Source organism: Carassius carassius, chromosome 28 (genome assembly GCF_963082965.1).
Source record: "Carassius carassius chromosome 28, fCarCar2.1, whole genome shotgun sequence".
Classification (NCBI taxonomy): domain Eukaryota; kingdom Metazoa; phylum Chordata; class Actinopteri; order Cypriniformes; family Cyprinidae; genus Carassius; species Carassius carassius.
The window spans coordinates 14,794,664-14,930,299 of record NC_081782.1 but is presented as its reverse complement, the minus strand read 5'-3'; the positions used below and the strand labels follow the sequence as shown (position 1 = coordinate 14,930,299).

General features: G+C 37.2%; 8 protein-coding genes across 15 annotated transcripts; 2 read left to right on the top strand and 6 right to left on the bottom strand.

Annotated features, from left to right (window-relative positions):
• Positions 1-23,941: 23,941 nt before the first annotated feature.
• aldh3a1 (aldehyde dehydrogenase 3 family, member A1) lies at positions 23,942-29,404 on the bottom strand. The gene is made up of 10 exons (XM_059514515.1): positions 28,925-29,404; positions 27,154-27,334; positions 26,788-27,019; positions 26,049-26,134; positions 25,742-25,950; positions 25,270-25,387; positions 25,002-25,143; positions 24,744-24,910; positions 24,557-24,656; positions 23,942-24,249 (listed from the first exon to the last, which is right to left on the bottom strand). The coding sequence occupies exons 2-10, from the start codon at positions 27,307-27,309 to the stop codon at positions 23,981-23,983; spliced, it is 1,479 nt and encodes a 492-aa protein (XP_059370498.1). The 5' UTR covers positions 27,310-27,334; positions 28,925-29,404; the 3' UTR covers positions 23,942-23,980.
• Positions 29,405-29,479: 75 nt separating this feature from the next.
• On the bottom strand, positions 29,480-36,570 carry aldh3a2a (aldehyde dehydrogenase 3 family, member A2a). Of its 3 annotated transcripts, XM_059514514.1 has the most exons (11): positions 35,893-36,099; positions 35,181-35,369; positions 34,866-35,097; positions 34,614-34,696; positions 32,845-33,053; positions 31,409-31,526; positions 31,189-31,330; positions 30,946-31,112; positions 30,781-30,880; positions 30,473-30,711; positions 29,480-29,526 (listed from the first exon to the last, which is right to left on the bottom strand). In XM_059514514.1, exons 2-11 carry the CDS (start codon positions 35,340-35,342, stop codon positions 29,509-29,511), a joined length of 1,470 nt encoding a protein of 489 aa, XP_059370497.1. In that variant the 5' UTR covers positions 35,343-35,369; positions 35,893-36,099; the 3' UTR covers positions 29,480-29,508. The 3 variants fall into 3 exon arrangements, with proteins under 3 accessions (XP_059370497.1, XP_059370496.1, XP_059370495.1); XM_059514513.1 differs by lacking the exon at positions 35,893-36,099 and adding an exon at positions 36,519-36,570 and having other exon boundaries at positions 31,189-31,526; XM_059514512.1 differs by having other exon boundaries at positions 31,189-31,526; positions 35,893-36,105.
• Positions 36,571-42,032: 5,462 nt separating this feature from the next.
• ulk2 (unc-51 like autophagy activating kinase 2) lies at positions 42,033-74,272 on the top strand. 5 transcript variants are annotated; one of them, XM_059514507.1, is made up of 28 exons: positions 42,033-42,520; positions 42,765-43,019; positions 45,381-45,473; positions 45,991-46,032; positions 53,714-53,746; positions 54,693-54,729; positions 56,951-57,124; positions 57,400-57,473; positions 57,586-57,687; positions 57,778-57,836; positions 58,577-58,659; positions 58,730-58,780; positions 58,860-58,948; positions 59,102-59,273; positions 60,389-60,449; positions 64,583-64,732; positions 66,027-66,172; positions 66,277-66,360; positions 67,227-67,498; positions 67,590-67,786; positions 69,458-69,567; positions 69,752-69,886; positions 70,053-70,264; positions 70,540-70,718; positions 70,807-70,925; positions 71,966-72,123; positions 72,199-72,334; positions 72,432-74,272. In XM_059514507.1, exons 2-28 carry the CDS (start codon positions 42,930-42,932, stop codon positions 72,494-72,496), a joined length of 3,123 nt encoding a protein of 1,040 aa, XP_059370490.1. In that variant the 5' UTR covers positions 42,033-42,520; positions 42,765-42,929; the 3' UTR covers positions 72,497-74,272. The 5 variants fall into 5 exon arrangements, with proteins under 5 accessions (XP_059370490.1, XP_059370491.1, XP_059370489.1 ...); XM_059514508.1 differs by having other exon boundaries at positions 42,033-43,019; positions 70,056-70,264; XM_059514506.1 differs by having other exon boundaries at positions 42,033-43,019.
• Positions 74,273-75,539: 1,267 nt separating this feature from the next.
• On the bottom strand, positions 75,540-76,829 carry LOC132108429 (GTPase IMAP family member 4). Its single transcript, XM_059515134.1, has 2 exons — positions 76,433-76,829; positions 75,540-76,249 (listed from the first exon to the last, which is right to left on the bottom strand). Exons 1-2 carry the CDS (start codon positions 76,458-76,460, stop codon positions 75,678-75,680), a joined length of 600 nt encoding a protein of 199 aa, XP_059371117.1. The 5' UTR covers positions 76,461-76,829; the 3' UTR covers positions 75,540-75,677.
• A 2,493-nt stretch (positions 76,830-79,322) lies between these two features.
• Positions 79,323-101,344, bottom strand: usp2a (ubiquitin specific peptidase 2a). Of its 2 annotated transcripts, XM_059514503.1 has the most exons (14): positions 101,227-101,344; positions 100,660-100,738; positions 94,240-94,930; positions 86,109-86,159; positions 85,064-85,187; positions 84,866-84,977; positions 84,332-84,442; positions 84,175-84,239; positions 83,113-83,216; positions 82,954-83,031; positions 82,785-82,863; positions 82,472-82,579; positions 81,602-81,722; positions 79,323-80,446 (listed from the first exon to the last, which is right to left on the bottom strand). In XM_059514503.1, the coding sequence occupies exons 3-14, from the start codon at positions 94,882-94,884 to the stop codon at positions 80,371-80,373; spliced, it is 1,674 nt and encodes a 557-aa protein (XP_059370486.1). In that variant the 5' UTR covers positions 94,885-94,930; positions 100,660-100,738; positions 101,227-101,344; the 3' UTR covers positions 79,323-80,370. The 2 variants fall into 2 exon arrangements, with proteins under 2 accessions (XP_059370486.1, XP_059370487.1); XM_059514504.1 differs by lacking the exons at positions 94,240-94,930; positions 100,660-100,738; positions 101,227-101,344 and adding an exon at positions 89,393-89,880.
• A 5,587-nt stretch (positions 101,345-106,931) lies between these two features.
• On the bottom strand, positions 106,932-111,178 carry LOC132108047 (tubulin-specific chaperone cofactor E-like protein). Its single transcript, XM_059514505.1, has 7 exons — positions 111,037-111,178; positions 110,751-110,890; positions 110,069-110,250; positions 109,674-109,930; positions 109,405-109,531; positions 109,120-109,236; positions 106,932-107,982 (listed from the first exon to the last, which is right to left on the bottom strand). The coding sequence occupies exons 1-7, from the start codon at positions 111,176-111,178 to the stop codon at positions 107,664-107,666; spliced, it is 1,284 nt and encodes a 427-aa protein (XP_059370488.1). The 3' UTR covers positions 106,932-107,663.
• A 4,917-nt stretch (positions 111,179-116,095) lies between these two features.
• LOC132108428 (chemokine-like factor) lies at positions 116,096-117,665 on the top strand. The gene is made up of 4 exons (XM_059515133.1): positions 116,096-116,242; positions 116,495-116,650; positions 116,800-116,895; positions 117,043-117,665. The coding sequence occupies exons 1-4, from the start codon at positions 116,156-116,158 to the stop codon at positions 117,154-117,156; spliced, it is 453 nt and encodes a 150-aa protein (XP_059371116.1). The 5' UTR covers positions 116,096-116,155; the 3' UTR covers positions 117,157-117,665.
• Positions 117,666-118,495: 830 nt separating this feature from the next.
• Positions 118,496-133,810, bottom strand: LOC132107613 (murinoglobulin-2-like). The gene is given in 28 exon segments (XM_059513712.1): positions 118,496-119,059; positions 119,209-119,271; positions 119,375-119,465; positions 119,566-119,687; positions 119,771-119,983; positions 120,065-120,163; positions 120,166-120,260; positions 120,370-120,397; positions 121,124-121,280; positions 121,443-121,518; positions 121,607-121,783; positions 121,869-121,952; positions 122,062-122,113; positions 122,798-122,919; positions 122,997-123,123; positions 123,194-123,419; positions 123,528-123,741; positions 123,900-123,999; positions 128,227-128,376; positions 128,846-128,918; positions 129,120-129,263; positions 129,337-129,421; positions 130,698-130,866; positions 132,564-132,584; positions 132,801-132,853; positions 132,952-133,102; positions 133,327-133,507; positions 133,670-133,810. Coding segments are annotated over 28 exon segments (3,294 nt in total). The 5' UTR covers positions 133,759-133,810; the 3' UTR covers positions 118,496-118,927.
• Positions 133,811-135,636: the final 1,826 nt, after the last annotated feature.

Below are 135,636 nucleotides of genomic sequence, written 5' to 3'. Positions count from 1 at the left end.
TCATACTACTTATTACACGGCATTTCATCACATTAATAATTATGGTGATAAAATATATTCAATTTACACTTACATTTAGTCATTTTAAGACACCTTTATCCAAAGCGACTTAAAATTGGGAAATACATAAAGCAATTCTTCTTAAAAACAGGCAGGAAGTGCTCATAATACCAAGTTTTAGGCATTGTTCAAATAAGTACGAGCTAGAAAGAGAAGGAATAATTAAAGAGAAAGACAATTTTCTTTTAAAATTAAATTATGAATAGAAATATTTTATTAGCCAACCAAACACAAAGCTCCCACAAAGAAAAAAATAACCCTAACCAAGGCTGCATTTATTTGATAAAAATTATATGTAATATTGTGAAATATTATTACAATTAAAAAAAAATTTAATTCCTTTTTTTATCTTTTTTTTAATTTATTTTAAGATGCAATTTATTATTTTAATGACAATGCATCATAACTCCAGTCTTGAGTGTCACATGATCTTCAAATCATTCTTATATGCTGATTCGCTTCTCCTGGATCATTTCTAGTTTTTATCAATATTTAAAAAAGTTGTGCCTCTTAATATATATGTAGAATTTTGCAAATAAATCTAAAATCATTTGACATTATATATGTCTTTACTATCAATTTAAGAAATAAAATACAATCTTACAAACCCAACATTTTTGAACATTTCTGTATATAAATACATTAATAAATGTACTTAATATAGGCAAGGCTGAATATGATAACACGACACAGAAAGGGCAAACACATACTTCTGGCTATGTATGTAGCCCTTTCTGAAGAAAAAATGGCCATGTCTAGCACTCTAACACAATTTAGCAGTGGTTTCCAGCTGGCCCGACTGTAAACAAGTCTGCAGTTTGAGTATAACTCCACGGCGAATGATATGCACTGAGTTAGCAGGCTCGTCCCCACAGTTTAACTTGAGGTGAATAAGGCTTGGCAGAGTGCCTGGTCTGATTTTTGACTAAGCTGATTTTCAGTGCCCACTGTTTAGGGATATGATCCTAAAGCAGATGGTACATCTGAAGATTTAGAGGTAAACCAACATCCATAATTTAGTGATAAACAGTTCACAATAAGTTACAAACAGCCTTGTGTTGCACATGTCCAGTGAGAGCTCTAAACTGCAATAGAGGTATAAAGTTTCTTCAGTAAAAGATAGGCCCTACTGCTTACATGGATGCTGTGTCATCATCAGGGCTTGCTTACATGCTTTCACAGCTGGAATGATTTAGTCAGGGTCATTAGGTGGAATTGCACTGTAAACGAGAGAGAAAAGTTGTTGAGAAAAAGTTGGTTAAAAACAAACAAACAAGACAACTTGATATTTTTGAATTCTTAAACAGATGGAGCACAGCACTATCAGCGTCAAGGTCATAGGTTCAAAAGAACACTAAAGTACAACTGTTCAAGCAGTACAACTGTTTCAATATCGATAATAATAAGAAATGTTTCTTGAGCAGCAAATCAGAATGATTTCTAAAGGATCATGTGAAACTGAAGAATGGAGTAATGATGTGGAAAATGGATGAAAATGAAAATTCTCACTTTGTCATCACATAAATAAATCACATTTTAAAACGTGTCCAGATAGAAAATAGTTATTTTAAATGGTAATAATATTTAAAAATATTATTGTTTTTACTGCATTTTTGATTAGTTAGTAGTCGTTAGCTAGTAGATAGTTGATGCGTAACTTCAAATTTCAGTTTACATTGTGTGAGACAATCCTCAGACTGCACAGATTGGACCAAAAATTCAAATTGTCCCAGTGAGAGCAACTGTATAATTTACACCATGATATTAAAGATATTAAAAGCAATAGTTCAACGCTTAACACAAACGTCAATCAAACACAACACAGTGAACAAAAAGTCTTAACATCACCATACAACAAATAACTTAAGACAACATAAAGCAGCAAACAACAAAAGCCTACAACGCTAACAAGATTCATGCTACAATGTGTGCTGGGAGCTCATAAATCTGGATTGTTTGCTTGGATAACTGTTAAGCTACAGTAGTTGGAACAACAGACAGTGGAAATATTGTTAGGCTAACGTGTTTTTATGTAGATTCTCATTTAGCCTTTCTTTTTTACAAGGTGTTAAAAGTCAAAGTTATGAACAGGCGGATTGTCTGTCCTAATTTATCGCTCTACAGCACTTAGCTTTCTGATGCCTTTATGGGTTTTAGTCTTTAACAGGGGCAGCAGCAGAGACAGGACTGCATGAGGGGGGTTAAAGGGACAGCGCATGCCGGACACGGCTGCAGGAAATGGCTGTTTCCGGCCCATACAGACAACTATGTGCGCAAATGAGAAGAAAATTGGTCCTTCATTTGTTTAACATTCAGTCAGGCAGAAAAGAGAACAAATAGCCTCACCGGGGTCACTTCCACTACGCCCATACAGTTTGTTAATGTTTAGCAGGCACTAATTGGGCTGAAATAAGTTGCCTGACAAAATTATGACAATGAAAAACGACATTGTAGGTGGTAACTGCATTGTTCTTTTTTACATTGAATCTTCTGAAACAGATAATAAGATCACAGCATGCAGGAAAGGAAGACGTCAAAGAATGTTGCATTATTCAGCTTGTATTGTAACTCTACCTCACTGCATGACCATATATCTTAACCAGAGGGTGGTGGGACATATCTGAGGGTCAGGAGACCCGTGGCCTTAATGCTGAATTGTGCATTCCACTAGGTTCTTCTGAAACTGAGAGGACGTCCTTTCAAGAGACATCCAGATACAGGACCTCTGACCCCTTTAGACTTCTGCAGGGTTAGGATCAGAGAGCATTTCAAAGGGAATAGACTAAAGATTTACAAGAGGAAGGTTTCATGTTTCCAAAATGGAGAAACATTTGCATCATACCACAGTTTCCTGATAGTTCTTAGAAACACTTATCAGCAAACAAGCTTAGTTTCTGAGTCACAGGCTAATTATTTTCAGTTACAAGATGTACTCTGTGTGTGTTCATTAGTTGCTATTACCCGTCAAACACAGAGCATTCCTGTAATGTTCCCATGTGGATTTCTGTTTGGGTTTTTGGGAGAAAACAAATGTGAACATTCTGAGAATGGGGTTCGTTTTTCTAACCAAAACTAACCTTTCCAAAATGTTTTAGGAACCAAATATTGTTAGCTGGGTAGTTAATGCAAATTGTGAAGAAAATGCTGAAACTGAAAGCTGACTATGTGTAGCTATGGTAATGTCATCAAAACAGCCACGGTTTATGTCATATCTTTGAAATGAACAATGGTTTTACAAAACTTTTGAGCCGATTATCTGAGCTGTAACGTCTCTTGGGTACCAAAGAAACAGACAAACCCAAAACTTGCACTAATGACTATACTGAATTTTGAGGTGAAAGGCAGCAAGACACGGAGAAAAAGCATTTGTCCAATGATTTTAAAGAGATAGTACACCCAAAAATGAAAATTACACCATTATTTACTCACCCTTAAGCCATCTTTGACTTTCTTTCAGACGAATACAATTAGTTATTAAGTTATATTAAAGGGTTAGTTCACCCAAAAATTAAAATTCTGTCATCAATTGCTGACCCTCAAGTCGAACCCGTAAGTTAAGATATTTTTTATTCATTCTGAGCTCTCTGACCCTCCCATAGACAGCAATGTATTTAATACAATTAACTCCCAGAAACGTTGCAAGGAGAGCAATAAAATAATCCATGTGACATCGGGGTTCAACCGGAATTCTCCGAAGCTACGAGAATACCTTTTCTGCGCAAAGAAAACATTAAAAACTTAATTAGTTCAACAATTCTTTTCCCTGAGTTATTGTCTTCAGCCATTTTGGAAAGTACCCCAGAATGTAATCAGCGCAATCAGTATTGATTACGGTCAGTAGACAGTGTGCGCATGCTGAACATAAACAACACTGATTACGATGATTACATTCTAGGGTACTCTCAAAACTGGTCTCCATTTTGGTTTATATTTGGTTTAAAAATCAGTCTCCTCTTAGTTTATATCGAAATCCTCCAACGTTATTTTGTGACCAGTTTTTTTGTTTTATTCTCTCGCTCCATTCTTCTGTGTTCGTCACTTCGCACTGGAGTTTACGCTATGCCTACTTTTTTACGTCATCTGCTGGAAGCCACTCTCTCGTGAACGCGTGCATGACAGTTAGCGGAAGCTAGAGATCATGCTTTGTGAAGTTTAAAAAAAAAATATTTCTTACACAAACTCATCCATTCACTTCAGAAGGGCTTCAGTCACTCCCTGGAGCCATCTGGAGAAAATCTTTTGATGGATGGATGCACTTTATTGGACTTTTTATTGGACTGGCTAATTATATTATTCATTATAAAGCTTGAAATAGCCAGGACATTTTTTTAAATAATTCTGAATGTCTCATATAGGATGGCTTGAGGGTGAGTAAATCTTGGGGCAATTTTAATTCTTGGGTGAACTATCCCTTTAACTGGTATTGGTTCGTTTTATGATTTAAATTCATTTGAAATATTTCAATGAGTTTTATCAATGCATGTATAATATGCGAATGATATTTATTTGCTTCTTATTGACCTAAGTGCCCGATAACAAAACAAGCATTATAAACATCAATAAAATAACACAAATTGTATAGAACAATCATATTTAATCGTATTTAATTATTAGTACATTACATTTAATAGATAGTTTCTCATGAAAATATTTGCAATTGATTTGTTAAAGGGTCATACATGTTTTATGGCTTAATTTTCAATGCATTTACTCTATTATAATCAGCAGTTGCCAAGAGTTCTGAAGAGCTTTGTTTCTCCCATCACTAGATAATGTTGAGTACTTACATTTTAGATACAATATTGCCAGTTTGTTTATTTTTCTATCACTAATGGAAATACTTCCAAACTAAATAAAATCAGATACAACCGCACAATCATCCTGTTTATTTTCTAAATTAATTGATGGTTTAATTTGAACGAATCAGTTGACTGAATGATTCAATGACTTACTCATACAGTCATTACCAGCTGCATAACTACTATTTTTGAAAAATAGTGCACAGGCTTAAGTTTGTCTGGGACAAGGAGTTATTTAAAACAACGAAGAATTCCAGCAGGAATATCAGACTTTCATTTGTGCTGTCGTATAGCTTAAATTTGCCAGCAAATAATGTCATGTAATCAGAATGCACAGATACTTTTGAACTGACATCAGTGGAGAAAGATGATTTGAAATAACAATAGCAGGAGCATTTACTGTGCACTACATATTTCCATAAAAAGCAGTGAGGTGTGAGGGATGCCAGTGCTGAAATAATAAACCAGATAGTCTGACAGAAAAACCAGCAACGGATTTTCTCTGCGGCTCGCAGTTTATAAAAAGAGTTGGTGACCTCAGGTCTGGCAAAATAGACTCTCTGCATAGTCAAATGTAGCCTTGCTTGTTATAGAGCAAATAAACGCCAAGTCTGATTCATTAAAGTGAGCAGAGCTACAGTAATTCAAAGCTTAATACCGCAGCTGGCAGGAGAGCGGCTGTCAGAGCCTCTAAAATATTCTTCATCTCCTTTCTTCTCGTGGCGCAGCACACAAACAATGCGCCTCAAACAGCCTCGTCATCCACCCACCATCCAGCGCTTGTTTGAACAGCCCTGGTAAGTTGCTGCGATGATAAAATATGATGCTGTAATATCTGATGCTATTTTATTGTCCAAAAACTCATAAGTAGCCTACTTGTGATTATGTTTATGGTCTTTCTTCATACTAGGGTCGTAGTCAGGACAAGGTCTGCTAATCTGGCATTAAAGGGCACTTTGTTCAGTAAAGTTAAGCTCAGTCGACAGCTCTTTCTGGCATAATGATGATTAGCATTGAAATAAATGACCACTTGTCCTTCCTTTTCTTGAAAAAATAGAAAAAAAGCCAATGTACTGTATGTAAATGAGACCAATCTGTAATTTAAAAATAATAACTGTTTCATTAGACACAAGACTTCAACAATATGTGGTAATTTGATTTTAATATAGAAGAAATGCTAACCAACCTTTTCTAAGTTAAATCCAGTTTTACAACTAGTGTCAAAAGACAATGCCATAAACCTAAAAAAGCTGTAAAAATGTTTATTCACAAATAAGTTTTAACTGAAAAAAGGAATACATTTAAAATAAAATATTTATTAATAATATTGATTTGTATTATTTTATTTATATTTTTATATATGTAATAATTTGTCTATTTATTTATTTATGCTAAATGCTGTCAAATGATCTGAACTTGCATGGAAACTGGAATATTCTTTTAATTAAGATCCCAACTAAATATTTGCATATACTTTAAATTAAACAGTCAGTGTTTTTTTGTAGAACATAACATAGCTTTTTATGAGCATTATGCAGCTGGATTATTCCCCAAACACTCCTACTGTTATCAGACATGGTTATGGTTTCTATTCCCATTCATATGAATATAGACACTGACACAGATGAATAGTGCGAAGCAACATACAGCACGTACACACTCAAGATTTGTACTCCCACCACTCCTTGCCTAAGCAAATAAAATGGAGTGCAAATGGGATTTTCTTTTCTGAAATCGCATGCTGCAAACTCATTATGCATTTAGCTAATGAAACAAAACAGATTTGTTCTCTAATAAGATTTGACACTTAATTGTCTTTCTTCCGCAATTTTCCAAAGATCAAAGGATTATGGCTATGGCCGATGCCTGTGCAGCGAAATATGAGACCAATCAAGGACTGAGGCGGTTCTTGAGACTTCATAAATGTGCAAGGTCAGACATTCTGCCAGTCAGTATCGGGGACAATAGCACTCTCTTGTCTGGTATGTGCTATATATCTGCAGGCTCAGTGTCTGCTGTGTCCACAACCCACAATCCCCTGCTGTGGGGCTGCAGTCCCAGGCTCTGCCTCCCAGGGAAAGGGGATTTGTCACTTTGTGTGGAAGCCCATCGTCTCCAGTGGGCTCTGGTTACACTGTCTCAACAACATCTGCCCTCAGGGGCACAAAGCCAGTGGGGTCCTCCGGCTGCTTAGATGACACATGTATGAATGGACTTACCATTGCTTAATTCATTAGGTATCATCACCCAGTGTTTACAAAGTGAACCTGCAAAGAAAGTCAAATGCACTTTACAAAAACAGCTAAAACAACAATGTTGGATGATTTTGAAGTTGAAGGAGAAAATGAGTTTTTTGGCCTTTTTTTTAAACTGAAATTAACAGACGAAGAACCTTTGCGTAACCTTTCCAATGTGATCAATGCATGAAAGCATGTGCATCAAGTATTTGTGGCTAAAAATGACCAATCGTTTCGCTAGATAAACAATACATTTCGATTTATAGATTGTGTAGTGCCCTTAGAAGCTGCATTGAAACTGATATTTGGACCTTCAACCACACTGAAGTCCACTATATGGAGAAAAATCCTGTAATGTTTTCCTCAAAACCTTAAAGGGGTCATATGATGCGATTTCACGTTTTCCTTTCTCTTTGGAGTGTTACAAGCTGTTCATGAATAGATAAGATCCCTAAAGTTGCAAAGACTAAAAAAAAAGCCTCAAACCCAAAGAGATATTCTTTATAAAAGTTAAGACTTGTCCACGCCCTCCTAAAACACCACCATGCCACCATGTTGCGGAGACACTGTGTGTTTCGGTGTGAAAGCGAAAATACTTTGTTTGGTCTTTCAAAAGAAGACAAAACTGGAATTCAGTGGTTAAGTTGTATTTACAACACTGTTCCAGAACAGTTCAACCCAAATATTCAGATGTGTGCAGCACATTTTATGGAGGACTGTTTCCTGATCCTGGGAGAGAAGACTACAATTCTGTTCTGACTCACAGTCTGTAAGTACGTTTACATATTTAAAGGATTTGCCACTGATGATTCAAATGTCGAGTTTGAAATATTTTTTTTATTTTCTGTATTCCCTGTTTTACTAATTTGTTTCTATTTTTATTTATTTTATGCTAGTTTAGGTGAAACAGCTGAGATAGAATTGACACTTGAATGTAACTGAGACCTAAGACTTTCTAAGCAGACACCTGAGTATTATTATTTTATTATAATTATTTCCTCTAGACCAGTGGTTCCCAAACTTTTTGCAGCATGCACCCCTTTCTAGTGTTTGACAGCTGTCAAGCACCCCACCAACACCTTACTCTGGTTAAACTTCACATTTTTAATTGCAATAACTAAATACAAATATTCACTGTAGATTAGAAAACATAAAAAAATCTGTTATAAATACAAAATATTACTTCCTTTTTTTAGTGAGATGGTTGGGCCTGCATGTTTGCACACAGATCATCAAAAATCAGGGTAATGGATGACAGTTTTGTTAAACTTCACATTTTTATTTGCAATAACTAAAAACGAATATTCACTGTAAATTACAAAACATAAAAAAAAAATCTGTTATAAATACAAAAGGTTACTCCATTGATTTATTTTAAGTGCCTAGCCCAGGGCGGGGCTATTGTGACACAGATGTGTTTGTAAAATGAAATTAAATCATGAGCAATTTATAGCTTGTAATGTGAAATTTTATTTTATTTAAAACTTTGGCATGTGAAATTTACCTCAGTTAAATACGTAAAAATAATAAAGAGACAATAATTTTCCCCGCCATTACAAACATTCTTTCTCGCACCCCCAGTGGTCAGTCTGGGTGCGCGCACCCCAGTTTGGGAACCACTGCAGTCTAGACCAATAATGATATTTGAGTTGGTTTTAAGTTCTGTACTGTAGTCAATTTGTGAGTTTCTAGATAGGAAATAAAGCCCTTTTGAGTTTCAGCTTATTCAAATTTACAACAACCACTTCTGTTGATTGCTTGAAAATTCTCAATATAGATCTAGGGCTGCGTTTCTTCAGTGCCGCAGCTGAACTGCTTTGAAATGGAACTAGCCCAAAACCTGTTAACCACAGGGGATCTGCCATCCACAGGATTCTCAAGAGAAAATAACTACAGGCCTGGAATCTGACCTCAATGACAGAAATGTTTTCCTTCTTTCTGCTTTCTGCCGCGTAAGGGTCTTTGTTGAAAGTTGGCATGGTTTTAATGAGTATGACTGGCAACCTGCACCGCTTCTGTCCATACACATCTCAGTGATGCATGAACACTCTCCCGTGTTTGTCAGAGTCTGCATTTTTTAACACAAATCATTAATAAAATGATACATTTGAAATTAATTTCAGTATAAATTAAATAAAGACAAAATAGATTTCCGAGAGCTTTCTGATCCTGCAAAAGAACTACCATGTTCAAGGCCCTGAAAAGTAAGGATATTGTTCAAATAGTTCAAGTGATATCAGTGGTTCAACCTTAATTTTATGAAGCTATGAGAATACACTAACAATGTCCTTACTACCTTTTTGGACCTTGATCATGTCAGTTGCGTTGCTGTCTATGCCGGGCCAGAATTCTCTCGTATTTCATCAAAAACATCTTAATTTTCTACATTTTTCTAAAACTATCCAAATTTTATTTTATTTTTTTTAACTATCCTATTTTTTCAAACTATCCCTTTAAACAAACAAACAAATAAATAAATAACAAGTGTGCTTGTTTGTATTTTGATGCGCTGTCCTATATGGCAGTTTTATTTAAAATGTAAAAATTAAAAATTATTAAAAATGTATAAACAAATCATAATATAAAAAATGTTTTGAGGCAGTAGAAACTCTTGCGGCTAATAATAGCCTATAATTGCTAAACAAACTGCTTATTTTAATCAACTTCTGCATTAAAAAATACACGAAAGGGCCAAACAGACATACAGAGATAAAAAGAGGCCCAAAGGAGGATGTCTGGGGATTGAGAGGCTTACAGCAGTCATTTATGATGACAGGTTGACCTCACAAGGTTGACAATAAAGGATGAACGCACCTCATTATTTTTTACTGCAGCAGCACCTGTGACTGAGATTCACAGGTTGAAATCTTCCACAGCAGCACACAATTAACACTTTGACACTTGGAAAATTCCAGGCGTCGCTACAGTTTTATTGCACTTTGTACCCCATTTTGGCTTTTGGTGATAATAAAAAGCTATGGAAGGTAATGACATATTAATTTTCGGAATGTAAGATCAGGGAAACTACAAAGTATTTGGACAGCTGCTCTGTTTGAATGCTTTTCTTTCATTCTGAGAATCTCAAAGTTTGCCATCAATATCATCCCTCAAGGCACCTTTCTGTTTAAACAATGCTAGAAATTGCTTTGACGTAATGGAAACGGCATTGTTTACAGCCTATAGGAAAGGTAATTAAGCACTTAGATAAACAGAAAGAACAAATGGCACCTTCTCACATTGATATTATTACGTAAATGGACACCCTCAGTTTGAGGCCAGAGATCAATACTGTCTGGAAATATCAACATGTGAGTCTGGGCATAATTGCAGTGGTGAAAGGTGCTTACTTATCTGAAATCCATATTTCCATCTCAACATTGACATTAAGCCTGAGATGGCACCAGAAAAGGGAAATGCCCATTGAAAACAAATGACAAAGCAAATGTGGAAAGCAGGGATGCAGCCACTTATCCAAATATTTGAACTTCTGTGCCAGATCAAACTGAAGCCAGATGCCAACTGGAAATGACCAAATGTTCAAGGTTATTCCCCAAGATGATTTAATCTGTTTCTAATTTTGTGCGACCATTTTGGGATTTTGAAAGAATTTATTCATTACATTCAACCAAAGTAGACAATATTTCAAGTACAAGTGAGTTTCCATATTAAGCTTAGCTAAGTAGCTGGTTAGACCAGCCTGGTTCGGATGATTTAGTCCATTTACTAGCTGATTTCCACTCACAAGCCTCATTAGAGTTCATTTTAGTATTATTTTATTTGCTAGAGAACAAAATTAAACTTAATTTACTAAAGCAAGAAAAGAGAGGCAGAACAGAATGTGTATTGAATACATTTTCTCATTCAATCTGCATGTTTGACCTACCAATCAAAATCATGACAACTAGTGAAACACCTAATTAAGCAGGATTTTTAAAAAGGGAGGTTAAAGGGTATGTAAAACTTGTATGACTTTCTATTATCTACAGAACAGAAAATGCAACGTTCTGTCTTGAAACTCTAGATGACGCAGGCTGATGGGTCCTTACCACAAACCGATTCTTTCCACAGTATTAAAGGGATAGTTCACCAAAAATTTTTTAATTCTGTCATTAATTACTGAACCCTCATGTCACTCCGAAACCTGTAAGACCTTCGTTCATCTTTGGAACACAAATTAAGATATATATTTATGAAATCCGAGAACTCTCTGACCCTCCATAGACAACAAAACTACTGAACTGGTCCCAGGTCTAGAATTTCTTCTTCCCCTCATCCCGTCTGCTGTGGCATGCCACCACTGCAGCAGACAGGAGAAGAAGTGTTGAATAAAGTCATTATTTTTGTTTTCTTTGTGCACAAAAAAGTATTCTCGTAGCTTCACATTATTACGTTTGAACCACTGATGTAACACGAACTATTATACTGACTGTCCTTGCTACATTTTTGGTCCTGGTAACATTTTAGTTGTGTTCCTATCTATGGAGGGTCCGAGAGCTCTCAGATTTCATCAGGAATATCATAATTTGTGTTCTGAAGATGAACGAAGGTCTTACAGGTTTGAAACGAAATGAGGGTGAGTCATTAATGAAACAATTTTCATTTTTGTGTGAACTATCCCTTTAAACTTCTTGGCACAAGCTGATTGGTTAATGTTTCTGCATATGCAGCCGATTAACTTGCTGCTTTACATTTAAATGGCTGGTTAGCATTCACTATAACAGTTTACATTGTGCTTTCAGAGTTCCTCTGAAACACTCCTCCATCCCCAGCTCCACCTGTATCTGCTAGATCTGCTATGGGTTATTTTGTATGCTATTTGTGAAGCAGCAGTATGTCTTAAATACTCGCAGCACTGTATTGGCATATGTATTGGCAGTAGCATGTTCTTATACTTGCTTTGCAGCAGTAGCAATAATCTACAACAACAGCAATAACCAACAGCAGCAGCAATTCAGAAGCGTAGCATATCTATTCCACCAAGACCAAATTCATTAACATTGTCATAACAATTACTATGCTAAATTCTTCAGAGAGTTATCATGATAGAAATATATTTAGAAATTTTAAAGAATGTTGGTAACCGAACCATTTTGGTAACCATTTCTCAAAATATCTTCTTTTATGTTTGACAGAAAAAAGAGAGTCATACAGATTTAGAATGACATGAATGAATAATGACAGAATTTTACTTTTTTTGGGGGTGAACTGTCCCTGTCAGTGTTAAGTACTGGTGGCAGTAAAATATGTAGACACTATTTGTGAACATTTAAACAGGAAAACACATACATTTGACCCTGCACGTGTGTATGAGCATCTGTGTTCAGTTTTTGACTCAGCAAAATGGTAACTGTGTTTTTTCTTTGGTGGCCTGTGAGCAGTTTCTATTCATATTGCTTTGAGAAGGAGAACACAGCAGTGAGACTATAAAACATCACTGTTCCAGTGGCAGAACACCACTGCTTTCTGAGAGCTTCAGAATGGGGGAAAGCAACATACCCAGTGGGAAGAAGAAGATACAGTAGCATGTACACACTGTGCTGGCTTCACCAACCTTTCTAAGGACACATCTGAAAACACTTGAGCCCCAAAGCACAGCAATTTAATTGAAAGCTCTCTGAGTGGTGATGTCATAAACTAGGGAGAAAGTTGTAAAAGCAGTACATTTAATCAACAACATTTTAGAAGCAGCTTGGGAGTTATTAAAGATTTACAAATGATTAAAATATAACATTCTATTGAGGGTGTCGAGTCTGACTTAATGGTAACTGACCGTCGGTGGCAATGTACCTTTTCTGCAAAAAATACTCAGATATATAAAGAATGAACTGAGAGTCTGATGTCAGTTACAAACACTGCATTCATTGCATTCACCATGTTTTCTCTCTGATATGCTCCCAAATTCAGAAACTCATTGCTCAAAGCAAATCCTGAGTTTCCCACTCATAATTACAACTTTGTGGTGGGATCCATGTGTCTTCACCTTGTAAATATGCAATATCCAACTCCACTCAAAATACCCTGTTTGCATATACACCCTAATTAGTCATTTGAGATTAGAAATCTTAAATACTATTTGGGTTTGAAAGTCTGCTAACTGGAACACAGGGTTAGTATCACAGAAACTTTAGCAATAGCATTTGCTCTTTTAATTCAGAGTCTCCCTAGTTTTTAAACATGCTACTTTTTGAATGAAAAGCAGCTGATAAAATGTTGTGCAATATCACATTTCTTATATATATCTGATATAAATATTTGACAAATATCTGAAGAAAAACAGTAATTCTTGAGCCTATAAATAGAGGCTTAGTTTGCTTATAGTTTGGCTTTCAGTGAAATTATGACTGTACTAAATGCAAATTATTTGCCTGATATCTTATATTCAAGCACCGTTCATTGTCTGAAGCCTTAGTATCAAAGGCCATCTGAGCTGCACATGAATCGGCCTGGCAGAGGCCTCCTGCTGAGCATCCACTCAGCTACATCTTTATTTTCAACCTGAAAAAAAACTAAAACAAAAAAAAAACACTGTCCTCCCAAAGAAAGCTGCTCAGGCAATCTTTAGATTTAGCCCCCCTCTATCCCTGGGACATTGTGAAAAACTGCTGTGCCCTCACTCTTCCAAACAAAGCCCTCAACAATGTGTTGAAGGCTCAAAACACAGAAAAGTGGGCAGAAATCCTTGTAAACCATGGTAAAGGACAAGGGGCTCTCTCATATGCTTCACAAGCCTTTGTTAGCTGCCCTGAGAGCTCTTGGCTTAGGATCCTTCAGTCGCTGCATCATGATGCTGAGGGCCTGTTGTAGAGCGAGGGGTGAAAGACAGACATGCATGAGAGAGACTTTCTAACTTTTTGACCTTGGAACAAGGACTGCAGCTGACAGCAACATGGAGAGAAGGTTTAGTGAACTTATTTTACATGGCTCTTTCGAATACTTGATTCTGATTGGACAGTTGCAGCAGTGTGTGATGATATGTTTATTTTATCATTCATTCCAGGGTAACTTCTATCATTCTCTTTTCATACACAACTGTGGCACCTTCAAAACAGTTATTATTACAATAGTAAAAATGTTCACTTACTTGTGCATATTAAAGCCACTCTGATTGCAGATTACTCTGCTATGCTGCTAGGCAGATTTTCGATGTTGTAATGCACTATATCAACACATTACTACTTTAAGTTGGTGTGTTTAACTGTGTAGCCTATTAAATGTGATAAAGTAGCCTACAGTAAAGCCATAATGTCCATACTCTAGTCTATACTGCTTTCAAATGTATCGGATTACTGTTCATTTCACACTACACATCAGTCTGCGTTGGTGTGGTTGTTGTTGGTGTAGTGTTCGTTTTCAATGTAAATGGGCCAGGTCGGATATTACGGTAAAAACTAACCCTGACAAGGTCATCAGGACCTTGACAAGGAACATCTATCTTGTACTTAAAGCCTCCTCAGAGCAGAGCAAGGTTATCAGAAGAACAAGGCAGAAGGTGGAAGACAGAGAGAGAAAGAGAGAAGAAAAACACTGGATTTTCCAGTAATTCATTCATGAAAGTGGTTTAAAGTGGGATGGGGAGGGAATGCCTATGGATACAACTCCTCAAATACATTAAAGTATGGTCCTGATGGTTAATGGTAAACAAACTTGGTTTACTTAATGAAGTCTCAAACCCGAGGCTCAGCTTGAGCGCCGAGTTCAACCTCCCATTGCGGAACTACCTAGAAAAAAAAACTGAAATAGAGGAGGAGATGGGGAGGTGGAGGGATGCCGGAAGAATTGACGTTGGGACGGTGCAATGAGAGCTGCTTACAGTATATAGGCTTGTTATGATGATTGACAGGAATGAATGATAAGGCTCCTCCTGAACCTACGTTTGGAACTTCATTTAATTTGCTGCTTGTTTACAGTAAAACGCAATCCTTGATTCTTCTGAATAAAGCTCTGCTTACATATTATATCAGGACAGTATGAGAAAGCAGCTCACAGCAGGAAGAGGACGTGAAGCGGAAGTAACCTGGACCAGCTGGGCCTTCACAGCAGTCTAAACAGCATGTGATTCCTCACAATAATGGTCAAAGTAAAATAAAGGTTAAGAAATTCTTCAGTCTGTGAGCAAAGGTGTTTTAATTGAGGGAAACCGTATTTATACACACAAAGTAGAGCATTGGTTTCCAATTGGTGGGTTGCAGGTCTGTTCTGACTGTTAAAGAAATAGTGATGTTTTTATCAGCTGTTTGTGATGCTACATCGCTACATTTTTATAATTTTTTTAATCTTTAAAAAAATCTTGGATGGCCTGAGGGTAAGTACATTTTCAGCAAAGTTTAAATTTTGGGTGAACAACATTGCAGTTAGAATATACTTTTTTTCAGTGCTTTTTGTTGTTGTTGTTTGTTTATTTTGTTTTCATGTTCAGATTAGATGTACAGTATGTCCATCCATGTATCCCTAGGATGTTCAGCCTGTTGAGAAGCAACTGCAATATCTGGGATGTCAAAGGTGTGAACTTGTGTGATAATATAGAAGATTTTACATTTAGGTCCAGTCGATTAGTCATATCGCTCCCTGACAATCTGTTGGCAGAGACAAGAAAGCAAACACAGAGGGTAAAAGTGTTTGAACGGCGTCGTGAATGGAAAAAAGCGGGCATTGTGTGGGAGGAGCAGTCACTTAGCGCTCACATTCATAGCCACCTAACATGCTAAGGTTAGAGGTTAATGTGTTTCCATGGAAACTGAAACACTGGAGCCGTGAGACTGAGGAGAGATTTGCCTTCAATTTCTTTCTTTCTTTCTTTCTTTGTACAATACTAGATGAGAGGACAGATGACAGAAAGTGACGCAGATCCAGAGGGACACATTATTGCTAAAAGATAGTGACTAGTTGAGGATTTTGCATCACAAAGCTTGAACACCAGGGTCATAATCGCAATAAAATGATTATATGTATTTATTCATGCTGGTATAGTTAATTTGTTTATCTTGCCCCACTCAAATATATACACTATTGGTAAGATTTTTTTATGTTTTTAAATTACAGAGATGCAAACAGGTGCAAAGTGGGGAAAAAAGGTGAGAACAGATCGAGGGCATGCTCCACACGGAATTTTTATTAAAGATATTTGATTTACATTCTCATTTGCAGTTACTTTAAGGTTTTTTTTTTTTTTATCTTACATGTCCAAAACTGTCATTTTTCACACGCGCACACACCCACACACACTAAACAAAACTTATTGAAACAACCAGTTCTTCACTTACCCTTGTAAGACCCCCCAATAAAAACACTTTTTTTTTTATTAGACCCAAGCAAATCTCATGGGTGACCAATTTTGATCTCAAAAAGTTGAGTTGGCACTGAAAGGTGAAGATTTTGCTTCTATAAAAATTAGATTCTTATACTCATCAAGGAAGCATTTATCTGATCAAAACGCAGTAAAAACAGCAATCTTGTAAAATAATATGCTACTATTTAAAATAGCTGTTTTCAATTTGAAAATATAATTTATTCCTGTGATGGAAAGCTAAATGTTCAACACCATTAGTCCAGTCTACAGTGTAACATGATCCTTCAGATATCATTCTAATAAGCTGATTTGAAACATTATTCATGTTGAAAACAGTGGGAACAGTACATTATTTTCCGGGATTTTTTGATAAATAGAAAGTTCAAAAAACAAGGCCTTCATACAGTAATTCAAGCTGAACATAGTTGAAGTTTATGTGTTTATGTGTGCGGTAATGAGATTCTGTAACCCCGATGGGAGTGCACACACATCGCTGCTGGATGCAGTTCAGGCAGGAATGCATACTAGCAGCAGTACAGCGAGTTGATGACCTCGAACGATTAAACGGCTGTCTGTGTGAACGCCCCTTTAGGCAGTAGGCTAATGTATGGACTCTAACACGGAACGTGGTGAACCCTGCTAAATACTGTAAATCCTACTATCATGCTATTTTCATTTCAGTGGCATTTTGTTCATCTTTACATTCCTAAGGAGCAATAACAGTTTTATTTACTGAGAAATACTTGTCATTCCTAAGTAGTTATTCATCATATATCAGCATTAGCCTGTCTGACTAATGTATTGATCTTTGACAAACTGCAGCAGAAGTGTATTTTTGCCGTCAGCTATGCGAATAAAATATGTACTAGCTTTAAGTCAGATATTGTACAGCCAATGTAAAGCTGAAAGCAAAAAAAGAAAAGAAAATGGACACATGGACAGATGTTTTGGCTTTTTGACAGACAAGACGCCTGAGGAATAATGTTACACCAAACGCGAAGGAAAGGACAGGACAGACTTGAGTTTGCAATTTCGTCCACTTGGAATAATAAGGTTCTTTTTTAATTTTGTGATATAAGGCTTAAAGTTTTTGAATTCCATTCGACTGCGCAGACAGAACCTTTTTGCTTTTTAAATAAAAAGTCCCAAAATGTACACAACATAAAAAAAAAAATCTATCACATTTTGACAAAAATGTCAGAATTAAATTAACCTAGATTTAGCTCATTTATTCAAAGAGAAAAACGAATTTCATAATTCACTTTATTGGTTGAAGAGGTGTTTGACACTCTGCCATCGCGAGTTCACAACGACTATATATTGAGGAGAAAGTGCATGGAGCAGCAGCAGAATTAATAATCACTGGTAACAAGAGTTTATTGATATAATTAAGGCAACATCTTGCTGATGAAGGTGCAGACATCCAGGTTTTTTTTTATGTTAAATTATGAGAGCGCGCCATCTGCTGGATATTGAGGGCAGTTGTAGATGTGTCAAAATGTGTCCAACTGTTTTAATCTAAACAATACTGAAACCGTTCCCTAAAAAATTAAATCAACATCAAATACAAAAATAGATAACAAATCCACATGATATTATAACATTAAATGCTATAATATAATATACTTTTTAAATGACTGGAAAGTCAATATTATTACAGATTTATGTTGTCTAACATTATAGATGATTTAATGATAACTGTTTTAGACTAGACAATACTAATATTATAACAAAATGTTGGATAACAAAAACAAGAAATAATAAGTAAACATTTGTTAATATAAATATAGATGAAAGCTTGTGCTAAAGCTCTCCACCTCATAAAGAAGATAAGCTGGATAACAGCAGGAACAATGGAGAACAATGCTTGCACTGTACTGCTGCATCACAGGAATAATGCTAACTTAGAAGATCCAAATGTGCAGTTTTTGCCCAATTCAGCAGGTCAAATTCTCTTCACGAGTAGAAGAAATCCATATACAACCCGAATTCCGGAAAAGTTGGGACGTTTTTAAAATTTTAATAAAATGAAAGTGAAAGTGAAGTGACATTCAGCCAAGTGTGGTGACCCATACTCAGAATTTGTGCTCTGCATTTAACCCATCCGAAATGCACACACACAGAGCAGTGAACACACACACTGTGAGCACACACCCGGAGCAGTGGGCAGCCATTTATGCTGCAGCGCCCGGGGAGCAGTTGGGGGTTCGATGCCTTGCTCAAGGGCACCTAAGTCGTGGTATTGAAGGTGGAGAGAGAACTGTACATGCACTCCCCCCACCCACAATTCCTGCCGGCCCGGGACTCGAACTCACAACCTTTCGATTGGGAGTCAGACTCTCTAACCATTAGGCCACGACTTCCCACAGCAAAATGAAAACTAAAGGAATTTCAAATCACATGAGCCAATATTTTATTCACAATAGAACATAGATAACGTAGCAAATGTTTAAACTGAGAAATTTTACACTTTTATCCACTTAATTAGCTCATTTAAAATTTAATGCCTGCTACAGGTCTCAAAAAAGTTGGCACGGGGGCAACAAATGGCTAAAAAAGCAAGCCGTTTTAAAAAGATTCAGCTGGGAGAACATCTAGTGATTAATTAAGTTAATTGATATCAGGTCTGTAACATGATTAGCTATAAAAGCTTTGTCTTAGAGAATCAGAGTCTCTCAGAAGTAAAGATGGGCAGAGGCTCTCCAATCTGTGAAAGACTGCGTAAAAAAATTGTGGAAAACTTTAAAAACAATGTTCCTCAACGTCAAATTGCAAAGGCTTTGCAAATCTCATCATCTACAGTGCATAACATCATCAAAAGATTCAGAGAAACTGGAGAAATCTCTGTGCGTAAGGGACAAGGCCGGAGACCTTTATTGGATGCCCGTGGTCTTCGGGCTCTCAGACGACACTGCATCACTCATCGGCATGATTGTGTCAATGACATTACTAAATGGGCCCAGGAATACTTTCAGAAACCACTGTCGGTAAACACAATCCGCCGTGCCATCAGCAGATGCCAACTAAAGCTCTATCATGCAAAAAGGAAGCCATATGTGAACATGGTCCAGAAGCGCCGTCGTGTCCTGTGGGCCAAGGCTCATTTAAAATGGACTATTTCAAAGTGGAATAGTGTTTTATGGTCAGACGAGTCCAAATTTGACATTCTTGTTGGAAATCACGGACGCCGTGTCCTCCGGGCTAAAGAGGAGGGAGACCTTCCAGCATGTTATCAGCGTTTAGTTCAAAAGCCAGCATCTCTGATGGTATGGGGGTGCATAAGTGCATACGGTATGGGCAGCTTGCATGTTTTGGAAGGCTCTGTGAATGCTGAAAGGTATATAAAGGTTTTAGAGCAACATATGCTTCCCTCCAAACAACGTCTATTTCAGGGAAGGCCTTGTTTATTTCAGCAGTACAATGCAAAACCACATACTGCAGCTATAACAACAGCATGGCTTCGTCGTAGAAGAGTCCGGGTGCTAACCTGGCCTGCCTGCAGTCCAGATCTCTCAACTATAGAGAACATTTGGCGCATCATTAAACGAAAAATACGTCAAAGACGACCACGAACTCTTCAGCAGCTGGAAATCTATATAAGGCAAGAATGGGACCAAATTCCAACAGCAAAACTCCAGCAACTCATAGCCTCAATGCCCAGACGTCTTCAAACTGTTTTGAAAAGAAAAGGAGATGCTACACCATGGTAAACATGCCCCATCCCAACTATTTTGAGACCTGTAGCAGAAATCAAAATTGAAATGAGCTCATTTTGTGCATAAAATTGTAAACTTTCTCAGTTTAAACATTTGCTATGTTATCTATGTTCTATTGTGAATAAAATATTGGCTCATGTGATTTGAAAGTCTTTTAGTTTTCATTTTATTCAAATTTAAAAAACGTCCCAACTTTTCCGGAATTCGGGTTGTAAATGTCTTATTAATTTTATTTTTATAAGATGAACGTATACTGAAAAAGTGTCTAAATTTGAAAAGATAATGTACGTTATAAACACTGTTTTATATCAAAGTGATAAAAATTTAAGTATGTAAATATATGATTAAGGTATGCTATACAGGATTAAGATTATACTGAGGAGAATGTTGCTTCAAACTGAAGTCCCCTGTGCAAGTGGGAAGGAACACTGATTATGAACAATCATGCATTGTTAGAGGAATGGAAAGTCTTCAGTAATTAAACAAAGCTTGATCCAAAAGGCAGTCTGTTGGGAAATACTCATTAACCAAACAGACAAACCGTGACAGGAAGTACAATCGCATGATATTTCTGAACAAACTGTATAAAATTAATTAATATGATACAAATGACAATAGAACATTACTTAGAATCAAATGCACACCCAAAGTGGTAACAAACTGAATTTTACCTTGGGTGTCAATTAAAATTTCCATAATGTAATATGGTCAGTGATATGGTCTGTTTCCATATAAACGTGTTATTCCTAAAAAGCACTTTTAAGGTTTTCGTTCCTAAAATGTATGGGATTTAAATGCTGCCATGATTCAAAACTGAAAATAAAGTTCTGAAAGGTTGAAACTAAGTGTTCGAAAACTCAAAATCTTACAAAAAAAAGTTTTGCAAGATCGAAAAATAAGATTTGCAAGCTTGCAAAATGTAAAAAAATAAAAATATCTCTGCAAACATGTTGTTTTTGAGATTTCCTTCTTCAGAACTGCAACATTTTTTTTACAATGTTGCGCAAGAATTGTTCTGGGTTTCAAATTTGTCACTGTTCTCCCACTGTATTAGATTGTTTTCCAGGTTTGAAACCTTGTAAATAGTGATCTGAAAACTGGTGTGCGAATGTGTGAAAAAAAAGTTTTGAAACTCTGAAAACTGAGGTTCGAAAGGGCGAAACTTATTACGTTACATTACATTTGGACTCCTATTGCAGACAATTTTTTCAGAGCCGAGTTTAAAACACCCACTTTGTGGAGATACGCCCACTCAGTTGCGAGCTTGTGACTCACGTGATTTGTGGCAGCGTTGTCACGCAGCTCTGCTCTGAAACTCTGAAATACACACCTCACGCAGCGAACGACTCACTTTTCTCAGCGAACGACTCATTTTACTCAGCGAACGACTCACTTTCCTCAGCGAACGAATCACTTTGATCAGCGAACGAATCACTTTCCTCAGCGAACGAATCACTTTCCTCAGCGAATGAATCACTTTCATCAGCGAATGAATCACTTTCATCAGCGAACGACTCACTTTCTTCAGCGAACGAATCACTTTCCTCAGCGAACGAAAAACTTTCATCAGCGAACGAATCACTTTCCTTAGCGAATGAATCACTTTCATCAGCGAACGACTCACTTTCCTCAACTCAGTCCTGTAGCTAATTTCACATAATGATTACAAATTACAAAATCATTATTTTTAAAAAGGTTTTATTTAAAAATTTGCCTTATTAAATGAACTGTTATTTATAAGCTTTTTTCCCTTCTGGGGCCTGAAATTGATGAATTTTGGTAAATATTTAGTTACATGTGTTTTTTTTTATTGTGCTGGTAGTAGGCTAGTGCTGGCACCTTGTCTGGTTTAAGCCTGTCATGGATAAATAATGATGACAATAAAACCGCCAGTAGGTGACAGCAAAACCATGGTTTAAGTATTTATTGAATCGTTCAAATCAAACCTTTCGTTCAAAACGGCTGATTATATTAGAAAGCAAACAAGAGAGTCCATTTGAATGGACTGTTGAATCACTGGCTCACTTGATTCGTTGAAAATCTGATGAATTCAAGGAACAAAACACCGTGTTAAGGGCCGTTCACAAGTCGCGCCTAAAAACGCGTCGCTTTCTCCTTCTTTCCAAAGCACTAGGGCAGTTCGCTGAGGAAAGTGATTCGTTCGCTGAGGAAAGTGAGTCATTCGCTGATGAAAGTGATTCGTTCGCTGAGGAAAGTGATTCGTTCGCCGAGGAAAGTGAGTCGTTCGCTGCGTGAGGTGAGTGCGTATACTGATGCACCGCCGGCCTTTCAGTGGTAAACTCAGTGGCTACTGGCAATTGTATGGTGAATTCCAGCGACAAGTCGGTAACCTTATTTTAGAACCGGACCGCACGCCATCCTAGACGGGACCGCCTTGTGGCCAGAAATCTGTGCATCTTCTGTTTGCGTATCCTGTGCGCTTTTGTCATTGGCGGAGCAGTCGGTCAATCCCACCTTTCCAGTAAATACGACTTGTGATTGGACTGTACGTCAGCAGACAGCAAAGCATTGGCCAAGAGCAGAAGGCCCTCCCTGCAGGCTTTTTTTTAGTTGCGAGGTTGCGAAGCTTCATTTTCGCTCAGTCTGAGTTTCAAAGTTTCAGAGCAGAGCTGCGTGACAACGCTGCCACAAATCACGCGAGTCGCAAGCTCGCAACTGAGTGGGCGTATCTCCACAAAGTGGGTGTTGTAAACTCGGCTCTGAAAAAATTGTCTGCAATAGGAGTGCAAATGTAATGTAACGTAATAAGTTTCGCCCTTTCGAACCTCAGTTTTCAGAGTTTCAAAACTTTTTTCACCTATTCGCACACCAGTTTTCAGATCACTATTTACAAGGTTTCAAATCTTGAAAACAAACTATACACTGGGAGAACAGTGACAAATTCGAAACTCTGAAAAAATGATTGCACAACACCATTAAAAAGAGTGTTGCACTTCTGAAGAAGGAAAACTCAAAAACAAAATTATGTTTGAAGAGATTAAATATTTTTACCACTTTGCAAGCCTGCAAAACTCTGTTTTCAGAGTTTCAAAACTTTTTCACACATTCGCACACCAGTTTTCAGATCACCATTTACAAGGTTTCAAACCTGGAAAACAATCTAATACAGTGGGAGAACAGTGACAAATTTGAAACCCAGAACAAGTCTTTGCGCAACATTGTAAAAAAAAATGTTGCAGTTCTGAAGAAGGAAATCTCAAAAACAACAATGTTTGCAGAGATATTTTTATTTTTTTACATTTTGCAAGCTTGCAAATCTTATTTTTCGATCTTGCAAAACTTTTTTTTGTAAGATTTTGAGTTTTCGAACACTTAGTATCAACCTTTCAGAACTTTATTTTCAGTTTTGAATCATGGCAGCATTTAAATGCTCTTGGGTGTAATAACCTCCCTTGATTAAATCTATTGCTTAGGAATGCAAATACAATGTAATATGAATCAACTTCAATTGAAAGAACATATGTGACCCTGGACCACAAAACCAGTCAAAAAAGGGTCAATTTTTCAAAATTGATATTTATACATAATTTGGACGTGGAATAAATAAGCTTTCCATTGCTGTAAGGATAGGACAAGAAAACTCCCTTTTGAGAAAAAGTTGTCCTTAGCAATGCATATTACTAATCAAAAATTACGTTTTAATATATTTACAGTAGGACATTTACAAAATATCTTCATGGATCATTATCTTTACTTTTGGCATGAACCATAAATCGATCATTTTGACCCATATGGTGTATTTTTGGCTATTGCTACAAATACACTCGTGCTACTTCAGACTGGTTTTGTGTTTCAGGTTCACATATCAGAATCAAGAAATCAGCAATGCCATGTTATAAGCTGTAAAAGGTTTTTTTGTACTTATATCAGCACAGTGAGCACAACTATTAAGGCAACAAGCAGACCAATTGCTAACAAGGTTGCGATGATGGCCCACACACATATCCCACTACAGCTGCACAAGCGATGCTGCATGAAAAACTTGGCCTTGCGCAGTCGGGCTGCTGTTAGCGGAGGGTAACGAGCGTAATTCAAACCCTCCATAGCAAAAGACTTGATGAGACAGGCACGATGGTGACTCAGCTGGTCAAACGTGTGTCTCCCATGATATCTGCCCATTCCACTGTTTCCTTAAAAAGAGTGAGAGTGAAAAAATTCATAGGTTGAGACAAACAGATCAATATACTGCACAATTCAATACACTTATTTAAGAGCTGGTTATTCTAATATATAAATAGTTAAATGTAATTTAATATAACAGCTTGTTAATTTTAGTAAGATATTGATATGTATGTAATTACCATTATATACAATGTCCTAATTTAAGTGATTTCTAATCTTATTTATAGAATGGTCTAATTGAATAGCTGAAATATTGCAAATTCCTCCTAAATATTATTTGTCTTAAGTGTCTTTACGTCTTCTTGGTTGGCTTACCTACACCTCCAAAAGGTAAGGTAGACACAGTGTAATGCATCAAGACATCATTAACAGTCACTCCTCCACTGCTGGTTTCGGTTAACATTCGCTTAATCACCTAGAGAAAAAATAAAAGCAAAAGTACACTTGGACATATTGAAACGGACTTAGATTTATATTTTATTCTGCCTTCCTAAAAACATACCGTTTTATCAGAGGAAAACACATAGAGCGCCAATGGCTTTTCTCTTGCATTGATGAAATGTATGGCCTCATTCAAGCCATTAACAGTGACGATTGGCAGCAGTGGTCCAAAGATTTCTTCTTGCATGATTTTGAAATGGGGTAAAACATCCTTCAGAACTGTAGGAGCTGGTGGTGAAGAAATATACAAGTTTTTGATTTACTAATCAGAATTGATAAACCTCATGCCTTTATTACTGGCAGTAAACATTGTCCTTACCTATGAAACATTGTGAGCGATCACTCTCTCCTCCAAGAGCAATGGTGCATTCATTCATTAGAGCCAATACTCTGTCAAAGTGACGTGTATTAATGATTCGGCAATAATCTGGAGAGCTTTTAGGGTCCTTTTGGTAGAACTCCTGAAATGAGTTAAGATTCCAGGTCATGTCTTACTATCAACATGCACATGGGCTACAATTTAAAAAAATAAATAAAATTATATATATATATATATATATATATATATATATTAAAGAAGTATGCACCAGTAGTGTTTTTTTAATCTCTTCAACTATTCTGTCCTGGATGCTTGGCTCACACAGAATGTAGTCAGGAGCAATGCATGTCTGGCCACAATTTGCAAACTTCCCCCAGGTTATTCGCCTGATATAAAGACATTTGGAAATCTGTTATTTCAGCTGATAATGTTTCCCAGATCTTTAAATTATAGGTTTTAAGTCCTAAAGTCTTAAGATTTTAGGACTTGAAAATGAAAATTCTGTCATTATTTACTCACTCTCATAAAGACATTTATGTGGATTTTTTTTTCTTTCCATTAAAGTCAATGGGGTACAAAATAATGTTGGATCCCATCGATTTACATTGCATAGACAAATCAACATTTTTCAGTTTGTTTTGTACAGAATAAGAAAATCAAACAGGTTTGAAACAACCTAGAGTGGAGTAAATGATGAATTTTCATTTTTGGCTAAACTATCCCATAAAACTGTATACTACCGGCATGCCACAGCAATGTCACAGTTCTTGTCAATATAACAAGGGCTTTTTCCACCCAGTTCTAAAGTCACTGGTGTGAGATGATGAGCTGCAGCTTCCATCACCAGTTTCCCCACCGATCTGCTCCCGGTGTAGAAGATGTGGTCGAAACGTTGCTTCAGCAGCTCCTGGGTCTCTGCAACCCCTCCTGTCACCACTTGATACATCTCCTAATATGAGTTTTTTTAATTAAATTTTCAAGCTGTTCTCAAAAACCTTGAATAACAAACATGAGACTGAATTACAGAAACAAAATGAGTTTATGCACCTTATCCAGATAAAGAGGAAGCAGTTCTTTCATAAGTCTAGCAGAGTGCTCACTCAGCTCCGATGGTTTCAACACAGCTGCGTTGCCTAAACAACAGAAAGAAGTGGAAAACAAAAAAAGTGTAAAAATAAAATCTCATTTGGTGTTGGAGAAGTTCTTAATGAGCTAGAAGAGATTAAAAGATAACATGAAATGAAAATTGACAAATAAATTCTTAATCCACATTCCTATTCTTTAATTTTTCTTCAAAATGTGACAACTTGCTCCTCCTTTTTAAAAAAAAATGCATAATTTAGTCATGAAACATGACCTTGACTGGTTGTTCAAAGACAGCAGTGCAGTCAACTGATCTCTCATTCCTTTTTTTCATCATTTTTATAGGCTTTTAAGCCCCACATGTCTAGATCTGCTACAAGGGTTCTCCTGACCTTACTGTACCTTGTATCCTAATTCCTGTAATTCTGAGCAAGCTTCATTCATGCCAGCAGCGCAAGCTGAGCAGATCTTGTCCAACAAGATCAATCCTTCCTACACTTGTCACTAAAATGTATTGACTTTATCAACTTTCATCACCTCCTACTGTATGTATCATTGTTTTATAATCCAATTTATTTCCAATAGATAAAATCAAATCCTGTCCAACATTTTCTTCTGTTTGTACATGCTTTATATTGTGGAAGTAGCATGGCTGAACACATATTTTCATGTTAGTTGTAATTAGTAAAAAAAATCCTACTACCAGCTGCAATAGCTCCAACCATGGGCTGCAGGATCATGGCCCATGGGTAGTTCCAGGTTCCAATTATCAGCACAACACCCAAAGGTTCAGGCTTTATGTAAACATCATCCAGTGCGCTGTTGAGATTCTTTTTCACAGGCTGAGGAGCTGCCCAGTCTCCCATGTCGCTTTCCGCCAACTTGATGTCATTCTCGATGCTGATCAGCTCAAAGAGTGAAGTGTTGTATGTATTCTGTTTGATGACAGTGTCAATAAAGAGTTAACATTCAGTAACACTTTAATGGAAATTCCACTTTAATGATTCAGTGTTGCTGTTGAATTAATATTTTACAGCTTTTAAGGAAACGGTCAAAATGACCATTGTACCCTGTTGAGGTCTTGTTTTAGAGCTTGCTCGATGTCTTCTTGGCGTTCAGTGATGAGGCGGAGCAGGGCTCTGAGCTGCTGTTTTCTGTACTGCAGGGGTCTGGACCTGCCTGACTGGAAGACTTCCCTCAACCCATCCGCAACCTGCTTCTCCATTGGACAGGTCTGAATTATATATTTTCTGCAGGTTTGAGCAGAAAAAAAGTTACATTTCTTAAAAGTCAACACAAATTCCAATGAGAAAACAGAATATGCTGTAGGACAATTCAGAGGATAGCCAATTCTGATCATCTTTAGACTGATCCTGAGCAGGAATTTGTCAACAAAATTATGTCAGCGTTCTGGGAAATACATTGGCCATTTCAGTTTTTTTTAGTTGTGTCCAATACACATCATCTGTAGATAGATATATGTATATACAGTATATTGCCAGGCTTTGACCAATTATTGTTTAATTTGTTATGGAAAATGTGTATATATATTCATAGGTCATACCTTTTATATTTGTTAAAGCCAACGTTTTGGACCTTTATCTAGTTTGGTGTGGCTTTTCTTTCCGATTAATGTGTAACTAATAGATAAAATACCTGCAAACCTCTGCCTTTCACCATCAAGCTTTGTTGGCATAAAATTAGTTTTTCAAAAATTAGAAATAATAACGAAGCTATTCGCTCTCGGTTTAAAAAAAAAAAAAAGACAGACACCAAATCTTATACTATTGTTTACTGGACCAAGTTTGTTGGTCATCTCAACTTGGAGAATGTTTGGTTATTATAAAACTTTTGTTACAAAGTTAAAAGAAATGTGCATAATTTTAAGACAATACAGTACATACATGTAATCCTATTAAACATTAACATAATAACTAAGATAGACATGGATTTGACCTGCACTTAGTTCTCTGTAAATGGAACTACACACCTTTTTCAGCATGTGTAACTTTGGAAACGGCTTACAGTTAACAAAATTCCCCCCGATTTGATATGATTATTTATTTATTTTTTTAATCTGTGGTAAAAATTAGGCATTGTCATCTTATAATTATATTAATTAAATTTTAAATACACAAATGTAAAGTTTTGAACAAAATACCATCTTTTCTATAGCTTTCAGAGAAATAGAAAACAATGTATCGGTTATTCAGCTTTGCACTAATAGAAAAGCTATGAAGTCTATTCATGTAGCTACTCAATAAGACCAGTCTTAGTTAAATCTATTTGGCAACGAACTTGATAACTGACATGTTTACATCGTGCTCATGATTTATATAAAACACAGTTAGTGTAATTAAATTAAATAGCATTTAAATATGATATGCATCAAATATTGTAGTTGTATCTGTATTATGGCTTGTTTTATTGAGTGTTTACACAGACTTTATTATAGTGAACACCGTAGTTAGACAGTTCTGGTCACGTGACCGTTTAGAAATCACGAACATATGTAACGTTACACAAAAATCAAAACAAAGTGACTCTAAGTTGACTTTTCGGTTTAAAATTCACCAAGAAAGCTTTTGGACTCTTTAAAAACTCAAACGTTGGTCACAAATGTTACTGCTGGGGATAAGCGAGTTCAAAACAAGCTGCACGTTGATGGAGATACTACATTATTTACATTTTACGAGACTAAAGCTCCGTTTGTTCGTGTTTAGAAAATCAGTCGGTCGCGTGAACACAGAAAATGTATACATTAGGAAATCTGTTTGTAAGAGTCATGCAACCATTCTGTAAACATATAAACTCACTTCCTATTTTGTCTCAATACTTACATCAACTCGTTTGTAAAGGTTCAGATTAGCGGAATGCCTGGCGGTTCCAGTGCGGTGACGTCGCGGGAAATCAGAACGTGTCCCAGCAGCGTTTATATTCTGTTCATCAGAGGGCGGCGCATCGGTACAGTTAACCCTACAGGACACAGGTCCACCTACGATAGTACATTATCTACTCTTTATAAAGTAGAGCTGCTGAAGTGGGTGTAGCCTACCATAGGCGATGACATTTATTCAATATGATGCAAAAAAAAAAAAAAAATCACACTATTAATAGTAAAACATGGGTTCATTTATTGTAACTTTTATACATTTTATAGAATTCAGGCGATAAAACTTGTTTTTACTTCATTTTATAATGCTTTCTAGTGACTAATTAATTAAAGCTATTATAAAACATTTCCAAGAGTTCTATGGTCCCTATAAGAGCATATGATTATTACTTGTTAACAGAAGTCCGAGCAACAATAAAGACACGAATCAATAGACATGAGTGCTGGACATATTAACATCTTCTATGTGTAAGAAATTACATCAACAGCCCTCTAAGATGATGGGTCAAAGAGACAAACTTCAGGTTGTCCTCATTGCCGCAAAAACCTCTGCAAAGCACAAAAACACAAGTTAAACTACGGTATTTCATGAGAAATACTTTACAACAGGAGGACACATCAAGGTACATGTAATTTAAGACTAAATAAGACAAAAATTATTTTACAACAATCTGGAGTATAAAGGTCAAAGGCTTCTATTTTATAGTTTACCTAGGAAAAATAAAACAGATATTTAAAGGCATATGAACAGGAACATATTTTCCCATCTAACAGCTGGGGGAAACATCTTGGCCATATGCTGCAATGTTCATGCTGCTCAGTTTACTTTTATTAAAAGGGGAACAAAATCTTCAGCTGAGTGATTCTTTCACAGGGACAGAGGCTTTCTGTACTACTTCAAACAGCATCAAATATTATAAAAAGATTATAAACACTACAATATTAAAGTTATGGGTCTTTTTTTCTGGAAAATTAATACTTTTATTCAACAAGGATGCACTAAATAAATGAAAACTGACAGTAAAGACTTTAACATTGTTTTAAAACATTTGAAATTAATGCTGTCCTTTTAAACTTTCTGTTCATCAAAGGATCCTGAAAAATGTATCACAGTTCCCACAAAATATCACGCAGCACAACGGTTATCAATGTTGATGATAAGAATTGTTTCCTGAGAAAAATAATCAGTATGCAATGATTTCTGAAGGATTACGTGACACTGAATACTGGAATAATGGTTGTTGAAATCATAGAAATAAATTAAATAAAAAAAGAAACGGTCATATTAAATTCCAGAATGTTACTGTTTTTAGCCAAAAACAAAACAAACAAACAAAAAAATTCACCAACCCCAAACTTCTGAATGGTAATGTATATGTACTATATATGCATATAGTATATTATACTTTTAAACAGCCTACTATGAAATATTCTGTAGGAAATATTATATTTAGCTCTTATTTACTAAATTTACCCATTTGGAGGAACATCTCACCTGCACCACAAAGGCTGCCAGTGCAGCAAACATAGCAACCTGAGCCACCTGACGCCAGCGAGCCAGATTAACTTGCTTCAAGAGTAAAACACGGGCCCAGCGTAACTTCTCCGTTGTATGGGGTGGGTAGCGCATCTGATTCACTCCCTCCATGTTCAGCTTCTTAATAAGACAGCTGCGAAGGTGACTCAGCTGATCGAAACTGTATTTGCCATGGTAGCAACCAGTTCCACTATTCCCTGTTACAATTACATAATAAATAAATGTTTTTCTGCCGATTTAGAAGACTAAAGACTAAAGATACTCACCAACCCCACCAAAAGGCAAATCACTTATGGTGAAATGCACCAGACAGTCATTGGCTACAAGAGCTCCACTAGATGTCTCTGATATCATCTGTTTAATGACCTGCGAAGAAATACAAAATGTTCAATTGCTGTTTTACTGTTGGTGGAAATAATGCATGACTCTACCTTTTTACTGGAAGAGAAAATGTAGAGTGCCAAAGGCTTTTCTCGTTCGTTGATGAACTGAATGGCTTCTTTTAAGCCGTTAACAATAACGATGGGTAGAATTGGCCCAAAGATCTCTTCCTGCATCACTTTAGATCCTGGTGTAACATCCCTCAAAACAGTAGGAGCTGAAGCACAAAGGAAAACTCATGAACTCATGACAGCATTACATATTTCCATAACTTTTGCTAAATGACTGCATACCAATATAACACTCTGATTCATCGCTGTCTCCTCCAATAGCCACTGTGCTACCCTCTGTAAGTGCCATTATCCTCTTAAAATGCCGCTGGTTAATAATTCGTCCATAGTCTGCAAAGCTCTTGGGGTCATTCGTATAAAACTCCTGCAAGAAAATAAATAAGACAATGAAGACAAAAGGTCCCATTGTCAAAAGAGCAATAGCATCTACATAAAAACAAACCTGGATACATTTCTGGATCTCATTAATCACTTTGTCTTGGATGCTGGATTCACAGAGGATGTAATCAGGTGCAATGCAGGTCTGGCCGCAGTTCATGTACTTCCCCCAAGTGATGCGGCTAAGGATGCAAGAACATTGGGAAGCAGCATTATACTGAGGAAATTGGCTTAGAATTATTCTTTTAATTACTTCAAAGGTTCAAAACCGGTCTTGACTGCATTAGAGTTCCATATCCCTTCTCAAAATGATTTCAGTTATATTAAAGATCTTCACAGCTTATTACAGCAAAAGAACCAACACCCACATAAACACTGAGCGAGCAAATAAATATAACAAGCAATAGGATAAAAATGACAAAATATTACCACGTTTTTCCTACAAAAAGTACATTTTAATTGAAATCACGCTTTCTCCTGCTCTCTCGCTCCCATTTTAAAGAGTAACTAAACCCTAAACCAACTTTTTTTAGTTAATGATCTGTAAGAATGGGGCTTTATTAGTGCTGTTCATTGATTCGAGTGTTGCTGGTTGTGACAGCACTGTTGGACTGCATAGTTTACCAGCAGACTTTAAAATTAAGCGCCAGTGGTTGCATGCACTTGGCCTGGAAGACCGCAAGTTCCCGCCTAGAGCTCGAGTGTGCAAACTGCATTTTACACGGGATTGCTTCTCCAACGCAATGGAGGTGGAGATGGGCTTCTCCACACAGCTCGCGCTGAAAAGTGACGCGATGCGGGAGTTAAGACCGCAGTTTGAGCCAGTTGCTCGAATTGATATGAACAGACACCTCGACACCCTCCACTTCAGGTGAAAGTGGGGGAGAAAAGTCCTCTACTTCAAATGATCGCTCTGTTGCAAAGCTACTTGCGTCATTACAGTCACTCTCCATTTTAGCGTCTCTGACAGCAGCTGTCAATCAATCCGTCACTGCGAGTCTCAGGATCACGCCGCACTCACTCAGCCCCGCCCTCGGTTCATCCCCTCTATCTCCGCTGTGATCTGCCCACTTTTCAGCATTTTTCAAATATTGTCAGTGTGCGGAGTCAGGCTCTGAGCAGGGGTTTAGTTACACTTTAAACACACACACATACAGTACAGACACAAAGTGTGTTCCATTTGAACATAGGTGGATTTTGTATTTAACTTCGCAAGGTACAGATATTCTGACAAATTAAATGAGATGACAATCCAGAGGGAGCATCACTTCACAGAAAGTGGAGAGGGAAATTTACCCACCAAAGTAGTGCCCACGTGTGATTTGTAAATGGCTGTTCGCAGGGATTATATGCGCTAGACGCGACTGTTAAAAATGCTAATATCTGGCTCACTTTTTTTAAATATAATTCAATGGCCAGTCGTCAATTATTCCCTACATATATTATTATTATTTTATATGTTCGATTATTTTAGGTTTATATAACTCATGGCAGACTCACCGGCAGGCAATTCTGATGTCACAGTTTTTGTCAATATAACAAGGGCTTTTTCCACCCAGTTCTAAAGTCACTGGTGTGAGATGATGAGCTGCAGCTTCCATCACCAGTTTCCCCACCGTGCTGCTCCCGGTGTAGAAGATGTGGTCGAAACGCTGCTTCAGCAGCACCTGGGTCTCTGCAACCCCTCCTGTCACAACCTGATACATCTCCTGAACACAATAATAGAGATGGTAGAATTAAAGGGATAGTTCACCCAAAAATGAAAATTCAGTCATTAATTACTCACCCTCATGTTGTTCCAAACATAGAAGACCTTCGTTCATCTTCAGAACACAAATTAAGATATTTTTAATGAGATCCAAGAGCTTTCTGACCCTGCATAGACTACAATATAATTACCACGTTAAAGGAACAGAAAAATAGTAAGGACATTGCTAAAATAGTGCATGTAACATCAGTGGTTGTAACTGTAATTTTATGAAACTACGACAATACTTTTTGTGCGCTAAGAAAACAAAAATGACGGCTTGTTATTATAACTTCATTTTTTTTTTTTGGGGCACAAAATGTATTCTTGTAGCTTCATAAAATTACGGTTGACCTACTGATGTCACTAGGGCTGTTAAAATAGCTGAAAAACTTAAATTGTAACAAACATTACTATATAGAATTATATTAAAATTTAAAGGGCGTAATTTCATGTAAGGAGGTAAAAACTTTTGGCTTCTCCCCTAAGGCCACAAGAGGGCACATCGAGCAAAATATTATGCACGTTTCTTTAAAGCATAATAAAATGACACAACTATCTTTGAAATAAGTTCATACTGTTTCAAATAATGTTTAAAAACCTTGTATTAATAAATTTGCTTAAACATTTAGAAACAAAATGGCATCATGCATGTATGTATAGTTTAATACAAAGGACCAAAAACCAATCAGAAAGAGTACTTTCTTCATTTAAAAACTTGAGATGCAGTGGGATGGGGAAAACTGCCATAAAGTCTTGAGACATGTTTTTAGAGTTTAACTTTTTATTTTATTTATTTATTTTATAAATATGTGGCTCTCTTGGGCGAGACGCAAATGCTACACGGATAGATGTCCTTCTAGAAAATGCAATAAATATGCCTCCTGTCTAATCTATTTTGACATAAACAACATCTTCCCCACACTGAATGTTCTCTTTTTCTGCAAAATTTTGAATGAACAATGTAGCAGCGCAGCATCTAGTGGGTTCAACTGGACAGGCAAACAAAAGCATTAAAATGTAATGACACTTACGTCGTCATCGCATTTCATGCTCCACTGATAAGGCTGCCTGACGCACACCTAATATTCGAAAGCAACATTTTTGCATTCGCATGTATATTTTTATTTTAAATTCGATGAATATTTGAAATTAGATTTTTTTTTTTTGACATCCCTAGATGTCACATGGACTATTTTAACAATGTCTTTACTACCTTTCTGGGCCTTGAACATGTCAGTTGCTTTGCCGTCTATGCAGGGTCAGAAAGCTCTATAATCTATAATAACTTAATTTGTGTTCCAAAGATAAACACATCTTACGGGTTTGGAACGACATAAGAATGAGTAATAAATGACAACATTTACATCTTTTGGTGAACTATCCCTTTAAGCTTAGAATTAAGCAAATAAATTAAAAATTAAATTAAATGTTTAATTTATACAGGAACACTAAAATAAAATTAATAAATAAAATGAAAATGACATTTTAAAAATGACAATGTCATTAAATGAAGAATTACAGGGTCCAAGTAGAGAGACAGGAGCTCCATAACTTTGGCTGTGTGGGAGCTCACTTCTGAAGGTTTCACAACTGCAGCATTACCTACAGAAACAAAAAGATCAAAGAAAGATGTGATGATAAAGAGAATATTAGTGAATAGCTACATCTGTTCATCACATAAAGACATTTAATGGTTTTTTTCTACCTTTTAAAATAGTAATAATTACATGGCATATTGACAGTTTCAAGAAACAGTAGATTTGTGCTTTACCTGCAGCAATGGCACCCACAAGGGGCTGCAGGGTAACTGTTATTGGATAGTTCCATGCCCCAATGATAAGCACAACACCAAGAGGCTCTGGCTGTATGTACACATCATCTGCAATGGTGACAAGGTTTTTATTCACAGGACGAGGAGCTGCCCACTCAGCCAGCTTGCTGACAGCCAGATTGATTTCTCCCTCCAAGCCAAGGATCTCAAACAAATGTGTTGCATTAGCAGTCTGTGAAAACACAGCTATTAAGTTCAGTACAAACAGACATCCGATTCCAGATAAAACATGCAGAGATTGCACTTTTTATTCACCTTATGGAGGTCTTTTCTCATGGCACTGGCAATGTCTGTTGTTTTTTCCTTAATGAATCGCTTTAAGTTTTGAAGTTGTTTAATTCTGTAGTCTAGGGGTTTAGATCTTCCAGTTAAGAAAGCCTTCCTGGCCTGCTGGACAGCCTGCTGCTCCCGAGACATTGTGGAAAGTCAGTCTAGATTGTGATCCTACAAGCAGAGAAGATTTAATAAAACAAATTTGAGTAGCATGCTCAATTCTACAGCATGCATATTTCACAAAGGCCATCATATTTCAGATTTTGTATAATATACCCTCATGAAACGCATGTACGTTTATGACACGTGGAATCCCAGTTAAATTTACATGAAATATTCCTTTGTCAGGTCTCTTTTGATAGCTGATGTCCAGGGGTGTAAAGTACTGGAGTAATTGTGCAGCCCAGTTTGTCATGAATACAGTGTTATTAAACTTTAGCTATTAATATGTTTTTAAGCAACTGAAAAAAGCACAAATGTCAGGGAATGTGAAAAGTTCTCGAGACCCAAGTGGGTTAAAAAAAGTTGTGTTTATTGGCCTAAAGTGCATACTTTTTAGATCATCATGATAAAGAAGCATTCAATAACAATTTAAGCTAACCCAAATGTATTTAGGGTAATACTCAACAGGCATGAAAGGAGTACGGTCTAGAAGCAGAAATGTGAACACTGTATGACTGTTGAAAGAACTTACATTAATTCTTGTTTATTTCAGCTGTTGTCTAAATTGTCTTTTCCATGTGGATTTTCTAGGACGACGACCTCTGGTTATGTAATTCCGGTGGGAGGAGTTTGTCGGACTTTTTGGAGTTCGGGAATTTGATTCATCTCAGTGAATCGAATCATTTGAATCGGTTTACTAAACGATTTGTTCATATAATTTTACCTCGGTTTTGTGGTTTTGTCAAATGCTGGAGACGACTTCAGTAAAGCAAGAACAAAAAAAATATTTAATTTAACATTTTGTTTACAGTCTTACATAATCGGCACATTAAGAAAATTGTGATTAAACAAGTAACAGAGCTTGCTTCACAGAGAAAATCTGTGTGTCGTGATTTCAACGTGTGGAAAAACGTAGTATTCAATTTTATTAATTAAATGTGGACACTTTTTACCTCCCTCTAGTATATGTGGGGAAAATACGTTTAATCCTTAAGTTTTCCACACTTTAAGGGAAGTATAACTTCTATTTACATTGTACGATAATGTCACATGTCGATGTCACATTACGATAATAATAACTGGCAAGATTGTAATGTGCAAGGCTGATGAAAAAAAGGCAGCTTTCAGATGTGTGAAACTGACAGATTACATCATTACCTCTGAAGACATCAACAGCTTCAGCATCAACCTGCGTCGGGGGTCGCCGGTCTTCTTCTGTGTTTTATGGCGGACTAGTGCAGGGGGAAATATCTTCCCGCCACCTGCTGGGCTGGAGTGGGGAAACATCCTTGCAGTCTATTTCGTTTTAGGGACTTTTTAGGATTAATTAATACTTTAATCGACTGATTATATATCTTAGACATTTCATTATCTCCAGTTTCACATCAAAATTAACTACTCACCTCAACTGACAACTACTGTAGACTGTATGCCCATCTTTGAACCATTCATCCTCAAATAAAGAGATATAGGCCTATACTAAGAGTAAATCTCAAATGGTTGAGCATTAATATCATTGGCAAATGCAAACAACCCTACTACCTCGCTTTAAGGCACTATAAATATTAACATTCTGTAAAACTGCTTTGAAACTATGTGTATTGTGAAAAATGCTACCACATAAAATTAACTTGACACCTTTACTTCCATTGTGATGTTTGAACAGATACCTCCATTAATCCATTGATGACTTCTACTTATATAATCAGTATAATCAGTTTTTTCCATTCAGATGATTCTGACGTTGCTCCCATCATTATAAGACTGTGATGTTCAACATCAGGTAATCTCCTGCTGTCCAGAATCAGGTGCTTTGTCTTCATCTGGCATCTCAGATGAGACCTGTCTACGGAGAAGGTTTAGTGATGAGAATATATTCATCCCAAAAAGTAATTGGGAAATAGTTATGAGTGATCCTTATCTAAGAGAAGTCATGCCTGAATCTCCTTCCATAAACTTGTGAGAAGTCATCTTCCAGCTAGGAAATCAAATACCTGGTTAGGCTTAAGTGTAGGAAATTACAGATGTGGTAATTGCAATCATTGTGATAATATGGTTAAGACTGGTGTGTTTAGAGATGTAACCTCTGGTTCTGAATTTAAAATAAGATCATTTATTAATTGTAATACCTCATTCGTGGTCTATAAGTTGGAGTGTCCATGTGGTTGTTTCTATATAGGGATGACTACAAGAAAATTAAAGACCAGATTAGCAGAGCATAAAAATGCGATTAGAGTTTGCAACCCATTATACCCTATGGCCCTACACTATAGAGATGCGAATCATGGTAATCCAAGTACATTAAAAATTACTGGCATTGAACATATCCCGAAATCAATCAGGGGAGGAGATAGGACTAATAGGCTGTTACAGAGAGAGTCTTTCTGGATTTATACATTGAAAGCAACTACATTTCCAGGCTTAAACGGAGAGTTAGACTTTGTACCATTTCTTAAATGAATTTTTTTTTTCTTTTGTCTCTCATTCATTATATTTATGATGATAATTCCATGATTTATTATTTTTGTGTGAGATGGTTTGATATTTTTTATTTATTTATTTATTTATTTGTCTCATGCATTATATTTATGCTGATAATTTCATGATTTATTACTTTTGTGTGAGATGTTTTGATATTATTATTATTATTTTTTTTCTCTCTCATGCATTATATTTATAATGATAGTTTCACACTTTATGACTTTTGTGTAAGAGATGCAAGTTGAATTGCCTTCCTTTTTTTTTTTTTTTACCTCTCTCTTTGAGTTCCTTTACACAGAGTGACCAGGTGTTTCTAATTTGATTAATTAGCTGTTGTTAAATGAACTGAGACATTGTTTGTAATACACACCCTGATGAAGGCATGTAACCGCAACGCGTAGGTGTACCTCTCACCATTTTTTAAAAAAGCAAGCCAAGAATGTAATAAAGGCTTTTTAATTTTTTCACTGAGATATTCGAGTGCCTTGGAGTTCTTGTCTTCAGATATTCATCAGGCTGATTGGTCTCCAGCAGTCATGGGCTCCTGCATGCGCTCCTTTATCTTCAATTCCAGCTAAAGGCTGTAGGGATGGTGCCAACCACAGCTGGCTAGGCTAAATGTCCTGGTAGCCCTGTACACTGTGGTCGTGGATAGAGACGGGCTCTTCCAGATGGTACAGAGGAGCTGACACACATCCACTGAAGAGACTGAGGCTGCTGGTCGCATGCCGGGAAGAACAGCAGCATTCTTCATGTAACGCTCTTCCAAATCTTTAGGTTTTCTAGCTTTGGCAGAGATGCAGATGTAGGTGTGATCTAACCTGATTACAGTTGCCAGCTGTGAAAGCTCACAGGGCCCACGAATGGAAGAGACGGTCTCCACTAAGAAGCCGCTTAGGTGTGCGGGACGTGCCCTGGTTCTTCTCGGGTAATGCTGCTCCATAATAAATCAAGAGAAACTACACAAACTGACAAATTGATGAAACTCACCTGAAAGAGAGTTGTGAAGAGCTTGCGTATGTGATCAGGCTTCAAGGCTTCAGGGACAGTTGTGTAGATTTAAAAAAATAAATAAACTAAAGCTGCTGTACTGACACAGAATGCTGCAGCTTATTTAAATGTACAATATGACATCATTAGCAATGAGTCAATTAGAGCAGCATAAGATGTTACATGTAATATATGCTTTGTCTCATTTAGAAGGCTGCATCCTCCGGGGGCCGTACTTTCTTGCTGCATATGTCATCGGGAAGTCTAATTTAAATTGTGTGTGTGCACACACGTACTGGTGTCTGTTAAATAAGGCCAGTATTATTATTAGAAACTCATGTGGATCATGAATCATTTAAGTGTACAAATAATTCCAGCACTGACTTACAGTTTTCCTTCACTAAAGTCTCTTCTTTTTGAAGTGCACATCTGCTTCGGTGGCTTTTTCAACCTCCATAGACTTTAGCACAAGCTGGTAGCATTTGCTTGTGAAGAACGATGTCATCAGTTGTGAATCTATTGAACGAATCTGTGTTTGAAGTCTGAATAAATCTTGCTTGTGAAGGAATACATATGCACATTCGTATTTATTTAATTTAATTTTTTATCCTTTTGTTGTCCTTTTTCTACATTGGTAAATGTCCAGTATAGACCAAATAAAGCAGAAACAACAGATATGCTTATATTACTGAAGAAATTCTGCAGTGTCTTGATTTTGTTGCAGACACCAATGAAAATAAACTTGAGGTTGTGAACAAGAATTATGGAGAGGCTGAGAATAAAAAAGGGAAAGAAAAAATCTGGGTTGCTTCTGGCAAGCTTTATTTAGTGATCTTCAGTCATTAATGCCATTTAACTGATACACCACTGTATAATGGGAATGTCATGTTTATTAGATTACTACCTCTCTGCTTTTATATTTCATGATGCTAACATTTTGAGATAAACTCATCAGTTTATCAGATCTTTAGGCAAAATATGCAAACTTACACACAAACAATAATATGGAATTTGGAGCAGTTGCTGATATTCACATTCTATGGCAAAAAAGGTAAGATTCAATTCTGATAGCTTGTATTATAAGACAATAAGAGTTTAATTACAGCAGACTGCTTACATAAAATGCATGTTAATAGCAGATGTCAGTTTGTATCCCCATTATATATATATATATTTTTGATAATAAGATGATAATTAAATACTTAGTTTTATGATTAAATCTCTGTTGTTGTTGTTGTTGTTTTTTATTATGGGGGCAAAACATATAATGTAATGCAATACAATGATGATTGAGATTTAAACTAATAAACTTCTAAGCCTGATGCATCATATTTGATACTCACTATTAACCTGATTTTTTTCTCAAATTAAAATTATTTGTGGATAATCAAGTAACCCTACTTTGCTTCAGTACAAAAAAAGTTTTAATCTTGAAATATTACTAATAGTGCTGTCAAATGATTAATCGCTATTAAACACATCCAAAATAAACGTTTTTGTTTACATAATATGAGTTTGTGTACTGTGTATATTTGTTGTGTAAGTATAAATACATACACACACAGTATATATATTGAAAATATTTACATGTATATACATTTATATATTTATATTCTTATTTTATAATATAAATATACTTAATAAATAAACATAACATCTTTCATAAATATATAAATGCATGTGTTTGTATTTATATATACATAATGAATATGAACAGTATACACATATATATTTCCTAAACAAAAACGTTTATTTTGGATTTGACTCAATGCGATTAATTGTTTGACAGCAATAATTACTAACAAAATAAAAGTGATTCTTATGTTTACTTTAAACCATTAAAGATTTCACAGCAAAAGACACATGTACCATGCACAACCTGAAGGCAGATATTTTTATGATTATACTAAAATTCCTTTTAATAGCTAAAAGTATAAATTATCAGTCAGACAACAGAAGGAATAAATGGTGTACAACAAAATTTTCAGCAAAGTTTTGATCATGTTAATAAGACATTAGAAATATGAGTATTTAATATGATACAATATAATTTACAGGGTTAATATGAGACTTGGTTATGGATTATTGTGTGTAAGAGGTAGGCCATAATTCCCATTAAATTACAGAAGGATTTCTTGACCATGACACTGGAGATGGACCCACCCATGTCTGTTGCCTCACCCCATAAATCTTTTACTTTGATGCCTCACATGGACATGTGATGTTGAGACATGAGTCACTCACCAGGTGACTTTTTAGTAATAACAGTGGCCATGCATGTTCAAACCTATTATTCATACCATTATCTCATACAGTAGATATATTGCAATCAAAACTTCTGGGAATGATGCACTGCAAATTAATTTCTTTCTCCATATTTATGTCTTGTTTTCCTGTACAAATATCGAATCATTAAAGATACATTTACTTGAGAATCAAAATGAATAAAAATATTATATCTGAAACCTGTATCAAAGATAAGTGAGTTTGTTTAAAATAAAAAATAGTGACTGTCAAATGTGTAAGAAAAATCAACTTAATTCAAAGGGAAAACAAAACATACCAATTGTTTTCACACAATGTATAGATATTTTCTAGTTTTAAGCATAAGCTGACTTAATTTAGATATTTTTTAAAGTAAATGTATCTTGATTTATGAATATGTAGATAATTGAAATGGAAAACGACAAAAATGCTGTCTGTTTTACCACCAGAGGATGGCAATGAGGCCTGTAATGTCAAAAGTAAACATTTTTGTTTTTATTTGCGTGTTCATACGGACAGCCACCGCGAGGGGGCGCACCAAGCGCTGTCATATTGTTTTTGTTCCATAAAAAATAAATTAGCATTGGAGTCTAGCTCTCAGTGCAGTTATTACGTTTATGTATTTATTCAATCTTATTAATATTTCAAATGCATGTTTTTCTTGAACATATTAGGCATAATTACCCTTAATATTTCTTTCTTTCTTTCTTTCTTTCTTTCTTTCGTAAGTATTTATTAATGTACATTCTGGTGGAAAATAAAAAATGTTTGCTTTTTCACAGCATCGTAAAAAAGTTATTCTCTTTTGTATAGCCTAGTGTTTTCCTGCCGAGCACAAGCTTTGTGACGCGAGTGGGACTATCTCTCGCGGCGGAGGTCGACGCACTCGTGTGCGCGGAGGAACACGCTATGATGGTCTACTCCTGTAAGAGCTCTGTCATTGTAATGCAGCAAGCTGTGGTCATGGTCAGCCTCTCGGAACGAACTGAAGACAAACGTTAATTCCCCTTCTCGTAACGGATCGTGCTTTTAACGTCTTTTCCTGCGTCTCTTAAAACTGACACACTGATGTTTTCCTGCATTGTCCCGCGAGATCGAAAGCAGGACAGAGGGGTGAACTGAAGAAATGGTGTACCATTAACTATCATATGGATTTGAAGCAGAAGGACAGATGACCATTGCATTAAGCGAATAGGAACGCTCGCGTCTTTTAGGAACTGACCTGTCATTATAAAAGCGGCACTGCTTGTCTATATGTAAAGTAGATGTCGGAACACATCTAGATATTATTTATTACGATTTATCTTCTGCTGTTGTAACTGTGAATAGTGTTGGATTTCCTCTGGCTGTCCTTTTCAGCCAGCTAGCGATGGAAAACTCAATGACCCTCCGCGCCGCTGTTGAGTTAACGAGGCACTATCACAGTAAGAGACAGAGGGCGTTTGCAACCTCTTTCTTTTGCTTTAAACTGAACTGACATTATGTAGCTTGGAAACTATATAGGTTTGAGATTTATTAATAGCTATTTCTTTTAGCTAACGTCTTGTTAACGGGGTCAGAGAGCGACAACGGAGCGAGTTACGTGCATCCTGCGCACCTAACGTCAGCTAGTAAACTTCACATTTAGCTTTTCCTTTGTTTTGATTCTGACGTCTTCTTGATTTTAAGCCAGCCAACTGGGAAACTCTCAAGTGTCGCCTTTCTCATTGATAATTTGGGGATGTCTGGGTTCTCGGACAGACTGTCGTCTGGATTAACGCGAGTTTGAAGAACTTGTCCCTCACAGCCTTTCCATCACAAGCTGTTGTGTATCACCGGACACCTGCCAAAAAAATGGAGACGGTGGGAGACTTTGAATACAGCCGAAAGGACCTCGTCGGACACGGAGCCTTTGCAGTCGTCTTCAAGGGAAGACATAAAAAGGTAATGTTAAATAAGCGCATGACTGGCGCGAGCCCCTGCGACTGAGCATCATTATTCATTGAAAATCTGTCTAGTTTATCCTATTTGCATCACAGGAAGAGAGGCATTAAATCTCAAATTTACATGTATTAAATGCATTTTAATAGAGAAATATAGATTTGTGTTGTGCATGCATTGTCATTTTTGCACATCTCTCGGTCATAGCAGTTTTTGACTAGAAAGCGTGGGTTGTTTTTATGTAACGTGTGCTAGAATAGGCCACATACTGCTGGAGTCATTCATTCATAAAACAGCCGTCTGACGTCAATAGGACTGACCGGTCTACTTGTAGGTTTGGGCAGAGGGACGGAACCCACAATGTGTTAGGATTTTGTGCTTGATTTTTACATTGCCTAAATACACAAAAACACACTGACTTGATGTTATGAGGACATTTGCAAGCCGCTTAAACATAATTGCACAAATTAATGAGTGTCTGTGTTTGCTATTAGTGTTTTTTTAATTACTAGTCCAATAGTAATTAGATCCATTTTCAGTACCACTATAAAATATTCAGTATATATAAAATATTCACTATAATATAGTGAAATTTACTAGAAACAATTTGGGATCAATGCTACGTCTAATAAACAAGCATCTTGAGTTGATAAGATGGAATACTAGTAACTGTTGGGATTTGAATTGGAGACTTTGGTACAAATCTGAGCAAAATTAGAGGCCTCCATCATTGAGAATTCATCTGAAACATGAGACACGTGAGATTACTGGGTCGTTTTCTCATGAGAAACATCTGAGAAGCATGATACATCTCCAGTTTCTCTGTTATCTCATTGGTGTCTTTGAGAAACTACAGAGAAATTAAAAAGATCTCATTTGTGATGTTTCATTCTGACTGGTGGGAATATTCTGATAGAAAAGTTTGTAGGTTAGCTGATAATATTCTCATATTCTTATATTCTCAGATCTGAAATACACCCGAGTGAAACAAATGAAAAAAGAAAAAGAAAAAATATAGGCCTAGTACAGGGTCTTGGTTCAGTCCAGCAGTCGTTGATTGGATGAAGACTGATCTGAATGGGATTGGAGAAGTCCAACATATGTCACCATAGAGGAGCCTGTTTTTTCACCACAAGATTGAGTTTTGACATTTTAATTAAAAAAGAAAAGGTCAAAAAATATAAAAACTGTAATGTATGTACAGATAAATTCCACCAAAAATCAATAACATGCATTTAGAAATGAAATTTATTTCCATTTCATACTGACTTTAACAGCATTAAAACTCTCTAGAATGTAAAATGAAAATCAGGCATCAGAACACTCAACTGTACAGTTGGAAAACCTATTCTAATCAGATCAAATGCTATTATTGGCCCACACCTCTATGGTCAATGATTTATTGTGGATCTGTTGATCATTACAGTTGGTTATCTCTGCATGTTGCATATACTGTATGTTTGTGTGAGATAATACTTAATGTATGCACAATATGTAGTACAATATCAGCCTGTGACTATATATAGCAGGAGTAAGCTGATACATATCTCATCAAAAGCAGCTGACTCAATACTACCAGTGAGACAGTTATTTTCATCCTACAAATGTATGTAATGTATGATGTTCATAATCACACATGCTTATGTCCGCTGATCGATGCATTCTACCTGGGAAAACATGCAGAATGATACAGGACATAAATTAGACATCTATGTTGTGCATTCAGTCTCTCATTCCTTGATTAGATGTGATATTAAAAGCAGAGACTCTGAATGCTCATCTACTGAATGGGGTCAGTATAGAAGCCAGTAGCATTTTCTCTGGGTTGCCTTCACCACGCTTGGCTGAGTTGGTTTTCAGCGAGGCGAGATGAACGCAGCCGCTCTTGCGTGCTGCCAGCATTTGGCTACAGCACAGTGTGCCGCAGGAACATCTCCTATTAACCTACATTTACATGAAAAGCATCGTTCTATTCATGGATTTCCACTCTGAGTTGCAGACACAGTTTCTTTAAGATAGTGAGTGGCCCTGTGGAATCCCACCTTACACAAATGTCCTTCCCAAAGGCTAAAATCCCAACTATTGTCTCCGCTTTATGTGGTACCAGGTCAAAATGTTGAGAAATATATGCAGAATGGATGCAGCAAATTGGCTTTTGAAGCAAATGATAGTGTGTATTCAACCAAAGACTCCTACTTACAGGGTTAAACAGTCAATATTCTCTCTCTCTCAACTCTTAATTCTTAAAATGTAAGACGTAAATGCTTTGTAGGATTCATAGTAATGTAATTAGGCCGTGTAACCCTCTTCTGCCATCCTGCCTAATGATGATAATAATTGCCCTCTTTTGTACGATATTTGCAGAAGACTGATTGGGAGGTCGCCATCAAGAGTATTAACAAAAAGAATCTCTCCAAATCTCAGATTCTGCTTGGCAAAGAAATCAAAATTTTAAAGGTGAGCTGTCATTGTTGGTTTTCTTTTTTTTTTGTATTAATAATACATTAGTTATTTAATGATAAAAAGATTTCTATTTCAAATCAGTGTTGTCGTTGTTGTTTTTTTTAAAGAAACTGTATATCTGTTTCTACAAAATGTTAAGCAGCGCTGATTTCACCAATGATAATATTAAGAAATATTTCTTGAGCACCGAATCAGCATAATAGAATAATTTCTGAAGGATCATGTGACACTGAAGACTGGAGTAATGATGCTGAAAATTCAGCTTTGCCTTCACAGAAATAAATAACATTTTAACTTACGTTAAATCTTAATAATATAGTCTTTTTTTCAAAACATCTTTCTAAACCCAAACTTCTGATTGAAGTGTGTACTATTTTTTACAAATATTGTTTGTTATATTTGCAATTTTTTTATATAATACTTTATATTACAGTATGTATCCGTCTTTAATTCTAATATTATCTTTACAATGCCACAGTATTTATAGACCGTGTTTATTTTTTGTTTACAGGAACTCCAACATGAGAACATTGTGGCGCTGTATGATGTCCAGGTAATGCACTTTTACTCTTTTATTGCTATAATCTGTGAATGCTTTATCCGTACTTACTCTGGTGCCTAGAACTGTTAGTGCTGTGTTACTATCCACTAAGAGCTCTGAGGGCCTGCGGGACTGGCCCAGTTCTTATATAACATCACCATTCACATGATAAGTCACATGATCTGTTCTTGACTAACCCCTGCTGTACATTGCATGAGACCACTTTGAGAATATCTTTCTTTAATGCTAATAAAGACATTAGAGCGGACATTAATTGCAGTTATATAAATCCTAATGCAAAAATACATTGTGTGTATTGTTAGCAAGCTAATTCATCCATCAATACCCAGCGCCCCTCTTTCTGCATCCCACCAGCAGGCTCATACAGGGGGTGGGTTTGTCTCCTCTGGAATGGTGTGGGCTGCCATTTCGTTGGTCCAAACCCTCGGCTGACAGAGCAGGCACTGTTCTGAAAGGATGTTGACGTCTACGGCAGGATCAAGCTGTGGTTTTAATTATGGCTGTTATGATTCAGTCACCTATACACCTTTGACATGTAATGCTTCCCAATATAGTGAAGAGAGTCGTTAAATATCCTACTCTTCCCACGCAGCATGCTTATATAACACTCCCACCCGACACAGACCTGCAGGACCCCTCATTCTTCAGTTAAACATGCTTGTCTGTATCAGTTTTGTGCTGAACGCTGCAAGACTTTTGGTCTACTCCAGGAAGACACTTGAGGAGAAGAGTGTTTTCATGTGTAATCTATCTCTCCTGCAAGGGCAGAGAGGTCTGAGTGCACTACAAGCCGTTTAGATTCATTTCGCTGATCGTTCTTGAAGATACACTGTTTATCTTATTCTTTTAGTTGGCTGTGACAGGTAGTACCAAACTCTGTCCCATTTGGGCCGAGGTGTGTTTTTCCTCCCTGTGCTGAAATTGAGAAGTAGGTGTCAGTGGTGACGTGCTGTAGCTGTTGATCAGCTGTTTTTGGAGACACGCATGCTGCGTCGCTTGTAGTCAGGTGACTGTAAATACATTTATGCAATGCTGAGATCTGCGAACTCCTGGCTTCTGAATCACATGGTCAGTCTGACCAAGGTGGAAGATCTTAATTTACCCTGCAAGATTCAAGTCATTCCACCCCTCCGTACTTCAGCTGTTCTTCTTCCAGGAAAAGACACAGATATCTGAATCATGTTGAATACTCACATGGGTTTGTGCAGGGAGGGTATTTGAATAGTATTTGCATCAGAAATGTTATGCAGTCATAAACATATTCTCTGTACTCTATGTGAACAATTATTGTTACGAAATCCATAAGGCAATGCAAACAAACATTACCATAAGGTGCTCTATAGTGGGTGTTCAGTGACAATATTTACATTTCAAGAGCAAAAATCTAAATAAATAAAAATAAAATAAAACCAGCACATTAATAAAAAAATAGAAATATTTTAATAGAATATAACAAAAATAGAAATTGAATAAAAAATAAATACTACATGATTTATATATATATATATATATATATATATATATATATATATATATATATATATATATATATATATATATATATATATATATATATCATATATTAAATAAATACATATGCATACTGAATATATTTATATGATGTATACATAAATACACATACATGTATATATTTAATAAATATATGTTATATATATGTATATTCATATTTAATATAAATCATACATAAGATGAATACACACACACACATGTAAAAGTGAAAAAAAAAAAAAAGTGAAAGTGACTTGACATTCAGCCAAGTATGGTGATGCATTTAATCCATCCAAAGTGCACACACACAGCAGTGAACACACACACAGCAGTGAACACACACCCAGAGCAGTGGGCAGACATTTATGCTGCGGTTCAGTGCCTTGCTCAAGGGCACCTCAGTCATGGTATTGCCAGCCCCAAAACTTGAACCCACAACCCTAGGTATGTATTTATATGTAAACACAAACGTTTATTTTGAATGCAATTTATTGCAATTAATTGCTTTAAAAATCCTAATATATAATTCAAGCACTTTTTTAAGTTAGTGCAAAGGGGAAAAAAAATCATTTTCCAGCTTACACCTTATGATGTTATAATACAATTATATTAAATACTTTTCTAATTACACTAAAGTACTTTTTTCCCCAGTGGCAGTAGTGTTCTTTGTGGTGGTCTTGTTTAGTACTCACAAAATTAGTTTGGATCTCTAAATCTAATATAGCCCTTCATTCTTGATTTAATGAACTCACTCACTATCTCACTTTGCAGATCTGTCACTCTCACTATCTTAAGACACTGTATATACAAAGCAAGTGTATACCTGCTTGTTTGCTCCTCAAATGAAATATATGGCCATTTACCTCAACGGGCACCAAGAGGCATATACTACAGAAGAAAGGTGACCTTTCTCCAGCACACCTCTCATGATGGCAGCACGGAGCCCTGGGGAATATCGATGGTGCTCCCTTCCAAGCCCAATTACTCTACCGTGGACTGTTTACAATCCACTGTCATTAAAGTTGTTAGGAGGATTGACTTTCTTTGTACCCAGCCAGAGGTGTCTAGTTAAATCATAGCAACAGGGAGCACTTGCCCTTTCACATTTAAGCTGTACTGAGAGAGGAGGCCCTCAGATCCCACTACGCCACATGGAGCATATGCAGTGTGGTAGCGCTCCGGGCCAGACCTGCAGCTCCGATAACGATCTCAACCCACATGATGAAGAAGTGTGAATGGAGGCTGCTTGTGATTAATGCCAGCGTTAGTCCAACTTCACACGTGCATGCTTGTTTAGAGCGCGTACACATGTTGAGATGTTGAAGTGTTATTGAGCTTTTCCTCAATGGGAATCTGTACCAATGGAACTGAAGATATCTCAGCAGCCATTTTAATTACAGGCTTGCAGTGAGAGCTGAGCAGCTCCAGCCAAACGCTATTCAGTGATGTCCCTGCCCTGTCAGAGGGAGGCTGGAGACCTGCTGTAATAACAGGGTGGTGATTCTTCTTCTGCCTGACACGGGTTTACTTGTGCTTTTCCTTTAAAGGGATAGTTCACCCAACAACTCATCCTTAGAGTTGCACAGTTAGTCAAAATAAAACCAAAAATGCAATATGTTTTAGTGTGATCCTAAAATCGCAAAGGCTACAATTTAATTATTTTAATTACAATTTAACTATTTTTTACTCTAGTTTTTACATTTATTTTTACATAGTAATATTTCTTATTTATTTAATAGTAACGCTCCAGGTTTGATGTGCTTATAGGGCTACACAATTAGGCTAAATTTGTTTTGATTCAGTATCAATATGACTATATAATAATAATAATAATATAATAACATGAACAATTATTATTGTTATTATTTTATAGTTATATTGATATATAGAAATTTCTGCAGCCTAGAAGCATAGCGCGTTTTAAATGGCAATTTATGTAATAAAATCTATAATATGTTTTTTTTCTTCATTCCAAGTCTACATATTGTTATATTTTATGTGGAACATAAAATTCCGATTGATTGATTGATTGATTGATTGATTGACTGATGCATGTATGTATGTCAGTGGTGTGTAAGTCAGTAGGGTGTTTGTTGTTTCGGACACCACCAATTTTCATTGTATGAATAAAATCAGTTGAAACATTCTTCAAACTATCCTTTGAAGAAACGGAGAAGTTTTGTTCAGATATGCAAAGAACATGTAGATTTGCAAGGAAAGGGAAATTTGTACGGAGATCAAAGGGATGGAATAATTCCGGCTACTTGGAAACATGGGAATGAGGAGTGGACGGGGCTTTGAGGCAGGGTAGGAGGAGTCAGAGTTGTTTATGAGTCACATGTGCATGAGACAATCATATGTCAAAACAAAACTTGAACTTCCTGTTAGAGAACAGTGTGTCCCAGTGGAGGACGGATTGACTTGTTGTCTTCAGTTTTCTGAGAAGAAGGGGAGGGATGAATGCAAATGCAGACAATGAGCAGTGAGTGTTGTTTGCAAGAAAAGAAAGAAATACAGCCTGAAAACATCTGGAACCTGTTAATGTTTTCCTCGAGAGCTGCCTGCAGGAACTAACAGCTGTTCAGCTAATAGGCCTAAGTTGTGTTCACAATGTAGTATAATGCTCATTGCCATTTAGAAATGAATCCATTCTTTCACCTTTTATTGTAATAGCGCTCTCTAAATGTCCACCCTCATTTCCACCAACATGTCACCAAGTGTAGGTTGTCTGTTTATTTACCAGCCTTTCGTGGGTTGTAGACCCAAGTAAACATGTTTATTTGTCTTTATCTCTTAATACTGTGAGGTTCATGGCCTTGCCACTAGCAATATGATGTGCTGATGTTATTCACTACCTGTTTCTGCTGATACACATTCTCTAGTGTGTCACTCAGAGCTCCAGAGACATTGCTTTAGAAACATTCTCGTCTAAAAGGACAGTATGTGTATATAGGCTCACAACACCTCAAGTATTCATTACAGCCCTAGAATGTTCTGTTCCCTCATCATGTAGATAACTAGAAACCGGTTTCTAAGAAGAACACATCCACCTCTCGCAGTTGGTCACATATGTGGTGTTTCTCAAACATTCATAATTTAAAGCCATGTTTTGGCTGCTTTCCATCTATGTAATCCAGCACGTCTAGTTATGATGCAATACTCTCACAGCCTGGCTGGACCGTGCTGCTTTTTGACTTCATATCGTGCCTGTATTTTCAGCTTGTGTTAGCTGTGAAGATATTATTGGAGCGCAGCTCTGGAATCTCAAACTCATTGAGTTTGTTTTTTGTCAATGGTGCTTTGTTGTAGGGTTGACCTAAGAACAAAATTAGGCTTCTGTAAGATAGCAATTTTAATGTCTAATTTAGTGATGAACCAAAATGATTTTTTTTTTTTTTGCATGCAAAACATCTAACTGAAGATTTAAAGTTTTTATTTAGGTAAAAACTGAAAATGAGATTTTGGTTATTAAATTGGGTATTTGAACTCATTATGCTCTTTATAATGTCTTGTTCACAGGTGATAAATTAAACCAGTGACAGTAAAGTTCTAAGGCATTGAGTAGCAAATTTTACAAATTGCTACTCTAGCATAATTTTTGGTCGGGGTAAAGTGTGACATGTTTTTGTTGTCATGTTTACCTGATTTAGCTAACAAAATAAACACTGTCGGAAAAGCAATGATTAAATGTCACTCTTTCAGTCAACAGTTTGGGCTATTGAAAACTATTTCATCCAAAATTATTGTTATTATTATTATTATTTTTTATTTTTTATTTTTTTGCTGTTTAACCTGATTATTATGGTTGTTGGAATTCTGATGCAATGGAAGTCTGTTGTCAAAATTGCTGTTATTGATTTATTACACAAAGTAACTAATGTTATATGCCTCACAGAAGTAGCAGCACATTGTTCTTCTGAAGCTCTTAAAGTTTCAAAATGATGGTTTTGTCCAGTGTTTGGTAACTGTCTGACCTATTTTTTATATCCTTGTTTACATGATAAATATTAATTACATTACCACTGCTCTTAAATCATAATGCATATTGTTATGCAAGAGCCAAAGTGGAATCTCATCTCTTGCCAATAGTAAAGAATATTTTGGCAGGAGGAGATCAGGGCGGCACTAGTGTGTTTGGACATGTGGTTCTGGACCCATAGCTGTTTGTTTGTCTTTTCCTGCCCACATTGGTCAACGGTTCCTTTTGCACCTCTCATCAAATGACCCGTGTTTTTGTTTGTGCATATCATGCTCAGGGCCATTTGACTTCAGATGAAGTCACAGATGAAGGGGTCAAGTTCAAGAAATGACTGAGATGTGATGGCAGCATTAATGATGTCCTCGAGTTTATCAGCCCCTCCTCCCATGAGCTGCTTGTACATTTTGATTTAATTTTATGAAGACAAATACTTTTTTTTTTATTATTAGGAATGTACTAATATTAAAATTGTTGTTGATACTGATAAGCCAATAATGATTTTTGCTTAGCAGATATTAAAAGTTTCAAAATGTATCACATATTTTGTCTAAATCAAAATTAAACACTAAAAACTAAAATCAATCATTTTAAATGCTACAGGTACAAGATTATATGGAGCCCCGCACATAACATGCAAGAAAAAATAAATAAATTGTGTGCACTATTACTATTGCATTCCCTCGATTTGTTATTGCGTTCACTCCATTTGTTAAATGATTTAGCAAATCGAGTGAACGAAATAGTAAATCGAGGAAACGCAATAGTAATCATGTGCATGTTTTAGTACATTGAGGGAACGAATTAGTAAATCATGCACATGATTTAGCCTAATATTTTTTCCTGCATGTCATGTGCAGGGCTCCGTAAGATTATGCTTAGCTGTGTTATTAAATTATTAGTAATAAGAATCCACCAGCATGAATTTTTACCAAACACTGAAACAAAAAAAAAAAGTTTTAATTTAAACAAAACCAAAAAGTTTCTGTTACTAAATTTGGCCAACTGAACTCGGTATGTAGTTAAGTGTGCCATGTTCTCTTTAGATTTTTTATTTTAAATCAGTAAAAACATAGTAAAATGAGCCGCATCTCGATATTTAATCCCAAAAAATGTCTTTATTGTTCTTCTAACATAATTTTTGGTCATGGTTGTATCTCATCTACGTTGTGTGTAGAAAATAGAAACTAATTTGTCATTGCAGAAGTGCTGATTAAATGTCAATAATTTCGGTTCTTCAAATTTTTTCTTGGCAAAAATCTATATTTATTTTTTGTTTTGCTGTTTTGGCTGAATATTTTTGCGAAATGTCAGTGTATTGCTTGTTATTAAGGAATAACTTTTATAGCATCTTGTTGGCAGAGGTAACACAAGGGAAATTGGTACAAAACTATTAAAAATGAGCAACACTGACCAATAATCAATATGGTACAATTATATTTCACACCCCATACATGCACCAAAGAATTGTTCACAAGAAATGTACATCCCTAAACTAAATGGAGTCAATTCTGATTTCATTTTGACTTTTGAGGACCCTGTCATTTTTAAAACTTCATAAGGAGTAGCAGGGATTTTGAGTATTCAGTCATCTTGAATGGGTGAGGTAATGAGATACAGTGAGGAGGAACGAGAGGTAATGTGATTGTATACCGCTATGACAAGCTCTTCCCACACACACTCTCCACAGGCAAGCACTTATGAGCAGCACATAAAATGGCCGCGCTTTCTTTGTTAATGGCCCAGTCCATTACAACTGCATTAATGGGCTGCCAACATCAATTCACTAGAAGTTACCATGAATTATACAATTTTGAGATGGGAATGATGGAGGAAGCTCTGTAGATTGGTGGCTTGTCTTGTTTATTGTAACACCCCACTTCCTAGAAAAGAACAGGGGTCTTGTGTTTGTATTTGGCCAGCATTCAGAATTGAATTCCTTAAGTATTGACACAGCAGCCCTAATAGCTGTTATGATGCTAGTGTATCTAATCGGTTTCAACAACATGAGGTTTGCATGCCAGGATTTGAAACGTGAGTCGTTTTCACTTACGCACGTGCCTGGATTTCCACAACCACCTGCTTGCTGGAGGATATGAACCTGTGTGCAAACAAATCAGTGCCATATGTTTGCTGTTATGTGCTGTTTCTGAGTAAAATTATGTTTCTTGTCTTTTTTCGTTTTAGGAAACGCCAAGTTCTGTATTCCTGGTTATGGAGGTGAGCATAAAGCATGTATTCACCCCACTTTCTCTCCTCTCTCTTGCTTCTCATTTCCACACGCTCTTGTTTCTGTCATAAGGCGCCTAATCTTTCATGGCTATGCTTTCTAGTATTGCCCAACACTGCAGTCTCTGAAGGAGAAACAAACACATGAAGAGGCCATACTAAAAATATCCGTTCAGGGAAAGCTGCTCTCAAAAACAATTCTAGAGCTTCAACATCAACTATCTTTAGTGTGTAATATCAGTCCAACACTTCTGATGTACCTTATGATAATGTAACCTGCTGGCTTTCTGAGTATTGTTTATTGGCACCTGCGTGTGTGTGACATGAAGAGGGTGTTTGTGCAAACAGGTCTGCTTCTGAAACACTCAAAGTCCTCAACACCAGAGCCACTCACAATTGGTACACGCTGATGCAATTTGCTCTTTGTGCATGCACACGTGTCCAAGTCAAGGAAAATATTTCATAGTTAATAAAATTGTGAAAGTTATGTAAATGAATGAAATATTAAAAAGTATAAATCAGGGTTACTAACACTAAAACCACAAAAAGTTACCTAAACTTTAACTGAAATCAAATATTGTACAAATATTATTAACAAGGCACCATTTCTCAGTTTTATTTCATTTAACCTGATATAATGAAAACAGAAATAAACAGTTAAAACTCATAAAAATGCATAAAAAGCAACAAAATTAATTAATAAATAGAACATACTAAAACTAAAATGAAGTACCATTTAAATTTAAATTGTATAATATTCCAAAATTCAAATGAAAACCGAAAATAAATAATACTGTTATAGGTATTTCTAGAGACCTTTTATTTCTATCTGCTCGGAAATATATAAGAGTTAAAAATGGCTCTTTTTGATTACTCCTATAAAATGTATTGATTTTAAAGTTGAGTTTTATTTTTCTCTGTTTGTTTCCCCTTCAAGTACTGCAATGGAGGAGACCTGGCAGACTATTTGCAAGGTAAGCAGATTGTGATCATCTGGTCAGGAGTGTCAAATAAAAAAAAAAGCATTGCAACACATTTTAGAAAAGTCCATCTATAAATAGGTTTCTTTGCACATTAAATAGAGAAATGAGAGTCAGAGCTGAAGTGTTTGCCTTCAGGGTTCAATCTTAAAACATACTTACCTCCAACACCATCAGAGAGCCACTACTGCCTCTATTATCATTTAAAGCTTTGCCCACATACCTATTGTGAATAAACTGTGAAGTCTTAGTGTTTACGAACAGTCTTTGTTCTGCCAAAGGAATCTGATTGGTCTATAAACCATGTTTTCACTGAATGTGTGACGCACAGGGCATAATAGAGATGACTCAGGTGCCATTTACTTGCCATTTACTTTACGTGCATGTGATGTTGGCTGGACTGTTACCCCTTGTTATGTTCAGATGGAGTGTTATCTTTGTTTAACCATGACAGATGTCACAGTACAGCAGGTCTCGGCCTCTCACACTTCTCCCCCTGTAGAATTATGCAACCGTTCCTTAGTTATACAACCTCACCACTACGTCAAACACTGTTTTGGGATCCGTACGAGGTTCATTGTGATCATAATTGCTTTGTTTATAGAGCAGATTGGGTGAAGGGAATCCTCTTAACAGCTCAGTGGATTACACCAGTTTTGCTCTAACAGGGGATCTGGAGCGACATCCCTGCATGTAAAACCCCTGAGCAGCTTCTGATTTTAACATTTATTCCATCAGGGGCTGAGAGAACATGACTGTGATGCTCTTGAGTGTAGTGGACATTCTTAAAAAACTAATTCATTCTAAAAAACGAATTCTGATATTATTACTCACCCGAAAAGTGCTCAGCAATTAGGATGACCTTTTGGCCAGCTTTGTAACCGTGTCTTAATTTTTGTGCATTGAAAACTTAAAACATTTGGAATTCTGCTTGTCAACTTTTTATCTATCAGTTAGAATGGGTAATCTAATCAGTAATGTTTTGACGTGTATGCCATTTTTCTAATTATTATTAGTTATTAATCTTAATAGTAGTAGTTTCTATGTGTTTATAATTACTGTATCATTTATAAGTTTTATTATGTATTTTCTTTGTTTCTTTGTAAAGGAAACTTAAAGGGAAAGTTCACCCAAAAATGAAAATTCTGTCATTAATTACTGAAACCCACAGAAACAGAAGTTAAGATGAACTCCAAGAGCTCTCTGACTCTCTGTAGACGTTCAAGGCCCAGAAAGGTAGTAAAGATATTGTTTAAATAGTCCATGTGACATCAGTGGACATCAGAGGGTCAGAAAGCTCTCGGATTTCATCAGAAATCTCTTCATTTGTGTTCCGAAGATAAACGAAGGTCTTTACGGGTTTAGAACGAGAGAGAGAGTCATTAATGACAGAATTTTCATTTTTGGGTGAACTATCCCATTAACATTTGATGAAAATTTTAATTTGTGTGTGGAAAATGTGTATGTATTTATATAAAATGAATATCAGAATACAGTTTAAGAATTTACATTTAAAAAATAACATTACAGTTATAAATGTAAATATGATGTTATTAATTTCAATACATTAAATATTAAATGCATACATTTTGTGTTGGGCCACTGAAAATGTTGGCAGGCACTAATGGCTAGGCTGGGTGTGGTGAAAAAACATGGATATTATTGACTTTTAAATAGTCAGTCTACATTTCGAGTTATGCTTACTTAGTATAAATGACTCACTGGCTATAATGAAACGTCTGTGTTATCCCTTTAAAGGTGTGGTCACTTTAGCCAAATATTAGCCATTTCAGCAATAAAGATCCATTGCCTATACAATAACCTAGTGATGTGAAGCAGAGCTCGCACAGAAGTCACTTTCAAACCAAGCTGCTTTCTGTTGGCCATCACAGCAAATTTGTGACAAACTTGCATGATATCAGAAACTGCATGGGGGAATCTTTCACCCTCACCCAAAATTTCCAATCATGTGGACTGAAATCAGTGCATTCCTCAGAGAAAACCTGCCAAACAACCTTAGTGTAAAAAAAGTTTTGCTCTTTAAAGCTAGTGAATCTGAGGTTTCTTGACACATGAAGCCAATTGATTTTCAGGAAATGTTCCGTTTAGAAGCATCGTGATTGCAAGGGTATCTGGGTAACTTAGGCTTTTATAGAATGTCTTAATGGATTTTATAGCCATGTTACTCAGCAGTACAATGTCTTTGCTCTTTCAGCCAAGGGCACTTTGCGAGAGGACACGCTGAGGGTCTTTCTACAGCAGATTGCAGCATCCATGCGCATCCTCAACAGCAAGGGGATCATCCACAGAGACCTCAAACCTCAGAACATCCTGCTGTCCTACACGGGCCGCAAGAAGTCCAGCATCAACGGCATACGCATCAAGATTGGTAACACTCTCCCCAGAGATTTACTGCTACCATTATGTGCTGTACATCTACTGTAAAATTGAGAAACTTAAAACTGGAAATGAATATCTCAGGAGGTTTGTAGTCCACTCTGCATGTCTATGTAACAGTCTATGTAATACACTTTCCGCCCTCTGATCGTTCACACAGCCGGTTCTTTGTTTCCATTGCCCCAGTCTGTGCAGAAGTTAGACGTCATGACTCTCAGACAGCAGCATGTTGCTATTAATAACACCGGCGCTCTCTTTGTTTTACAGCTGACTTTGGTTTTGCAAGATATCTCCAGAGCAACATGATGGCTGCCACATTATGTGGATCCCCAATGTACATGGTCAGTAGCCACAAGCTAAATTCTGTCTCACTGTCTCAGAATTGTGAACTATAGCAGATGCTTGAGACATTGGCAGCATCATATTCTTATAATCAGTCACCTCTTCACACAGGCTCCAGAAGTGATCATGTCCCAGAACTATGATGCCAAAGCTGACCTGTGGAGCATTGGGACTGTCATTTATCAATGCCTCGTGGGAAAGCCGCCTTTCCAGGTTAGTTTCGTGACGCTAAAGTTAAAGTAATATATTTTGAATACTAAGTAAGTGTTATTTTTAATGAGTTTAATGTGTTTATGTGACCAGGCTAACAGTCCACAGGACTTGAGGATGTTCTATGAGAAGAACAAAACTTTGTTGCCAAAGTAAGAGCACTGACTCATTTTAGTTTTTCTTTTGTGGTATTATGCGTCATAATGCTAAATGTTTTAAAGTAAAACCACAGTTGTTTCAGATACTGATACCTAAATAATAGTAATGACCAATACAATGCTGATACGTATATACTCTACTGTTAAAAAGTTTGGAAAACATAAAATAATACTTTTCTTTATTGAGGATGCATTAACTGGATTGAAAAAATCAGTAAAGACTGCAAAAGATTTTTTATTCCAAATATTGGTGTTCTTTTTTTTATTGAAGACTCCTGACAAAATATTTCACAGTTTACGTAGCACAAGCATTTCAATACTAGTAGTATTAAGAAATATTTATTGAGCAGCAAATCGGCATAATATAATGATTTCTGAAGGATCGTGTGATACTAAACACTGGAGTAACAAGTAAATATTGGAGTAAAATTTCAGCTCTGCCTAATAATTTACATTTTAAATTATATTCATATAGAAAACAGTTCTTTAAAGTTGTAATAACATTTCACAATGCTTTGAATGTATTTGATCAAATAAATGTATTTGAGCAACCTAATTCAGGACTGTGCATACACAAAATAACTTAAATGAAAAGAACACTTAATTTAAGTATTATGTGCTCAAAATTAACTCAACACTTTTAATTATTTTTTCTAATATTTTATTAAGCCAGTAATCTCCAAATGGCCAGTCTCTGGTTGCTATTTACTAAAGAACTAATGCTTTGTTCACAGCATCCCGAGAGAGACGTCTCCTCAACTGGAAGATCTGCTGCTGGGGCTGCTCCAGAGGAACCAGAAAGACCGAATGGATTTTGGTCAGTGTATTTCTGTTGTTTTAACACCTTGTTGTTCCCTCTTCCTTATTGTATACTCTTCTGTCTGCAGACACTTTTTTCAGTCATCCTTTCTTGGAACCGACATCAACTATTAAAAAATGTAAGTAAGGAAGCATTTGATGAGCGAAGTTGATGAGTAAGGTGCGGCTAGACACTAAAACAGCTTTTGTTTTACCCAGCATGCCCTGTGCCAGTGCCTACGTGTTCTGGCTTGGTCACAGACAGCACGTGTGGCAGCTCTCCTTCCTGTCGTTACGTCTCTCCACCGGTAAGCCACTTACTTTGTCAATGCTGAATCCACTGTCATAATGCCACAGGCATGAGCAGAGGTGTTGTGTGAGATGATTATGGCATTCAGAAGGGTAATGGTACTGACTCAGCTAAAGGTAATCCAGGGTTTACCTTCACCTTTGTGTTGCAGTCCCTGCCAGACATGCAGACTCTCCCCGAGGACGTGTTGTCCTCTCCACCTCTCGGTCCTCCCAACTATCTGCAGCTGTCCAAAGAGTCGGGCGGCAGCACCAGCAGCAAGAACTCCTCCTGCGACACTGACGACTTTGTGCTGGTGCCCCATCTCTCCGGAGAACAGTCCTGTGAGTCACATAATGTCACCGAACACATACCACACGCCTAGACAGACCACACTGTTAAAATCATTTAATAATCAATATTAAATCAATATTTAATATAAAATATTAAAACATACTTAAAACAAGATACATTTATTTTATAATCTACGTTTTTTCACTCTATTTGACCATTAATGTAAGATCATGTAACTAAAGATTTTTTTATGATTCCTTTCATAAGCAAAATAATATGCTTCAGTTTTACTCCATGTGGGTAAGGTTTATAAAAAAAAAAATGTTAATCCTAAATCTAGATAAGTTTGAGGTTTGTGCTGAAAACAAAGCAAACACATTTAATTTAACTCCGAGAACAAGCCTTAATATCTTACACAATTTTGTAAAATATGCATATTTTAATATGAAGTATAATGTCTTTATAATGGTTCAGTATTATCATTCTGTTATGGAGAATAAATCTTGAATTAATTGTATTTTTTAAGGCAAGCCTTAATTTAAGCCTTTTTATAAATATATCAAAATATAATCATTGAAAAATATGATACATGTTCTCAATTTTAGATGGTTTTAAGTTTTGTTATGGTTATTGTGAGTAGGTTTAGATATTTTTACTGGAAAACTAGATTTTTTTTCTCTTATTACATACACTGGCTAATGATTTAAGAAAATATCTTTATAACTGTACAAAATATATATATAAAAAGCTGAAAATATTGAAACATACATATAACTCCATATACATGTAGCTTCTGATAGTTTTATAAGATATTACATGTAGAAGCAAATTCTGATATTTTTACTGGAAACCAAAACGAAAAATACAGAGCAAGAAAATGAATATTTGCAGTGTACCGTTTTAACACTCACACACACACACACACACACACACACACACACACACACACACACACACACACACACACACACACACACACACACACACACTATATTTGATCAGCTGCTTGTGTGTGTTTTTTAGTGTATAGAGAGGCGTCAGCTGAGTCAGCTCTACGAAAGCCTTCCAGCGCTGCTCACGCTCTCACACGCTGTGATTTGTTGGTGTAAGTGAGACTGTGTGTTTATGTAATTCTCACGGCTGTCTTTCTTTCTCTCATCTTCAGATGACCCTTCAATGGGTGCAGTGGCCCGCAGGCCGTCCAGCGAATTCCTTCTGTGTGGAGGGTGAGTGTGACATCACTCACTTGCTTCACTCAAGATACATTATAATGCTTTAATAGCTCAAACCTGTGCAAATGTTAGACAAGGATTTTAGCAGATTGACATTTATCAGGCCAAAGATACACAGTTCATGGTCGAGTCTGACATGCAGACAGGAATATTATCTCTGGGTAAATCATCTACAGTAGATCCTTTTTTGTCTGTTTGCATCATGGAAATATGGAATTATGGATTAGGACACTGATCCGTTGGTTTTTTGATGTCATTGGAGATATTTTTAGTGGCTTCTACTCACTGCTAAAAGCTGGTGTGGCTCAGCGAGAGGTGAATCACACGGCTGGTGAATGATTCCTGTGGGAGCAAACATGCGGGTTGTGTTTGTGCTTCTGCCCTAAGAATAGACACCCTGCTGTCATTTCTTCCCATCTGCATGTGATCCAAAACTGTTTCAACTGTTTCCACACCCTTAAGTTGTGAACCGACCTCTATTTTTGTTCAGAGGTGCAGAATTAAATGTCCATTGGGTGTTTTGTGATTAGATGGTGCAGTTATGCTATAGATCTGACATGAATTTAGCCAGAGCTGACAAAGCGATGGTTAAAACATTCGTATGCTGTGGATATTTTGTCTGTTAGTCATGTCAAACAGAAGCGGTTTTGTTTTTGTGAGAGTCTGTGAATTTCCTTCTCCTCTGTGGCTTTTCTGTTTCCCTCTCTTGTACAAGATAGACGTACTCCACCTTCTCTGTCTCTTCTCTTGTCTATTTATTCTTTCTACACACTACATAAACACTAAAGACAAAAAGGTTGGACATACTTGACTAAATGCTAAAAATGAAAGTAGACAATGTTTTTAAATTATAAGCATTTTTAAAATGCGTTAAATGATGGAAAAATTAATCTAAATGGAAAAATTGTGAAACTAAGATGATAAATTGTATTTTATATAAAGTAATATAAAATATGTATACACCTCTGTTCAGATGTTTGGGGTCAATAATATTTTTTTATGTTTTAAAAATGCTTTTCAAAGCTGAATTCATTCACAAAAATACAGTTAAAACTTTTTATCATTGTGAAATATGTGCAATTTAACAAAACTATTTTCTACTCAAGAAACAGTTCTCATTATCATCGTTGAAAACAGTTTTTGTGGTAAGGCCATCCTTAAAAATATTCTTGTTTGCCGTAACCCGACCGACCCTGTCAATTTAGGACCGACTCAAATTTTTTTTATTTTTTTTGCTTTTAGTCCGACCGACTTGCCGATTGTAAATTTGCGTTAGGACCGACTAATGTTTTTTTACTCTTCAAACTACTAATGCAAAAGCAATAAAATAATATTAATTATATTTAAGTAAGTATTGTAAAAATAAAAATTTTCTAGGCCTACATAAAAACGAAGGCTATCTTCCTTAATTAAAAAAAAACCCGTGACGTCTATAACGGATGTCACACTATGTCTGCGCTTCGTCTCATACTCTCACTCACTGTCAGAGTCAACGGTTCGCGCTTGGTAATGATGACTGCGGCTGCAGTAAACTAAATGTTCGCAGTCACTGTTCAAAGTCATACAGGTTCGGGCACCCTAATACATCTAAAAAATGCATTAAAACAGCTCTATACCGCTTTAACTTGGCACTAAGTTGTGGAAAAACTGTGCCCAGATCTTTTCCCATCCCTTCTCCCTAGTCTAAAACCGTGTCCGTGTCGACTGTCACTATGTTCGAAAATCTATTGCACGAATCGATTGGACCAACACAAGTTTCGAAAACGAAAATAGGAAATTGATTTTAACGACCTTCTCTCGGAGCGCGTCCATGTTATTTATTTTTTATTTTTTTTTTGGGAGCGTGTCCAGGTCCAGAATCGCCTAGGGCTGTCAAAATAGCTGAAAAAAACTACATTCGAAATTTACTTAAATATGATCAAAATTCGAATTGTATTCAAATTTAAAATGCATAATAATTTCAGTTAGACTGAAGAAAAGCTTTTTGCTTCTCTTCTGAGGCCTCAAGATAGCGCATCGAGGAAAATATTACTGCACGTTTATTCAAAGCATTAGAATACATGACTGTGAAAAAACAACATAATATTTAAAATAATTTTTATGAACAATTATTATTAATTAAGTTGCTTAAAGAACTATAAAAAAAAACAGCTTCATGTATACATGCATTGTTAAATAAATAAAAAGGGCGGAAAACCAGTCACACAGAATAATTTTTTTTCATTTAAAAACATGAGATGCAGTGGGATGGGGAACAAAAACCCAACATAAAGTCTCGAGATATTTTTAGAAAATTAAATTAAATACATTAATTTTACATGTCTTTCTAAACATGTCTCTCTTGTGCGAGACGCCAGTCCAACGGTGTCCCTCTAGAAAATGCGCGAAATTTGCGTTCTGTGTGAACGGCTTGGTTTCAGTTTTGATGTAAACAAGATCTTCTCCACATTGATGTTCTCTTTTTTTTTTATTTTTTTTTTTGTAGTGGCTTCAATTGGATAGGCTAACATAACCTTATAATGCAATGCCACATACATCGTCATCGCATCTCGTGCGGCACTGATAAAGATCAAGTATACTTCGGCCGTCCGCACACTGTCTGCATTATGTCCTTTTCGTCATTTTTTGAGACCGCGCGGACGGTGCGCTTACAGGTGGTGAAGGTTGAGACAGCAGATACTGCGTGTCGAGCTCGTCGGCCTTTGAAATTTGTGTAGACACGGCTGTGCGCGCGGCGAGATGGAATGGAACACGGACTGTGAAGTACCGGGGCTCATAAGGCAGCTTCCTTATATCACCTATATTTGGTGTTATTTGCCATATAAAACTCATTTAGACATGCAAAATCGATTTTACAATCGATTCAATGAACACTTGTCACTCAAATCAAACAGGATTTTTTTTCACAAAAGTGACAACCCGAGAAAGCAAAGTAAACTGTCTCTCATTTGTAGGTTGCATTGATACCTAGCGTTGGATGTTAGTAAAACAGTATAACAGTACCTCATTTTTTTTCTTCTCACCTGTAATTCATGCAATAAACATGTTTTTGACAAAGATTTACATTTTTTGTGGTCTATATAGCCTGCATCAAAATGAGGTTTGCAATTATGCGCCAGAAGGCACGGGTTGAAGACCCAGTCAGTGACGTCACGATATGCTAATTTGTTTAAATTCTTACCTACGTCATCACCATCACCAAAATTTTCCTTTTTTTTTACATTGAAACTTGAAAAAAAATAGACCGACCTACCAACCCTTTTTTTTTTTTTTTTTATTACTGTAACTGCAAACCAAAATATTTTTAAGGATGGCCTAACCATGATACATTTTATGAGGACATAAGCATTTATTTGAAATAGAAATCTTTTGTAAATTATATTTTACATTATACAGTGCATTTAAAACAACATTATGACTTTAATTTAGCAAGGATACAATAAGTTCAAAGTGAGATCAAAAGTGACGGTAAAGTATTAATTAATAAAAAAAAAAGAAAATCATACAGAAAAATCTTTTAGTCTCGTCAGTTATGTCCTGTTTGTTTTGCTGTCCCATGCTGAACTGACTCTGGCTCAAGCAAACAAACTCTTTGTGTGCATTTTTCGTGCAGCCTGCTTAACCGTTCACATGTAGCTCACACTCACTCTCCTATCTCACTCATTGTATAATCCAGGAGTATGGAGCTCAAAACTTTCCTTCCTTCCTTCTTATCAAACCTTAGTTTACACTGTGTGTGCACACCCTCATACATGACCCAGTGATGACACATCTAAAAAAAACATTGTGTTCCCGATAGAATAAGAATGAGCTGTTTCTTTTCCTTTGTTTGAGAAAGGCGAAGGTAGGCGGACCCAGCACATGCCACTGCCTGAAATCACCGCCCATTTCTCCTCCCTCCCCCTTACTGATTGGTCAGGGCTTTGTGTTTACACTGTACCTCCGCCCCATGTGGTTCAGCCATGCCCTTTGAGCAGAAACAGCTTTGCTTACCTCATTTGACGAAGTTAGAAGCTTTTCTCACTTTACATTTAGTGATCGCAACCTTTCTTAAAGGTTTTTATAGCATAAATGGGTTTGGAAAAGCATTCTGACTGGATTGCAACCTTATTTTCTGGGTTTCTCAGGCCACCGCAGCCATACTCCGGACAGACCCCAATGGTATCACCACGAAGCGAGACCATACCGATACCTGTGCCCACACAGGTACGAAACTACCAGCGTATCAAACAGAACCTGTCCAGCAGCCCAACCACAACACTTTATGGCTCTCCCAGGTAAGACATCCAACAACAGGAACAATAACTCTGCTAACTGCTTTTAGTAGCTTGTTCAAGTCATAAAGATGCAATAAGTGACATGATTGCATCAGTTTTGTATGATCATCTCACTTCGGGGAGAATTTGTTAAGTGATTCAGTGGATTGTCTTTGGGAACAGGTGGGTTTAGGGTCTTCAGGCAGGTGTCTAGCAGACTTTGGAGATTAAGACTGTTACACAGACCTCAGCAGCTGCTTGGCCTACTTCACTCTGACCTGCCCTGTGTCTCAAAAAGTGATTAAGCTCATCACGGCAGCCTTGCTGTCCGAGTGCCCAGGGCTGAGCTGGTTCACATTATCTCACCCTGTTAGTCAGCTCGGTCACCGGGCTGATGAGTACCCCTTGGCACTGCTTGAGACCTGATTTATGAGTCATGATTGCCTTCCAGGTGTCATCCACTGAACTATTTAACATTTCTGAGTTCATCAAGCTTTGACAGGTGATTTTTGTGTCATTAAGATTATTTATGGCTTGTTTGGGAAGGCAGGAGTATTGAGAATCTCACTTTTAGCCAAATAAAATCCAGTAACTCCTTTCCTAAGATCTGTACAGACAGAGTACATTCTGCACATTGTGTGTTTCATATACAGTGGTGTAAAAAGCATCTGGACATTAAAAATATATATGAATTCCTTACTATATAAATAGCTGGGGTTGGGAAGTTGTAAAATATCATTACAATTTAGAATGACTGTTTTCTTTTTAATATATATAAAAAAATTATAATTACAATCCAGTAATGGCAACGCTGAATTGTCAGCAGTCATTACTCCAGTCTTCAGTGTCACACGATCCTTTAGAAATGATTCTAATATGCAGATTTGATGCTCAAGAAACAATGGTGTGCCGATAAATATTTTTGTGGAAACCTTGATAAATTGAATTAATTATTTGATGAATAGAATTTATTTGAAACACGAATCTTCTGTAACAATATAAATCTTTATTTTCGATCAGTTTAATGCATCCTTGCTAGATAAAAGTATTAATTCAAATAAATAAATAAATCATACTGACCCCCCACATTTTGAATAGTACTGAGTCATGCTAAATGACACTTATTTTAAAGGAAGACATGCAGTTTTAAAAAGTATTGGGACACTTTGTGGTGGTCAAATGACAGTTAATGAACATCCACTAAAATGACATAGACACCAGATGAATGCATAACTGCTTTTAAGAAAAGTGAGGGAATTGTAAGGTAGTCCATATACTACTATAGAATGATTTTTAGAGGTTTTTATGGTCACAGGTCAGGCACAGTGCGGCGCTCCAACACTAGCCCCATGGGCTTCCCTAAAATGGTGTCTGGGTCACCTAGTCCTGCAGATACGGTCCAAACAGTGGGGCGACGTCTCTCTACGGGCAGTTCCCGGCCCTACTCCCCATCTCCACTGGGTAAGAGTTCCTGCTCTCATTCTTTTTTAAGTTTATTGGGAAACTGGCTGACATGTCCTGACATGCCTATTTTTTGTGTGTCTGTTTCTGTATTTGTTCCCCAGTGGGCACTATTCCTGAGCAGCTCGGCCACTGCTGCTGTGGACATCCCCAGAGCCACGAGGCACGCAGTCGCAGCTCCTCAGGCGGTGAGTTTACATGTGAGAAATTGTCATGACAAAAACACAGCACTACTGTTTCCACTTCAAAGTGGCACCATTAACAGTCTCACAAGTGGTAGCCACAGTGGCTTCCTCCCGGTGGGTGCCGGCCGCTGTGTTATTTAGGTTTCCATGGATACAGCTGCTTGTTATGGCTGAGAACTCAGCAAGTGATCAGGAACAATACATGTTCCTTGGGAGCTTTCATGCAAAACCTCTTCAAACCCACAAACCTTCAAACCTGTGAACTCAATGATCGTGTCTAAACAGGAGACAAACTCGTTGACCCTGTTGTTTTAGACCAAAGGTTGTCCAAACTCGGTCCTGGAGGGCCGGTGTGCTGCAGAGTTTATTGGTCTCATTTACATACTGCAGTGCCACCCAGTGGCTGATCATGAATGTGGAGTGCCATATCAATAATGTGTTTTGGTGAAAGGGATAGCTCACCCCAAAATGAAATTATTGTCATTATTTACTCTCCCTCATGTCATTCTAAACCCATAACATTTTGATTCATATTCAAGACGCAAATCAAATATAGCTTCTGTGTATGTGTTTAGCATTATTTAGATGTAAGTAAAAAAAGGCTTTAATTAAATCTGTTCATCATACCTCATATCTCTATACTTGGTGTAAACAGCTTGATTCATTTGGATTCATTTTACAATGCCTTGATAACCATTTATAGATCTATTAAATAAATAGTTTACTTACCCTCAGGTCATCCAAGATGTAGATGAGTTTGTTTCTTCATTGGAACAGATTTTTTCAAAATCTAGTCTGACTATGAGAATAGAAATGTGAAGAGAATTAGATTTTTTTTTTTTACTAAATGGACCCTTTTTATGTTTTAGGTTCCCCTGTACCGTCCTCTCAATTACTGGGCGCTCGTCTTCAGAGTGTGCCCATACTGACTGACATTTACCAGAACAAGCAGAAGCTACACAAGCAGCTGTCTGACCCAGTTCACCCCACCGCCTCAGCCTACCCCACCAGCCACTCCCCTCAGCTTGGTCGCCCCGGCAACCTAGGCACCTCCCCCACCAAGCACCTTGGCTCCTCCCCTCGCACCTCTGACTGGTTAACGAAGTCACCGCTGCCCACCATCATCGGCTCACCCACTAAGGTAAGCTTAAGGAGCTGTCAGGTAAAAAGGCCTGTTTCAGGCCTGAGATCAAGAGCTTTTGGCATTAATAATACAATTCCTTCTCATATAGGCAACTGCTCCATTCAAAATCCCCAAAACTCAAGCCTCGTGCAACCTCATGGCCCTGGCCTCTCAGCAGGGTATGTCCGACAGCCCTATCCTAGTTAAAACACTGATGGATGGGCGTGAACTCTGTGTACATCACTGCTCAGCATATCCCAGCAGCCGCCAGTGTGCACCAGAAGCCAGCAAGACTTCCTTTGGCAGGTCAGCAAAAACATTGTTCAGACAACATCGGATATAGGCAACAAAAGCCATGTTTCCACCGCAGGAACTTCCCCCAGGAACAGGATCTAAATAAAGTTCTGGGTAAAAATGTACCCCTCAGAAAGTCCCTGCTCACGAGGTAGTACTTTTTCAAAGGTCCAAAACTTTCGGGGATGGGACCTGGGTGCCAAACATGCTGACTGGTTGAATTCAAGCAGCATTGGGATTTCAACCTCTGTTTATTTGCATAATTTTCTAAATATTGCTGCTATTGAGTGATGAAATGTAGTCTTAAAAGTATTTCAGGTGAGAATGTAGTTGTTTAAAACTGAAATCTGCAGTTTATTTTTAAAGACAGTGCCTATTTGAAAATGTGCATCACTGATTTCGGAGACGTGAGCTCCATGCGATCACTGGGCAGTCAGTGCTCATGTTTACCGATGAGAGCAGCCTCAACTCAGCTAGTCCTTCTTACGTTATCAAGTAAGCTGCTGTTCCATTTGCAGAATTACCCGACTTGCATTGTCCTGTCCCGTCAATCTCGCAGAGTCCGAACTACCAAGGATTCAAGTCCGAAATTTGCTTACTTGGTATTGAGAAATTTGCACATACCTACGTCACCAGACTATTTGCCTAATCTTCACAGTACTTTAGATTGTGATGGAAACGCAGACAGCAATGGGTCTGGGGGAAAAAGTTCCTGGGACAAATCGTTTCAGGTAATTTCGATGGATAAGCTGTTAAAGTTTTAATATATATTACACAATGATATACATATACTACTTTTAGTAAGTTACAGTTAGTAAGTTTTTATAAAAAATCAATACTTTTATTCAGCAAGTATACTAAATTGATCAGAAATAAATTCAATGGTTGTTAGAAAATAAATCGGTTTAAAATGAATGCTGTTTTTTAAATTTTGCATCTGTTTTGGTAAAAATACCATAAAAATAACATTAATAATAAATCAGGTCAGCCCATTAGAATGATTTTTAAAGGATCATGTGACACTGAAGACTTGAGTAATGATGCTGAAAATTCAGCTTTGCCATCACAGGAATAAAAAAAAAAATATATTAAAATACAACAGTTCAAATAATGAATATTTTGTAATAATATATTGTAATAATATTTCGTAATATAACTGTTTTCACTGCATTTTTGACTAAATAATCAGTGTTTTTGAGAATAAGAGATTTCTTTAAAAAAAAAAATTCACCCTAAACTTTTGAACAGGAGTTTATGAAAGTATTATATAGCTAATGAATAATGAACATTAATTTTTGGGGTGTTGCATACATTGTGAATTTTTTATTTTTTTACTTACTGACCATGACACAGTCATCTGCAGGGGTCCTCTCTATGATGTAATTTCCTGTTTTAGTGATTTGTTTGTTTTTTTAGATTTATATTTCAACAAATTGTATTATTCATTTTTAAAGATTTAATATTCTCTTTTCTCTTTTTTCTCTTTTAAAATTCTCTTTTAAGAATTTTTTTATATAAATTATAATTTATAATATCAGACCGTTGACATTTATGACTTTACGCCCCACAAAAGTATCACAAACCAGAAATGATGTATATTCAAATAACTTAATAGATTTAGACAAGATGTAAGTGCCATCAACTGACCCCTGTGTTAGAAGCTGAAGCTGTTTATTTCCTCAGGTCTGTAAGTGCTGGCAGACTGTCTGAGCAGCCGGTGCGGATCACTTTGGGAGGACAGCCATACCAGGGCAGCACAGACAGCCTCAACACAGAGAGACCCATGGACACAGGTAGCCCCTTTCCCCCTTTACTTTGCTAAAGCTTTTTGTAAAGTCCAGTTTTTCATACCAAAATTATTTTACCCCACTGACATCATTTGAGCTTCTCCTGAAAGCTTCTGTCTTGCATGAAGTGTTCTGATTGGCTGCCAGCGTTTGTACGTGTTTTGTGACCCCTGTGTGCATCGCTCCCCAGCCCCAGCAGGGCCTTGCGGTTTGGCAGCAGGCGGGGCAAGTCCCCGTACCGTTGTGTTCACAGTGGGCTCTCCCCCCAAAAGCAGCACCCCTCCCACCTGCAGCCATCTCACCTCCCGCCCGCGCACCACCTCAGGTGAGGGGCTTCGTCTCATAAACCTGCCCCATTCATCACTGCTTCAGCTGCCGCATTATGTGTTTAGTACCTGTGCCACTGTTTTAAAGCCATTCTGATGCATTATGGTCAAATTCTATCTGATTCATAAGACTGTGGCTGATTGTGTGTGTCTGTGTGTCTGCAGTAGGCTCCAACAGCTCGGCAGGCTCGCTGTGCTCCACCAGCGGTAAGGTTTATATGGGCTCTCCCCCAGGCATGACCATCGGCAGCTCTCCACCAGGAGCGGAAGCGGCTCCCAGCAGTCTGCGCTATGTCCCTTACGGCACCTCTCCGCCCAGCTTGGATGGATTCATCACCTTCGAAGCTCCAGAACTGCCAGAGGAGACACTGATGGAGGTGAGAGAGCTGGAACACACAGCTGGAACGTATTGTTCTGTTTCTTCATTCTGGACAGCCTGGATGAGATCAGATCTCTGTGTGGAGCACTGGCTGTTGACAGACTCACGGGATTATTACAATTAATGACAAAATGTATACTACTGATACTGATAACTGACATAAAACCATTTTTTAGCTAGTGAAAATACTATTGTTCTAATCATTTTGGCCACCACTGTATAAAGGTAGGTTTTCTTGGGAAACACTAACATGCGTGTGTTTGTGGTTGGCAGCGTGAGCACACAGACACTCTGATGCACCTGCGGATGATGCTGTCTTTTACGGACTGTGTGCTGGAGATCGCTTCCCTACGGGTCGGAGGACCTGATCTGGGTGCGTCGGCCGCCTCTCTCTACCCGCCCCAGGGAAGCGTTGTGGTGGATCAGATCAGTCAGCTCAGTAAGGAGTGGGGGTAAGAAGAGTGCACACAAACACGTGATCTTGAACAATGAGAGTTCATAGCTTACAGTATGTGACGCTTTGGTCATGGTCTCACACAGGCAGGTGGAGCAGCTGGTGTTGTACATGAAAGCCGCACAGCTGCTGGCCTCCTCACTGCACCTGGCCAAAGCTCAGATCAAATCTGCCAAACTCAATCCATCCATGGCCGTCAAACAAGGTGAGCTGCTGCATTAGACGGCTGTGTGTACATTCCTACCAAAATGTATTCATTCCTCACATTATCACAGTTTATTTGTTCAGTCTCTGGAAACAACACTTAAAACATAGCAAGGTCAAAGTGTCTGAATAATTATTGGTCCCAAATTTTTACTTGTTTTCATTTTACTGATAGTCCACTGTATGAAGAATATTTAGGTATAATATGTGACAGTTTGCTTTATTTTGCTATCCTCACTTACAATAAATGAACTATAGTGTCCTGCACCGCTAGTAAAAATTCTATAAAAAATTATATTTGGTCTCTGAATAATTTTTGGTTTGACTATATTTGATATGTAATTATTTAGTTCAAATTGTTAAATCAATTATTTTAAACCATTTGAAAAAGACAAAACTAAAATATAAATAAGCCAAAACAATATTTAAACAGACTTTTTATTTAGTTAATTCCTTAAGCAACTGTCATTTTTAAGGACAAGGATTCTCACGTTCTTGGAAAACATTATATATATATATATATGAGGGTATTTTAAAAGAGTGATTTCTAGTTGCAGAAATGTTATGAAAAAAAAAGTGGGTTATAAAATAATTATAAATTTTTCTAGTTAAGTTCAAAAATACTTTGTGTAGAAAATTTAACTGTCTAACATTTGTAAGTATAAAAATAAAAAATAAATAAAAAGTATTTAAAAACAAGTTACAAATGAATAGAAAAGTTGGTGAAAATGTGTAAATGATTGAAACTGCTGTAATGAAATGTTATGATTATTTTAATATATTATGACTTTTTGTCTGTAAATAATATTTAAAAATGCAAAAAAATGTAAAAACCTAATAATTAGTAATCTTGGCATAGGCAATAAAATGAATTAAAAATGTACTTAATATAATGAAATAAAGAAAAAAATAATAAAGCTAAATAGAAAATAAAGTTTTAAAGACAGCAGCTCTGTCTTTACAGCAGAAATATCAACATATCAACTGGAGTCAAAAACGTAAAGAGGGTAGCGACTAACACATCTTGTCTCTGCATTTCAGTGGTGAAGAGTTTGAACGAGCGCTACAAGAGCTGCATTTCCTTGTGCCGCCGGCTCACGGACAAACTCAACCACTTCTTCTCTGACAAGCAGCGATTTGTGGATGAGATCAACAGTGTGACAGCTGAGAAGCTCATTTATAACCATGCTGTAGAGATGGTGAGTAAGGATGGTCCTGAGCTTTGTTGTGTGACTGAATGAGGGGTTAACATTGGTGTCGTGTTTGTGGAACAGGTGCAGTCGGCTGCACTAGACGAGATGTTCCAGCAGACAGAGGACATCGCATATCGCTACAACAAAGCCTCCATGCTGCTGGAAGGCCTGTCCAAGATCCTCCAGGACCCAGCTGATATAGAAAACGTCATCAAATGTGAGTGAACTTCCTTCATTTCATTAGGATTGTTTACTAAACAAAGCTGAAATAAAACGCTTTTAACATCTGTTCTCTTTGCGTTTGTTTTGTACAGACAAGGCAAGCGTGGACCGGAGGATCTCAGCTTTGTGTTACTGCACTGTGACCCTGTATGAATAAAAAGCATGATCTGTAAAATCTCGGCCAGTGCTCTCACTCCAGGGACCATCATCTTCTCAAACCACAGAGAAGACTAAGACAAATCCCTCACTTTTGTTTCGTAGCAAAGCACTTTCAGTTCCTTTTGATTCCTTTCAGTCACAAGCAACAGACCAAGTATTCCATTTTTTTGCAGATGACATTTTGAAAAGGATGTGCACAAGTTTCACTACCAAAGATGAAAACTAAACAGACGTAATAGTATGAAACAGCTGTTAGACCTGCATTTGGATCCATCTTCTGTTTTTTTTTTTTGTTTTTTTTTACATGAACTAAAGGGATTTTGGATTGGGAATCCTTGGAGGCCCAGGAAATGAACATCAGTGCAAATCAGTTGATCTTATTGTTTTATACAGCTCTCTATTGCTCTGATTATTTATTGTTTTTTTTTTTTAAGAATGATATGCTAGTGTTATTGATGATAGTGTTGAAAGACGGCATGGGCCGGATGTGAAGCCCAAAGTAGGACTGTAATTTCTGGTACAGCACTCATACACAATCACATGGTTGAACTTAAGAGGAATCAGTAGTATTTACAAGATCAGCTTTGAAGCAAATGCACTTTATTGAGGCAGATGTGAAAGACGCTTGTCCTAGAACATCTGGCAGAAGAGGGGATCGTGATTCTTCGTCCTTCTCCAAGGCTCTGGTTTCTTCCCTTCTCCAGATCTGAGTGTCTGGACGGCCCGTGAGCATCAGGTTGGATGGACAATGGCGCCACATAAGAGCCTCGTGGTGATTCATCCATAATGGTCAAAATACTTGAGTAGTTACTTACCTTTTGACTCCGCCGTACTCAGAAAATTTTTTTATGTTCATATTAATACTGTAGCTTTTTTTTTTACCGCTGTGCGTGAGCTCTAAATACTTGTACATTCTGCATGCGTGTGTTTTTATTTCGGAGTGACTGAAGAAGGTGGAAGCTGCCGCCCCATCCCTGCCCCTCAATTTAAGAGCACAAGATTTCCTTATTTTTTTCTTTGTAGCGGCAATAGATGTCGACAGCCACAGATTCTTTGAGGCCTCACAGAAAGCTCAAGACCTCACTTTGCATGGCAGCTCTTGATGAAAGCCCATGGATATCTTGTGTACGATAAAACATTGACTGTGCGGGATGTGGATGTCGCAGGTAAATGGGATAGAGCCGCTGCCAGGCTTTGCTTTTCCCCGTTCATCCACTGTGCTCATGACAGTGTTCGTGTAACTACACTTCCTAGGTGCTGCAGTGGCCAGTTTCAGGATACTGAAGAACTAAAAAGCATGACTTTGAGCAGTCGACTTTGGCTTGTATATGTTTTTGATCACCTCGCCCCCTCTTTCCTGCACGGCCCCTCGTGAGCCTGCCTACAGAGCCTTTACTGTACTGAAAGAGAAGGCTATCCTGCCTCAAATCCATGCATATCTGTAGATGTAGGACTTCCTTATCTGGGTCTGAAGAGAACTGTGTACAGATGAACTATTAGAGAAGACTAGTAGCGAGCACATGTACCTGTGGAACATTAGAATGTATTTGCCCTTTGTTTAGCACCTTTCCTTTCTGAATAAACGCTTACGACCAGCCTATCACAGCCCGACATGACACGATCATGGCCGATGCAGCCTGAAGGCTCTACTCCCTTGATTTTCAGCAAGAAATGTTGATGTTTTAATCAATATGTGTGTTTTACCAAGGGCATCTGTTTTGTCTGAAACTGTAGAAATGCAGTTTTTGTTTATTAAACGGATCAGTTTTATCCTGTTATCTGAGTCTCAGATTGTGTGTCGCATACATGTGGGATACTTATAGTGCTGTATTTAAAATACAGAGGCTGTACTGAAAGCGCCGCAAATGTGAGATACAACTAAAAAGGCACACATATAACAGAGCAAAACAGTTTTTACGTTAGGCTTACTTTGTTTACATAGAAGCAGGAAATAATCGAAACAAAAATATCGATGGAAATGTGACACGTTCACACTGAGAACTTTGCTTGCACAGGCAAGACATGTTTACACAACATTTATTAATCCAGTTTGAAACAATTCTAAATCCACGAAAAATCCTAAATGTGTTCAATGTTTGGATACCACAGAAGTTACAAGTTGACATTCATAACTTGCATTTGAATTCTCATTCGAATTAGAAACGGTTCACATCGACTTTGCGCAATTCTACTTGGCGGCCCTTTTTGAAACACAGCCCTGTTCATAACAAGCACGATAACTATAAAGATAACGAGAAAGATATAGTTCTAAAAATCGTTCTTAATATTAAAGAATAGCAGAGTCCACACACCACAACTAACTATAAAGGCACAGAGAAACGATATCGTTGGAATCTCTTTCAGACCGATTTTTTTTTTTTTTTTTTTTTACGTTTTTTTAGCTGATTATAGACACAAACATTGACAGCTACAGGAAAATGTAAAGAGTCAGACGAGCGCGTGAATAGAATAAACAGACGATATTGTCCACTGAGGTGGACGCTAATATCATTATCTTTATAGTTATCGTTCTTTGTGTGTACGGGGCTTACAGCTAGTCTACATCTCTGAATGAATGCGACAACATTAAATTCTGTAAAACTGTTCACTAAGCTTACGGTTATATTTCATATTTGAAATGAAATCACAAATGAATTCTGACAAGAACTGTCTCATAAATGTTTTTTATGCTCAAATAACGTTAAAGCTTGTTTTAAGCTTAGACTAGACAATGCGCATTGTGCAGTGTAGCCATAATTGAAGGCGAACTACTATGTTACTAAATGTATTTATTTCAGGGCCTGGCCCTGCAGATCACCTGTCAATCAAACTACAGGAACACCGCAAAAGGTCAATTAAGAGGCTAATCCAGCCTTTAGGAATCCTGCCGGGCCACAGAGCACCACTCACATACATTTGCCATTAAAATCACATGGAATACTGTTTTGTGCACTTTTCAGCAAACGTTTGTCTTTCTCTGGCTCTAATGAAGTCCAGTGTGTGACCGTGTTTAGAAATGAAACAAAAACAAAAACACCACAGCCAGTGGGACAGTTATCACTAAAATAAAACATAGCTATTTTTTATTTAAATACAAATCCTAATTACAAATAATTGTCTCAACACACAATCGCAAATATTACATTACATATGGGCCTAAACACAGGTCCATTCAATGTTCAACCAGTCCTAGCACACATTTGCTTTAAAACGTTAAGCAGCTCAGTGACCTGATTAAAGTCTTCTGGACATTTATTGTTCACAACATGGTACCGGTGGCCACACTTCCTCAGGATCTCCTGCAGAGGTTCACCGTTCTTTTGAATGTGCTTTTCAATAGTGCTGCCTCTTAACTCATCGCCCCACGTGAAGAGCACCAGAGTGTGTGACCACACCGTGTCCCCAAGAATACCCAGATATTTCTCCATAGCACTTCTGTCCCACTTGCTGAAAGAGTCCACTGGGATAACAAGGAGAAATATGAGATATCCGGGAGGGGCCAACATCACACTGCGCAGGATCTCCTGTTTCACAAGTTTGGCATCAGCCAAACCAAAGAGACTCCATCCTGGAGTATCTACTACAGCAAGCCTCACGCCGTACACCCAGCCAAATCTCCTCACACACCGTGCCGTCTTCTTCCCAGGCTCAAACTCGCTGCGTCCGAGGATGAGGTCTCCCAATGAGCTCTTACCAGCGTGTCTTCGACCCAGCAGCACGAGTCCCATCAGAGAACCACCCTCTGGGTTGACTAACCAACATCCAGACAATACAGTCAAATCAAAGGTAAGGTACATTCAGATACCACTAACAATAAGCAGACCAAACAAGGTTAATACTAATGAAATCTGTCATAAGGCTTTATTTATAACCCCACCTCCCCTTTTAAAAGTCATATAACAGACTGATTGAGTTCAAATATGCAGAATCTTACCAAATGGTGTCTCAGTGCTCATTGCCATTCTTCAAATGTTTCAGCTCATTCTGCAATCCTTCTTCCCAGTAAGCCACTCTTTACTTAGAATCAACTGCTTAACTGTTCAACACACAATAAACCCTGTTTTCCATGTTTCAAAGTTCACTTCTTAGTTCTGTGGAAGTCCTTTACATTGTGACGCACATGTTTTGACAGGGAAGGGTCAATCAGGTCAGTTTAGTTATAAAAACACTGGCCTGATAAGCATTTAGAAGGCTTGTGTGGTGGTTTCCACAGATGGGGTACAAACTTGGGTCTTATCACTTTTTTGTAAAGCAATAAAGGCACAAATCCCGTGTTCTTAAGGTATAGTTATTAGAAGGGGTGCATTTATTTGTTTCAGTCTGGTTCTCACAAGTGAATCTGGAGATTTGTTTTTGTCCTCACACTGCATAAAGTGTGAGCCATTAAATATAACTATAAAAAATTAATTATAATTACTATAAGTACTTGGACCACTTCTCTTCTCAATCTACATGACATCATTAGGATCTGTCATTCAGAAGCATGGCTTTTCTTATCACTGCTACGCTGATGACACCCAACTCTACCTCTCATTCCAACCAGATGACCCGACGGTAGCTGCTCGCATTTCAGCCTGTCTGAGTGACATCTCTAGCTGGATGAATGACAATCACCTTCAGCTTAACCTTACGAAGACAGAACTCCTGGTGATTCCAGCTAACCCATTGCTTTATCACAACTTCTCTATACAGCTGGGCTCATCAACCATTACTCCTTCGAGGACAGCTAGAAACCTAGGAGTTGTGATGGATCATCAGTTAAGCTTCACAGACCACATTGCTACAAATACCCGGTCCTGCAGGTTTGCCTTATACAACATTAGGAAGATTAGACCCTTCCTGTCAGAGCAAGCAACCCAACTTCTTGTCCAAGCGCTTGTTCTCTCCAGACTGGACTATTGTAATGCTCTCCTGGCGGGCCTTCCTGCAAGTACTGTCAATTGATCCAGTATGCAGCAGCGAGGGTTATCTTCAATGAGCCAAAAAAAGCTCACGTTACTCCTCTCCTCATCAGGTTACACTGGCTACCAGTAGTTACTCGCATCAAATTCAAGGTACTGATGCTAGCCTACAAGACGACCACTGGCACGGCACCAACTTACCTTAACTCATTGGTTAAATCTTATGTGCCCTCCAGACGTTTGCGCTCTGCAAGTGATCGACGCCTTGTGGTACCATCCCAAAGAAGTTCAAAATCACTCTCACGGACCTTTTCCTGGACTGTGCCCAGCTGGTGGAATGACCTCCCAATCTCAATTCGTACAGCTGAGTCTTTACTCATTTTCAAGAAACGGCTAAAGACTCATCTTTTTCGCCTGCACTTAACCAACTAACACTAGCACTTTTCCTTTTCTTGTCTTTTAATTAAAAAAAAACAAAAAAAAAAACCTATGCGTTCTATACTAGACTAACTGAGACTTGTCATGGCACTTGTACACTGTTGTGGTTCTCTTGTTGACCTGACTGCTTCTATTGTTCTCATTTGTAAGTCGCTTTGGATAAAAGCGTCTGCTATATGATTAAATGTAAATGTAATTATAATATTACTGCACTTTATTTAGTTTTTTTTATATATAAAATAAACTAAATAATAATGTGTAATAATACTATTTAAAATTGAAAGGTAGGTCTAGTATTAAATACAAATACAATTATATTCATATAATTTATAGTAAATTTAAAAATAAAATACTAATATTTACTACTTTCTTTGTTTGCCTCTTTAAGAAGAATCGCTTTATGTATTCCCCAATTCTAAGTCACATTGGATAAAAGCGTCTAACAAAAGTAAATAAAAGCATTTTCATCATTTTCAAACTTAAAATCATCAGGCTTTTATTTTGGCGGGTTGCCAAGCAAGTGTAAAGAGCTTCAGTGAATGTGTTACAGAAGAAATATAAAGATTTCTATTACTAGAAACTGTATTTAGCTGTCTCTCACATTTTGTACATAAAAAAATGGAAGCATGGATAGAAGACAAGTAAATAATGTTATTCCCTTTTTACCAATGTTGTTTAGGTTAACTAAACTAAAACTATTTTAATTTAAATTATTTTGAAATAAAATATAAATGTTAGATGGGAAAACTTAAAAGACAACTTGCCTTGGCAACTGAATGAAACAAAAAATAAACCTAAACTTATTAAAACTAAAACTTAAATAAAATGTAATGAAAATCGCAAAAAAACAAAAACAAAATATTTTAACGCAAATTTCAAAAGCATAAATTAACAAAATTACTAAAACCTAAAATGAAAACTAAAAATGATAATTCTGAATATTAATACCCTATTGAATTAACATTGTTTAACAGTAAATGCAAACCAAAATTTAATCTCAAACTAGTTATCACTACTGAGAGACAGCATAATTTAGGTTAAATTTGCAATTCTGTTACAACATACACTAACAATAAAAAAAAGTTCTAAAATAGATTATTACCCTTAGTTAATGTTGATTTATATTAATCAAAAATTGTATTTATTAATGTAATTTAATGGACCTGTGTATGGTCTAAAGGCCCCGAACAAAATCGGTCCGAAACTAAGTTTTTTTTTGGCAGTTTGGAACAGCTCACCAAAGTGAACTTTTTAGGGGAGTTTTGTTTTATTTGTTTAAAGTATATTGGGGCCTTAACAATGAACTGCTGTCTTCGAAACAATAAATACAGTAACAATGTATTGCTCATTGTTAGTTAATGCGTTAAATTTAGTTAACAAATTGACCTAATATTACCTTGTTGTAAAATGTTACCTACACACACACACACACAATAAAGAGTGTCCTTAAGTTTTGATAACAGGGTTATTAAATGGCAAATAAAACAGTTTTCATATAATATTTAATAGCAAATAAACACTAATTTGTTAAGCTCTATTTTGTAATCTTTTCATTCATATAACGCAGACAAAACACAAAGGATTGTAACAGTTCATTCTTCTAAAATTTCCTCATACATATATCATTTTATTTTGACTGCCATCGTGTGACTCGTATCACATCGTCTTCTGACCTGTAAGCATAAATAGATGCTGTTCTCTTACCTCTGTTAAATGAACTGACAACAGTAATGGGTTATGTTCAGCACCACTGTATATAGTACATTCTCTATATTGCATCATATATAAAAATATACCGATTTTCTTTTGCAAAACATTCTTTCCATGTTGTTCAATGGCATGAGATCAAGGATCCATTTACTGTCAGCATCATCTCTTCCTCCCATCCTATCCTTCCCACCCCATTTCCATTCAGAGCAGTTCAATCAATGATCAATAGCAGCCACACTGAATAAAAGTCATGCCACACATTGTTCTCTCACCACCACAGACTTTCACAACAAACTCCCGTGACTCCTTCAGAAAGTGGAGGAGAGAACAAAGCATACACAGAAAAGATGATGGGTGGGGGTAAACGGGACGAAAGATTGTGGAAGAGGTGATGAAAAGAACAAGGTGTACTGTAACAGGCCTGAACAGTGTACTTCCAACCGGTTCATCTCCCAGGAGATCTGGGAGGACATCATGAAGAAAATCCAAAACAAAACAAGTGAAACAAAGTTTTTAATATTGAGGCGTTCTTGATCAAGAGGAAGGCGCATTGGGATGAGAGTTTGGTTGCAGTGCATAGAGAGACGTCTTGGGTCGGAGCCACTTGGGTTATTGCCTGATGACGAGCTGCCCTGACACACACACACGTACACACAGAGGCGCGAGGACCTCTTTAACACAGTGGTGGAGCGTGAGAGGGCATTTTGTGCACTTCTCCCGGTGGCCAGCAGACAGCGATGTTCGTTCTCCATGACAGCCCAAAGGAAGCAGCATAGTTTGTAACGTGCCTTCAGCCCAAAGGCTTCGAGTCCACAGTCCGTCTTCAGAGTCCCGCCCGCTCGTAGAACAACACATAGGCGTCACTGCTGCGAACTTGGCTGGCGGACATTGGCGTGACTCTGGAAGAAGAAATCCACACATAATATTTTTTGACCATCAAATTTGTATTGAATATCTGGGAATAAAATCTAACTGAAAATATAGGTTTAACATCTCAAAGAAATTCAACATGATGGGAAATGAATAAATAAAATTCAAGATTATGCATTTCTAAGTGCAGATGGTCAGGTGTAGGCCCTATGATTTCCACGTCACAGAAAACATGGACAGAATTGCAGAATCCAGTCATAAAAATGGAATCTACTGTATACCGCGGAATGTCATGGAATTTGTCAAAGTTTGGGTGAATTAATCAAAAGTAGGTCATTACACTTACACCAAATCAAATCACGATACGCGATCCTCAATGTTCGCTTGGAACCTCAACCAAGGTGGTACCGAAAAACAGTAGCAGGTACCAGGTACTGTACCCAGTGGAAAACCCCCCAAAAGTGAACCGTACCGTTCCGTACCATGCATGGAAAAGCGCCATTTGTTAAACTTTTAATAAATTATGTTTCATGATTTTAATTAATTAGCATTAGACACATTTTGATTGATAAAATGTAATTTAACCATGAAAAAAATATATAAAAAAAGAGTTCAGAAAAAATAAACAAAATAAAAACAGAATCCAGAAAAATTAAAATGGAAAAAAACTGAATTTGGAAAAAAAGAAATAAAAAAAAAAGAAAAAGGATTTCATAGAGCTCTACAGGACTTTATGCAGCTCAAGATCATTCTCAAATCATTCTGGAGAACATGATGATCACGTGGAGATCATGCAGCTCAAATACAATTCAACTTAAACGTTAAACTGTAATGCTTTTAATATAATTTGTAATAAATGAAAATATTATATAGCATTAACATGGCCAAATATCATCCAATTATTCAGTGAATATAGTATTAGTGGAATGTGAGTGAGATTAACAGTTGAAGATGTGGGATTTTAAGGAAGCGTGAGTGGGAAGCAGTGCTGGAGTGAGGGAGGAGGTGGAGGAGGATGGGACACAGGAAAATCACAGCAGCTAGCAGGTCAAATGGAGCTCTGCTGACATGCTAACCGTCAGGATCACTTCCCTGAAAGCTAATGTATTCTATACACCTTTGGGAAATATACTGGTAGTCATGCAAAAGAAAAGAAAGAGCAGGAGGGGAAGTAAAGCAAGTACCTGGAGTCGTTATATGTGTACCATTCACCGTTTTTAGGATTGCAACAGTACGCTGTGTAGTGGCCTCCCATAGTCGTGCCTGAGTGATTGGACACTGCATACAAGTTATATACTGCACTACCTGAAACAGAAAGATACACAGATAGTCAGGCTGGAACAAAATGCAAGATACAGTAGTTTACTGTGTAACCAAAATACCAATAATATACAGAAAAAAAGGGGTACTTTAAATTATAACAAGACCTAAAATACATCATTATTTTAGGTCTTTTATTTTGAAATGTGTATGTTTTGTTATTTCTAGCTGGTAATTCAAAAGATGAGGGAGATCATCACCGACATAAATGCATGATATTATTTGACTGTTAACTGCTCTGAAACTGTGAGCAAAACAACCACGTTTTGACTATTAATCACATGGAGCCGCTTCTCCACAATAACGGCTTCTCTATCCCCAAATTTAAGACCTCCCAAAAATGATATTTAAAACTTCTGCTGTAATATTTAAGATATTTAAGTCTTTTGTGACCTTGCATTGAATCAAATATTTTTTACTATTATTTATAATGTGAAAATAATTGTTTATTTAAAACAAAACTCCTAGACCCTTACTGCTACAGGATATGATATCACGTTCTAGACTGTAAAGTAATTTTCTATGATAAAATCACTATGAAACATATTGTGACATACTTGTTGATTAGATGGAGGCAGATCTAAATTTAAGAAAGATTTAAGTGGACTAAGTACTTGATAGACGTTTACCAGACGATCCAGTTAACACATTTTAATTAAGAATTATATTAAACATTGAAAAAAATCGGTCACAATAAGACTGAAATGGCAGATTCTTGGTCTGTGTTTACTCACTGCTTCTGTCAGAGGCGAACTCCCTGAGGTCCAGGTCTTTCATTGGGAAGTTGACGAAAGTGGACAGTTTGCTGGTTCTGACGCGGGCTTCAGAGAAGCGCTTCAGATCTGAACAAGTGAAGCAGTTAAAGAGAAGAGACTCGGCACACTGCTGACCTCAGAGAGACCTGTCACTTCACGCTTCGACCTAACCCATCAGCACATTCCTGCACACACAAACAGCGTCCCGATCTTATCTGTGCTTACAGTCAACAAATGCACCGATGCACCGAGTGACATCACAAACAGATCAGACAGCATTAGGAAAGGATACGAAGAACTAGAATTTTAGGAAACTTCTGAACTGTAAATTTCTTCGTACATCGTCTCCTGGCTTTGCACCTGTAACATGTCTGGATGAAAAAACAGAGGAACAGTTAGATGTTTCGGTACATTTACATTTCCACATTATAAAAATGCAAGGAATGAATTAAACCAATTACCGGCTTCTCGTCCCCATCCAGCACGTCTTCTTTAGTAAACAGCCGCATGCAGTCCATTAGGCTCACCTCTCCATAGCCCTTCTAGGCAGAGGAACACCATTAACACCCACTCATTTCTCCAAATGCACGTCCATGCTCCATGCACGTCAATGAACTAACCTTGGCAATAGGTAAGGAAAGATCCCAAAAGGGATCGAACACAGTGGAACAATAGCCACAATCACTGCAGGTCAAAGAGCTCTTCAGCTGGCCTACGAACAGATCTGAGGACAGAGAGAGAAGAGGCAGAATTATGCTTTGTAATGGAGCACAATGATAACCCACAGCTCTTAGATATTTGCATTGCGCAGTCTATACTATTTAAAATCATTTTTGTTATTCAAAATAATGGTGCAATAAAATAAAATATAAATATTGGGTAAAACTTTATTTTACGGTGTCCTTGTTACATGCACTTACAATTATAACAACAATAAATTCTGCATAATTACATGCAAGTAAACCTAAGCCAAACCCAAATCCTTACTATAAGCATATGGTACATGCAGTTAATTAATATTACTCAGTAATGTAATATTAAATGTAAAAATGTATAATTACATGTATAAAATGTGTAATTACACGGTAACAAGGATACCTTAAAATAAAGTGTAACCAAATATTGCATGAAAAATATTAACAACTTATACAACGTGACCAACAAACAGGCTTTCCATTGATATATGGTTTATTAGGATCTGACAATGTTTGGCCGAGATACAATTATTTGAATATCTGGAATCTAAGGGTGCAAAAAAAAATCTAAATACTGAGAAAATCGCCTTTTGAAGTTGTCGAAATGAATTATTTGCAATGCATATTACTAATCAAAAATTAGGAAATTTACAAAATATCTTCATGGAACATGATCTTTACTTAATATCCTAATGATTTTTGGCATAAAAGAAAAATTGATCATTTTGATCCATACAATGTTTTTTTTGGATATTGTTAAAAATATACCCCAGCAACTTAAGACTTAAGTTTTGTGTTACAGGGTCACCTTATGAAAACTGGAAATGTTGCCTTGTTGTTCAAGTATTAAACTTACTAAAAAACAAATAAAAACTTAATAATAAAGACAATATTACTAAAACTTTAAATAAACACAAAATTAAAATATAAAAATAATCTCTGATATATAAATAACACTAAAATAACACTGATGCAGTGTATACTTACCTACGATTTTGCTGTCTTCTCTCTCTAAGTACTTAGTCCACATCTTTTTCCCTTTTTCCTCATCACTAAAGAAAATGAACAAAATATATAAATCATAAAATCAAATTCACTACATGTCATTTTTCCACACTGAAGAAAATAAGGGCAGTGCACTTACGGCAAGTGATCAAAGTCTTCCATGTTTCCCCGCGGCCGGACCATCACCCTGTTCACTTCGTTGTGCAGGCCGTCTAGCAGGAAACGTAGAAACTCCTGAGCATCCTGTTGACTGGAGAAATAACATAAACATCTTAATACATAACACAACTACAGCTACATTCAATTAGTAAGACTTCTGATTTTTACTGATAATCAAGCAATCATATTCATATTTTGCTGATAAATATTCAATTAAAACATTATATTATTTTGTCACAAAAAAAAAGATAACTGATTGAAAGTTAATGCTACAAGTGAAATTAGTTAATGCTACAAGTGAAATTAGGCAGTACAAGATTTGAATTTACAACTGAAAACTAATACCGACGGATTAAAACCAACATTGTACTGATTTATTGTAAATGCGTAATTTTTATATATTTTAAACGTAAAAAAATTTATTTGAGAGGTGCTTGTTTGTGTAAAACTTGCGGCTATGATACTAAGATGGCCACTTTGAACAGCATAAAACCGTGTGTATGCTGAGGCTTACTTGTAACCCACAAATCTGGGTGCGTATCTCTGAATCTGTGTTTTGAACTCAGAGGGACTGACGGCTTCACGGCTTGAAGAAGTCCACATTGTCTGGATAAGCTTGGCAAACTCTGAAGTCACGACAAAGAGAGACTTTCAGTACAGATAGTGACGGCTGTGTAACCTGCAGGAGTTGTGTGGTGGCGAGCGCACTCACCTTCCATGAGAGCAGTGTTTGTGCGGCTGTTGTTGTTGAGGTCTCGGCGGTGGGAGTTGTGAAGACAGTAGTCTCGCAGGCTCTGTGTGTTGCTAAGACACTGAAGGATGGAGTTCATAAAACACTAGCGAGGGAAAGAGAGAGATAAAAGAAGAGAAATATTTAGAGCTAGATTTTGGGCTGGTAACTGATTAAAACATTTAAATGAATTACATGACAGTGATTACTTAATAAAATACACATTGCCCAAATTAAACACTAAATAGACACAAAGAGCAATGAGCAAGATAAAAAACATTTTTATATGATTAAATAACATTTTATTTTTTGACCAAATGCACTACATACATTTAATTAATATAAATATTTATCTACAAATATGACACTGTGTACATGCTCACTAAGCAGAAATCAGAAAGCAACGGTAGCCACAAAACAAGTGACACGTCGTCTAGAGTTTCACAGCAGCGGATTTGACTGCGATGTGTAAGAGTTTATTTTTGGACTGTACACATACTGTTGCTTGGCAGAAGCAAGTTAAGTGAGTGCGAGAGCGAAGAGACATCATGAAAACTAATCTTGCCAAATGGAAACAGATGGAGGAATGTGAAATCGATATGAAAACATTTTTGCTTCTTGCCGCTTAGGTGTGTTAAAATCAGAGATTTGACAGTTTTGATCTATTTCTAGCATGCTAGATGTGTTGTATTTAGTATATATATATATATATATATATATATATATATATATATATATATATATATGTACTACGTATATGACAAAAAGTAGTGACAGTGAAGACCTTACACACTTCATTGTTGTGTGATTTTTTTTTACTGATTTTTCTGGTTTGTGTGAACATGGGAATCAAAATCTAGAGAAGAAGTGCCATTTCTGCATCAGCAGCACCACCACATCTCCCACCGTTGAAGAAACAGGTTGTCAAGCATAAGTTTGAGCCAAAACTGGACAAAAATTCCTACTGAAAACAAGTACACACTTCACCTATAAGAGCAGCTAGTACATCCCATTTAAAAACACTTACTGTGTTTCCCAGATTACGAAGCCCCACCAGGCCTTGGGCACTCTTTGAGTTCTGAAAAATAGAGAGGAGGTGAAATGTTACCACAGGTCATCGGCTAGATGTCAGTGACTAATCATACATTATCAAATGGACAGAACTGTTGCTCTTAAAAGGTCAAATTAGCTGAAATTTTGACTGGATTTCGAATTTCCAGCCAGAATCATTAAAGGTGACCACACCTCAAGTCAAGTCGTTCCAGGAAACGGAGATCTATGTATCCATATAATCTGTTTTTTATTAGAGGTGCTAGAGTGTTAAAGCAGACCGGCCAGTAATCTGACACCATGTTGTTTTCTGTCGTGCCAAAGCACGGGAGGGGAAACGTGATCTACCCTGTGCTGGGACTCTGACAAACTTACCTGGTGCTGGCCAGGATCTTCACACAGACCACATTTGTCCCGACCGCCTCAGTGGCACAGCAGTCAATATTTGGGGAACAAACAGCTCATGGCAGTATATATCACACCAGGAATGTTTAACAAACTCATTAACTGTGTATTATCCAAAGCCAAGCTTCCATGGAAAATGCATGCTGAATGCTCATTTCATGGGAACAGGCTCACCAGCCTAATTTGTCCTTCTCTGCTGAGTAATATCAACACTGCCAAAAATAGCATCCTTTCACATGGGATGTCCGTTCATTGGCTGATTTTTTTATCGTCACGGCAACACTGACCCCGGCAGCCATATCTGACGGCCACAGGATTTTTACAGGCACTAAACCAAGACACCATGCAAATGTGGCCATCCAGAATTCTGCAACATCCTACATAATACTGCACTAAAACATCAAATGAGGGATACATGTCCTGCTGCATATCAAAGAAACATTTGTATATATTTATTATATTATAAATTATATTTATATTTTCAAATTTTACATTGTCGTCAAAATTATTGTGATATTATCGCTAATATTCGATATATCATCCAGCCCTAGTACAAAGTAGGTCTATTTTAGGTTGTTGTGATTCACTCTAAAGCAGACGTCCACTGCTGTGTGAAATGAGACAATGCTGCTGCTGTTGTTGCCAAAGCAGCTTGTGGTTGCTTCTCAATATAGGGGTACATGTACCCTGCAGCTAATAAACATCTCATAAGTTTACAACATTTGCATCACTTGGTCTCAGGAGGAAAAGTGCCTTTGGAAACTCTGGAGGAACCTGTTAAAGGGTAAGAACACCTGCCTGAATGATATGAGTTATGATGAAAGTTCCAAGGCAAAGCTGTAAACGCTGGGTGAAGAACTTCCATGTATTAGTTGAACAGTTTTACTATTTCCATGCATAATGAAGCATTAGAACATAATACAATAACTTGATGTTGATGCCTTTATGTTGTTGATATAGTGAGATTTTATGTTTCAAATCCTCCTCTATAGCACTCTTTTTCCTCTATTTCTCTGCTGGCAGGAGAATGTGGAAGTGGGTCACGGTGTTCTGTTCAGCATTCTCCCCATTACAGAGGTGAGGGAAGACTAATCCTGCTTTTATAACAGCTCGCTGTGAGAGGAAAATGTGGAGCAAATACCCAGCTGAAACATCCAGACTGGCAGCCTTCAGTCATCAGCGAACACTGACCCACATAATATTATTTAAAGATCTCTGGTAGTTGGCTTAAACCGTGAGATGAACACGTTGTACTGTTTAGAGTTTATACCATCTCTGTTTTATGTCAACTTTGTCTCTTGTCCTACACTCCCAGCCAAATAATTCCACACATCTCTTAGCTGTCTGTTGGTTGAGGTTTTCCTTGTAACTTTCTTCTGTTTAAAGAAGCCTTCTGAACCCGGCCACAGTTTGTAGACCTGCATTTCCCAGGAATACTCAAGCTCCTGTGCCAAAATTTCTGTCCCATGTACCAATGTGTTAAATTAGTATGAAACACTTAATTTGGACCGTCCTGTTTCAGCTAACCAAAATAAAGGCACTGCTGGGACTCCATGTCCTTCACAATCACATTATACTTGTCACACCTCAGGGGGAAGTAACTCACAAAAACTGCATGGAGAAAATCCTGTTTACACATGCTAAATATATGGGTAATTTAATTTCCTGATGAATATCGAAGCACATTCCGTGACGCTGAAACTAATCGCGAGGCAGATAATGAAGGCTCAGTGGCAAAGTTGTTCAACCAGGCCTAGTCCTGACTCTGGTGGCATGGGGCAGGACTGAGAGCACTGCTGAATGCAGGAGTGAGCTCTAACGAGATTTCTGCTTATTACGTTACAACGAACAACCATTCTGAACTGCCTCATGCGTCATTCATCAGCAGCATGCAGGTTGCTGTTGATATATGTTGCTTCACTTCAAAAAATAATGAAGTGTGCCTTCTGGTAAACCCAATGTAAGGTGCTCTCATTGAAACCTAACCTTTTTTCTATAGCATCGATAAGACTGCTTCATCAGTTTATCCCTGCATACACATAACATAGCAGTCAGTGGTTAGAATAAGTAAATGAACCGAAAGAGCAAATGCAAGATTAATTTGCATTATATAAGCAGTGACCTGTCAGAATACTGATCCCTTTAAAATAATTAAAGAGAGCTTACTGATGGAGGTAAGTGCAATATTAATGACATCGCAGCATGAACTACTTTTTAAGGCTTATTCAGTGGGCCTCAGTTCATTTATGCTTTATCATGTATTCCTTAAAATTAACTAGCATCTATTTTATGTTACTAGTACTTATTTTTATTGCTACAATCCAATGTTTTCACTAGTTAGTTAGGCACCAGTACTTATTCCAGTTGTAACTAGTATGTATTCGATTATTTTGTAGTATTTATTTATTGCATAGTATTTCTTGATTTCCCATTAGTCTTAAGTAGCTATACTATTGGTACTGGTCATGTCAGTGGTTCAGGTATAAACTATTCACTTACGACCACAATGTATTCTGATAGTTACTGCTTATCTATTTCTGACAGTTATCAGTTTTTAGTTTTACAAATAGTAACTGAGTGGACTAGTATGTTTGTTGGTTAGCTGAACAAATACTAATCAAACTAGTTATTGGAATAGACCAATAACTGCAATATAAACTAGTAAGAACTTGAATAGTTTATATGAGCTACAAACCCCGATGGTATTCAAAGACTAAAATGCGATTTTTGTAGTAATAAAATAATTGTTACCTATATGTAATGAACAAGTTAGTAGTGAACCTAGTAAAATAATAAAAACATAACGTTAGTAGTGGGTAAATGGTAATACGAATGACCTATGAATCGTGCTCATACCTTGGCATGATTAATCAGAAGTCCAACGAATGTGGAGACCAGCATGGAGCCGGCCATAGTAGAGCTTTTCCTCCGCATGTCCTGTTTAAGAAGGGGGAACGCAGGCGCAGGTGGCTCCTCTGGTATTGTAACTGTATATGAATGTCGCATTCTGGGCATACTCCATAAAATCCTTCCGCGCTGTATAAACATTAACTTTAAGAAACAGCTAACGTTATGTTACTATGGACGTTCTCGCATCAAATATTCCAGGGTCCTTCAGGTGAGCAACTTGATAAGGAAACGACCTCTTCAGCGGTGCGAGGGAGCACTGGGGACGAATAAAAACATCGCGCGCTTGACCGACTCACTACATTCGGAACACTATTCACAAAACAATAGACGAAGAAACGTGTTCTCAAATGCAGAGAGGAATTCCCTCCCGTGTCGAAGTAGACAGATGAGAGCTCTCAAAAGTGAGGGCAACGAGCGGGAGCTGTAAGATTGAAAGCTGGAGGCAGCGCGCGGATCCATGTCTTTACAACAGTCCCGCCCACACGAGCCTAGCGCGCGCATCCGATGTCAATGAGGGCAGCGGGTTAAACATGCCGCGATGACAGATTTACAAGAATCGTGTGGTTGTCAAGGACTTACTATTCATTTTAAAATGGAACACTTTCAATTGTTGGTTGGGCTCTGCAGAACATTTTGTTTATACTGTTGCAAAATGTATACTATATTATAACACAGGTATGAAATTGTGTTTACAAGTATAAATTCACGACAAGAGATATATACTATGTACAAATTAGAATGTAAACTACATTATTGCCCATCTCTAATTTGCTACATGCGACTATAGATATGAAGATATTATAAAGATTAAAATTATAATTTTTTTTGTGAAGCTGATTTGAAACTATTGTAAAACGTGCTATACAAATACACTAGAATTAACTTACAGCTACAGTTATTCGACAGGAAAATGTTATAAATCAGATTGAAAATAGAACAACTGTCAACAATGGTAAAAGCAACAAAAAGTGGGACAATATGTCTAGTCTTTTGGCCTGGGCTCCATGTTTAACTCAGCTAAGCTGTCGCCCTCACGACAGTATTAGAGAAGCATTAAACTTTGCCTGTAAAAGTGGCAGAGAAATTAGAACAGGGTATGAAACACAGTCCCAAAAGAGAATGTCCCAAAAGAGAATGACACACTGAGGTTGTTATGCTCTTATGAGACGGTGGGTCAAATGTCATCAGCTGCAACCCAATTCTGGATATACTGGAAACACGTAATGCAGCATTAAAGTTACCTACAAGAAAAATGTCACTTTTGAAGGCCACACTATATATGCATCCCACAGTCCTATAGACTTTAATCAATGCAGACGCTATATCGCATTTACGCATCTGAAAACAATGTTGAGAAGGATAGACTAGTCTTTACAATGAATACAAGGAATCTATTTTTTTTCTTTCTGGCTATGTCTTATTCACACCATATCTCACTGAAGTTGATTTCATTGTAAAGAAAACCACAGAATGTTGAGCATGTTAATCCATGTTTATATAGAAACAGGAAGTTGGGTGAAATGGAATTTTAGAAAGTGAGACGGATCACTCTGACCCTTCCAGTCTTATGACTAAGTCTATGTACACAGCAAACAGCAAATGAAAACACTTCCTTGACATGCCACAGAACACAGCAAGGGTGAAAAGGTAAAGGAAACAGGGTGGATTAATGCGTTTCTTGAAATGTATAATTAAACACTTTGAAAGAATGCCAGAGATCCATCTGGGCTTTTAGCCAAATGACTTGATGTGCATCAGAGCACCACTATAGTTGAATTTCATACAAAATACAAGCTCTGATTCTGCTGAAATGTGCAAAAACTCTCTATAAAAATAAGCAGGTCACCTGTTATGAAATGCTATGTAAACGGCAGCAGAAATTTTGGACGCTCTAATAAAGAAACAGCATGTGATGACTGAGTGAAATTAAACACTCAAATCTCAAAAACATACACAAAACTTTAAACACAGGAAAACATCAGAGGGACACTTTGTACTTTGTAGAATTTAATCTTCACTGGGGTTCTTAAAGGACCTCATGTGAAGAGAATAAGAAGTCCTGAACTCTCAGTGTTCTCCGAGATATACTGCCAATAACCAAGTGCCAAAAAGAAGGCAGTTGTATTCAGTAGGTTTTGAGCCTCATCAAAACAAACATGAAACATTTTGTTAATGTTAATGTTAAAAGTTTGTTCTGGAACAACTTACATTCTAACAGACCTGTCATTTAAAAAAATCTTGGCTCAAATCTTGACTGGCATCATTAATAAAACCACTGAATGGAAAGAGTCAGACTGTGGCAGGGAAACTGTTAATGCTGGCCCAGCCATGCAAAGACTCTCAGTAACACTAACCTACTATTGGCTGGGAAACCGCAGTAGTTTAATGGTAGTAGTCGGTGACAGGGCAAATTGTATATCTGTTGCAGCCTGTGCTTTTCCTCACACTGATACTGATTTGGTCGGCAAAAATACTTTAATAAGGACAGAAATATTAGGCCAGAAATATATACTATACAAGAACGCAAAGGTACTGCAAGTGAACAATCCCGCACACCTAATGTGTGTTCTAGTGTTACTGTGGTTGTAACAAATGTTAGTACTCATGGGGACATTTGAGTGTTACCATCAAATGTACCTATGACATTGCACTGGATCAGTTCGATATTCGGATAGCTTGAAACATGTTAACTGTTTAATGGTAACTAATAAAGTACCTAGAAGGAATCTCTACTGCCCTGAATGTCAGCGGAGACCTTGTCCCCTAGATGGCAACCGGGACAAAACAACAGGAAACAGATGGTTCTTCTGCACAATCTGACTTTGCTGCAGCCTGGAATTGAACTGCTGGTTTCGTCTGGTCAGAGGAGAACTGGCCCCCCAACTGAGCCTGGTTTTTCCCAAGGTTTTTTCTCCATTATGTAATGATGGAGTTTTGGTTCCTTGCCGCTGCCGCCTCTGGCTTGCTTAGTTGGGGACACTTAATTTCCAACAATTTCGTCGACTTAATTGGACAGAAACTATTTAAACTGAACTGAGCTGGATGATGACATAACTGAATTAAATGATGAACAGCCCTTTTGCATTATTTTCCTATTTAATGCTGTTCAGTTGCTTTGTCACAATCTGTATTGTTAAAAGCGCTATATAAATAAAGGTGACTTGACAACTCTGAGTAACTGTTTTAATTTTGCAATTCATATTGTTTTGTCTATTCTTACAAATCGTTTGATATTTATTGAGTTATTTATGCGTTTTAAATCTAAATCACAGCTGTGTCCATCATTGATTGAATGAATGTACGCTGTTAGTGAATCAATGCAGTGGGAGTCTACAATCAGCCACACCTATTCAAACATTTTCATTTACCATAAGAAGCACTGTGACTCCAACAGGGGCACATTAAACACATTCTGTAGTTTAATGGCAAAACTCGGATATGGATATGTTTAGAATAGTTAGCATACTACTTACTTCATAGTATACCCTGTAATGTATACAGATTATCATATATAAAATTGCACTTTTAATACATTTTGAATAGAATAAGTACAAATGTCATTAATCACGAAAATGTAAAAAATCACAGCTGGGTCATTCCATGTCAACTAAACCAGAGGTCCCTGGCTCAAATTTGTCCTTATATTTTTTTCTGAATAAAGATAAACATGTATAGTTATGAAAGCCAAAATATTAAATGTCATGGATGAATATTTATTAGGTAATCCGCTATTTTGTAGAGGGGGGTCAAAATGGCGATTTTCACCTGAGATTCAGAGCCAAATTACAGGGGGTTAAAATGACTTCAGAAAGATGGAAGCATCATGTAATTGTTTATACAGATATTGGTAGGTCTATTAGTAAAATCTGTTGACTTTAGCAATCTTTGTTGCATTATGTGCAAACGGTGACCATTAAAAAATGTGGAAAGATCACTTTTCAAGTTTTATAAGTGTGCAGAACTGTAACGTAATACCCTTTTATATATTGGGTCATAACAAACCTCCCTTTTGGCATTATAATTTTTAAGGCCCTATATTTTTCAGTTCCATAGATTTTGTTTTATTATGGCTCCAGGAGTAAATCATTAAATTGCACACATTATGCATTGAACATACTTGTCTGAGTGCCATATATATTCTTTTTCCAAAGATTGCCTGCATGTAACTCAATAAGTATTAAAGATATTGCAGTATGGTTTTAGATTGTAGTCCTTAATAAACTTTTATTTTGGAGTCTTCATTTTCAAGGTCCAACATTGTTCAATCCCAGTGATATGGGGGTCTCAAAGAAGCATGCATGGTTATCATATAACAAGCATGTTGTTAGCTTTATTAACAAATACACTTACTGTGGTCTTCATTTTCAAACGTTAAACCATTAAGCTTTTATTTTGGCGGAAAACTGCAGGGAGCCGACAGTACCATGTTTCACTATTTGATCAATTAAATTGCAGTTACTAATAATTACACCAAGCCATATTGCCCTATGTAGTAGTAGAGTTTTTATGTTACTATGGTATTCTAAATTTTCCTGACCAAATCAATAATTTTATCTGCAACTTCATAAGATGACTTCACTTATATCACGAGACACTTGAAACACAGCTGAATGTTACACATTCCTTACACCTCTCAGCACAAACTCTTTTGAGCCAAAAGGGCACTTGTGTAACACTTGAGAAAGGAGAGTGATGCAAATTTAAGGATCGGTGAAGAACACAATCCTAGCATCATTCTGCACGTTATGGAAATAAATGGGTACTGTCCAATGAGAAAACATGAATGCTCTTACCAAGGACTCTCTGACTGGTGAAATGGAGCGACAGCTGGAGGAGAATCGGCTGCTGCTGCTCTTCAGGCCGTCCTGCGTGGAGCTCCGTGAGAGGCCGTAGCTGGAGCGTGCGCTACCGTAGGAGTCAGATACATCAGTGCCTCGGCTCTGGTAAGACTGCTTCAGGCCACTGCCACTGGACGTCTCGCTCAGGCCCAGAGCTGACAGATCATGCGTCAAATCGCTCTGACTCACCGACTTCCTGCGACTGAGGGAGATGCTTGAGGACACGGGTGAGGAGGAGAGGTAGCTGGTGGGGGCCGGAGAGTAGCTGTAGCTGCTGTATCCCGAGCCTCCATTGAGGCCCGAGCCATAGCCCTTAGCCGGTGTGCGGCTCAGGCTCTCGCTGCGCCGGCTGCCCAGCAAATCAGTGCGAGGGATGGGCCGACCCCGGTCCGGCTCGGACAAAGAGCTGTAGTTGCGGGAGCGGGAGGCGCTTGAGCTCAGGTAGCTTGAGGAGGAGTAGCCTGAGGAGGAGCTCTTATAGGGGAGCTTGTCCCGCTCGTAGGAGCCCAGTGAGGAGGTCAGGGAGGAGCCATATGAACTGTAGTGACTGGTATAAGAAGAGCCACCATAGCGTTTCGCCGTAGAGGAGACACGAGACATGCTGGGAGCTCAGCTGGACGTGAGACGATTTCAGGCTGCATGGACTCTGTGAACGAAAAGAAGAAAATGTGTTGCATAAAAATTCTGGCCAATATAGATAAACCAATAATTATTTCCCATGTTAAATTCGGAATGAAATTAAAATCTGTTTAATACATGCATACTTTATTTTTTTATAGTTTTAAATGTTTTTGACCTTGAGTAGTTTTCAATTAAAATGTTATAACTGGAACTTCCGTTGAAATGCCAAACCTCACTGGTGATGTATAGTCAAACCAAAAATGATACAGAGGAAAAAATTAATATAAATACTGTTCAGTTTCTTGCAAGTCGCATCATTTCATGTCTTTACACATAAATGTATCGTTACGAGACGCAGGGTTTAATTTGGTTTTGTTTGTGTATGTTTTTTGGACTCTCAAAGCTGTGAATCCCATTCTCTTTTATTATAAGACTGACAGACTGCAAAGGTTTAAGTTAAAAATCTTTGTTTGTGTTCTACTGTATAAACAAAGTCACCTACATCTTGGATGCCCTGGGGGTAAGCAGATAAACATCACATTTTTATTTTTTGGTAAACTATACCTTTAAGTGATCATTTACATCTAAATTTAGATGCATAATACAATTAAATATCCAATAACAGCCAATAGAGATTGAAATAATAATAATAATAATAATAATATCAGCTGATAACCAAAATGGCACAGATATTTGGGCATCCATAGCTGCTATGTATAAATATAAGTTATTTTTAAGTGCACTATGTCAAAGGGGCCCCATCTGACATCTACACTGACTGATGAGATATAAATCATTTTAGCTCATATCAACCAACAAATTTCAAAATGCCTCAAAATCCCACACACTGAAGGTCGGCTGTTTCATTACGTGTGTATTTCAGCCTTAGGGAAAGAGTGTCTCTCTTCAGTTGGGCAATTTCAGTCAAAATGGTAGGGTATAAACAATACCTGTTATGAATTTTGAATGACTGTGTCATGCCCTGAGGTCTCTTGTGTTCTGTGCGATTGATCCTGAAAACATATTCGATGAGTAGCAGCATGTGACTCTTGTCCAAACACAGCACACACACTGCGAGGGGTGATATTACGCAACCTATGGGGGCTGCACTGCTAGCACGGGACCCTGAATGCAGCTGGCGAACAAAATGAGCTCCATTGTTTTCATAGGGGGCCTGGATTGGTGGTACAGCCCGAGCACCGCACTGAGGACCCCACTGTTTGAATGAAACAAGAGAGCGCCCAGAGCCGGGCCGTGTGTAATGGCGGCACAGTTTGTTCTTGTGGAGAGACGGGCTCCTGTTCACAAGGCAGTGCAGCGTCTGAATAAATAAAAGTATCTGGTGTCGTTGATCCGTATAGGGTTCAGTGTGATGGCTCTTATTTCTTTAATCTATCTCTCTGTGCACTCTCTCTCTCTCCCTCTCTGAGTGCAGCGTTCACAAATGCATCAATAATTCAACACATAGATCTAGGGTATAGGCTGCACACTGCAGGCAGTCCAAAGCACATGGCAGACAGACGCTAACAAACTTTCACCAAACGAGAACTCTTAAGACAGTTGTCCACTGCTTTCACATTGTGTTCCCTCTCTTTGGCCACAATAAAAACAGCCAAAAGAACCCAACCATATGGTATTGAGAAAGCTCCTTAATATTCTAACTGCTTTAATACCACGACAAAGTAGTCTAGAAAAAGAAGTAGTACAACACATTTCGTTTGTGCTGCACTTCATTAATAGATGAGGTGGAAACTGATTAACAATCAAAGAAATGCAGACTTGGCTTAACTCAGGCAATGTTTTGCCGACATGGCAACTTCTTGCCTACAAGTTTGAGGTTTATATTAAAAAAGCAACTGATGATAGAGGACATGGGTAAAATTAACTATTATTATTATTATTATTATAATTATTCATTTAATATTATTAAACTAAGATTGATAATAATGTGCTCTCTTTATTACTGCATATTTATAATATTTTTCTATTAATTAAATAATATTAAATATGATATATAAATAAATTACATTTACAAGTAAGATCCTTGTGAATGAGCTGCTATATTCTAGGGATAAACAACTTTTGATATGAGGAGATAAGAAAGTTTTTTTTTTTTTTTTACTTCAAGATCATTACAAAACACCGACAAAAATGTCAAGGTGTCAGGGATTTAATGTATTAAACAATACTGTTAAAAAACTTAGGGTCAGTAAGTTTTTAAAAATATTTTTAAAGACGTTTCTTATGCTCACCAACCCTGTATATATTTTATTTAAAGAATTACAATAAAAGCAGTAATATTGTAAAACCTTACAGTATTAAAATAACCATTTTCTATTTTAATATATTTTAAAATGCTCTCTAGACTTCAGTATCACATTAATATGCTTATTTGCTGCTCAGGCAAACATGTATTATTATTATTATTATAAGTGCTGAAAACAGTTGTACTGCTTTAATATTTTTTTCACAAACATGTTTTACATATTTTTTCAGGATTTTTGATTAAAGTTCTATGGAGCCAAAAGAGTCTCAATAAAGATAAATGCACACACTACATTCACATATGCACAAATACGATTCATACATGCACACACATAATTCATAAATACACACACAGGATACACAAATGCGCACAAAATTCACAAATGCACACACAAAATTAAAAAAGCACAGAAAATTCAGAAATGCACACAAAATTCAGAAATACACACACAATTCAGAAATGCAAACAACATTTACAAATGCACTCAAGATTCACAAATGCACAGGACAAGATTCAGAAATGTATTTCTGATGCACACGCACATATATCTTGATTTACAAACTGCTTGCGGTCTGTGAACTTCACTGCATTTGTGTGTGAATTTTGAGACTCCCCTGACTTGGCTCGACACACAAATGCCTTTTTTTAAACAGGGAATGATCTGCAACCAATCAGATATCTCCCTTGTTTTAGCCAATCACAAGAATGCACCCCACGTGGGGGATTGTTTACTTATAAGCCAATCAGCGAATGACTCGCTTTCCTCACGCGAACGACTCACTTTCCTCAGCGAACGATTCACTTTCCTCATGCAGCGAACGACTCACTTTCCTCAGTGAATGACTCACTTACCTCACGCAGCCGGCGACCCACTTTGCGCAGCCGGACACCCACTTTGCACAGCAGGAGACTCACTTTCCGCAGCCGGAGAGTCACTTTCCTCTCGCAGCGAACGACTCACTTTCCTCACGCAGCGAACGATTCACTTTCCTCATGAGTCATGCAGCGAACGACTAACTTTCCTCTCGCAGCGAACAACTCATTTTCCTCACGCAGAGAGCAACTCACTTTCCTCAGCGAACGATTCACTTTCCTCACGCAGCGATCAACTCACTTTCCTAAGCGGACGACTCACTTTCCTCACGCAGCCGGAGACCCACTTTTTGCAGTCGGAGAGTCACTTTCCTCTCGCACCGGACCACTGACTCTCTCTTCATGTAGGGACCGAATATTATAATTAAAGTGACTTCTATATTGCATCCAAAATAATATTTAGATATATTTAAACATTCAAAAAGGTGTAATTTTTTTTTACTTTCAATAAAATATTTCAATAAAATGAAATAATTGCCTATTGCAAATTTATGAATCCATGGTTAACTTTTTTTCTGCAGTCACTGGGCTATATGTATTGAGACATTTTTAAATTTATATTTTGTAAAAAATAATAAAAAATAAACCTGAATTGTAATCTAAACATCTGTATTTTCATACAATTTCATGAATAAGTCGGCTATGCCGCACCACAGGCATATCGCGCTGTGTGAACACGTTCATGTGATTGGCTTATAAGTAAACAATCCCCCACGTGGAGTGCGTTCTTGTGATTGGCTAAAATAAGGGAGATATCTGATTGGTTGCAGATCATTCCCTGTTTAAAAAAAGGCATTTGTGTGTCGAGCCAAGTCAGGGGAGTCTCAAAATTCACACACAAATGCAGTGAAGTTCACAGACCGCAAGCAGTTTGTAAATCAAGATATATGTGTGTGTGCATCAGAAATACATTTCTGAATCTTGTCCTGTGCATTTGTGAATCTTGAGTGCATTTGTAAATGTTGTTTGCATTTCTGAATTGTGTGTGTATTTCTGAATTTTGTGTGCATTTCTGAATTTTGTATGCATTTGTGAATCTTCTGTGCTTTTTAAATTTTGTGTGTGCATTTGTAAATTTTGTGCGCATTTGTGTATCCTGTGTTTGTATTTATGAATCCTGTGTGTGCATATGTGAATGTAGTGTGTGCATTTATCTTTATTGAGACTCTTTTGGCTCCATAAAGTTCAAATGAACAGCATTTATTTGATCAATTTCATGCACACTTGCTGAATAAAAGTAATATGCTAAATCATAGAAGCAGGCTCTGTTGTCTGTAGTCATCTTTTGTGAGAAATATTAGCTATTAGTTACTACTGATAAAGAAACTTAGATTTTTTTTACAGAATTAAAATTTTTTTAGTAGAATGAGTTTGGATTTTGGACTTTTTCTTCCTCACAGAATGCTGGTTCAGTATGTCAGAAGTCAGTGGGGGTTTAGTCAGTGGTCAGGGTCTGAGCTGTGGGATAGTCTCCGGCTGTAAGCATGTGACAGATGAGGATTTATCAAAGCAGATGTGGTTCAGCCCTGTGATGCATGTCAGACATCCACACATGCATTCATGCTGATAGACGTGCTGTCATGACGTGCACACCACCACTGCTCCTTAACATTCACATCTAACACGTCACAACACCTACTTTTAGCTCTTCAGCATTTGGAAAGCTATGAAAGCCGGTTTCCACCTCAGAGTAAAAAAATAAAACGGTGACTTAACAGTTGTTAAAAATGTTAGCCACATAATTACATTTTGACTGTTACTCTGATGCAGAAACATGCCTCAACAGAAACCAAAATGCACTAAGAATGGCAAAGAAGCATCAAAAGGTCAATAAAAATATCCTGAAAACAGTTTAGCTTTGTATGTGCTGTATAACTTCAAATATCAAAACTGGTCTCCAGAAAGCCGCCGTGACATCAAACCATCCTAAAAAAAAAAAATCTAAAACTTGTGCAGGTGTTTGTATTAGCAACACAAACAAAATGCTTTAGACTTGAGGCAAAGTCTTGGGTACAGCTATATTTACCCTGAAATGTGAGCAGATAAGAGCTCGGTGGCTAAACTGACGCCTCAGCCCCCTCCTATGACCAAAAGCAATCTGGCAAGACTCGCCTCACAACAAAACCTGCCAAACCAAACTCAAAATCTACCTTTTTATTCACAGCTATGTTACGCGAATCAGACTTGCACTGGTTTAGTATTTATTTTCAATGCTTATACATTCTGGAAAGACAACATCAGAACAAATTTTAAAGGCAGCAGGTCATTTCAGGTTTTTAAATCATTTACAGCGAGCGTAGACAATCCTGAATAAGGAATGTGGAATACAGATTTTGTAACACTCTGACATTAGGGCCATTGTCTATGAAAAGGAGACAATGGGGATTAACGTGAGCAACTAAAATTACAAATCAGGTGTACAGACACACAAAACTGCTTTGGTGTTTTTTAATTTCAAAAGATGAACCCAATAACTTGCACTGGATTAACACACCCTAAAAATCTCCAGAGACAAACTGCAACTCTGTACGTTGTTTGTAAGTGCCACAGCACTCTCTCGGTATCATGTGTGTAAAGTGCGCAAGCAGGTGGGTGTTAGGTTCAGGGGTACCTACTGTAAGTAGAGCCGTTCTCGGTTCTAGCAGATGGAAAAACGTTTCATTATACCTCACATACACCGTTCAATGTTCAAACCTAAAAAGACAACAAAAAATACAGAAGAGGGTTTAGAAACATTTGGTGAAGGCAGTGTTTATAAAATAAAATAAAATATACAGCCTAATTAAAAAATGGCTATAAAACATATTATACAGATATATAAATATAAAAGCACACTGAGTACTAGACAAATAATAAGGAAACAGGCCTATATAAAGCCTATGAGACATACAAAATATAAAAGCATATATGACAACTCATTCCTAGGTTACTAAAGAGGTATATGAGAGCATCTTTTAAAACTATGTTTACAAATGTTCTGTATTGCTATGCATCAGTTTAAATGTCAGACTTTTATTACAATCCAGACCCTGGTTAGGCTGAATGGATAACAATAAAGAGCCTAACAACTGATGACTTGAGAATGTCACGCGGTCTCCCCCATAGAACTTACAATACTGGATAGCAGTCAAAACAGCCTAAATTTAAAGAAAAGAGCGAGTCGATTTGGAGAAGAGGCTCACCAGTAGTATCTTCCATGGACAGCGTGTTGCTTTGGAGGCTGTAGCTCAAGAGTGAGAGGACCAGAGGACTGCATGAGCAGAGTGATCCAGAATGCTAGAGATCATATTACTGAGCTGGTAAATATAGCAATTGCCTATGACCTCCTTGGGTCATTCAACACTCCTGCATTCCAAATTGTACTTAAAGGATTCGTATTAAGACTTTTTATGGGCAGGACTGGGTTTACAATACGATTTTTTACAGTTAGAAATTATTTATGTAAACATATGAAATATTTTGATTATATACTTTCCTATATTTATATAAAATAATTAAATATAACATTTTATATAATACATATGGCATGTTTTTATATTTATTTTCTACTTTATATATGCAGTTATATTAAATTAACCTTTTGTAACACTGTCTACAAAAAGAAGACAATGAAATCAAAAACACTGGTATTAACATAGCAGTAAATTAAGCCTGTTATAATTAAGATAATTAAGATATAAATTAAGATATGAATAATTAAGATATAATTAAGATATTAATTAAGCCCGAATCCGATAGGAGCTAAGCATGGCATGGAGCATCACACCACATGCATTAATGAGCGATAACAGCAATTTTAGGATTATTGTAATTGAAATGGCTAAAATAAAATCATAAATACAACCTCTAGTACCATGATTACTTGACTTATCAAGTTTGACCAATAGGTGGCGCTGTTATCAAATCAATTTGGTGTACTCTGTGTGACTTTTCAATGACACACACAAAGTTTGGTGTCAATATGCTAAAGCATTCCAGAGATACAGCCTGGGCTCGGTCCGGGCTCGGGCTTGCGCTCCGTTTTGCGAGCGGTCATGTGATGTGTTTCGATTAGCGCAAGAAAGATGCGAAAATGGAAGCGGAATAGGTGTAACGGAGGCTTGCCTCTGGCGATTACGTTTTGGTTGCACAGGCAACTAAAGCAAAGGCTGAGGTGTGGAAAATTTGTGACCATGTTTCTAATGAGAATAATGAGTGAATAATGACGCACCATCAGTGAGCGCAGGAACGCGCTGAAGCCATCTACAGTGGATTCAATCATTTTCCTCCACAAAAACATGTAGACTTAGCCTAATCTCTGTGAGTAAAGGTTTTTCAAATGATAACTAAATATTCATTGAGTCTAAATGCATTGTGTTGACAGAGTATTTACGCTAATGTTGGCTTTATTCTTTTATTAAATGTCAGCGGCGAAGCAAATCGGCGGAGCCTTTCGTCAATAATTTCGTTATTGCCAAATACCCATCTTAATTTAAAATTTATCATAATTTAATTTTTTTTTAAAAAGACTCGTTTTTATTGGTGCGTTGGTCTATTTATATGCTAAATGAGCCTATGCTTAGATGTTAAGATGTCAAAGAGGACTTATTTTATTTCCGTTTTCCAACTTCCAAGTGGTCTAGTCTACGTTAGTTATGAATAAATAATTTTAAAACATGTATAAATTACTCATTCTTGACAAAAGAGCTGTGTGTGTGAGGCACATTTGAATAATTTCGGGCTGTATACGGGTTCGGGCTTTTAAAAAGCTGTCAATCAAAATCGGGCTCGGGCCGAAACCTGTCGTGCTCGGGTCCAGCTCTACTACCTGTAAGTTTTTAGAAAAAATTACTGCTGAGACTTTAACGAGTTTGGATTGGATATCATAGGAGAGACTGGGGGTGCTGTAACATTAACTGCTGCTTATAACACCACCAGTTTAACCTCCATGTCTGTTAAGGATATATAATCTCATAATACTGGCAAATTCCAGAATCCCATTTTGTTTAACTTTGTTCAATCTTATTGTTTTTTGTCGCCGTAACACTGTTACAATTGATCCTGATGGTGGGGTATGTTTTAACAACGCTGCATGACACTAATTTACATATTATATGAATAAGTATTATATTTATAAACTACTTTAACTACAAACAAATAAGGGAAAATCAAGGTCAAGGCCAAAACAAAGAGAGGGTATCAAAAGGTTACACACTGCTCAGTCTCCCGTCCTTCAGCAGTGTGTCACGTGATCGAGCTGCAGCGTACAGCGCTACATCACTGAACTTCACCAAGTAACGTTACTGGATAAACAAAACATAACACGAGCACTTTGAATAAATGTCTATCTTATATTACTATTGCCTTAAAAAGAGAGACTGAACCAAACTGACCTACACGATACTAAACATTTCAAGACTTTGTATTCATATGAATACATTCAATCTGCAGGATTGGGTCTGAAGAATTAAATACCTAACTCGCGATTTACCGAGTCATTTCATACATTTATACCCAAGAGAGCTCGCCAGTCGATGTTATGTAATTAGTGAATCGTCCAGAAGCTTCCGAATCGAGTAAATCAGTGTAAACGGCGAAGACTGTACAGCATTACTCACCAATCCGAGCGAGACCATCCTCCTCTCCCCTCGCTCCTTCAGGACAGAGCCCACCGTGAGTGAGACTTCCACGTAAGCCACTTTGAACTCTTGCAGCCGATACACAATTGTTCAATGATGCTCTTCAACACAATGTAAATAATAACCGAGGCATTTTGGTTGTTTCTGTCCTTGTAATATTCCAAGCTCTTGACTTGTAGTCAAAAAACGGTTGCTCACTTTAACGGTGACGTCGGAGAGCGTTTCTTTCATCCCATTGGTTAATTCTGCTCTCGAACGTCATCACAATGCCACCACCTACACTGTAACCCTGGCGACGTGAATAAACACTTTTGAGATTAGAGATATCGGTGCGTTTTAAAGGAACAGATTATACATCAAGGGGGAAAAATAAATTAATAAATATAATCTGTATCATTTCACTCAAGTTGCTTCAAACCTGCTTAACTTTCTTCCTCACATGGAACACAAAATGAAACGTAAGGCAGAATGATTTACACATATTATTCATACATATATACCGTATATTTATATTTAAAACAATACTATTGTGTATGTTAAAGCAAAATTTCCTTAAACATATTTATGGCCATGACAGCAATGTTGTTAACCAATTTAGTTAACTCAAATAAAATAAAATTATATGAAAAACAAAAATAAAATAAAATAATAATTACTAATATTACTTAAAGTAAAAAAAAAATAAGGCTAATATGTATTTAGAATTTATAAAATATATAATAATAATAATAAAATGTTATAAAATAAATGTTATTTCAAAATATCAATAAATAATGTAATACACAAAATACTATTATGACAGTCAGTAAAAGACAAGTTTATTTTTCCTTAGCCTTTGACACACTCTATTCAACTTTCAAACATAGATACATTATTGTGCACATACTCTGGCAAATCAATGGTATAAAACAGTCAAATTTGATTTTAAAATGGTAACACGTTAATGGAGTGACTGTGTGCAACTCAACTTGAAATAAGTGTTCATTACAATAACAGGCCTAATGCATCCATTAGATAAATTATTCTCTGGAATTCTCCTCCCTTTGATACTTAACAGCCTTTTACACACCCTTTACAAAATTAACTTTAACTGAAGATTAAGAACTGCAAATGTACAACAGATAATGCTAACTGAGAAACAATTCAACACATAATATCCTAACATAAACAGCTAAATAAATATAAAATGCACAATCTGGATACAAAAAGAATAGTGTACTGTGAGTCACAATTATTGAAAAATGTCTGCTAAATAAATTTCACTTGTCTAGTGGTACAGTGGTAAATTTAACTTTCATCTTCACACTTCATATGCACCAGTCACAGTTTAAGTGGCATTAATTGGAATATCAATAATGCATACATATAGGTAAAAATAATAATTATGCAAATGTGAAAACCTAAAAGGGAAATCTCTAGAGAGAGAGAGAGAGAGAGAAAAAACAGTACTTCATTCTGCTTTAATGTTTGATTAGGGGTCGCAGATAAAGGCAGAAAGAGAAAGGCATAGAGGATGCTAGAATCTTCATCTTTATCAACTTTCTTCCTCCAACCGAACAACATTTTTTAAATATGCAAGCTGATTTTAACATTTCATGTTCCACTTCAGTTTAAGTTATACTCATATAAGTCATTATTAAATCTCTACCCATTTCATGGTTTGGTTATACAATGATGTAAAAACTGACTCCAAATTCGGAATGTCAACTTAATTCAAAATCACGTCTTACTGACTAGAAAACCGAAATGTTTAATGAGAAATGCTTCTAGCCTTCAACATTTTCACATAATTTCATACACTTTTATATATCAGTACATAAGAGAAAAGCTAATCTAACCTAAGCATTTGCGAGTGTCAGTGTAATGTGGCACACTGACAGTGATGCTGAAAGGATCTCAGTGCTTTTCCTTTCAGTCCATCCTTCAAATCATGCTATCATATTATATATGAAATAAAAAATACAACAAACTAGGTTTTCACCAGTTTCAGTCACTAAACATGTTTTTCCCCACCTTGTTGAATCAAGCATGACAAGCAAAATGAGGTTCATGCACTGATTTGATTGATGTACCAGTTATAAATAAATAATTTGCTGGTTTTATCCTTAACTTCTGTAGAATGAACATTCTGCATTTCAACACACATTTTAGTCAAGCTGCAGTATCTTTAAAATGATAAACAAAATAAAACATTTCTGTGTTTTTAAAAGGATAAAAAAATAAATAAATAAAAAAAACACAGAAATGAAACCGTTATTAACTTACATTCCAAATCTGTATGATTTTTCTTTCTTCTGTGGAACACAAAAGATGTTCTGAAGAATGTTGGCTTCCCTTTTGTTAAGGAAAAAAATACCCTCAAAAACATTTTCTTTTATGCCCCCTAGAATAAATAAAGTCATAAAGGTTTGGATCAACATGAGTAAATTATAAATGAACAGATTTGGAGAAATTTAGCATTACATGACTTGGTCACCAATAGATCCTTTGCAGTGAATGGGTGCCATTATAATGAGTGTCCAAACAGCTGATAAAAACATCACAATAATCCATATGACTCAAGTTGTCGATCCCCTGTTGTCCTCTCACATTGAAATCCACTGATAAGGTTTAGAACTGTTTTGGACTATTTCACTTAGAAATAGTGCTTGAAAAGTAATCTCGTCTGAATCAGGAAAGAAATATGCACATGTCTTTTGATATAGATGAGAGGACTTTTTTCACTGAAGAAAGCAATTTCACCTTGACAAATTTGTTTCGTAGAAACATGCAGCTTTTAACTTCACAAGATATTCATTAATGGACTGGACTCATGTGAATTACTTGTGGATTATTGTGATGTTTTTATCAGCTGTTTGGACTCTCATTCTGACGGCACCCATTCACTGCAGAGGATCCATTGGTGAGCAAATGATGTAATGCTAAATCTCTTCCAATGGCCAAAAAAACTCATCTTTATCTTAGATGGCCTGAGGGCGAGTACATTTTCAGTATTCTTTTAAATTAACATATGAGCCAAATTTCCAGCTTATGTTTTTCTGGCCAGATAGAGTCATTCACATTGATTGGTTTGCTATTGGTTTATTTTGTTTCATTTTTAACAAATAACACCAATCAGTAACTCAATAATAAATACTGTGAATAAATATATTATAATACATATATGTAATCTTTGGTGGACTGATGTTTTGCCACTTATTATTCTGTGAGTAAAATATCAAAATAAACACACTCCATAATATGGATGCAAATGAAATGAAGATAAGCACTTTTCTCAGCATATGCTTTGTGTTGGAGGTACAAGTTTAAGTGCCCACTTCCAATGCGGCAGAGAAAGTACTAAAATAAATATTCTGAGGGATCAAAACAAAAAGATACCACACAAAATAGCAAATGCAGGCGACTCCGCAATTCCCTTCTGGATTCTTCAATTGGATAATAAAATCGAACTGGACATTTGAAAAGATTTGTGAATAAGATGTTTCACAAATCTTTCCTCATGTTAATCTAGCACTGCCCATATAATATATAAGGCCTGAGAGTCTTTTGCATGTAAATAACGGCTGACAGCATACAACACACATCAGCAGGCAATGGATATCCATGATATCTTCTTTAAGACATCAGTGCAGTGCAACATTTTTTTTTTCAGCTATGGGTGATTGTCTTAAAATCTGTAATATGCACATCCTGGGCTGCCATAGCCCTCTGCTGTCCTTTACATTTGAAGAAACAGGCGTTTCAAAATACAGGGGTGCTAGTGAAGTCTGAAGACAAAAAGCAAACCTTTAATAACAGCAACAAAACCAAAGGTGCACACGGTGTTTCTTATGACCGTGTAGAGATGTGACAGATTATTTGCCGAACTAAACCCCCAGCAAATCCTAGAAGCTTTTCCCCGAAAGACAGTCCCATTCACTCTGTGGAGCTTAGATGGCGCTAATTCAAAGTGGATTTGGTTATTTAAATATAGCTTTTTTTGTGATCCTGAAGAAAGATGGTTATTTTGTTTTAGGAACTACCAGGATCTCATCCCCATCTTGAATGCTGTAAGAGTGCAGGGCCCGTGCTTTGTATTTCAACTCATCGGGGCCAAAGGCAGAACTCTTGTCGATGTAGTAAAGGCGCATGTTGCTGGTGGGGAGCTGCACAACAGTCCTCAGCTGCTTCTTCAGCCCTGCGACCGTCTGGTCTAAACGGATACTCACCTGCTCCACTTTGTCTTCATAGCGTACCTCCACTTTGGCATGGAAACGTGGTCTCAGGTCGATCTCAGCCAGAGGAGCCAGTTTCCCATATTTGGTCACCAAGCAGTGATATCTCCAAAGCGAAATGCAAATACTTAAATGAAATACTTAAATGTAGAAATTACTAGTAATTTTTACAAATAAATACAAGTAGCACAATAAGGAAATGTGAATTTTTTAAGACTGTAATAGTATTTACTTGTAAAACATAATTGAAAAAAAATTGTTTTATTCACACCTTTATTTATTAATTTTTTTTACATTGTACGCAAAAATATTTTGTTCTGAAATGTATACAAACAAAATTTTAAGTGTAAAAAAAGGTTTCTGTTGCATTCTCAGCACTGTCACTAGCGGTTTAGCATGAACTGTCTTCTAAAGACAAATCTCTCTTTCAGGTGAATTGAAAAGTTAGAGAAAATGTTTACATTTCACTTCTAGCAACTTAGTGGGATAATAAGTTTAAATCAAGCTTATAATTATTTATAATAGGAGGAATAATTACATTAAATTATAATTATTTAATAAACAATACATTTTATTTAAGAATTAATTATGCTTATAGTGTGTTTCTGGTGTTAATAATACTTCTTACAAAATTGACATATTTGGTGTATATATATCGTAAAACAAAGTCAGCTGCACTGAAATAAAGCAAAATCCTATAACATAAAAAACATACTATTTGATTGTAATTACAGAATGTTTTCGTACCATGTTTATGTTGGGACAGTTGGACAGACCACAAGATAATGGAATGAAATGTATGGATCTCAAGGAAACAACCAAAAGGAATCAGTCTGTATGAGTACACAGACCAACAGTTTAAAAAACAGCGCTGCCTGATACTGTGTCTCATGGGGCACCAGTTTACCGTTGGTGACTGCATCAAGTATACACTATTGTGGTTAGTTACATTCTTTGCATCTGGTGTAGACATGGTGTGAGTCCAAGAGCTATTCAGTAAGGTTCTAAATGGTCTACACCAGTGTTTCCCAATCCTGGTCCTAGAGAACCCCCAACACAGCACAGTTTAGATGTCTCCTTAATCTAACAAACCTGATTCAATTCATCAGCTCATTAGCAAAGACTCCAAGGCATCAAATATGTGTCAGAAAAGACATACATCAATAACATGCAGTGTTGGGGGTTCTCCAAGACCAGGATTAGGAACCAGTGGTCTATACTACAGTGTTCAAGCATAAGATACCTGTGGGGCAGCGCTTCCTCTGAATGATCCAAGTGATAACGGATGAAGAATCTCTCAGCGTCTTCTCTCTCACCATCCGTCACGACACTCCCATTCAGGGAGGTCACTGATGGCAGTCTGCAGGCAAGAGCAATGGTATCTTCTCATCAACATGTCTACAACATTACTATCAGTTTCTAATGAGGTTAAAGTGAGAGTTCGCCCAAGAATGAAAATTCTGCCATTTTTACTCTATCATATTTACTCTGTCGTAACATTCATCCCTGTAAGATACAATGGACTTACTGGGCTATCATTAGACTGCGACGCTCCATGCTTGTGTAAGCTTGCAGTAGAGGAATGCCTTGCAACCTCACTTCTTCTAGTTTGGGCAGACAGTTTAGCTTCTCAATGTCCTCCCATCGATTAAGCCCTAACTCACAAAAAAATATAAAAATGAAGTTTTATTGGGTTTGTGTAATTACACTGTACTAAAATAGTAATAATTAGAGAATTACACACATACTAAGATTATTTAGACGCTTTCCCAGCAACTGTCACTAACACAATGATACCTGAGTTATGCAGATTGATGCTTCGAAGGTTAGGGAAGAGCCTCTGAAGGATTTCTACCGAGTCTTGAATGGAGCTCAGGTTGTTGTTGGCCATAACCAGAGTGTCAAGTGCAGGAAACATAGAGCCAAATTTTCGTACTTCACTCCACTCCTGGAGGTTGTTATCTGTGATGTGAAGCAGACGCAGTGTGGGGCAGGGCATGGCGGCCGGTGTCACAGTGGTGTACTCATTAAGGCACAGGAACAGCTCCTCTAGTCTGGACAAAACAGAGCAATATTAGTGGAGAGCTGTCATACCAGAGACACCTTCATAAAATCTACTGGTTCACTTTAAAGCAAGAAAAGAGCTGTTCAGTCTGGGCATATATTTTCTCAAAACAACAAAAACGACTCACTCAGGCATCTCTTGTGTGAATGTGTGCACTGTTTCCCACGACACCTGGGTATTGTTAAGAACGAGGCGGCGGATGCTAGAAAAGGCCTTTGTGCAGTCCGGCTCCAAGACTGCATCACTCAGCTGATTAGAGCTGAGGTTTAAGAACTCCAGGTTCGGGATGTTAGAAACAATCTTGCTGATCTAGAACAGATTAAAGGTTTAAGAGACACATTTTAGGGACATAAAAATGTATAATATTCACACACACACATACATTTATGAACAGAATTTAAAATAGAATGTTCTATAACATTATGAATGCCATTAGTTTAATGTGTCCTTGCTGAATAAAGGTAAATAAAAAAAAATCTTACTGACCCCAAATCTTTAAACAGTAGTGTATGTTTATTTATTAATACATCTGTAAATTTACAGATAAAATCTGTCATTTCAGTCAATTTCTCAAATAAAGGAATACAGCGCATGAGTCACATCGACTATTTTTTTTTTTGGCACTTTTTTTTTATTTTTATTTGGAGCTTGACAACCTCTTCACTTTGAATTGCTGTTTTACAACATAAGGTTGTTTAGCAATTCTTTAAAAAGGTCTCCTTTTGTGTTCCAGAAAAAAATATAACAGCATTTGAAATTGGCTGAAAATGAAAGTGTGGATCCTCAGATCATCAGACGAACTAACTCACCTCATGCCAGTCTTGGAGCTTGTTATGGGACAGATCAAGTTCAACAACATGAGTACAGAAGGCAGAGATTTCTCCCTCTTCTCCTGCATGACTGATTCCACAGCCATTCAAAACCAGAACACTGGGCAGGTTCAGACGGTCTGCAGGCAGAATGACCACATAACTAATAGACTACAAAACACAATAACAGCTTACAGCTGCTGAAGGAAAAACTAAAATCACCTTACATGACTTGTTAAACTAAAGGAACCTTACATGACTTGTTTTTAACTAACCCAAGCCTCACCTTTCATAGGTGATCCCTGATGTACAGACGGCACAACCACGACACCCAGGCCAGGACCCCGACGGCAAGGGAAGTTTTCCGGGCTGTACTTCTCACAGATCGCCTGCATAAAACTGCGACCTTCTGTCTCAGAAGCTTCCATTGCACCGGCTAACACTGTGCACCTTATGCAACTGTAGATACACAGTTAACAAAACATTTATAGAGACAAAGTGTGTCATTAAACTATATCAGGGTTATTCAAATCTTGCCCTGGAGGGCAACTGCAGAGTTTAGCACCAACCCTGATCAAACCCACCTACCTGTGATTTTCTAATGATCCCAAAGACATTGATTTACAGGCTCAGGTGTGTTTGATTAGGGTTGGAGCTAAACTCTGCAGTGCACTGGCCCTCCAGGGCAAGATTTGAATAACCCTGAACTATATTAAATAGTTGCTAGTTAAATGTGCAGAAATAACCAAGCCATTCGTAGGTTGAGTTCCCAAAATGCTGTTAAGAGTCGTCGTACATGTCAGCTTCTAGCTCAGTAAAGGACAGGAGACTGAGGTGGGACTGTCTGTTTGTCTGAATGATCCTGAACTAGACTCACTTTGTCATGAAATAGTCATATTATCTGATATTTGAAGAGGCTTACTGACCTCGACATAGAGCCATGTTCTTTGACTTTCAGTCTTTTATTAATCTTACATAAAAATGGTTTTGCTTGAACTTTTATTACATATTTATATACGTACACAGACACACACACACACACACACACACACACACACACACATATATACAGTTAACTTATATATACTGTAAATATAAGTATTTACAGAATCATAACCCATCTGTCAGACAACATCAAGCGGTTCAGTTAAACAAATAGTGTGAAGATGCAGCCTTTTGAGCTAAAAGTTCAATTTTTAAACAGAACTGGCCAAGATTTAACCATCTGATGACTAAATAAGTCATGTTCTACACTAACACAAAACCGCAGACTTTACTGAGAATAGCATTTACTGTTTTATAACAATAATAAGTTAATCCACTAATGAATAAGCACATTAAATATGTTTTCCTAGATTAACCAATATGAGAAGCAAGAATACTAAAAGCTCTCACCTGCTGTGCAATTTGTCTTCACAGGTCCAAAGTCACAGCTTTGCCATAAAATAACATTTACTTTTACTACTAAAGTTATTTGTCCTTTGAGTGTTAGTGTTCAAAGGAAAAGAGTGGCTGCAAACCAGCAAAGAGACTGGGCTCTGCGCAGCGTCCTCACGGCACTTCTCAGAGATAACGGCGCTCTGAAGAAAGAAGACACCACAAGGACAGATGACCAATTCACCTTCAGCTGTAACTACTCTAATCTGCCTCAACAAAGCCAACACACTCAATAAGCATATGAAAAACATTAATGATGTTACAATTCAGAGCAGGTTTACAGGCTCCTAAGGGAAACATGAAAAAGAGACCAACAGCATGTAAACACTCTTTCGAAAGCTGTGCATATAACAGTACTAAAAAACAATAGCTTACTTGTTACACAAAAAGTTTCATTAAAGTCTAGAGTTTTGAGTATCAACCGATGTCTTTACATTTGACAGCATGTTGCACATTTAATGCAGATTAAGAAATACCTATTACATAAAAATAATGTCAAATAGTAGCTTTAGAGCAAAAGCAGTACAAGTATGGCTGAAATTAAAGAATAAAATATAAAATATAAAAAAATTATTTTAGTTATGTTCAATTATACAGCCAGTTGCAATAAATTAGTTGATATTTGCACTACACATCTTGCACTACAAAGCTAGCACACATATACACAGTTAGTTTTTTATGGTTTACAGTGACTCCATATTCACAATGTTTTTATACTGTACAGACTGCATTTTCTATCGCCCTGCACCAACCCTACACCTCACAGAAAACTTTGTGCAGTTTAACATTTTCAAAATAAATAAATCATTTTTTAAACCTTTTGAATTACGAGGACACCGGAAGTGTCCTCATAAATCCCCCTCACATCGCAATACCCATGTCATTAAACAAATTTGTGTCCTCATAAACATGTACACACACACAAACAATAAAGGTTAGTGATTTTATAATATAACGTTACCAGGACATGCTAAATCAGTGTCATATGAATTTTCCTTGAGCTACTGTACGATATATATATATATATATATATATATATATATATATATATATATATATATTAAAGCTGACAGCACCAGTCACCAAAACAGACGACTTAGTATTAGAAGACGCGAAACGAGAATGCATCTTTGTAAGTCAACACCTGAGAAGGATCATACTTCAGCTAATATTTAGCTAGCTTGAGCCGAAAACATCCCTCCATCATCAGAAGGTGTCTTACACTGAATGAGCTTCGAGACAGGACGCTGTAATCAAAACCAACTCCCAACCGTTAGTTTATCCACGTCATGTCATTTGTCAAGACTCTCCAAACTGCTCCGCGTCACTCTTGTTATTGTTGATAAATCTGTCACGGAAGTGGCGTCACTCCAGCTGGGTGCTCTTGATTGGCCCGTTCAAGTTGTGCTCTCTGTCTGAGTGCCCTCGCTGGCGGAGCGGAGAATAACAAGCATTTAATAAAAGGCATTTTTTTCTCAATTTTAAATAATTTGCGTTTCAATTTGTACATCTACATTTATAGATCGAGTAGTTTCCATGTTTTTTATTTATTCATTATTTTATATTTTATGTACACCATGAACTAATAATGCAAAAGGTGATCAGAAGAGATGAGTCAGTGCAGAGGGTCACTCGTGACTGACTGAGGAGGAGTTAGTTAAGCATCACTGATCATGCCAGAACCTTATGCAGTCTATGGGCAGAACATTCTAGTAAGGGACAGAAATATCTTTGATTACAGACCAAATATCACAAACCGTGGTGCTGATTCTGGGATCCTCCAGATCGCTTAATACCTCCCTCTAGTGGTGGAAAAACATCTCATAGGGTCATTGTATTGCCACCTTTGCACTTTCGATTATCCATTTGGTCTTTTATTTTTTGCTCGCATATCTCCAACAAATGATGTTTTTGTTGTTGTTGTTGTTGCTGTTTTTTGAGCAAGGTGCCAATGTTAGGGGAGTCAAAAGATAATTACGTCATATTTAGGGTTGCCAAATAAATTCAGAATTGTAAAATAAGGGACAATTGTGATATTTTATCTTTTAATCTTTAAGAAAATAGTGTTTATTCTTTAAGAAAATAAGGGATCTAAATATTTGCACTGTACCCCAATGTAGGCTATGTCTGCATGCAAGTAATAAGAAATAATCACAATTGTTTTATTTATCCTATTTATGAACAGCTATTCTTAAAAAAAAAAAATAATTAGCCTGAGTAAATTGTACCAATATAAAATTGTGACTTCACAAGTGTATAATTTAGGAGGTGAACTGCAAATTACAAAATGGCATGAGATTTGAAAGTTAACAACTTAAGGTCGATTAAACGTCAGTCAATAAAGCAATTTAAACAATGGCACTGAAGTTTTGAACTAAAATATTACAACCATAGCCTTTGAATTAATGAAAATGCATATTTTTCATTTAAAGAAAACATGGAGGGTTGTTTTTGGTGCTTGGATTTGTACAACCATAATAATCGATGCAAAAAATAATCGATTTCCTGACTTTCTGGTTGTTGGGCTCATGATCAATAAGGTTTTTTTATTTTTTATTTTTTAAGATCAAGAAGTTGTTTGCATACAGTCAGCATCTAGTCATAGTTAGGGGCGTGGCGAGTTCACAATTCAGTATGAACACATGGGAGTATAGCCTAATGGTACACAACTTTTAAAGTATCATGTTTTAATAAATTTGTTACATTTTTATTTTTAATGTAGCCTATGTGTACGTTAAAAGTTACCATTCTGGCAGTGAGAACTAAATTAAGATGAATGTTTTGGCATATGATATGTTTATTTACCAATCAGATAAGGGTAAATGGAGAGTCAGCGGGAGCCTCACTGAGAGAATCGTGCAGAAAAAAAAGAAAGACGGAGCTGTACATATCGGTTTATTTCGGGAACTTTTTGCCCCACATGCACAGCATTTCATTTAGACATTTGCTACAGTCAGTGTCTTTACACTAACGTTACGTTAACATCTCACGTCACAAGAAAATCACCAATCATTGAACGTGTCAATCATAGGGCCCTATGAAATCTTTTACTGTCTATGTATGAAATCCGTTTAATTTTTTTTACAAAATTCCATTTTATTTTTTTCCAAATTCCGTTTTTTTCCGTTCACATTTTTCTAGATTACAATTTTTCCTGTTTTAATTTTTCTCAACTGCTTTTTAATGGTTACATTTAATTGTATTAATCAAAAAGCATGTCTAATTAATTAAAATCATAACACATACATTTTCACAATAATTTATTAAAAGTTAACAAAAATTACATGTTTAGGGACCTATGAAATGTTTTATTTTTTCTTCACCATATGTTTTATTCTTACCTAATTCTGTGTTTTAGCATGCCTAATTATTATAATATGTTCGAGTCCGAGTCAATACCGAGTCAAAATGCACAGAGTCCATGACAAGACCAAGACCATTAAAATACGGTCTTGAGACCGAGTTCAAGACCGAGTCTGAGTCTCGAGTACTACTTAACACTGGATCCAACCTCCAAATGACGAAACTAATTTGAATGAACAAATTAATAAAATATTGTGTGATCTATAAATGAAAGAGTTAAAACAATGCAATAAGTTTTATTTTGATTGGCATGACTTCAATAAGTAGCCTATATAGATCTCATTGGCATAATCACAGTGCTCTCCAGATCATAGACCAGCTATTGTACAATACATAGCTATGCTAAATACAGTACTGGTTTTCACTTTATGATTTGCACTTTACAAAATTGTCAGTGCATGCAGAAATATTACCCGCAGATTCTTAACAAATATAAATGTCTGAATGTATACCATAAACTCAATCAGATTGCCTGCTAAAACAGTTCACATAAAAAAAGAAGGTATTCAGTCATTTCCTGAGACTAAGAGTAAACACTCACTCAGGAAGTAATATGCCAAAATTGACAAGCTGTGTTATGAGAACTACTCATCGACATAAAACATATGCTCAGAGATCATATTAATGCCAAAATGGAAGTTGATTTGGCCTTTTTGAAGTCCGCAAAAGGTCTACTGAAAATGTCAGAAATGGTGAGACATCTTTACAAATTTAACATGATAGTTTTCATATTTGTGATCCTTTTTTGGAACGAAAAAATGATCAACTAATCGCAATCACTTACTTATTTAAATAGGTCTTACATAGGCTTGATACATTGTTAAAAAGGGAAACAATGTAGGCCTGTTAACTAAAATCACATTACACTTTCATTACATTTCAGTCAAGTAACATCTAGTCATCTTACTAAAAGTCCTTAAATAAACTTTTATTTTCATTTTCAGGTATGTGTCTTTGTGGCTTTTGTGTGTTATGCAGTGGCATCTAGGTCGCCCTACATTGCAGCGACATGCATGGAATTTTTCATCACACTTGTTTTTTTTCTGCTCTACCTACTGAAACTCAACAAGATGTTCACTCTCTTCTTCTGGCCTCTTATTGTAAGAGCATAAATCTAGTGCGCTTGATTGAATGAATGCAAATATTTTGCAGCATTGTTATTGCTCAGAGAACTTTGTATAACACAACCAGTGCCTGCAACTGCAGCTTTGCAAACAGAACCATTGGTAATGACCTCTTGTTCTCACAGGATGTGTTCAACTCGTTTTTTGCAGCTGCACTGATGTGTATTCTTAGCCTGGTAGCAGTTTCCACATACACAGTGAAGGGCACTTTGAGCGGAGGGGTGAGAAACCGTACATCCTCCATTCATTGAACTCTCTCTTTATCTTTTTAAGCACTATGCAGACTTTAAATCATTCATACTTTTTCAAACCTATGTGAATAATCACTGTGAATGACCCAAAGATTACGATGCTACATGTTTCAACAGATCGTGGGTTTTGTGGCTGCAGCCTTGTGGTCTTTGGATGGCTATATCCTTTTCAAAAAAATCAAATTCAACAAGCCAAGAACCAGCCCAGAGGCCCAAACAGGGTACAATTAAAGCTTTGCAGAACCAGCTGTCTCATTTTGTAAGCAGACCTATTTTGTAAAACCAAAATAAGATTGTAAAATTATATAGGTATAATGTATTCATTATTATTATTATTATTATTAAATAGAGTTGCCACTCTGTCCTTTGAACTAAAGTCTCCAGAACTGTATCTGGGAATGCATGTTGCTTTAATACACATAAGTGTGCATGATGAAACCTATCCACAAATATTCACCACTCAAAAAAAAATTCCTCCATAAATTGAGCATCATGTTGTTATTGTCTCAACATTAAGAATGATGATGTTATGTTCTTGTTCTCAAAGTAAAAATGCACTTTGTCTGAAAGATTGTTGTTATCCAAAGTTACTAATTTGAGGTATTTGACCAAAGCATGAGAGAACTGTGCCAAAATTGTAAGCGCAGAGAAAAGAAAGACGGAGCTGTACATATCAGTTTATTTCGGTAACTTTTTGCCCCACATGCACAACATGTCATTTAGACATTTGCAACAGCAAGTTTTTTCACACACACAGACTGGTTCTAAGGTGGCAGCAAGCGTCAGATAGGTTGGATAGTATGCACATTAGGACATAGGGACCATCTGAATGGGCCGTTGAATCACTGGCCTATTATATTAGTTCAAAAACCGATTCATTCAAGGAAAGAAACACCGTGTTACAATGCACTGTTGTATAAAATTAATAGTATGTTTGTGCTTGCACATGTAGGCTCACTGAAATTCAGAAAATTACATTGCTTGTGCAATGAATATAGAAATTAAAAACTCATAACTGGTTATTTTTTTTCTTTAATTTCTTGAATTATAAGGCTATTTTACCTGTATTCTAATAGACTTCATCCAATAGACTTCACATACAGCACAATAACATTATGTCAGGAGAATGTTTTTAAATTCTAATGAAGGAAAAATCATCCCTTTTCTGTTGTCTTCTTTTTAAAGAAATGAATGAATGGTAAGGGAGGATGGTAGTTTTACTGAGGGGATGCTTTTTTAATTTTTTCTTTCAACCGGGGGATGCCATACCCCGCTTCCCCCCTCAGTTCGAACAGTTATATTATAATATACGTGAAACTCTAGATGGCACAGTCCGATAGGTCACTCAATCTGACATAATGACATCATCACATGGCACAGCTAATTGGTCCTTTTTGTATCAGCAGCCAATGAGCTAGCTGCTCAACATTCAAATACTTGGGTAGCGCTTGCTGTAGCAGTTGCAGCAGGCTTTAGAACCCCCTGCCTTTCCCAGCTCCGATTTGCTACGGAGTGATTCATGTATGTTATATCAGGGTTATTTCATATATTATATGTGCAGCAGCAGTATTTATTACATGCTTTCATCAGCATGTTATGGATGTAATTGGCAAAAGCGGGTCTCGGTACTTGCTCTATTAAAGCAACCGCAGCAGCAGCAGATTTATTCCGTCAAGACCAAACACATTAACATTGTCATGTACATTACCGTGACAATCCCTCCGAGAGTTGTCATGTGAGAAGTATAGTATAGATATATATGTATGTGTGTGTGTGTGTGTATAAGTTTGTGTGTGTTTTCAAAATTATTTATGCTAATCCAATATAAATTTGCAGAGTAACATATTGAATGTGTGAACATTGGTGTGAAGACATCCGTTGTCTCTTCTGTGGCATTCTTCCTCAGGCACTGGGATAAAAGTATTCTGCTTCAGACCGCTCGATTGCAAATAAAAATTTAATAAAGCTTCAATGGTGCCAAGACTTAAATGTCTAGAAATAATTAAGTGCTGAGTAATTTAGACTTACAGGTCTGGTAATAATCATAGACTTTTACAACCACTGGCTTGAGGTTTTTAACTGAGAAGATTTGTGTAATACGTAGTGCTAAGTGGATGTGCATGTACTTCTGAACCTGTAAAACTCAAATTACATTAGATTAATCAGTGCTATGATATTGTACAGCATTTTTGCTACATTATATAAGGGTTCAAAACAGATTTTATAGTTAATAATTTAAACACACTGGTTGTCATTATAAATCATACATGTTATCATTCCCACCTCTTGAAGATACATGATCACGTGGTCGTCTTCGGATTCAACACGATGTACTGCTTTCTTTAACTGTGGAAAAAAATTTTTTTTTCAGTGCAAATTAAAATATTATAAAAGATTTGGGGAAATGTGCAGCATTAACCGTAATGGATGCTGACTTAAACTGCCTTACTGCATCCAGGGAAGAGGGCTCTAGTTTGAAACCAGACAAGAGTTTCATATCTACAATGACCATGTTAGAACTGTCTTGTGTCCCAGTATAACTGAACAGATAACAAAAAGTATAAAAATATAGAATACTGCAATAAACAAGTAAAGAATTAAATCCTAGCACTGAAGGTGTAAATTAGAATCCACTCTTACATAATATCTAATACGACATCCAGAATTTGTCCTGTCCCACTCTGACACAGACCCCAAGTCTTAGCAAAGATTTGTAATGCCTTAGAATCCTTGGGAGTGGGGATATTGTAGAAAAGAGACATCTAGAAGAGAGTCACAGAACATTAGGACATCTCTTTAAGTTGTCGTCATATGGTTTTAATTTGTTTTGCTGCACTTCACAGACCTGCACAGACACGCAGGCTGAGCCCTTCACTTCAATGCTGTATTTGGCTGGGACGTCCTGCAGCTGCTTCTCCTGGTACAGTAACTTATTGTCCTGATTGACATCAAAGTGGTGAGTGTCTGTTGCTGACTGTACAGTCACTGTGCTGGAGCGGTCAGAGCTGAACACTTTGGTAGCGTACAAAGACAGAGCCTGAAGAGCCACCACTGTGTCCTGAGAAATAAATGTGTTCAGTAATGTGTCTTTTACCCATTATTCAGAAATCATGTGTTTGATTTGAATAGTTTAGGTCACCTGTGTGGAGGAGAATCCTCCATAGGCATTCTGCTGCTTCACAAGCCAGCTGACAATCCTGTTAGCAAAGCCCAGATCAGCTGTAGTGAGTGAATTGATTCAGAGAGAACAGCTAGCAGCACATATGAGCTGATCTCCACTGCCAGAGAATCAGAGTCATCAGCAGATGCAGACTGAGACCAGTGGAGATGAGACCCTTTAGGACACATGGACAAAACAGACACCATTAACTCAACAAGCAAAAAAAAAAAAAAACCTTACAATCATGAAAAACAACAAAAAGTAACCAAAAACTAATCTCTTACCATCTGAAATAGGAAAAAGGACTCCGTCCTTGAAGATCACCGGTGACTTGACTCGGTCCTTGAAGATCACCGGTGACTTGACTCGGTCCTTGAAGATCACCGGTGACTTGACTCGGTCCTTGAAGATCACCGGTGACTTGACTCGGTCCTTGAAGATCACCGGTGACTTGACTCGGTCCTTGAAGATCACCGGTGACTTCAAATAAGGGTATCCAAATAAACAGTCCAGGAAAACCAACAAAACAAAAGAGGGAACAGGAAGGAAAGGGAACTCAGAGGACGAGAAGGCAAGGGTAAACTCGGGAGACGAGAACGCTGGTAACACGAAAGGTAAGGACTCCATACAAACAACAGGGAAAGACTGGTATTTATAAGGAGGCTAATGACAATAGATTGCCTGCACCTGGTACAATTAACTGGAGTGCAATTACTGTGAAGACGGGACCAGACTAGAGGAATTCTAGTGCCTATGGTGAAGTGCCTAAGGGGAAGTGAGCCCACAAGTGGACACCCAGGGAAACAGAGACTAGACAGCGTGACAATTTTAAGCAAGCATGTACAAATTTTGCTTCATGATAACAAACATTTACACATGGAATAACAACTTACAAATGTTAACAATTTTGTACTTAAAATAACTATATCTTGTTTCAGGAATGTTAAGTAATGCAGATATTTATAGTGGAAAACGGATTAAGTTCACTGATTTATATAAATATTTGTTATATACCTTGTAATATATATATTTTTTTACCTTCATTCTGTTATGAAAGAGTTTCCCCCTGGTCTCATATAAACCGTCTGGTCTTTGGTGGCGTATCAGCCATTGCTTTATATTCTGAATTTTTTGGGGGTCAATAAAGATGTACCGCTGTGCTTTCCCAAAAGTCCTCAGCACAAATGCGGTCAGCCTGTTAGTTAAATTAAATTTTATACATTTATTCAGACTCATCGGGAGATTTGTGATGTGGCTTTTAAGGTACTACCATCTTTTGATTTGAAACAATATTCATTGCTGGACATTTGGGTTTTTTGTAATGGTGTATTTATGAGGTAAAAACAGGAGTTCATACCATGTATTTCCTTCTCCCTTTCCAAATGTAGTATATGATCCATCCGAGTTCTCATAGTTGAGTTGTCTTTGGTACCCTGTTCAATATTTTGGTTCAGATTATTTTCCTTAAATGTACTGAAAAACATTAGAAATAGTATGAAACCCCTCTGAATGTCATCTCACCACTCTTAAGGAAGCCGGTGGCTCTCTCTCGGATGGCTGAAGTGAGCTGTTCCGTGTTTTCCAGATACTGGAGAATGTAAATATTGGGAGAAAGAACTGCAATATTTTGTTCTCCACAGCCATACGGCATCCGTAGTAATCCGTGAAGATTTGTCAGTGCACGACCCAATATTTCTCCTGGAAGAGGACGTTATTGTACATTTCTACATCAGAAGTATTCACAAGATGGTACCTATGTAAAGGTAAGTTTTTTTTTCTTCACCAAGCACTGAAACAGTAGCTCTTCCTGATCCTGCTATCATATTATTGGGAAATGTCAGCTCTACTTCCTCAAAGAGGTTTTGGCCTGTAAATGGAGGGACATTTAATAAATCACGATTAATAAATCAAATAATAATAAATTCATTCTTTCTCTTTCAACATTTTTATGGCATATATGAGTGCACAGCCATTACCTTTGGGGCAAAGCAGCCAGCTGTGGCTGTTAGTCTTTTCAATTCCTTCAGCCTGAGGAACACAGGTTAATGTTAGCACAGTTAGCCTCTTTTGACCTTTGACTGCAATGTAAAGGTAGAGATTTAGATAATATAAATTGCAATAATGCATTGCATGCCATGGTTAAAAGTGGCTTCTATCAATTGCAGATCATTGCCAAATTGAAGAGAATTTTGTCTTTTAATGACATAAAAACTGTGATTCATGCTTTTATTTCATCCAAATTAAGACTATTGACAGGCACAAGGTCCAGCACTTCCTTCTTTGCACTAGCTTCTTTTTTATTTTAGAGTCCGATAGAAAGTTTTGGTCATGGTTTTAAAAGGTTTGCATGGTCATTCTCCAAAGTACATATCATGTTACAGCGTCATTGTGTTGCTAGAAATTTAAGATAATCTCAGAGTTTGCTTTTACATATGATTGCGCCTTTTTTTGTGGCAGCCCCACATCTGTGGAATAGTCTCCTTTGAATTTGATATACTGTGACTCATTAGATTTTTACATTTATGCTGAAAACACAACTCTATAATTGCCCCAAGGTTTTGGAACATTTAAGAGTGATGTATATTGTGTTGTGTGTCTATTTGAGTAATTTTTAAAAAAAACACTTTGGTCAATTTTATTATTTTAAATGTGCTATATAAATACATGTTTATTAATTGATTGATTTTATTTGCATAATATGTTTTTACCCACATTTACACGCAAGCTTCGTGTGACTGTGTCAATGCGTCCTCTCTCTGGCACGCTCACAATCTCATTGTCACACACAGTCTGGGACGACTCAGCCTCTGCACTGACTGTAATATTCAAGACTCCTACAACACAAGACATGTTGTGGAGATACAAACATACACAAACACTGAGTAACAATGATTCAGACATGAAAACTCACCAAGAACAGAAGGTGTGAGGATCCATTTAAAGGTTATTCTTCCATTAGCACACAGACAGGATGAATACTGTTCATCAGAGGAGGCTTTGAGAGTGTAGTCTGAGGAAGGAGCTGGAGTCACTTTAACCTGTCAATCAAACTCACATGATTAGTGGCATATTTTATAGGATTGGATAAGACTAAGTCTGAAGTCTCACCATGATGCACTTGGACAGATAGCTGAAGACAGTGGCCTTCAGCTCAAAGATCTCCCCACGGATGATGGAGTAAGGCAGAGAGAGCTCCAGGAAGAAGGCCTGGAAAACTGTCAGCTGAGCAGGAGGAGCCAGACCCAGACCTTCGGAGGACAGACAGAAGGCCTCTGTCTCCCAAGAGGTGATGGTGTCAGGAACCGTGACAGGAACCTGAGCTGATCCAGAGTCCCTGAAGAGTAATCAGCATTTTTTAACATAACATTTACCAAATGAGTACCAAATGTATTTTAAGGGAGTGTCACATTCAGACTTTTTTTCTAAACTATTATTCACTCACCCAACCTCAACAAGTTCCCAGATCCAAGTTTCTGGGAAGAATGTGCGAACGGTTTCCTCGGGTAGAGGTGTGGGATCAATCCCATTCATTGTATAACCTGTAGTATTGACCAACAAAAAAACAAAAGAATTAAACAATGAAAACCTGAACCATCCTGTACAAAAAAAGGAGTATTTAATAATAATAATAACAGTAGTATTACTGTATGGAGAACCTCAGGAGGGACAAGAGATTATAAATTCTTTTTCATTAACAATGGCAAAAATTGGGAAGATCACTGGCATGTTGACACATTTGTTCCCAAATCCATGTTATAAGTGTCCCAAACTCAAAGCACATGCGGTGATGGAGTTTGTTTGGAGCAGCATTTACTGTTAACTGAGCCACTCTGAGCCACTCTAAACACAATGAGCTGCTCGTGTGTAAATGAGAACACAGAGTCCTGCACTGGTCCTGTTTGATAAACCCGCACCTGCATTTGAGAAAAATTAACAGACATGCTGCCCAATATGTTATATTTAAATATGCCCAATATGTTTAATATGACTAGATTAAATATACAGAAAGCGAGCAAGGAGCGCTGCCTTTAATAGCTACAGCTGACAGTCAGTGGCAGTGCCATTTGCAGCAATGATCAGTGCTGCAAATCATGCTGTAATTAAGCCTTTAACAGTCTTCAGACAGGCCGTGACCACAAGCACGGGACTGTTTAAAAGCAGCTGACTAGTGTGTACTGGATTGAGTGGAAATAGGCCAGGCCCCGACTGGCCGTTGGGAGCATCGGGAAAATTCCCGGTGTCCTGGCTGCTGATTTGGTCCGCTGCCCTGTTTTGTTTTATTATTATTATCATTAATACCTTATTTTTATGTCTTCTTGATGTACCAAAATGATAATTTCATTCGATAATAAATCATATTTATGCTGCGCTATACAAATCGGCTCACATCTTTTCCGCGCTTCCATCAAACGATTCCGAACAGAATCAATGCGCGGGCCTGGAGGAAGGAGAGGAAGCTGCCGCGTTCTCGCTAGCGGCGTGGCCCAATGTTTATCTTGTTGGATTAAATCCTGCCGTGGATACGCTTCAGGATTATACACAACGAAACGCAGCGAGTTTGATGCATGCATTTTCCTTCATGTTCTCTAACATTGACTGTCTCGCAGCAAAGGCACCTCGAGCGTCATTGAACTGAGCTCTCATTCGCGCGCCCCCTCAGACACTCTGCACAATCCAGCCTTCAGAGCTTGAGGGACGGCGCGGAGGCTGGCAAAGATGGCCAGTGTATGACGGCTCACACAGCTGCCGCGTTCTCGCTAGCAGCGTGGCCCAATGTTTATCTTGTTGGATTAAATCCTGCCGTGGATACGCTTCAGGATTATACACAACGAAACGCAGCGAGTTTGCCAGGGACTGTGCCCTCCACCAGAGAGTGCTGTTGGATTGCTATGCACATCTAACCCTCTCACTGCAGTCCCCACATTCTACATTGTTTGCCTCGCAGCAAACGGTGCTTCGAGCAGCATTGGATTGAGCTGTAATGCCAAACATTCCCTCAGACACTCTGCGCAATCCAGCTTTCAGAATTCGAGGGGCGATTCAAGGGTCCTGCACAGACGACCCATTTATGACGGCTCGCACAGCCGCCGTTTTTCGCTAGCGGCAAAGCCCGATGTTCAATCTGTTGGCCTAATTCCTGCCATGGACACGTTTCAGGATTGTACACAACGAGACGCAATGGCTCTTATACATACACTTCCCCTGTGCACGAACGCCACGAGCTTTTCGTGCCCGGATATTTTAACATGTATGACAGCGTTGCAGGAAGCAGAAATTTTGAGACCGCTAGTATGGTCTCGGCCATGTGTGAACGCTTGCCCGACATTTCTCTATGGGTGTTACGCACGATTTGTCATGGATACACCATTCAGTTTCAATAAGGCCCGCCTCCTTTCCGCAGAATTCTTTCCACGGTGGCGAAGCCGATGGAAATAGCGGTGCTGCGACAGGAGATGTCAACTCTGCTGAGCAAAGGGGCTATAGAGGAAGTACACCCCTCTCAGATGGAGGCGGGGTTTTTTACAGCCGTCATTTTGTGGTAAAAAAAAAACAAAAAAAAAAAAACCACTGACGGATTACGACCCATTCTGGATTTACACCATCTGAATCTTGCACTCAGGAAGTTCCTCAGATTCGCTTTAGAGAGCAAAGCGTATCAGTATTTCTCAAAGTGCATGGATGGATCTCTGGCCCCGTTGCGGCCCCAGGGCGTTTGTGTTTGAACTATTTTAGGCGATTAGCTGGTGTTTAGCGCAATCGCAGACTCAAGCACACTCTCATGGGGATCTTGTGCTGAATCATTTAACAGCCTGGGCTTACGTATGGAATGTTTCACCCCGTTGTCTCCGCATCGGACGATTCCGGTGACACGGCGATGTGTGATGTCGCTAAAAATATGTATGTCAACCGAATTCTCCTGACTGAATTCTCCTGGGTGGGGATTTGCGCTTCCCGAGAGACTGTCACGACGGATGCGTCTTTGACCGACTGGGGAGCTGTTTGTTAAGGGAGTTGGCACATAAACAGGTTGAAATTACTGGCTGTTTTTCTGGCTCTCCAGTATTTCTCGAATCTGCTGATCGGCCGTCATGTGCTGCTCAGATCAGACAACACAGCGGTTGTGTCATACCTGAATCATCAGAGAGGATTATTCTCTCGCCCCCTGTGCAGGCTGGCGAAACATGTTCTTTGTTTTCAGAACTAAATTCTATCGATCCGAGCTGTTCATGTCCCCGGACGTTGGACTTTGGAGCGAATTTGCTATCCAGGCAGACTCTGGAGCAAGCGGAGTGGGGATTGCACCCCCAAATGGTGAGTCTCCTATGGCAGATTTTCGGGGAAGCGAAGTGGAATTGTTTGCGTCAAACACGACTACGCATTACCCGCTTTGGTTCTCCCTATGCCCTCCAGCACCCCTGGGCTTGGATGCATTAGCCCACAACTGGCCCAGGACCAGTTTGTATGCGTTTTCCCCCAATCCGTCTGATTTCGGCGGTATTATGCAGAATACGGGTGGACAGGGTGGAACAGCTGCTGCTGGTGGCTCCGCGGTGGCACACACACAGCCGTGGTTTGTGGATCTGATCAATCTGTTAGCGGGCTCTCCATGGGAGATTCCCCTCAGACAGGATTTATTATCACAAGCACAGGGACTGATTTGGCACCCGAGGCCAGATCTATGGAATCTGTGGGCATGGCCTCTGAGCGGAGTGAGTTCATATGTCCCGGTCTTTCTGCTGAAACTACCGAGACTATACTGAATTCTAGAGCAGCTTCTACGAGACGCTTATATGCTTTCAAGTGGAGACTGTTTATGGCCTGGTGTGAAACTCATAATATGGATCCAGTTTACTGCCCAGTGGCATCAGTACTGGAGTTCCTTCAGGAACGTTTTTCGGATGGAGTGACACCAGCTACCCTAAGGTTTACGTGGCAGCCATTCAGCTTACCACGAATATATAAATGGTGCCTCAGTGGGCCGTCATCCACTGTTTCTCGTTCATACAGGGTGCGCGACGGCTGAGGCCTTTCTGCCCCGTGCGGGTCCCTTCATGGGTTTTTCCATTGTGTTGCATGGTTTATCAGGGCATCTGTTTGAGCCCTTGGAATTGTTCCGGATAAATCCTGACTTTTATAGCACAGACTCTGTGGAAGTGTTGTTGCGACCAAGGCCTAATTATGTCCCTAGGTCGCATCTATCCCTTTCGCTTTCAGCAGGTGGTCCTGGAGGCTTTTCTCCTGCTGCGGCGGAGTCTGGGGATCTAAGTCTTTGCCCTGTGAGAGCGTTAAAGACTTATGTGGATCGTACTGCCCCATGGCGTGAGTCTGACCAGCTGTTTGTCTGTTTTGGACATAAGAATAAGGCCATGCAGTTACGAAACAGCGCATGTCCCATTGGCTGGTGCAGGCTATTTCCTTGGCCTATGAGGCGCGCGGGCTCGCTTCGCCCTTAGGAGTAAAAGGTCATTCCACGAGAGCAGTGGCTTCTTCTCAAGCCTTTCTCAGTGGATCTTCTATGGATGATATCTGTGCTGCGGCAGGCTGGTCCTCACCGAGCACTTTTATCAGGTCTTACAGTCTGGATGTGAGGATGGCTCCTGGCTCCCGGGTTCTTTCCGCTTGACCAGATGCTTCCTTGGATCCAAGCTATCAGGTACGTCAGGCGTGATGGTATAGCGTTCCCATACGTGGTGACGTCACCGCAGCATCGAAGTGACCTATGAAAGGGAACATCTCGGTTACGTATGTAACCTTGGTTCCCTGAATAGGGAACGAGATGCTGCGGTTCTGGCTGTGCCGTACCTTGATAGCTTTCTTCTTCGTCATGAAATCTGAGGTAAATGGCGCGCGGCACCAGGTATATATATGCTTACGCATGCTGGGCGGTGCCACGAGCTATTTGGCCAATAAGATTGGCGGGATGGTATAGGGCTTCAGACATTCGTCACACCGAAGGTGTTCCCATACGTGGTGACGTCACCGCAGCATCTCGTTCCCTATTCAGGGAACCAAGGTTACATACGTAACCGAGATGGCTGGCAACAGGTTAAAAACCTTCAGAAGGATGGAGGAAATAGTGATTTTGGAATTTTCATTGTGAAAAGTATCAAAACCAAAGACAGGTCTGAAATATATATTACTTTGTCAGCATCTAGACGTTCTCTGTATTCCAGGATCAGGACACTCTGATCTACAGCACTGAGTCCACACAGTGAACCAGGCTGAGCTGAGATCTGGAGAGTGTTTTCTTCACCAGGAACAGCTGTACTCGGAGAAAACCGCAGTGACACCTGTGACACACAGTGGTCCAATCTTTAATTTTAAAACAAAATCAATGCATTTCAACCAATCGTTTCTAAATACTCTGACTAATTATTACACGGCTATCTGGAATACTTCTGATATGGCATTAAGAGGATTCTCAGATCTAATATTTCCTAATGTTTGCTGTCCAAGGCAATGCTGTTTGCTTTCCAAGGCAATGCTGTTTATCAGTCCACTCATCTACATAAATGAAATGAAGTCTCCCTTGAAATCATCCATTACAATGCACAAAGCAATCAACTAACAATTTTATAATTAAAAAAGTAATTTATTCATAAAATGTTAGAAGAATTTCAACATTACCTGTTCACAAATACACATTTATTTGATGAGTAGCAATAAGTCAGCTGATCATTACTGCAAAATAAACTCACAGACTGTACATTCTTACATATTTTACATACATGCAATCTCCATATTGTAATGGATTAATACCTTGTTTTCAAAGCATTTCTCAATTTGAAATGTTCTGGAAGCAGCTAGTACAGTTTCCCAACTATTTTGAGACCTGTAGCAGAAATCAAAATTGAAATGAGCTCATTTTGTGCATAAAATTGTAAACTTTCTCAGTTTAAACATTTGCTATGTTATCTATGTTCTATTGTGAATAAAATATTGGCTCATGTGATTTGAAAGTCTTTTAGTTTTCATTTTATTAAAATTTAAAAAACGTCCCAACTTTTCCGGAATTCGGGTTGTAAAAGAAAACAATGAACATTTAGTCATACTTACTACTGCTGACCTATTAACACAGAATGGAGTTTGATACAGATAGGGATAATAAACAGAGACTGGCATGGTTTCACAGAGTCCCATCTTCACGTTACCCTGGACAGGATGTCCATGGGTGTATCTGTCAAGACATACTGTTAACTGATCTTCCTGCCTAACAAACGTGTTAAAAGTCAATGTTCAAATCACCTCACCTCCCACATACCCCCAGCTTTACTTCCTCTTCATTCGCTCTCACTGTCTTTGGTTTGAGTAGTTTCACTTCGAATGTTGGTAGAACTGAACCACAAAAACAGTTGTGACATTAGACATTTTTAGCAAAGGTAAAAATAGAGTAAAAAATTAGAAAACTGACTCAGTGTATGCAATCAAGATTCTTTATTGGTATCTAGCATTTCATGAAGAATCTTGATGAAGACAGGAGCACATGAAACACATATTGTGGATGTACAATCTCTGACAAACATGAACTGAAAGGACTAGGGCTTATAAACACAGGATAATTGGGGAAACACATGGTGCATGGAATAATTACTGGGGACACGTAACACATGTAGAGGGAAAACACAACACAATGAATCCAGGGGCGTGACAACATTTACACTCAAGCCAGTGAATGGGTGCCATCGGAATGACAGTCTAAACAGCAAATGAAAACATCACAATAATCCATATGAACAATTAATCCAGTCCTAAAATTAACATATTGTAAAGAAAAAAGCTGCATGTTTGTAAGAAACAAATCCAAGGTTTTTTAACCTTAAACTCTCCATAATCCCCTTCATCCAGTGACAAACTCCATCCCCTGTTGTCCTCTAATATCAAAATACAGTATTTGTTGTCACTTTTATCTTACTCTGTGCATATTTCTCTCCCGATTCAGATTTGCTAACTTTACATTGTTGCAATATTATGGAAAGAGTACTTACATTTTAGGCAAAAGCAATAGGTTAAAGTTAAAATTGTCTTAATGATAGATTTATTACAAACATACAGCGTGTTGCTTTACAAGATGTTCAGTTGTGTTCATTACATGTGATGTTTTTTGGTAGATCATTCTGACGGCACCCATTCAGTGCAGTATCCTTTGTCGAGAAAATACTAAATTTCTCCAAATCTTTTGTGCTAAAGAAACAAACTTATCTACATCTTGGAAGGCCTGTGGGGGGAGTACATTTTCAGCAAATTTGTATTTTGGGGTAAACTATTCCTTTAAATTGTTGTTCTTTTAAGAACTGTTCACAGAAAGTAAAAAAAAAATATATATAAAGTTTTATTCTAAAGTTGTTCTTCTATGGGCAGGGGTGGCAAACTCAATTCCTGGAGGGCCTTTTTACTTTTGCTCCAAACACACATACCATTTAGTTTTCAAATAAGCCTGAAGGACTTGATTAGTTGGATCAGGTGTGTTTAATTAAGGTTGGAGCTAAACTCTGCATGGCTCCGGCCCTCCAGGAATTGCGTTTGACACCCCTGTTTTATGGCATTGCTGTTAATGCCCTGTTTATGGAACCTGTATTTTTTATAGCATACTGTAAATGTATGTAATACTCACCATACTCTTTAACCTGAAAATATTCTTTAATTGTTTGTTTGCTAATCTCTACAAACAGCACATATGAACCAACAGGTGCCTCTGGATTCAGCGTATGGGATAGTTGCAGAATCTTGCCATGGGTTGATGTGGCATTAATCCACTGATTGATTCTGTTCATTCGATTGTCCTGTTTATATGAGAAGTTATTGAAGATAAACAACATGGCAGTAACAGTAACATTTATTCACAAAAAATTGGTAGCACTTAGTTGTAAATCATTTATAATTGATTAGTTAATGATGAACTTATCATTTACAAAACATTCATAAGCAGTTAATAAGTGATATGCTTGCAATTTGTGTATGTTTTTTTAATTTACAAGTCATTTACAAGTTATTATTTAATGAGGAACTAATAATTTACAAAACATGACTGTATTCATAAATGATTAATAAGTGATATGGTAACAGTTTTATCTATGTTTTGTAGATTAAGTTATAATTTAAAAGGGATTAGATGATGATTAACTAATAATTTACAAAACATGACTGTACATTCACAAATGATTATTAAATAATATGCTAACGATTTACAAATCTAATAAATTATCTAAAATTAGGGATGCACCGATACCACTTTTTTTTCAGAATAAGTCAGATACCGATTTATTTTTGGTACTCGCTGATATTATACCTGTTTTTTTTTTTTTTTTTACAGCATTTGTCTTTTTTTTTTTTTTTTTTCAAATATAGGGTACAGAGACATAATAATAATAATAATAATAATAATGTTAGTTGGCTTCATTTAACAAACAGATGTTCCCTTCAATTATCTCCACACTTAATTATACCTGTTAAAATGTATTGTACAAGCTTTTGGAACTTTCACTGTTCATTTTAATGGCGCATTAGAGCTGCTCTGTTGCAGATGAATAATGTAATCACAAAACATTTTCCTAAAATGATGCAGGGAAACACTAGTTATACATTTTATGAGTATGCGCATACTATTTTGGTGATGTAATTTGCGCACTGTACTCGGACCCTCGCATACAAGTAAAATCCATCATTTTAAAGCAAGCTAAACATGTGCAGCCTGCACACATTTGCATTGATGCAGAATGAAAGAGACAATTATAGCCTAGCGCATTTCACCCAGGTGGTTAGTTTCTCTTTTTCTTCGTGTATGCTTGAAGTTTAAAATAAATGTTGTTTATAGTTTATAGTATATAAAAAAATATAGGGGCATTCACTATAAACAACATTAGCCTGTATTTATTAAAAACCTGCCAGTTACGGGTTGTGTGAGTATTCACACTTGGGTGAAAGATGTACGAATGAGTAGTTTACACTTTAGAATAGAGGATGCAGAAAGTGTTGTAAATTATTTATTACAAAGGTTTTGAATACTTTGTAGTGTGTACTACAATGTAAGGGCTGAAGGGTGAGCATATAGACAGTCTTTTCTGACATGTGGCGTTATTTTAATGCTGTGAAATAATAGTACAATGTTAACATTTCAATGATTTATAAGTGATAAATTAAATATTAACTAGTTACTTATAAACCATTTACTAAGGATATATTTAATTATTTCATGATATGCTATTTTTTTAAAGATAACATGACAGATTTATAAATCAATAGCATATTACTTAATTTTTGAACGTATAATCATGTTTTGTAAATGATTAGTTAATCATCATCTAATCACTTTTAAATTATTTATAACTCAATCTACAAATCATAGACACAAATATTAACATACCACTTCAGTTCATCATTAACTAAATCACTTATAAATGCCAAAAAACAACTGAATGTTATTAAAAAGTGTTACCAAAAAGTTTTTTGTAAAAGGGGGAAAATAATAAATTAAGTTTACCTGCATTGCTATGAGTTTGTACTGTGGATGTAAACAGATAACATTAAGTCTGGTTTGCATAACAGTCATTGATCATGGTTGTTCAAAAACCCACGGTTGTTTATTCAGAGGTCCTGAAAGTGCATTTCAGGTACTGTATATTTGTGCAAACATGACCAATAAGGTTGGCTAAACATTTAACATTCATTATCATGCTCTCTTCACCCACAATTAAAAACATAAAAAATTGCTACCTACCGTTTCATTAACTGGCCTAAAATTTAGGTCCACTGTGAAAATCCTGAACTGAACTGGAAAGTTAAGGAAGGCATTAAAAATCAAGGCCAGTGAAGTGCATGTAAACAGACTGTGATCAGTGCACACTAAGGCTGAATAAAAAGCTAAATACCTATTTGTCCTGGATTGTAGATTGATTTATCTGTTCGAATTATTGTAAGTGGATTATATGATACAAATTTGACTTTCCTCTTTTTAATCAGATGAGTGTTTTTCCCGTTAGCTTCCACTTGGATCTCTTGCACTGAATCAGAGTCGGGAGCCTGAACACATGCAGTTGTATCACAAATAAGTGTCATCTTCTCTAGGGAGCAAATATCTAAAATGTTAAGATATTTTAACCTGAAAATATTCTTTAACTGTTGTTAAATATGAGCCAATATGCTTTCATTTAGCATATATATATATATATATTTTTTAATGAATATGTTATTTTAAACAACTCCAGCATTTGTCGTTCATTGAAAACATAAATGTAATAGCAGGCCTGAAAGTCAATGCAGCGGTGGAATTCCTTCTCAGTCCTCTCCTGTAAAAGTGTTCTGTTCTGGTTAAAGTTAACCAGAGAAATAGTAACTTGCAGATTTTCTTCTGGTTTTAGAAGGCTCACACACAGTTTAGCCTCTGAGCCTGATCTTATAACACCTGGATATGTCACCATGAAAATTCTGCAAAAAGAAAGTGCATGCACTTAGTAAACCCCTTTTCAATGTGTAAAAGTAATAATTGTTACTCTGAATTAAGAGCAGGCATACAAATTAAAACAGATATATTTAACAAGCAGACAAACAAATAAATAAATAAAAAAAATTATAATTTCTAACACTTACGGCTGAGAAGCTGCTTGATAGACAGAAAGCAATAAAAGACACGGTATTAATATTCCTCTATTGAGTAACACAAGAAAAAAAGCCATCATGAAGGGATATGAAGACCATTTACCAGCATCTAACCATCTAAAACTTTATCAAACCCTTTTAGTTTATTTGAATGTCACATGACCTCAGTGATGATTAACTGTTCAGCTGTGGCGGTACAGAATGATGGGCTTTAAAAAAAACAAACAAATAAACCTTTAACCATTATAGACCTGTCTCTTTACATTCATAGCGAAAACACTTGAACAATTTGTTTTTAACCAGGCATCATGTTTTTCTTCTACATAATAATCGACTGGTAACCAGTTAGGTTTTAGAAGTGGACATTCAACTGAGACTGCGCTACTGTTAGTCACTGAAGCCTTTCGGATTGCAAAAGTTGATTCCAAATCATCAGTTCTCATTCTGCCTGATCTATCTGCCGCTTTTGACACTGTGAATCATCAGATCCTCCTGTCCACCCTCTCATCACTGGGCATCATATCAAACATCATATCAAATTCAACTTCATGGCTTGAATTCTGTCTCACTGGTAGGTCTTTCAGGGTGGCCTGGGGAGGAGAGGTATCCAAAGCATATCAACTGGTCACTGGGGTTCCTCAGGGATTAGTTCTTGGACCCGTCCTCTTCTCCGTATACACTACATTACTGGGACCCATCATACAGGCACATAGTTTCTCCTAGCATTGTCAGAACTTTTTGATTCACCATTCCTGGCTGGTGGAATGATCTTCCCACACCTATACAGAATGCTGGATTCCTGAAAATTTCAAGCGACAACTGAAAACTAATCTCTTTCGACAACATTTGACTTCATCCTAAAAAAATAAGAAAAAGAAAACAAAAATCTAGTTTGTATGAAACTGGGCTGCATTTCCCGAAAGCATTGTAAGCCTAAATTAATGAAAATGTGTCTACAATCTACTTAGGCTTACAATGCATTTGGGAAACGCATGCCCTAAACTATGCCTGAAACTTTGTATTACGAGCACATCCTGTATTTATCGGCCTTTTTATGAAAAACTGCTTATTGTATTCCTCAATTGTAAATCTAATCTAAATTGTAAGGTCCACGCACTTGGTCCAAGGAAGGTATCTGGTGCTGGCTGAAGTGTTCCTGCGTGTTCTGTCTTTTCAGCATGCAAAGTTATTCAATTTAAGTTAAACTCAAATCTGACTCCATTTAAATATGACCTCGAATTTAGGTTGAAAGGCAAATTGGTTGTTTGATAGGTTGCCCATCCTTACCATTCTTCATCGTTATATGTATTTCTGTTTAGTCCCCCACAGTTACCCATGTACAACTTAGTTAAAGCCCAAAACAATAATCAGCGGTTATGCTAGAACTCTTTTTCTAGCCCCCGACAGTTATATAACTATGTACAACTTAACTAAAGCTGGGAAAATAACCAGCGGTTATGACCAGTACCATGACTGCCCCCCCACCTCGTAGTTAATGCAACCGAGTACAACTTACAATGTAATGTCAAGTGGTTAGTCAGAAATCTAAAGTCTCACCTGATGTGCTCCATGCTTCATCTAACCTGAGATCTAGTATGCAATTAACCCTGGAGGCAGATTTGCGGAAACATACACGTTCACTTAATCTACTTGAGAAAATAATTTCAGAGTAAGTCAGAATAAAATGAAATGTAACAATGTATTAACAGTCAGGTAAATATGTATTATGCGAATTACATAGCCAATTCAAAACAATACAAGACATAAATTCCCAAAGGTAAATCTAAGAGTAAGATGTATACCTGACTTTTAGTAAAATACGTCATATGAAGTGTGAACATTCCAGCTACAGAAGGCCCTGATCCTCTTGCCACATTTCCTTAAGTATCTCAGACCAAGACAAACATCCAACGAGATGGAGACAGGAACAATTGGAATATGCATTGATCATCATCTTG

What these genes read in the sequence shown, in the direction of transcription:
- aldh3a1 (XM_059514515.1), bottom strand. Translation starts at nt 27,309, where the DNA reads ATGGAGAAGCAGGTTGCGGATGGGTTGAGGGAAGTCTTCCAGTCAGGC. An exon ending in TTCCTCTTTATCTGGATAAG is followed by an intron (nt 25,951 to 26,048) that starts GTGCATAAACTC and finishes AACTCATATTAG; the next exon opens with GAGATGTATCAAGTGGTGAC. An exon ending in TGTTTTCCTCTGATAAAACG is followed by an intron (nt 24,657 to 24,743) that starts GTATGTTTTTAG and finishes TTTTTTCTCTAG; the next exon opens with GTGATTAAGCGAATGTTAAC.
- usp2a (XM_059514503.1), bottom strand. Translation starts at nt 94,884, where the DNA reads ATGTCTCGTGTCTCCTCTACGGCGAAACGCTATGGTGGCTCTTCTTAT. An exon ending in CACCAGTCAGAGAGTCCTTG is followed by an intron (nt 86,160 to 94,239) that starts GTAAGAGCATTC and finishes TCTATTTTTCAG; the next exon opens with AACTCAAAGAGTGCCCAAGG. An exon ending in AGAAGACAGCAAAATCGTAG is followed by an intron (nt 83,217 to 84,174) that starts GTAAGTATACAC and finishes CTCTGTCCTCAG; the next exon opens with ATCTGTTCGTAGGCCAGCTG.
- ulk2 (XM_059514507.1), top strand. Translation starts at nt 42,930, where the DNA reads ATGGAGACGGTGGGAGACTTTGAATACAGCCGAAAGGACCTCGTCGGA. An exon ending in GAAAGACCGAATGGATTTTG is followed by an intron (nt 58,660 to 58,729) that starts GTCAGTGTATTT and finishes TTCTGTCTGCAG; the next exon opens with ACACTTTTTTCAGTCATCCT. An exon ending in TATAGAAAACGTCATCAAAT is followed by an intron (nt 72,335 to 72,431) that starts GTGAGTGAACTT and finishes TGTTTTGTACAG; the next exon opens with ACAAGGCAAGCGTGGACCGG.
- aldh3a2a (XM_059514513.1), bottom strand. Translation starts at nt 35,342, where the DNA reads ATGTCTCGGGAGCAGCAGGCTGTCCAGCAGGCCAGGAAGGCTTTCTTA. An exon ending in TGTGGGTGCCATTGCTGCAG is followed by an intron (nt 34,697 to 34,865) that starts GTAAAGCACAAA and finishes TTGTTTCTGTAG; the next exon opens with GTAATGCTGCAGTTGTGAAA. An exon ending in TGTCTCTCTACTTGGACCCT is followed by an intron (nt 33,054 to 34,613) that starts GTAATTCTTCAT and finishes TATTGTGTTCAG; the next exon opens with GAGATGTATCAGGTTGTGAC.
- LOC132108428 (XM_059515133.1), top strand. Translation starts at nt 116,156, where the DNA reads ATGCTCAGAGATCATATTAATGCCAAAATGGAAGTTGATTTGGCCTTT. An exon ending in TACTGAAAATGTCAGAAATG is followed by an intron (nt 116,243 to 116,494) that starts GTGAGACATCTT and finishes TTTCATTTTCAG; the next exon opens with GTATGTGTCTTTGTGGCTTT. An exon ending in TCTTCTTCTGGCCTCTTATT is followed by an intron (nt 116,651 to 116,799) that starts GTAAGAGCATAA and finishes TTGTTCTCACAG; the next exon opens with GATGTGTTCAACTCGTTTTT.
- LOC132108047 (XM_059514505.1), bottom strand. Translation starts at nt 111,178, where the DNA reads ATGGAAGCTTCTGAGACAGAAGGTCGCAGTTTTATGCAGGCGATCTGT. An exon ending in AGCTCCAAGACTGGCATGAG is followed by an intron (nt 110,251 to 110,750) that starts GTGAGTTAGTTC and finishes AATCTGTTCTAG; the next exon opens with ATCAGCAAGATTGTTTCTAA. An exon ending in CGCAGTCTAATGATAGCCCA is followed by an intron (nt 109,237 to 109,404) that starts GTAAGTCCATTG and finishes TCTTGCCTGCAG; the next exon opens with ACTGCCATCAGTGACCTCCC.
- LOC132108429 (XM_059515134.1), bottom strand. Translation starts at nt 76,460, where the DNA reads ATGGCAATGAGCACTGAGACACCATTTG. An exon ending in GAGCACTGAGACACCATTTG is followed by an intron (nt 76,250 to 76,432) that starts GTAAGATTCTGC and finishes GATGTTGGTTAG; the next exon opens with TCAACCCAGAGGGTGGTTCT.